This window comes from Hevea brasiliensis, chromosome 11, assembly GCF_030052815.1.
Source record: "Hevea brasiliensis isolate MT/VB/25A 57/8 chromosome 11, ASM3005281v1, whole genome shotgun sequence".
In the NCBI taxonomy this organism is placed as follows: Eukaryota; Viridiplantae; Streptophyta; class Magnoliopsida; order Malpighiales; family Euphorbiaceae; genus Hevea; species Hevea brasiliensis.
The window spans coordinates 59,723,678-59,867,856 of record NC_079503.1 but is presented as its reverse complement, the minus strand read 5'-3'; the positions used below and the strand labels follow the sequence as shown (position 1 = coordinate 59,867,856).

Genomic DNA, 144,179 nt, shown 5'->3' with positions numbered 1-144,179 from the left:
TTCGGCCAGTTTTTGGACCCGAACTTGTGTAAGCTGTTTAACTTGCTTATGGTCATTTATGGGCTTTGGTTTCTTCATAAGACTTGTAGATATGGGTCTTAACTATTCATGGTCAAAATTTCAGGTCAATTGGACCTGTTTTGAGTGAGTTATGGCCTAAAAACTAACTGCTGCCCAAATGGTCAATTTTCAGGCCTTATTTGCACTTAATCCGGATTTGGTCATTTTTCAAGCTACCTTGCAAGCAGAATTTTGGCAAGATTCCTTCATGAAAGTTGGCACATTTTGTGCCTAGTTTCACCTCCAATTGGTCTCATACCAATTGGAGCCACACACGTAAGGTTCTAAGCCCAAAACACAAACTGCCCTATTGCATTTTATTCATACTCATCAAAGATCACCTTTAACCCTTACCAAACTTCACCTTTATGCCATTTCTGGTTCGTACCCTAACATAAACATATTTCACAACATTTTATTGATCATTTTGGCAGCTTACAATCACATTCAACATACATCATTAAGTGCAGAATTTGTCAAATTCAATTACAACAATTTAACTACCTATTCATGCTCATTTACATGTCCAACTTCACACCATCACACATATACCCAAATTGCCATCACAACTAACACAATTCAACATTAATATTCCATCATCCAAACACGAAGTAACATCCTTATGGTTCACCCAACGAGGCTGCCAATTCATGCACTACATTCCATAAATTTCCAAGCATTCAAATTTCAATACACATTCACATACACTAAGTATACATCACCCAAATAATTTCCTACACACATAAACATTTAATCAATCCTTTAATCCACCATTTATAAGCAAAAATAAACTGTCTTCAAGGAGTTTCCATGGCTGCCAAAAATAGACATCTCCCTTAGAACATCAAACTCCAAAATTCTTTCCACAATTCAAGTACCCATAACCTCCTCACAAACTTTAATGAAGCAATAACCAAAAATACAAACTTACCACTTTGGAAACTATTCAAAACCTTGACTAAACTTGATCTTCTTGCTGCCTATCTACTGCCCAAGTGTTGTAGAACAGTTTTTGTGAAGGAAAAGGTAAGAAAATTGGCTTGGAGATGAAGGGATGAAGCTTGCATGAAGCTTGTAACAAATGGCCATGGAGGTTTTCTTCCTCCTTGGTCTCGGCTGGAATTTGAGAGGTAGAAGAAAGTGATTTTCTGCTGTCCAAAATTCAGATTAATGGTCCACTTTAGGTGTTAGTGGACCACTAAGTGGAAAGATAATGTTAATTTAATCTTAAGGTTTAATTTTCCAACATTAAGCTTCCCATTTTTGCTATTTACATTAGGTACCACTAATTTAATTTTTCATGACATTTTCCAAGTGTAATATCATGTATTTTTAATGGAAATTTAGGTCAAAAGACAACTCAGGGTATCAACTGACTACAATGCCCCTGTTCGGGTTGCATTCCCGATTTTTCGGTAACACCGGGTTTTGTCCATTTTTTGATTTCTCACTTTTCTTTGTACTAATTAATTAATTTTTCTTTGATATTTCTAATGGAATTTATGCTTCAATAAACATTTATTTAAGTCCTAAAAATATTTTCCAGGGTTCCCCACGGTCCATGGCTAGTCAACGGTCCACGCCGTGACTTTTCGGTGCGGTCACCCATCGCTAGGGTTCTCGGCTCGCTTACCTTGGTTACATTTCTTTGCTATTATTTTTCCTTTGTTTTTCTTGTATTTTCTTTTCTTGTATTTCATTATTTTATGTCTCCTCACTCATATCGAAGTGTAGTTCTAGGCATTCTAGCTGTCCGGGCAACACTGGTCACTAGAACAGTAGAATGCACTACCGAACATAGGGGTGTTACAAGCCTTCTTGGAACAGATGACTCAGCTGCTCCGTCAGGTCACCGGAGCCATACCTCAGCCATAGCTACCTCCACCTCCATAGCCACAGCCACCACCGCCTCCACAGCCACAGTCAGTGCAGAGGCCTCCATTAGAGAGACTGCAAAAATATGGGGTAGTTGATTTCAAGGGTAAGAAGAAGGATGATCCAGCTGCCATAGAGTATTCGCTGGAGAGGACAGAGTGGGTGTTACAGTAGCTACATTGCATCCCAAAGCAGCAATTGGAGTGTGCTCTGTCACTACTTCACGAGGATACATATCGGTGGTGGGTGACAGTGTCGAGAGTGGTACAGCCTGCACAGATCACCTGGGATTTCTTTTTGGCGGAGTTCAAGAAGAACTAAATCAGCCATGTATACTTAGAGGCCAGAAGAAGAGAATTCCTAGCACTAAGACAGAGGCAGCTTATAGTCTCCGAATATGAGCGAGAATTCATGAGACTTAGTGGATATGAATTGGAGATAATGCCTACAGAGGTTGATAAATGCAGGAGGTTTGTGGACAGACTGAATGACAACATCAGACTGATAGTTACATCTCACCAGTTCACCGACTTCTCTTTCTTGGTAGCATCAGCTCTGGATGTGGAGAGAGTAAGAGATGAGGAGCAGTCCAGGAGGGACAGGCAGCGTAAGAGGCATTCTGGAACTTGTTAGTCTGGCTTAGCGACCACTGGTAATAAGAAGCCTAAGGAGTCTCAGGGTCAGACTCAGGGTTGAGGTAAGAAGCAGAGATCCCGATTTGCCTCGAGGAGAGGAGGACAGTTTAGTGCATCAGTGGGTAGTTCTCCAAGTACAGCTACACGGGGATCAGCTCGATACCAGCTTGTACACATTGTGGAGGAGCCACCAAGGAGAGTGTAGACTTTTGACAAGGGGATGCTTTAGATGTGGGTCTATGGATCACTTCTTGACGGATTATCCACAGAGGAGTGCTAGTGCTCCCATTGCTCCACCCCATACAGAGAGGTTTACCCCCGTAGTACAGAGGGGTAGAAGACCTGTGAGGCCTGATACAGTTGGTCCATCATAGAGGCTAACTATAGAGACTGCTGAGAGACAGGAGGTCAGGGTAGCACCTCGTGCTTATGCTATGAGAGATCGGGAGGAGCCAGAGCCAGCTAATGTCATAAGGGGTACCTTCTTACTTCATGATTTATTTGTGTGTGCTTTAATTGATCCTGGTTCCACACATTCTTATGTGTGTATTGCACCACCTATTGATAGAGGGGTACAGATAAAGGAGTTAAAGGAGGACATATTTGTTACTAACCCTTTAGGCCATAGTGTTATGGTGAAAAAGGTCTATAAGGGTTATCCTCTGAGGATACAGGGTTATGAGTTTCCAACTGACTTGATTGAACTACCATTCCATGAGTTTGATGTAATACTGGGAATGGATTGGTTATCACGTCATCAGGCGATGGTAGATTATCGGTTGAAGAGGATTTCATTACAGACAGCACATGGGGATGAGATTACAGTTGTGGGTGAAGGAACGGGTTGTCTTTCTACTATCATATCAGCTACAGTAGCCAGAAGATTGATAAGGAAGGGTTGTGAGGCTTTCTTAGCACATGTGGTTGACACTAGGAGGACTAGCCCGAGCTTACTAGACATCCCCACTGTATGTGATTTTCCAAATGTATTTTTGGAAGAGTTGCTACGTTTGCCACTAGAGTGAGAGGTGGAGTTTGCTATAGAGGTTATGCTGGATACTGCACCAATTTCCATTGCTTCATATAGGATGGCACCCACTGAACTGAGAGAGTTGAAAGTTTATTCACAGGAGCTACTGGATAAGGGTTTCATACACCCTAGTGTCACCATGGGGAGCACTGGTGCTATTTGTGAAGAAGAAAGACGGTACACTACGGCTTTGTATAGACTACCAGCAGTTGAATAAGGTGACTGTGAAAAATAAATATCTTTTACCATGGATAGATGATCTGTTTGATCAACTGAAGGGAGCCAGTGTATTCTCCAAGATAGATCTCAGATCAGGCTATCACCAGCTGAGAGTAAAGGAGACAGATGTGCCTAAAACTGCTTTCAGGATCTAGTATGGACACTACGAGTTCCTAGTAATGCCATTTGGTCTAACAAATGCACCAGCGGCTTTCATGGACTTAATGAACCGTATCTTTCATCACTACTTAGATTAGTTCATTGTGGTCTTTATAGATGATATTCTAGTGTATTCTAAGAACCGAGAGGAGCATGATGAACACCTGAGAGTAGTACTATAGACACTATAGGAAAAGCAATTGTATGTCAAGTTGTCCAAGTGTGATTTTTGGCTAGATGAAATATCTTTCCTTGGACACATTATATCAGCAGATGGGATCAGGGTGGATCCAAAGAAGATTGAGGCAATAGTGGAATGGAAGCCTCCCAGAAATGCAATAGAAGTCGGAAGTTTCTTGAGGTTAGCTGGTTACTACAGAAGATTTGTGAAGGGATTTTCCCTCATAGCTACTCCACTGATTAAACTGCTACATAAGAATGTCAAGTTTGACTGGAATGACAAATGCCAAGCTAGCTTTGAAAAGCTAAAGGCTATGGTCACAAAGGCCTAAGTGTTGACACAACCAAAGTCAGGGAAAGACTATGTGATCTACAGTGATGCCTCTCATAACGGGCTTGGGTTTGTTCTAATGCAAGAAGGGAAAGTAGTTGCCTATGCTTTCAGACAGCTAAAGCACATGACAAGAACTACCCAACACATGATCTTGAATTGGCGGTAATAATATTTGCACTGAAGATATGGAGGCACTACCTGTATGGTGAAAAGTGTTATATCTACACGGATCACAAGAGTCTCAAGTACTTGCCAACCCAGAAGGAACTCAATCTGAGATAGAGGAGATGGATTGAATTCCTTAAGGATTATGACTGTGTGATAGACTATCACCCTGGAAAGACAAATGTAGTGGCTGATGCACTGAGCAGGAAATCTATAATGGCGTTGAGAGCACTAAATGTTCACTTGTCCTTAGCTCCAATTGGGACTATTTTGGCTGACCTGCAAGTGAAGCCAAGCTTGCTACAGTAGATATAGGAAGTACAGAAGCAAGATGAAAAGTTAATATCTATTATGGGCATAGTTAAAGAGGGGAAGGAGACTGATTATGAGTTGAAGGAAGATGGGTGCTTGTACTACAAAGGCAAAATATGTGTACCAGAAGATGAACAATTGAAGAAGAATATCTTGAAAGAGGCACACAATAGCTTCCATGCTATGCACCCAGAAAGTACCAAGATGTATCATAACTTGAAAACACATTATTGATGTCCTGGATTGAAGAAAGAGATTGGTGATTTTGTGACAAAATGGTTCACATGTCAGTAGGTTAAGGCTGAACATCAAGTTTCATCAGGGTTGTTGTAACCTATATCCATACCAGAGTGGAAACGGGACCGTATCACCATAGATTTTGTCACTGGGCTGCCATTGACACAGAAGAAACATGATACCATCTGGGTAATTATTGATAGATTAACAAAGTTAGCTCACTTCCTACTAGTTAGAGCCAACTACTCACTGGAGAGATTAGCAAAAATCTACATAGTTAAGATAGTATGGTTACATGGAGTGCCAACATCGATCATATCTGACCGAGACCCGAGGTTTACTTCAAGGTTTTGGAAGAAGCTATAGGAGTCATTAGGCACTCAACTGCACTTCAGTACGGCTTTTCATCCCTATACGGATGGATAGTCCAAGAGGGTGATTCAGGTAACCATTAAAACTTAGTAAATTGATATATATGTTAAAAGAAATAATAACAAATGATATGACATGAATTACATGATAGGTATTAGAGGATATGCTTCGGAGCTATATCATTGATTTTGAAGGAAGTTGAGAGAAATATCTTCCCTTGGTAGAGTTTTCCTATAATAATAACTACCAAAAGCTAGCATAAAGATGGCTCCATATGAAGCATTATTGGGAGGAGATGCAAAACTCCCTTGTGTTGGACAGAAATGGGTGAGGAGAAAGTAGTGGGCCCAGACTTAGTGAGGCAAATAGAGGAAAAAGTGAAGCTAATCAGAGATAACTTGAAAGCTGCCTCAGATAGACATAAGTCATACGCCGACTTAAGGAGAAAGGACATAGAGTATGAGGTTAGTGATAAAGTGTTTCTTAAGGTATCACCTTGGAAAAAAGTGCTAAGATTTGGCAGGGTAAGTTAAGCCCTAGGTTTATTGGTCCAGACGATGTCATTGAACGTGTGGGTCTAGTAGCCTACAGACTAGCTTTACCACCTAAGTTGGACAAGATTCACAACGTATTCCATGTGTCGATGCTCAAGAGATACAGATCATGTCACACCTTACTCCCCTGTAAGATATAACATGATCCCGTAGTACACCTAATGAATTACCATACTTCGCCTACTGATAATCCATTAAATATACTACAAGGGATTTTAAAACAATTTTCATGAAATTTAAATCATCGATTAAAATCAGGTGTTATAAAATTTTTTTCAAAATTTCGGCAAAGTGCCGGTTTTATTTTGAGAAAATAGTTCTTCAAAACTTGCAAAGATCACACTCTCAATATGTTTCTTAAAGACAACTTCAATAACTTCATTTGAACCCATAATTCAAATCTCAATAATCAAATCAATCTCCTCATAAAAGAAACATTTCATTTATTACAAGACTCAAAATTAATATTACAAAACTATTTAGATAAATGAAATCCCAAATTTACATTTACAATAATTTATATTTAATTACATACCAAAATATTTTACAAGAGTTTTTATACAACTGCTCAAATAATTTACATACATATTATTACATGCATACATCAAAACTTATGTACATGGGTATACCTATGATATACCTAGAGCTGATCTGAATGTATCTTCAAAGAAACTTACTCACTGCTCTATGCTCTTCTTACCTGCGACAGCATACAAAGCTATCGCTGAGTGGTGAACTCAGTGGTGCACAACTATAATTTAAAACATAGTATAATATACATTGACAAAATTTACAGCAAATAATTTGGAAATCTGAATACTCATCAAATTCCAAAACTCAAAATATTCATTGCCAATAATGTAAATCATTTGTATGAAATGACTTTGATCACGAAATTCAATTTATCAAATCATGACTAACCATTTAAGGTAGTTCCAACAAAATCAATTATACATAAATCATAACTGAAATCACAATTCTTTACTATTCAAAAACATTCTGTGTCTCAAAAACCATGTTGTATCTCAAAAATCATGCTGTATCTCAAAAATCATGCTGTATCTCAAAAATCATTCTTTATCTCAAAAATCATGCTGTATCTCAAAAATCATGCTGTATCTCAAAAATCATTCTTTATCTCAAAAATCATGCTGTATCTCAAAAATCATTCTTTATCTCACTAACTATGCAAGACTAATCCGAAAGGGCCATATTCGAAGTGATTCTAACTCCCTATGGTCGGGGAGGTCGAATCATCGTGCACAGTACACATCATAATAATGAATCTTCCACAAGGGCTATAACGATAAAAAAACTTAAATCTAACCTCAAATCAAAAGAAAATCTAAGCCTGTGCACGTATCATGGTAATCAAAACACAACTAACTCCATTGTCTTCTCAACAAATGAGAGAGACGGGTAATAACCTAGTCAAGCATCTACAGTGAGATATAAAACAATATCACAATCCATTTAGTGAGCATAAATCACAATATAATTCGATTCAAATTCAATTCCAATATCCAATAATTTTTATGCTCATCACAATTCAAATCATAAATTTGCATTTTTCCATGAAAATTACCATCACAATTCAAAACATTTTCTATCACAATTTTCCAAAACATAATTTATTCAATCCATAACAATGCTTAATACTTGTGGAAATACCATTTCACAAAGCTAAATTCATACATACTATAATAATATCAATAATCATTGAATTAAATCCAATGCTTGTTAAACATAATACATAAAAAAAATATGTCATTTAATCATATGAAATGTTCAAAACAAAATCAGTTAAAAACTAGTTGTGCACAAACCTCTGATAACTGTCTCTTGGCTCTGACTCAGTGTTTCCTTCCTCTTTCCTAAGTCTTTGCTAACTAAAACACACAATTTGAAGTGTTTCAGTACTCATTTAAACGGTCTCTAAGAATAAAGCTTAATAATTAACTTATTGAATTATATTATTTCCTTGGTCAACCTAAGATGTCAACCCTCGGTGCAGTCTAGGTGAATTAGGTTTTAATGTTACCAATATGTCACATTTGTAGCCTTTTAGTATTAGTACATGTTACCGAATTTATTTCCATGTATATTACATTTTTATTGCAATTTGTCGGATTTCGGGATACTAGTTTGACCTAGCCGGACGACCTAGTTTCCTCAGTTTTTGGGTTTCGGTCGAAACTACAAACTTGTATATCTATGTCTTATTGCACGCGGGGCAAAATTTCAGGTCATTTTGAGTTATGTAGACCAAGTTATGGTCATTTTACTATTGCTGGTCAAAATGCATCAAAATTGGTCACTTTAGGTCATTTTAGGTTTGGCCAGTTTTTGGACCCAAATTTGTGCAAGCTATTTAACTTACTTATGGTCATTTCTGGACTTTGGTGTCTTCATAAGACTTGTAGATATATGTCTTATTCATGGTCAAAATTTCAGGCCAATTGGACCTGTTTTGAGTGAGTTATGGCCTAAACACTAACTGCTGCCCAAATGGTAAATTTTCAGGCCTTAATTGCACTAATCCGGATTTGGTCACTTTTCAAGTTATCTTACAAGCAGAATTTTGGTAAGCTTCCTTCATGAAATTTGGCACATTTTGTGCCTAGTTTCACCTCCAATTGGTCTCATACCAATTGGAGCCACACACTTAAGGTTCTAGGCCCAAAACATAAACTGCCCTATTGCATTTTGTTCATTACTCATCAAAGGACACTTTTAACAATTTCCAAACTACACATTCATGCCAATTTTGGTTTGTACCATAATCTAAACATAATTCACAACATATTGTTGGTTATTTTGGAAGCTTATAATCACACTCAACATGCACCATATAGTGCAGAATTTTTCAAGCTCAATTACAACAATTCAATCACCTAACCTAGCTCATTTACATGTCCAACCTCACACCATCATACATATACCCAAGCTGCCATAACAACTATCACAATTCAACATTAATATTCCATAAACCAAACATGAAATAACATCTTTATGGTTCACCAAACTAAGCTGTCGATTCATACATTACAATCCATTAATTTCCAAGCTTCCAATTTCAAATACACATTCACATATACTAAGTATACATCACCCAAATTAATTCCTACACACATAAACATTTAATCAACCCTTTAATCTACCATTTACAAGCAAGAATAAACTGTCCTCAAGGAGTTTCCATGGCTGCCAAAAATACAGCTCTCCCTTTAAACATCAAACCTCAAAATTCTTTCCACAATTCAAGTGTCCATAACATCCTCACAAACTTTACTGAAGCAATAACCAAAAACACAAACTTGCCACTTTGGAAATTCTTCAAAACCTCCAAAACTTGGTCTTCTTGCTGCCTATCTACTTCCCATTGTGTAAGGACCACTTTTAATGGAGAGACTTACAAGAAATTATGGCTTGAAAGTGAAGATTGAAGCTTTGCATGGGTGGCCGGCCATGGAGGACAATGGAGAGAAAATGAATTCGGCAAAAATCAAGAAATGAGGAAGATGAAGGTGAAATTGGGCAGAATTTTGGCATTTTATAGTCCCACTTAGTGGTCCACTAATTGTCCATTAAGTATAATTAATATTATAATAATAAAATATTATTAACATTTCAATTAATCCCCCTTAAGTCCTCTAATTACATTACTTGTAAAATTTCTTATTTCCATGGCATTTTAAAAAATTTAATACCACTTATTTTTAATGGAAATTTAGGTCAAAAGACAACTCAGGGTGTCAAATGACCACAATGCCCCTGTTCGAGTTGCATTCCCAATTTTTCGGTAACGCCGGGTTTTGTCCATTTTTTGATTTCTCACTTTTATTTGTATTAATTAATTAATTTTTCTTTGATATTTCTAATAGTATTTATACTTCAATAGGGGTCTATTTAAGTCTTAAAAATATTTTCTAGGGTTCCTCGCGGTACAGGGCTAGTCAACGGTCCACGGCTCGACTTCCCGGTGCGGTTAACCATCGCTAGGGTTCTTGGCTCGTTTAATTTGGTTACATTTATTTGCTATTATTTTTCCTTTGTTTTTCTTGTGTTTCATTATTTCATGTCTCCTCACTCATATCGAAGTGTAGTTCTAGGCATCCTAGCTGTCCGAACAACACTGGTCACCGGAACAGTAGAACGCACTACCGAACTTAGGGGTGTTACAGATCAGATCCTTCACATGTCATTTCAGCAGAAGAAATAATTGTGCAGCCTGACCTGACATATGAAGAAGAGCCAATCAGAATCTTGGCACAAGAGGTAAAAGAGCTCAGAAACAAGAGAATTCCACTAGTGAAAGTCCTATGGAGACACCACAACACAGAAGAGGCAACATGGGAGAGCGAGGAGACGATGAGGCAGCAGTTCCCTCAGCTCTTCACATCAGATAAATTTCAAGAATGAAATTTTTATTTAGAGGGGAAGAATTATAACGCCCTCACTGTAGCTAGTCTGTGCATTTTACTGTTTCGATGACTAACGTTTGTTCGGATAGTTAAAATATCTAGAACTACACTTAAAGTATAGTGAGGATACCAAAATTGATAGAATAAATGTTAAGAAAATATAAGAAAAATTTAGAGAAAATAAAAAAAATGAAATGTAACTAGGTTAATTGAGCCGAGGTTCCGGCGATGGGTGACCGTACCGGGAAGTGACTGTGAAGACAGTTGCCGACCCCTGACCTATGAGGAACCCTATGAAATAATTTTTGACACTTAATTGAAGGTTTACTGAGGTATAAATGACATTAAAAATGTCAAAGAAAATTCAAGAGAATTTATTAATCGGTAGAGATAAAAAATAACCCGACAAGCATAACGAAGGGCGTTTTGGTCATTTCAAGAGTTGAATTTTGACCTAAATGTCAATTAAAATAAGAGAGATTAAGATACATAAAATAAATTTAAAATCATGAAAATTGTAATGGAAATGGAAAAAAAAAAAAGAAGAGAAAAAGGAAAAATAAAATGGGATTAATGACATCACTCATTATGCGATTAAAAATTTTATTAATTAAACTTAAATTTCCATTAGATAAATGAGTAGAATGAGACAAAATTGACTAAAATTCATATTCATCTTCCTCACCTTCTCTCTCTCATAGGCCGGCCACCATTGGAGTACCTTTCCCCCATTTTTATCAAGCTTTAAGCTAGATTTCCCTAAGCTTTCTACGCCAAAACCCTAAGTCACCTTCACAAAAAATTATCCCCACATCATAAGGAAGCTCTAGAAAGCCATAAGAAGTAGAAATTTTAAAGTTTTCCCAAGTTCAAGAAGTGATCAACATAAGGTTAGTGCCTTTTCTCCCTTTCTTCTTCTTTTAATCATTGAATTTGACTTGAGATAAGTAGAAATTGTAAGAAAACAAAAGAAATTCATGAACATATGGGGTCACTAATTTTCGGCAGCCCTAGGAAGTGAGTGAAATTAATGGTTTTGATGGTTTGGATTTGGTTAGTGAAGTTGATTAATGAAGTTTAATGTATTAGAAATCGAATTGCATGGAAGTATGCTTGACATTGAAATTTTGAGTTATGGTTTAACCTAACTATTAGAGATTTTGTGAAATTGCTTGAAATTGACATTATTAAGACTGATTGTGGCTTATTAGAAGTGCCATGTATGCCAAATTGTAGTTTGGGAGTTGGAGGAAATGAATCGGGAGTGTACATTTTCTATGCAGGTTGTGGGACTCTTTGAGTCCAGTGTGGTTGTTGAGCTATAACTTCAATTGTGTTCCTCCAATTGGTATGATGCAAATTGGATATAAAAGTAGGGTTAAAATAATCCATTTTCTACGAAGAAACCATGCCCAAATTATTTCCACAAATTGACCTAAATCCTGCTTGAATCCAACTGTCCATACACTGAACCCAGAAAAATTGACCAAATGAACAGTACATGTTCATTTGGCCATAACTCCCTCTAGAAAGGTCCAAATGACATGATTTTTATACCATTGGAAAACTTAGACATAGATGTACAACTTCCATGAAGAATACAAAACCCAGAAATGCCTCTAACCAAACTAAATTGCCAGCACAAGTTAGGTCACAAAACTATCCAGAACCAAACTGCCCTGAATTTTCTAGACATAGGCCTATCCGACCAATTTTGGAAAAAAGGCCATAACTTGGTCTACAAAAATCCAAATGCAATGAAACCAGTGGAAAACTTTTCATAAGACATAAATCTACGATATTGGTATTTTGGCCAAAACCCAGAAACCAAGGGAACTAGGTCAATTGGCTAGGTTAATTTAGTATGATAATTCTGGAAAATGCCTAAATGACCACTTAAACCTAGAACAGCCTTTTACTCATATCTACCACTAGGAAACTCAAATTGGGATGAGCCAAACTGTTCTGGAAACTTAGAAACAGGCTCCAACTTTTTTTCAGAAACCTTCCACAAATTGTGAATGTAAGAACCCTAAAAGTTGAGTCAAATCCATTGACTTGAACTAGAATCCTGTTGGCATAGGGTATATGAGTCCAGGCCAGTTAATTGGCTGTAAATAATTCTACAGAACTTTAAAAATTGTGATTCAAAATTCTATGTGATCATAAGACATAGGGTAACAACTCCTATGAAGAACATTAGGCACAAAAGTGGCTGTAACATGTCCAATTAATTAGACAAATTAGACTCCAGAATATGCCTAATTTTAGACTCAGAAAGAGACCAAGAACCAGTTGTAGTTATTTGATTATAACTTGAGTTCTAAAACTCTAAATGATATGATTCAAAAAGGAAAACAAGGACAAGACATAGAGGGACAACTTCCATGAAGGAAGTGTAGCCAAATAGTGGTCATATCTTGGTCAATTCGCTTGGTAAATATATGACACCAAATCTAGACCTAAAGAAAGGTTCAAGAAATTATTTAATACCTAATATGCAAATTACCTACATGAATTACTAAATGCATAAATTACATGGAAATATATGTGAGACCTACTTCCCACTACAAAGGGACATAAATTTTATATAAAGTAATTAATAATATTGATTTGCCCAAAGTATACCTAGACTCATATATATAGCTTGGATACCACATAGGGACTACCGATTGCAGTACTGCTCAAATGAATGATCATTGACAGACAACAAATGTCTGGGATGGTTGTTCTACTAGCTTTATGCTTGCCCGTTGGCCATAGTGCCTATTATCATTTTTAGCTTTATGCCTGCCCGTTGGCCTTGTGCTTGACATGACCTATGTATACTTGATAGATATACATATGTCCAATTAGTATACTCCCAGGTATCCAGCCTTATAATCGATTGTAGGTAACTTGGGCATTGATATGAATTTGATTAGATAGAATATGAGAGAAATGAATATAAAAGACCTCAATAAATTTAATTATCTCCAAAGATCAATAAATATGTAAAAGATCGTAATGTTATAAATCATACATAGATTAATTATGTTAGATTATTTTGTTATTTTTATTTTAAATTATATATCACTAAGCAATTTGCTTAGCACATTGGTTTTCTATCGCGTAGGTACTGGAGACCACCAATAACCGCAGCAGCAACAGTAACCACAGCTATAGTGCTCTGATAGATTATTGACCAGATCTGCCACAGTCTGAGAGTCACTTCTGTGTTTTGTTTTGGTAGGGCCCATGTAATTAGATTTTGTATTTTGTTTACTGTACATAAGTGAATGTTTTATATCATTTTAAATTGTAAATAAATTGTAAATTATTGTGTAAATGAATTTGTATATGAATGGAATATATATATATATATGAATGGAATATATATATATATATATATATATATATATATATATATATATATATATATATATATATATATATATATATATATATATATATATATGATTCCCTTGAGGTTGTATGAGCAAAGATGACATGAGATGACAAATGAAAATGTGAAATAGATATGAGTGAGTTTAACACGTGAATAGTGAAACCTGCCATATGTAAATAAAACAGAAAAGACTATTTAGGTTTCTAGTAAAATAAAATGTGTTATTAAAAAAAAAATCTCCACACATGGATAACTTGAATAAATGAAATTTAAAATTTATAATGGACATGACAAGATAAGATAGGGTGCTCCGGCACCGAATGTGGCAGGCTTTGCTCGGCTATACTGTAGACGGGCAAAGGGCGTCACATTCTTGATCTAGAGATAGGCTGGAAATCTATGTGAATCTGACAATTAATCAAAGAACATAATATATTTTAATTAATTTAATCACCACGAAAGTAAGGTTTAGGTTAATTAAAATATACCTTGAGTGCCTTAAGAGAGTACTTATGCTAACTTAGAATTAATTTCCTCAAAAGTAATAATATCCTATTTATTGAATGAATTAGATTGATTCTATAATTGATTGAAGTGTGAACCCCTAGCTCTAGATTGTTTCTATTAATTAATATTCAAGTTTAGTTAATTGTTTTATATTTTATTTCTTTTAATTTAGATTTAATTACTATTTCTATATAATTTGATCATCTAGATAATTAAAATCGCTATAATTTGGTACTTAACATGGTCCTCATAAAAACAATACTCTACTCATTACTTTATAACTTATTACCAATTCATGCACTTGCGGGGTTGTAAACCAACAAACAATCACACTTAACTTTACCTTTCTTTCATCATTTAGTCTACCCTTGGTATTTAAATACATAAGAGGGCCTTTGCTTATCCTAGTAGACTTCATTACATCTATTTTATGTTTAGTGTGATTAATGGGACACTACTTCCTTTCAGGATCATATCATTTATGAAAATAATTCTATTATGAAGTATAAGATATTGAAACTAATTATTCTTACTCTTTTGTATTTATCATTTTTCTATTAACTCTTAGTTTCAAGTACAGTATTCAACATCCCCTTCTCATAAGTACTTATTGAACATACTTATGAGATCATGCTTTATGCTTTAAGTATTCATTATGCTCTTTCATTTAGTTCAAAGGGAAAAAAATCCCATATGCAATTATTCAATCCTACTGGTAAGCACATTCATATCCTAATATACAATAGATTCACATGCCCACATTAACCTTACATATTACATACATTTACTAAGCTATTTTTTACTTTCACATTACATAATTACAATACATAACATAACTACAAATAGGAGTCATAGACATACTTGGACATACTTGTGGGGTTATGTCGCATGAGGTGAAAGATCATCTTCTGAGATTACATAAAGAACACCAGGTAATGCCTAGGAAAGATGGTGGAGTTACATCAATCTCACTTATATACCACCTCCTTAGGCAACATTCCTAGACATACAAGTTATACAATCTTAATAAAATCAAGTCCATTAGTAAGTACTGTCTTTCCATAATACTACCATGGTACTAAAGATTTATGCTACAAAGGCATAGATAGAGAAGTATTACCACTAGGGTAATAATGAGGACATATTCATTACTGATTCTAAGAGACATCTAATTGAGGCATCAATTTTCAATGGGACAACTGAAGGAATTTGATTGATGCGTTTAATTTTTCAATACAGTCGTGAATGGCAACTTACACTTTGCAGAGGTTTGACAACCGTTGTCACCATAGCCCAATATCTAGGTTCAACATAATGGGTACATAAGACAAAAGTGTTAGGCACCCCTTATGCCTGGTCTAATCTCATTAATTCGAGTGCCAATCCTCTACTAATATTTCTAAAAATATTGTTTATCATTCCTTTATTAAACTTCTTACCCAAATATGCAATTTTTAAACCTACACACACAAATAATTCAAATAGAGGTTATTGTTTACAAATAATTTTCATGCACAACTATGTATTGAGTTACTAAATTTAATAAAGTATCAAGTGACTAAAATTAAATAATTATTAATAATTTAATTCACAAATAAACCTAAGTTTCTATTTAACTAATTAGTTTATTAATTTACCAAATTACCCAAAAGATAATTAAACAAATCAAATTATACACTTGTGTATTTAATTATAATAAATACATAAGGCCCAAATAATTACAGCCTAAAATAATTTATTTCTAAAATGCTAATTTATTTTGTAGTTTACCAAATATTTAGTTTAATTTATTTACATGCCAAAATTAGTTTTTTATGAACAAAATTAATTTTAATTTACCAAATATTTGTTGAATTCAATTTTCATACAAAAGTGAGTTAAAAATGCAAACAAAATTAATTTTTATTATTTATTTGATAAATCTTATTATTAACACATATTGCATACAAAATTGTTATTTTGAAAATTTAGGAATACCTACCTTAAAATAATTATAGTTGCCATTAGGGCAAGTTACTTTTAAAAAAGGGCTTTTTCTTCTAGTATGGCATGTTTACCCTCGTCTTGCTCCCATTAAGCTCCATATGAGCTCTACACGATTATTGCCCTTTTTGGCACTTAGGGCTACTTACTTAAATAAATTAATAATATTTTGTATTGAAATCTAACACTTATATCCTAATTAATTTGGACTTCTATTTGGCTAATGTAACACCCCTATGTTTGGTAGTGCGTTCTACTGTTCCGGTGACCAGTGTCTATCCGGACAGCTAGAATGCCTAGAACTACATTTAAAAGTTAGTGAGGAGACATAGAATAATGAAATACAAGAAAAGAAAATACAAGAAAACAAAGAAAAAATAATAGCAATGAAATGTAACCAAGTTAAATGAGCTGAAAACCATAGCGATGGGTGACTGCACCGGGAAGTTGCGACGTGGACCATTGACTAGCCCTGGTCCGCGGGAAACCCTGAAAAATATTTTTAAGACTTAAATAAACATCTATTGAAGTATAAATTTCATTAGAAATATCAAAGAAAAATTAATTAATTAGTACAAAGAAAAACGAGAAATCGAGAAAACCGATAAAACTCGGTGCTACCAAAAGATCGGGAATGCAACCCGAATAGGGGCATTGTACTCAATTGACACCCCAAGTCGCCTTTTGACCTAAATGTCCATTAAATATAAATGATATTACACTTTGAAAATGTCATGAAAAGTTAAAGTGGTGGTACATAATCTAAATAGTAAAAGATATGAGGAAAATGTGGGAATTATGGAAAACTTGGATTAAACAAATCATAAACTTCATTAGTGCTCCACTAACATCACCTAAGTGGACTTTTAATCAGCCTTTGGATAGAAAATTCTGTCATCTTCCACTAGGTTCCTTCATTAAACTTTTTCCACTAGGTTCCTTCATTAAACTTGACCACCATACCTTGGGCAACATACTTAGAGCAAGAAAGATAAGTTTTGGTGAGGTTTTGAAAAAGTCCTAAAGAGGTAAGTGTGTATTTTTCAATCTTGCTTCATTAAACTTTGAGTGGATGTTGTGGGTAGTTGATTTATGGGAGAATTTTTGAAGTTTGATGTTTTAATGGTGGTACACCATTTCAGTAGCCATGAGAACTCAACATATTTAGTTTGTTTTTACTTGGTAATGGTTGCTTAAGATGTTGATGTAAATGTTTATCTGTATAGGAATGATTTAGACAATGTATACTAAGTGTATGTGTAATGGTGCAATTGGTTTTGGAAGCTTGAAAGCGAATTTGAAGGAGATGTGTTCATGAGGTGATTCAGCAACTTTAAAGTTTAGTTAGAAATGTGTTATTTCATGGTTTGGTTTATTGAATTATGTTGCTTATGGTGGCAGCATGTGTATGTATATAATTGTTTGATTTGGACATGTAAATGTGGTATGTTCATGTGGTTAAATTATTGTAATTGGACTTGGAAAAATTCTGTGTTATAGTGTGTATATTGAGAATGGTTACAAGCTGTCCAAAATGACCAAAATGTATTGTTATGTATGTTAATGGTATGGTACAAACCAGAATTGGCAAGAAAGGATTAGCTTGGTAAGTATAAAATGTGTAATTGGTATGTGATGAAGAGTGTAGCAGGGTAGTGTATGTTTTAGCTTAGAACCTTAACTGTGTGACTTTAATTGGTATGAGACCAATTGGATGTGAAACTAGGCACAAAATGTGCCAACTTTCATGAAGGAAGCTTACCTAAATTCTGCCTAGAAGGTGACTTGAAAAATGACCAAATCCAGATTAGTGACTTGAAAGCCTGAAAATTGACTATTTGGGCAGTAGTTAGTGTTTTGACCATAACTTACTCAAAATAGGTCTAAATGACCTGAAATTTTTACCATGAATAGTTTGGACATATATCTACAATTATTGTGAAGACACCAAAGCCCAGAAATGGCTAGAACCAAGCCAAATAACTTGCACAAGTTCAGGTACCAAAACTGGCCGAACCAAAAGTGACCTAAGCCTACCATTTTGGTGCATTCTATCCAGCATTGGTAAATTGACCATAACTTGGTCTACACAACTCAGAATAACCTGAAATTTTGCCCTGGGTGCAATAAGACATAGACCTACAAGTTTGTAGTTTGGACCGGAACCCAAAAACTGAGATAACTAGGTCATCTGGCTAGGTAAAATTAGTATACTGAAATCCAGCAAATTGTAATAAAATGCAATATACTTGAAAATGAATTTGGTAACATGTACCAACACTAAAGGGCTATAAAATGTGACATATTGGTAACATTAAACCTAATTCACTTAGAGTGCATCAAGGGTCAACATTTTAGTTTGACTAAGGAAAATAATAGAATTCAATAAATTAATTATTAAGCTTTATTGTTAGAGACAGTTTAAATGAGTACTGAAACACTTCAAATTGTGTGTTTTAGTTAGTAAAGACTCAGGGAAGGGGAAGGAAACACTGAGTCAGGGCCAAGAGACATTTATCAGAGGTTTGTGCATAACAGTTATTTCTTTTGAATTTTCAATTAAAATGAATTATGACAATTTGTCTGTTATTGTTTAAATTGTGAAAATTGGTTTGAATGATATTTGATGGATACTTATTGCTTGAAAAACATTGTAAATGGTTTGAAACCACAACTATCATGTATATTGATTGAATTCCTCACTAGCTTGTCTAGTGAGATGAATTGACTTTGAATTCCCTCTCTGGCTGAAGTGTTAAGGTGTGTGCCTATTGAGGAAGAATAGAATGAGTACTCATATTATTGCTAGCTAGCTATATTCTTCCTCATTAGCCATCGGCTTTTGGGACGAATTGGACTTTGAAGTCATGATTAAATTGTGTGTGTGATTTATTGATATTTATTGTGATATTGTGAAATGGAGTTTAAATTCTTTATGACATTCATTGTCTTTGAATTTAACTATGGTTTTAAGTATCTACTATTTATACGACTTATGATTTATGATTTAAAGTTGCATTTTGTTAATGTTATGCACCACTGAGACATTGGCTCAACGATAGCTTTTCATTGCTGTTGCAGGTAGACAGACTGACAGGGCAGCAAACTAGGCTACTAGTGCTACATTGAGAGTTCATTCGGTATATTGAGTATACCATATTTTGCATTTTGTATTGTAATGTATGTTCACTGTATGTATATATTATTCTTGGTTTTGAGAAGTTGTAAATTAAAATTGTACATTAAAATTGTACATTAAAGTTGTAAACTAAATTTGTAAATTATTTTGGCTTGTAAATATTGTGATATATTTCTTTTATCTTAGCTTTTGAAAACACTGGAAAATTATTGTGGATTTGAGTTGGCAAATGTTGAGAAACTTATTGTGTTGATTGGATATTAGAGTTTGGGGATTGAGCAAAATATTGGAAGTGCTTTTTACAGATTTGTGAAGAACTGTTTTATTCAAAATATAGATGGCACTTTGCCAAAATTTTTATATAAATTATTAATATTTCAAATGTGTTATCTGGTTTCACTTCAGTTAAAAAAAATTTTTAACACCTGTAAATAGTGTTCACCACTATAAAAAGAAGTAAGAAAATGTTTAAAATCCCTTGTAGTGTATTTAATAGGTTATCAGTAGACGAAGTTGGTAATTCATTAGGTATACTACGGGATCATGTTATGCCTTACGGAGGGGTAGGGTGTGACAGCTAAAGCTACCTAATAGCCAAGGGTCTTCTAATCAAATTCTAACACTTCACGACACCATATCATATCATGTACAACATTAAAATTAGATCAAAATATAATTTAAAACTTCAAAATAAAAAATTATAAACCAACATGAAATTTCCATATTAGGGTAGATTTACAATATTTTGAGATTTAAATTTTTAATGTCATCAAAACATGCACAAAAGCTGCACAAAAATTCCAAAAGCATACCAATACATCATACAAAATTAGGAAATTAATAACTAATCAAAAACTCTCATGAAATAATTTACAAAAATTAGGGCTCACTACAGTTTCACATTTATAGACAAATTGGCACTATGTTTTTAAAATCAACCTATCTCATGAACCATAAAATTTATTGACATGAAACTAATAGGAAAAGTTATCCAAGATCCTGAATTTATTTTTAGAATTATGAAATGCAGAAAGGATTCTAGAGTTGGGAGCAAAGGAGAAGAGATTGTGTGGTGGGTGAGAAGATGGTTGGAAGGAAGAAAAAGAAGAAGAAGAAGATACAAAAGTTTGAGAAAGGGTTCTAAAGTTGGGAGTAAAGGAAAGGAGATGGTGAGGCTAGTGAGAAAATGGTAGTAAAGAAGAAAAAGGGGAAAGAGCTGTTAGTAAAGCTCCATTTTACTAACTATACATAATCAAAAGGCATCATTTTGTTATAAACTTAGCCTTATATCTTGACTTGAAAATGGTGCGTAACCACTTGGTATTTTTTTTATTATTTCCCAAAATTTTATAACATCTCTCTCTATCATGCACTTATATTATATAGGTATTTAAGGTAGTATTTGTTGCATTTCATCTACATTTTGTTTGTTAATTACATGATTTTTAGTTAGTTTCATTATGTTTTAGGATTTTAAGTTGATCCTGCTTAATTTCTTGATTTTTGTATTATATCAAGTGATTTGATGCAATCCAAAGGCGTAGAACAAGTTTGGAAGAGTTTGGATGTCAAAAAGTACAATTTAAAATGCTGGAAGAACTATATAGGCCGTGTAATGTTGAAGATGGGCCCATGTAGCATAGTTAAGGGAGAGTGCCAGTACATGGGCGGTGTACCATGACCCATACAATACTGTTAGTAGTATGCCCTAGAGCATATCATTTAGTATGTATCTTGTACATGTTTTATTAATAAAAAAGCAATTTCACTTTTTCTTTTACATAATATATTTATGTGTAATAGAAAAGGTCCATTGATATTTTGTTAGAAATTTTATTCTTAAGTTGTTAGGTCCATTGATATTTTGTTAGAAATTCTATTCTTAAGTTGTTAAGAATATGAGTGATAGTATTTTTAGCACAAAGTATCATAAATTGGTTCACAATCGAGGATACTTCACAATAAGGACATGACTTATCCAGAAAGATTGTAATCATGTTTGTTCCCAAGTTATTTATATGAGATGTAAATAAGATGGAATGGTGAGTCTCATGCCATATAACAAACATGATAGGCACTTATGCATGATAAGTAAGCTGAACCAGTTACCATTATGACAAGCACATGGAGTTTACTCTTGTCAATGCATTATCATAAATCATATCAGTACATATAATCTTTAGACCTGAGATAGCATAGTTATCTTGTATATAGGTGGTTTGAGTTTGATATTGCTTTTCATACTTGTACTGTGTAGGGGTATATGGGCATGTGTTGGCTCCTACTAGTTATATATGGAGGTAGGTGTTGATCAAGATGGAATCAGTTACCCTAAGTAAATAGGGATAAAATCATATGTTTATTTAATTGTTCTTGATATTTCAAGTTCTTGGCCAAGACAGATAGATTTAATCAGAAAAGAGTTTCTAATGAGAAAATCTTTTTAATCAAGAATTGGAATTAGAAAGAGAACATAATATTCATAGCAAAAGGAGTTTGACATAAACCATGACTCCAGCTCGAATTGGGATTTTGTAACAGAAAGATTCTAGTGCATGGTAACATATGATTATAAGTTCATTTAAGGTATTCCTTATTACTAATTGGGTGGCTATGGCATGCTATGCTAGGTGTTAACCATAGTCTATGAGGTGCCTAAAATGATTTAGAGAAATCATTTATGGTAAGAAAAAGTTTTGATGATATTAAGAGTTGATATCATATCCCATTGCTAATTAGTGATGAGCCTAGTGAGTCACACACATACACAAATAATCACCAAGTTAAATGTGATTTAATTAATTAGTTAAAGAGTTTAATTAATTAATTAAATAGGTTTGATTTGCAATTAGATTGCAAAGTCCCTAGCATGGCTTGAAACCAAATCTAGGTTATTGGATGTATAGTATAACTTAAATTTATATTTAAAGTGCTTAAATATGAATTTAATTATGAGAAATTGATTAATAGAGATTAATTAATTTATTTATATTTGATATAAATTGATTAGAAGAGAAGAAATAATTATTTTGGGTTGAGAACTCAAAATTGAAACACAAGGGTAATTTGGTCATTTCACAAGGTGACATGTGGCACCATGAGATGGTGACACATGGCACCATATAAGCTTGCCATTTATCTTCCAATCATGTAAGATGATCAAAGTCAAGATTAAATCTAGCTTTGACACTTGGCATAATGTGATTGGGTCAATTAAACTAAGATGCAATCAGAAGATGACATGTGGCAAGAGTTTTAAGTGGTGACCTAATTATAAAAGGGAAAGAATGAAAGAACAAAACACATTTTGATTTTTATCAAAAGGTGCTACCACCCATATTCTCTCTTCCTCTCTTCTTCTTCATCTCTCATCAATTCAAAGAGAATTGCCCATATTCTCTTGAATTAAAATTGCTAGAAATTGTTTCTAGTATCCTATATACATCTACAACCTCTCTAAAGGCAAATCCCTATTTTCTAATTGGTTGGAAAGGCTTGAGAAGCTGTTCAAGGGGCTACCATTAGTGATCTTGGTGTGGACAAGCTAGAGAGACAACATATAGAGTCCTAGGTGCTTCACAAAGGTACCAAACACATCTACAGTGCATCAAAAGGTTAGTGCATATGTTCTTATATTAATCTAGGATTTTAATGAATTAATCTGTTAATTCAAAAATATTAAATGGCAAATGTAGATATTAATACATATTAAAAGTGTTTTAATATGCAATTGAACATTAAAATCAATTAGGCAAATAATGAATCTTGCATGATGCATGAGACCCTAGAAGAAAAATTTTGAATTCAATTTTCTAATCTAATAATTTTCATGCTTCTGCTCCTTCAATTGGTATCAGAGCCACTATATTTTCCATTTAGATTGTTCAATATGTGATTTAATTGTGTGATTTGATCATAAGATGATTGTTTCATTACTGGTTGCAAAGAAAGGCGTGGCGGCATAATGGTTTGTGTACATATGGTGCGCATGGTTTTAAGCACCTCCATGGTGCGCATAGTTTGGGTTTTGAATGTGCAATTGTTGTATGATCTAAGGCCCATCCCATGACTAATTAAAATATTTAATTAGGAGTTTTAATCACACAATTAAATTTTAATTCAAATCTGAATTTTTAAATTTGTTTGAATGTGATTCAAATCTGAATTTCTAAATTTGGTTGAATGAGATTCAAATTTGAATTTTTAAATTTGATTGAATAAGATTCAAATCTGAATTTTAAATTTATTTGAATGAGATTCAAATATGAATTTTTAAATTTGTTTTGAATAAGATTGAAATCTAAATTTTTAAATTTGGTTGAATGAGATTTAAATATGAATTTTTTAGTTGAATATGAGATATTCAATTTAATTTTAGTATGTATATTTTATTTAATTGTTAAATAGTAATATGCATGATGGATGATCATGGACAATAAAAGACCAATGTGATTGGATTTATTTCTTTTATTTTTCTTTGGGTTGTAAATTAATTAATTTATTTTGGTGGCAAGTATTATAAAGGTTGTAATATTTTTGAGTTGTAATTTCATTTATTTGAGGACTTTAAAGTCCATGTTCTTGTAAATTTGCATTGGTATGCCAAGGATTACAATGTAATGGATTGCAAGAAGATCAAGGAGGTCAAGAGCATTGGTGGGACCAGTGGGAGGAATTGAATATCAAGTGTTGACTATGTACTCCTTTAGCAACTCTTGTAAAATGAATAAATGAAATGCACCTAGAAATGCCCTGATTCAATTCTTGGTGGCTCAGAATTGAATCCCTTAGAAAGTCCATGATCATACCATATTTATTGTTTATCCATATATGCATGAGATGTATGGGAATGTATGCAAGTATATGATATATGCATGCTAATTGGATAATGTGCAAAGTGAGACCATAATAGTAATTAGGCCGGCCACAAAATCTTCCAAATAAATGATTAAGTTGGAAATGGTATAAAGGTAATTATATCATGGGCCCTCCATTGAGGCAATTATTTTAAGAAATTTTAAATGCTTGCATATGATGCAATTAATTTAAGAGATTTTCTTAAGAATAATTGTTAAGTATGAGATGTTGTAAATATGTAAATGGTTTGGTGGCTAATAATAGATGTGCCTGAGGCCATTAAAATTATTTGCATGTTTACTGGCTCAATGGGATCAACTTAACTAATGCAAGATAAGTCAATAATGGATGTGCCTGAGATTTTGAGTATTAGAGGTTAGGTAAATGATTGAACCTAACATGAGATGTAATGGGTAAGGAGTTACTCACTTATAGTTTATTGTAATTCCAATAATGGATGTGCGTGAGGATGATCAATAAGACTATAAGAATTCAATCACCCACTAGAAATCTATCCAATTAGGATTTCCATTTCCTACTTTAAAAGTGTAGGATTCGCTAAGTTAGTGGGAGGACCAATTTGATTAAAAGACCATAATCATTTTGGTTAAATACATAATATATTTACTAATTAATCTAGTTATTTTCTGCAGTTAATTTTCTGATAATAATGACTACACCACAACCACGACCATCCAATATCCTTGCGAGCATACTTGATCACAATAGGTTGACAGGACCTAATCTTTCTGATTGGCTAAGAAATTTGAAACTTGTCCTAAACCTTGAACATATAGGATATGTTCTAGACTCACAGGTTCATGGTCCCTTACCTCCAGAGGCCACTTAAGAGGAACATGAAACTTTGGAAAAATGGAAGTAGCATGATATGAGAGCCAAGTGTTACATGCTTACTTCTATGAGTAAGAAGTTACAGCAGTAACATGAGAACATGCAATATGCAAGTGAGATCCTCCTTCCCCTACAAGAGTTATATGGTGAACATAGCATGAATGCAAGGTATGAGATATCTAGACTGCTATTTCGCATGTGGATATCTGAGGGACAAAAATGTTGAGGATCATGTCCACAAGATGATTCGGCTTACCTTGACTTTAACATAGATTTCCAACTGCAGACGGATTTAATCCTTCAGTCTCTTCCTAAGTTGTTTGGAAATTTTGTGACAAATTTCCATATGACTAAGCAGGAATACACCTTGGCTAGTCTACTTAACATGCTGGTTATTGCCCAAAAGAATATGCCGGCAATAAAGGAAAAGAGGTAGCTTTGATTGCATCTTCTTTTGCTGGAAAGTCAAACAAGAAGAAGGGCAATAAGAAAAAGAAACCTCAAATTCCTGGTCCTTCCAAGAAGATAGCTAAATAGAAAGGGAAGACCAAAGCTGATGGAGGCAAAGGAAAGCGTTTCCGCTGCCAGAAGGATGGGCACTAAAAAAGGAATTGCCTAGAGTATCTTGCTTCTCTGAAGGACAAGAAGGTTACACCTTCAGAAGGTATGTCTATATCTTGTTATTTAGATGTAGATGATTGTCACACCTTACCCCTCTGTAAGGCATAACATGATCCCGTAGAATACCTAATGAACTACCGAACTTCACCTACCGATAACTCATTAAGTATCCTATAAAGGATTTTTAAAAAAAAATTCTTACTTTTATAAGTGGTGATCATTTTCTAATAGATATTAAAACATTTAATTAAAGTTGAAAACTAGTTAAAATTTTTGGCCCATTTTATTTTTCTGCAAATTTTATAAAAATTTCGGCAGAGTGCCGTCTGTATTTTGAGAAAACTGTTCTTCAAATACCTATAAAAAGCACTTCCAATAATTTGTCTCAACAACTTCTTCAATTTCACAACCATCCCAATCAATTTCAACATCACTTATCAATTTCCAAAAATTCAAATCCATAATTTCTAATTCAAATATCATCCAAAATATTACTAATTACTTTCATTCAAATTAAAATAAAATACTTTCATTCATATGTAATTCAATGTAAAACAATTTATATACATCATACTAAAAATTTACATTAGGAAAATCCAAACTAAAATTTATTACAAACTTTATACAAACTGCTCAAAACCAGTTTTATATGTCCATACCTTTACATATATTACATATATCAAAATAAATTTTTACAGTTAGGGTATAAAATATACCCGATAGACTTCAGAGTAGGTAGCTCCTCTGTTCCCAGCAGCTCACTCTGCTGCTCCTCTAGTCTTTGAGTACTTGGACTCAATGGTGCACAACATACTAAAATAAACTTTATTTGGAATTTAAATCACATTTATTCAAAATTTAAATTGAACATGAGCAATACATTCAAACATGACTTTTAAAATTTTAATCCAAACAATTTCATTTCAAAAGTCTCAAAACACATTTCATAAAAACACATAGTTATATCATGCCATTCGAAACAAATATAATCTCAATAGCCTGAGGCTAAGGAGAAGTCATATCACAATGCTAGCTAGCTCAAATATATGAGAACCCATTCTTTTTCTTCTTCTACTGGCACACACCTCAACACTTCAGCCAGAGAAGGAATCAAAATTCAAAACTGATTTCCCCCACTAGTCATGCTAATGAGGTATTCAAATATATGGTCATGACACTGTGGTTTCAAAACTTATCTTAATAATTTACTAAATATTTGTGCCATCTCAATTACACATAAATAACTTTCAACAATTTAAATCAAAAGCATAATAAATATTTTATCACAATGATGTCACAATTCAATATTTCAATTTATTCAAAACAATATGCAGAAGAAAATTTACAGAAATTCTACATTGTGCATAAACCTTATATGAGTTGCCTTTTGGCCTTGACTCAACACCTCGGGTTCCTTCCCGGTATTCTTTTCCACTGAAATACACAGTTTCACAGTATTTCAGTATCATAACTTAGCATAAATCCAAAAATAAATTTAAATTCACTTTTACCTAGCTCTAATGTGCTAAACTTGACGTTCTTTAAAATTTGTATTTCGGGGTTACTATTTATGACACTATTCAAGTCAATTTGTTGACTTTCTAAGGCTTAATAGGTATGGGAATTCCAACTTCACCCACATATCACATTTTGGTTACTAAATTTGTTGGTTTTGATTGTTTACTCAAATTCTAAGTCTTTTAGGCAAATTTGTAAATTTTCAGTTTTGGGTGTCTTATGTTGCACTGTTCCATTGGTCATTTTACTGTCAGAATTTGATAAAATTTTCTTCATAGAAAATGTTCCCTATTGGCTTAACTTTATTCTCCTTTTTGAATCACTCCAATTAGAGTTTTTTAGCTCAAGTTATAGCCATTTGAATCAGAGCTGCTGGATTGGACTTAACCCAGATTTTCTGGGCATATTCTGGTTCTGGCAGTTTTAGGTCACCGAATTTGGGTGGCCAAATGACTTGGTTAAGGGCATAATTTGGGTTTGTGTTCTTCATGGAAGTTTTAGGTCTATATCTCAGCTTTTCACTGGTAAAATTTCAAGTCATTTAGACCTGTCTAGCCCAAGTTATGGACTGTTCATTTGGTCATTTTTGGTATAGGTCAGAATTGCCAATTCTGGATTTGGTCAATTTATTCACTAGGTTTTAGTCACTTTTTGGGCATGATTACTGAATGAAAAATGTTCCATTTTGTGTCTATTTTCATTCCCAATTGGAGTTGTAAATTTTTAATTTTTGTCCCTGAAATGGACCTTGGTCCTGCTGCCTACAACATGACCCTAAGCAATCCAAATTTAAATTTGGTTCCAACTTCTAACATACTCCAATTGGTCACAAATGACCATTTCTCACCTCAAACCAAGTCCAACACACCATTTAACACATTCTCACATTTTTGTCTTCCAAACCCTAAGTGCCAAACCCTAATTCACATATTTGTTGTATTTAACTAATTTCAAGAATACTAGCATTACTCCTATACTCATGCAAGCTTACCTACACTTTGAATTCAATCAAATTCATGCACACACACATCAAAACCCTAGCTGGCTGAATTCACATATGGTCCCTCAACAATAATTTTCTTTTCATTTTAAATTAAAATTCTAAGCTAAAGTAACTCAAATCATGTATTTTTAAACATTAAATTTCAATCTAATGCTTACCTCAACTTGGAGTTTCCTCTTCCTCAATTCCTTCCTTTTCTTCTTTTCTTTCCTTGCACAAAATTCTTTTCAAGTTGCCAAAACAAGTTTTAAGTAATAAAACTGGGGAAATTTATGGTTACTTTGAAGGTTTGAAAGCTTGAATTTAAGCTTTCATGGAGGATTTTGAGAGAGAGAGCTTGAGAGAGAGAGGGACGGCAAGGAATGGAAGACACTTTTTTTTTCTTTTCTTTTCTTTTCTTTTTCTTTTTATCAATTTTTATCCACTTGGAAGACTAAAATTATCCAAATTTATTTCTTTTTTTAATTAGTGTTTATGACATCATGCATGATGTCACCAATTTCTACTTTTCCTTTTTCTTCTTTTTTTTTTCTATTTATTTTTCCCTAGTTCTTTAATTTAATTCCCGATTTTGGAATTTTCTTTTCTCTGATTTTATTTGACAGTTAGGTCACGAGTTAGCTCTCGGGGTCAATTAACCAAATTGCCCCTCGCCGATTCGACCCGATTTGAAAATAATTTAATATTTTTTTTGGATCTCTAACCTAATTATTTGACTGACTTAACAATTCTTTTTCATGTTTTTCTCTTTTCCACTACGTTTGCAATAGTCCTAAGGACCGCGGCGTCACATTTTATGGTTCGAAATTTGAGTTTAAATCGACTTCGCAGTCCTTCCCGAGAATGTCACCCATCGCTGTGACTCTCGGCTCATTTAACTTCTTATGTTCTGTTTTTCTTATTTATACTTAACTAATTAGCAATTACTAATTATTTGTGTTCAGGGCTTATCTAATTGTCTTAAGTGTGGTTCTAATCCCCTTAATTTTCCAGACCAACTCCGATCACCAGAATAGTGAAATATACCAAGCTATACAATTAGGGGTGTTATAATTCTCCCCCTCTTAAAATAAATTTCGTCTCGAAATTTTACCTGATATCAATCTCTGAACAGTTATGGGTGCTGTCTCCTCATGTCCTCTCATTCCTAAGTACAGCTTGGGTTTTAGATATTGGTGCCAGTTCTCACATTTCTTATGATACGCAGGAACTAGTAAATAGTAGCAGCTTGCGTTCTCGAGATGTTAGACTCCGGATTGGTGATGGCTTAACTGTTGAAGCTTTAGCCATAGGATCTAAATCTTTTTACATGCCTGGACATGTTTTGTGTTTGAATAATATCTTATATGTACCTGCTACTTTTAAGAACATCATTTCTATATCTAGTTTGACTAGAAATGGCTATGAATTTCAATTCACAGATGATGTTTGCAATATTTATTTTGGAAATAAATATGTTGGCTCGGGTTATATGCATGATGGTCTTTATTATTTGGATAATAATAATAAACAAAAAATGAATGCAAGCAATCTAAAAGAATGCAATGCCATGATGAAAATCAACTCAAGTTCAAAATATATTTGGCACTTAAGGTTAGGTCCTGTTGCAGAAGATAGGATTGCAAAACTGGATAAAATGGGGATTTTATCCTCATTGGGTTCTGAAACTACTCCAACTTGTGAATTCTGCCTTCAAGGAAAAATGACTAGATCACCCCTTATAGGACAAGGACTAAGAGCTGAAAATATTTTGGAGCTAATACATAGTGATGTCTATATGAGTACTCATCCGAACTCAACCTCAACTGGTAAACCTAGGAGGGAGGATCATATAATTGAACTCAAACCCATAAAAGGAGGAGGAACACAATAAGGGATTGTTATGCTAACTGTGGTTTAAAAATGACTTTCAAAAGTTTCCCAATCAATAATCACATCTGCAAAACAATAATCACATTCAAATCATCATAAAACCCATAAAGGGTTGGCAACACTCAAATTTCTCGAACACTTATAAAATCATTCAAAACCAGCCGTCCCCCTTGCTACAATGATATAAAAGGGCCAACATCTGTCTTTTTACATTCACAAATTCATTTCATAAAATTAAAGTTCACAAATGTAAGGGAAAATCATAATTCATTTATATAACTTCATTCAAATCAATTTCAAAATTTAAAACATAGAAAAAGGGTATTTGTGCACAAACGTCAATGGATTTTCTTTCTCAAGATTTACTTGTCTTTGTCTCCCAAGGTCTCCTTTTCTACTGAAATACACAATTAAAATGTCTCAATACTCATCCCAATTATCTTCAAAAGTTATTCAATGAATGCCTAATGAATTCCCTAAGTTGGCTATGAAATTTCTTTTTCAACCCCTACTTTTCAACCCCATTTTAACCTAGTTCCAGTCATAATTTGGTGAAGTGTTTGGCATGAAACTTGTTCCTCTATGTCTTAGTTTTATTTTCCAATTTGAATCACTCAATTTGGAGTTCTGGATCTCAAGTTATGATCAAATTACTAAACACTGTTCCAGGTGCCATATCCTGAGATTTCAGGTTTTCCATATTTGTATCCTAACTTTGCATTCTATATCCGAGCATCTTAAGCTCATAATTTTGAAGGCAACGGAAGGGTGGGGTAAGGGGTTTAGAAGGTTGGATTTTAAAATTTTATTTTAGGATTTCATGCATACATGCAAGTGTATTATGATCCTAACCAACCTTTAAACACACTTAGGCATGCCAAAACATACTTTTAACATGCACTGGATATTCATTTGCCATTAAGAATTGTTGATTAACTATTAATCAAACCAAACCCTAGCTAAAAGAGTGATTGGAAAAGACTAAGTGCCCATTGTATTTATCCCAATACTTATCTCATAAGTGCTCATTGTATTTATCCCGATACTTATCTCACAAGTTTGACCTACTTATCTCATAAGTGCCCATTGTATTTATCCCGATATCTCATATCAGATGGCATGAGGCTCACCATTCCATACACATCAGTATCTCATACTGAACAATGGAGATAAAAGAGGTGACAGCTCTTTGGATATAATGTGCCTACCAAAACATCCTTTAGCTGCGAACTCTGATTTATAGCAAATGTCCCATATATTCTGTCACTCATATTCTTATCTCATAAGAATAGAATATATAACATATTGCTAATGGAAAATTTCAAATAAATATGATATTGAACATATATAACATTTAAATGAAATGTTTATTGCCATTAAAATTTATAATGTTATTTACAAGTTACAAGATTAGTGCATGCTCTAGGGCACACATAACTAACAAATTTGGCCTTGATCCCTAAGGCAATGTTTTATGTCTTTGTCTTGGGTTTCCAAATGATTTTGAATCACTTCAATTGGAGTTTTTTAGAGGAAGTTATGTCCTGATAACTATTTAGAGGTCACATGGCCAATTAGCTAGGGAGCAGGAATTCCATATTTAGGATTCCTAACTTATCCCAATAGTTCCCCTACCTTGCCCTAAGAATTGGGTTTTAGTCAAAACATGAAATTTTTAGTTCTATGTCTTATGAAAATTTTGGCTTTGGAATCACCTGATTTGCATTTTTGTAGCTTAAGTTATAGCAATTTTTCCAAAACTGGTCAGATGGCTCATTGTTCAGGATTTCCAGGTTAGTCCATAATCAAGGTAGATTTACTAGACCAAATTTGTCAAGCAATTTGATCAACTCAGGGTCATAATTTTGCCCCATGGTCTTCAAGAGAACTGTTCTCCTATGTCTCAGGTTTCCATTGGTTCAAAAATCATCTAATTTGTAGTTTTCTAGAGTGAGTTATGCCTAATTTACTAAGTACTGTTCATTTGGTCATTTTTCGTTAGGTCCAAAATTGCAATCAGGATTCAAGCCAAATTTAGGGAAACCTATGGTTTGTTTCTGGACAAGGTGTCTTCATGACATTTCTAGCATTATGTCTTAGGTTTCATCTCCAATTGGCCTCATACCAATTGGAGCTATGTAACTCAACTTATTCCCATTCAAACCTACTGGACTCAAGGGTCCAAAATTCCAGCTCATTAACACATTAAATCTATCAATTCTTTTCATCAATTCAATAGAAATTGTCAACTAAAGTACGCCAAATGACCATAATAAGGCCATATAAACATCATTGGCATAACATACCACAAAACCCTAATTTCACTAAAACCCTAATCTTCCATCTTCCCAATTTCATGCAACTCATACAAATTCAACACCTCAACATGTATATAACCTCATACAAGCTTAAACTCAAGTTTAATTCAATTCAAACACATCAACCCTAACACACCCTAAGCTGGCCGAATTTTCCTACCTTCCCATTTGAGCATAATTTCTTTCGTTTTCCATTTTTATTCTTCATAACTAATCTTAATTCCAAGAACTATAAAGTAATTTAAGATTGGATATAACTTACCTCCAATAAAGCTTTCCAATCTTCAATTTCTTCAAGTTTCTCTCAATCCTTTTACTCCAAATCTTCTAATTTAGGGCTGATTAGAAGTTTTCTAAGGTTTGGTTTCAAGAAATGGGGAAGAAAATCAAGCTTTCAAAGCTTGAATTTAACAAAAAATGGAGAAAATGGAAGATAGAGAGAGAGGGAGAGAAGGTGTCGGCTGCCTTGGGAAGAAAATGATGAAATTGTTTTTGCTTTAATTAATTTTTGTCTTCTTATTTCAATATTTATCCCTACAATTCATAAATTAATAATTATGATTTTAATTGTGTCATTAATATGTCATGCTTATGTCATAAAGCAATTTAAAATTAGAAGTTTTCATTTCTTTTTCTTTTCTTTCCCTACACTTATTCATTTTTTATTCCTTTTTCAATATTTTAATCTCACACAATTTAATAGACATTTAGGTCAAAAGTCACTTCTAGGAGTGAATTGACCAAAATGCCCCTCATCGGGTTATAGTCAATCTTTTAATAATGCCCGATGAGTCCTTAAGTCCTGATTCTCTTATTTGTGTTTGTTCCCTTTTTTATTTCCATGATTTTCTAGTGCCCAATATGTAACAGCCCGATCCTTCTCCAGTTAGTATTGTCCGCTTTGGCCCATGGGCCTCACGGATTTGTCCCTTGGGAGGTTTCATTCCCAAAAGCGCGCTGACCAGGTGAGGAAGGCTCCCACATATATGGCCCAAATCTTTTCTTCCCATTTCCGATGTGGGACACGAAGTTTCCACCCTAGTGCGTAGCTGGTCGAACAAGCACGTCCCAACCCCATCCCTGGGTCGTGACAAGCCCACCAGCTTCCGCCTGGTGCGTCCTCGCACCACACACCGTACTAGAGGGAGTCCAGCTCTGATACCACAAATGTAATGGCCCGGCCCACTAGTGATATTGTCCGCTCTAGGCCGAAGCCCTCACGGTTTTAAAACGCGTCACTAGGGGTTACGAACCATCAACTTATAAACCCAGCATCTCTCCCGTGTTTTGTCGATGTGGGATTTGCCTAGGGTGTTACAATCCACCCCCCTTATGGGACTCAGCGTCCTCGCTGAGGTTTGCCCCACCATCGTTCAAGGTTGCACGCGGAGCGGCTCTGATACCAAATTGTAACAGCCCGATCCTTCTCCAGTTAGTATTGTCCGCTTTGGCCCATGGGCCTCACGGATTTGTCCCTTGGAAGGTTTCATTCCCAAAAGCGCGCTGACCAGGTGAGGAAGGCTCCCACATATATGGCCCAAATCTTTTCTTCCCATTTCCGATGTGGGACACGAAGTTTCCACCCCAGTGCGTAGCTGGTCGAACAAGCACGTCCCAACCCCATCCCTGGGTCGTGACACAATAGTTTTGCAATTATCCCTTAACTAAGGATGTCTTGGGGTCCCACACGAATTTAGGGTAGCAACTAAACTCACAGTCGCTTCCCGGTTCAGTCACCTATCATCAGAACTCTAGGCTCATTTAACCTATTTGTGCTCCTATTTTAATCCAACTTTATTTGCTCTTTGTCAATTTTATTTATGGCTCCTCTATGTAAATTAAGTATAGTTTCAGACATTCAATTGTTTGGACAAACATCAATCACCAGAACAGTAGAACGTACGAAACTGCTTAACATAGGGGTGTTACATCCTCCTTCGATTTCAGTAGTCAAGATAATTACAATTGTTGTATAGTTTGGTATTAAAACCAGATTACTTATGAGAATAATACTTTATTCATTACTTTATTACTTGTTACGATCCGTGCACTTGCAAGATTTTGCACAACACTCTACTCCTAAATGTGCATAATATTCCATTAACATGTCACATAAACAATCTAATTTAACCTAAGATTAAAAAAAAAATAATAATGACAACAAGAAAAATTAGAGGAATATTATTGCAGCTTTTTTTTTTTTTGACATGAATTGATTCCTTCAGTTTATGATCATTTTCATACTCTTTTACGAATTGCTACAATATTTAAAGCTTTTCAAATAAAAAAAAAATTGCATAACATTAAAATGAATTTACACACACTTTGATTATCGGGCGCAATAAAATTAAGAAAACAAGATTAACAAAAGAACATAATAAATTTCATTAATTATAAGTTTGATTTAACATTTTATCTTGACAAAAAATAAATTTTTAACATTTTATAAGTAAAATCCTACCTTGCAAGAACGTCCTTCACAAATTTTCCATGACACGTCATTTTCAGCACAAAAATGTTGCCACTCTTTCATAATACTACCAAGCATTAAAAAAAAAATTAAGAACATTTATAGGTTGAATAAAAGCATTTAGGTCTAAGTGCATATTGCACACATAAATTTAGTAGATGGAAAATACATTTAATATGAAAAAATCAACCATCTAATGTTGGACATAATCTTTTAAAATCACAAATAAAGGCAATAGTTGCGTTAGCATTATCAAACTAATAGGAAAAAGCCTTTTTGTTAAAGAAAAATTATCTAAAAATATTTTGAGCAGTGTCCTATCATTAAAAACTTTAAAAGCCACCAAGTCTTTGAATAATATAAAAATCATTATAGACCCAATGGCAAGTTATTTCCATATAGGAATTAATTTGTCAATGGTTGAACCAAATAGGTAAACAAATAGAAACCCTATGCCCCAATCCATTAAATTCTTTTACCAAAACATATGTTCCCTTGTAAAAACGTTGAAATAATTTTTATTTTCAAAGCATTCCTTGGATCCTTTTATAATGAAAGTTTAAACCATTTTGGAAAAAACTGTGAAATTGTAATTTTTTTTCTATGAATTAAAAAAAGAAAAAAATATTCAATAGATGCTAACCCCGCAAATTCTCCGTTCATCACTTTTGGAATATTTAAATAATTGTGACAGTTGTAAAGAGGCAAATTGATTAATTTGCATTTGTTTGATATTGATCGTGTGTTGGTTGGATGTTTATTATGGAGGTACCATCTAAAAGTCTCATAACTGCGTCACTCTTTTAATTTGAAAAATTGCTCACAATGGTTACATTTTACTAATATTTCATTACTTAGACAAACTTTTATAAGATAAACTTTGAAAATATCAAACTTCATGGATTTTCTTCCACGGTCCGATTGAGTTGGATTGGATTGTCATCTTTATCCTCATTCAAGCTAATGCTCACTTTCTTAGGTTGGATAGGTGAATGATAATTAGCTCTCGAATAATTAAGAGTATCGGTTTCCATAGAGAGAAAATTAAGATCAAGAAAAGATTGTTCCATAATTTTTCCTTTCCCCTTGTCATTTCTCGGAGGTGTTGAGGAACCTCCACTTTAAATTTTTTTTCTTTTGAACTGGAAAGAAAATTAAATATGGTAGAGAGAATTTAGAGCTTTGGAAAATTGACGAGTACTGAAATAATAGAGTCGAAGGAGTTGAGGGCATTTATAGAAAAATATTAATTTTTCACTTCTTAAAAATACTCGTAAAATATCATCACTTTTTACTATTACTAGGGAAACAAAATGTTTATAAATTTCAAAATTTTTAAATAAATTAATTTAAAAGAAAAGCACCAAGCAATGATCAAATGATCATTGTTGGGCACGGCGCAATGGCTAAGAGGAGAGGATGGCATGCTTGAGCGTGCCACGTAACGTGCTCAGCATGTGCGACACAGCACATTTAGGTTGCGCTGCATAATATTTTTTTTTTGTTTCAATTTTTTTTTTTTTTTAGAAACTATGCTAAACCAGTGATTTTGATTTGGTTTGAGAGAGGGACCAAAACTAGTCTCCCTATGTATCAATTTAAAAAATCATTAACTGATTATGGACCCATTTTAATCAGGCCAGTTTTAATTCAATTCTGATTTTAGACCAAAATGTGGCTGGGTCTATTTACAACACATATCCTTTGAGTCTTGCCAACAACCATGTCTAGCAGCACTCAGATAATCATAATAATAATTAAAAAAAAAAAAAGCAAAGTAAACTGAACCCAGAAAGTTGTAAAAAAAAAAAAAAAAAAAAAAAAAGTCTCACTTAAAGCTAGAACATCAATGGAACTCCTTGCTAGAGAAGAAGTATTGACATTACGAGAGCAAGAGGCATTGGTGGCACTTAAAGAGTGTGCTATAAGACCCAACAGGTAAAGTTGTTAGCTTGACCAAAGAAAGTGGATGTGAACTGCTCCTTTAGCCTTAGGATTGCATTAATTTAAAGGAAGTACCGAAAGAGCACAAGTCCAAACAAACACGATACAATGAAAAATAATAACAATTAAAGCCCAAAAGATGAACCCAAAGGTCCACCGGTGGACCAGAGGAAATCTCTCGAAAACCTCCACCTGAGCTCCATCACAAAGCACCGCCAACAGATAAGAGGGAGCACCCCAAAAGCACAACCCATGACTATTGACACCTTTAAAACAACATGGACAGAGCCAAAAACTACGAAGCCTAAGTCAAAGCACAAAGGATTAAATATAGAGAGCTCAAGACCTAGAGAGAGCAATCTAGTAGCTAGGTTGTTACCTCGTCTACTGCCTAAGAAGATAAAGTGCCCATCTCAAGACCAAGCTACCTGCACTGAGCCACCCAATCGAGGACGCCGAAACTGATCTTCGAAAGGGGGCGCTGGACAACATCGAGACCTACTACCTTCAGCCTGATTAAACCTTATCCAACTACCATCCTGGACACAGCAAAGGCCTTCGCCTCTATGCTTCAGCCATATTAACCTAGAACAAAAACTATGATAAAAATCTACAAAGGAGGCCCTTACCATGAAACACAGTAGATGTAACAGACCACAAGCCAAAAGAGGTATTAACACCCGAACTTGGAAGCGGGGAGGGACTACCCATGCTCTGAGTCAAGAGAGGGCGTTCCCCTGCCCAGAGGGGAAGAGGAAGGCCCACATAGACGTGGAACTCTACTAAAACTAAGAGAAGAAAGATGGGAGAAAGAAACCCTATCAGTGAGAACAATTTTTTTTTTTTTTTTTTTTTTTAAGGATTATGGTAAGCAATCATCAGTTTTGAATAATTTCGTTGTTAGGCCAATCCTGATCTGCTTGTGACTTCACAAACTCAGCCAAGAGCTTAATTTCTTCATCCTGCAATCGTAGCCCAAAAGTGCATTGTCCTCTTGGGGTGCAATTCTCACCAAATCCCTGCCCACTAATAACTTTAGACTTTGTTTGATATATATATATATATATATATATATATATATATATATATATAATTTATGTAATATTAAATAAATATCATATTCATATTATAATAGAAAGAAGTTTTAACCAAAGTGAGAGCTCTAAAGGCGAAAGTTTGAAGAAATTTACTGGCATTCTTCCCTTCCCAAAGTAAGTAATGCGGTATATCTCTTCCTCAGTGTCGACGCCATTTCTGCAGCAAGAACCCATTCAATTATTACTAACTTTCAATAAACCTTTCAGTAATTACAAAACTAGCATATAATTTTCGTGTATTAAGTGGCAGTAACAATTCAATGGTATATATTTATATAATAAAGATAAAATTATCTTTAAGAAAGTGTTAAATTTAATAAACACAAACTTTTTTTTTTTAGAAAACATCGACTTAAATTTAAATTTAGATCTAATTACAAAGTATAAATGTTTATTTTGGTTTACTCGTGTGCTTTTAATTAATTTTTTTAAAAAAAAATTTAATGAAAAAGCAGGAATGGGCATCCACTACTATTATATATCTCCGGCTCCAATTTTCTTTATTTTCTATTTTAAAAAAATCTATTATTGGAATTAGGACATGCTAACTTACCTTTGCAGGTCTTTCATAAAAAGAGTGGCGCCCTGAGATGAATAAGAAGCTATGAATTAGAGAACAAATGAATTTATAATAACATGGAAAAATGGTTAATTTATCAATTCCATGATAAAAGAAAACCCATTGTCTTTACTGGGAACAGTTTTTTCTATTTATATTTTATGATTGTATAGTAAAACAATTGGATGTAGTTAACTTGGTTGAACTTTTACACTTTTTAAAAGGTTTAGGATTTGAGGTTATATTTGATTTAACAATTGTAGCAATTGAAATAAATGAGTCAAATACTTAAATTAGCCTCAATTTTGTTGAGTAAATTTACTTATCAATTTTTTTAATTTTAAGCACACCTGTTACAAAATGCATGCAGTATATATTAGAGATAAAATTAGAGACGGTCATTTAAGATGATCTCGTCATGTCAACACAGATAATCAAATGCCTCGATATGGAAGTATGGTAAATTAATAGGAAAAGTAATGAGAAGGGGAAGGGAAAGGCCTAAGATAATGTGAAGGGAAGTGATATCAAAAGATTTATAAGTTTTAGATATTAATGTGGATCTAGTATCTAACAAAGCTGAATGACAAAAAGAAAAAAAATCTATATAGTCAAAACCCAACTAGTTTGGGACTAAAGTTTATATGTAGTTGTATTTTTAATTTTGACCACTATAACAATATCATTCTTGAATATCAATTGTAATACAAAATCCATTTGAATAACAATAAAGTACTTATTATCCAAGGTAACCAATTTGTTGGCTAACCTTCTAATATAATAGGCATCTAAACAAAGTAAAAATGACCATGTTGCCCTTGACCTAATCCACCATCTCCTTATTCCTCTTTCAGGATTCTCTCCCTCTCCCCTCTTAACCTCTCATTGCTCCAACATCTTTTCCTCCCTCATCTCCTTCTGTCTTATCTCTCCTATAGACACCTACTTTGTACCTTGTTTATTTCAAGCATGTTTGTTAAGGTAATAAAGAGTTATGATGAAAATACCACTAAACAGTAAAGACCTTGAAGTATTTTGAAAACTATAGAATGACCAGTAAATTAATAAAATAAAATATTTTTGCATTTTATGAAATTAATTGTATTGTTTGAAAATAAAAGATTTTTAAGGGCCATCAGCATATATTATTTATTTGGGCTTAATATAATATTTTTCAAGATTTTAAATGGACTTAGGAAATATTTAATTGAGTTAAATTAAATAATAAAATTCATTAAATTTTTTAATTTCTGTTGTAAATGGACGTGTGCTTGAATATTTTGAGCTTTATTAAAAGACTTTTTGGTTAATTAAAAAAAAGAAAAACACAAAAAAAAAAAAAGTTTCACGGCCAAAATGATCTTTTCATCTTCTTCTTCTTATTATTATTATTAGTTACAATAAAAAAAAAAGATAATTTTCTTTCTTAGCTAAGATTGGGAAGATAATATTTTATTTTTTATTTTATTTTTATTATTTTATATGTTTATCTTTTTTCTATCTTTTTATAAATTTTAAACCTAATTAGATTGGATTAGTTTTTACCTTATCACCCTCCGTATTATAAATATGTCATTATGATTAGAGTTTTAGAAGGGACTTTTACGGTGGTTGAAATTAGGAAAAATTTGGACTAATTTCTAGATCTATTAGTGTGTGGAAGAGTTTCTCTATAGAAGTTTTCTTTCTCCTCAAATTTCCGAATCATTCTTTACCTACATTCACACACTAATTACCTCATTTAGTTAGCCTAATTAATCAATTCACCAAATTATTTTCTTTTCTTTTCAACTCATTCCTAAGCCCTTTTAGGTGCTAAAGAAGCCTCGCAATTTCATTGAAATTATCCAAAAAAAGGTACGTCTCTAATTGGGCACCCACAACTTCAATATTGCTATTTTTGTATTTTTCAATTTTTCTACATTTAATTATGTTCTTGTTTGATTTTGGTACTTTTGAGTGTATGGAATAACTTTGAATTGTGTAAAAAATATTTTTCTTTCATTTTTAATGATTTTTTGAATTTTTTGTACTAATTAACAGGCAGTCCGATTTTGTTAATTTTATTTCTGGACGTTAGAAATTTTGTTTTAGGTTGTAAATTTTTCTGGTGATATTTTACGATGTCCAGGTTTTCACTACATTTTTCATATAGTTTAATTCTATGAAGATTAATTATGATAATTCTCACTAAATAATGCATAAATTTGTCTATTTTATGGTAGTAGTAGTAGTAGTAGGTAGATTTAATATTCTATATTAATTGGTGCATGAAATTAGGTGTTTCTTTTTTCTATCTTTTAATTCATTGTCTTAGTTATCTGTAGACCCTTATTTTGTTATGAGTATGTTCATTAAGGCTATTAGAAACCCAATAATGAAAAATTATGCAAAATATAATTGGAGGCATGGAACTGAATTATTAATTCCGTGGTATAATATAAAAAAAATAATATATTTTTTTGGGAAATTAATTTGATTAAATTTAAATAAAATTTTATTTTATTTAAATTTAATATGGATAGTTCTTAAATGGACCTAATTAAGTTTAATTGGGCCCTATGGGTCTAAGAAAGCCTAATTAAGAATTTCAAATAGAACACATTTAATTTATTTTGTAAAAATTAAAATTAAAGAATATCTTTTTCTCTATCCCTCTCCCATATAAACTCTCCCCCCCCCCCCATGGCCCACTCTCTCTTTCTCACTCCCTATTAGTGCTATCGCCTTTCTCTCTCTTCTTATTGGTTAGAAAAACCTCACCCGTATCCCAGTCTCACCCAAATTCCCCAATCTCAATTGTTTAAGTTATCTGAACCTTATCATCCTAAGACTCCAAACCCTATCACACCTCTCTCCCAAAACCCTATAAATACCCTACTATGGTTAGAAAAAAAAAATAGGGAGGAAAGGGTGAGGAGAAATATTGAGAAAATTCAGAGCTATTTAGAGATATTTTAGAGCTATAGGAGATTTAGAGAGATATTCAAAACTCTTTCAGTTCTTTTCTTTTTCTTCAAGAATATTTTCTTGTAAGATTTTTATTGAAGGATAGCTTTTGTTATTTTCTTTTCAAGATCTATGCCCCGTAATATTTAATTCTATGCTCCTTGTTTTCTAATTTATCTTGCATATTCATGTAAATTATGTAATCATGTTTAATTTGAGGGTATACACAACTCTGCATATACTCAGTTTTTTATCTCTCATATTTTTATTATTTTTTGTTATCTTCTAAATTTGTAAAAATTTTAGAAAAATTATATTCATAATTTGCATGAAATTTTATTAATTTTAGGATCAAGAATCACTGAAAAAGCTTTTGTATTTTATAAGTTGTGGTTGTTTGAATTTAGGGTTCCTACAAAACATGATTTGCAGAATACTCAATTTGAGAAGCCAATATCTCCTTTGTTTGTTAATATTTTTGTGTAAATCTAGTGTATAAAATTAAGTTCAAAATCTTGTGAATCTTTTTCAATTAGTTTCGCATTCATATCTATTGTGGTTGATGAGTTATGAATTTTAGAAAAAAGTAGTATAATTCTGTCATTGGAAAAATTTACGATTGTGTAGACTATTCGGCTAGGGTTTTGTTTGGTTTATAAATTTTGTGATCTTGTATGATGTTTTGGCTGTCTTATGTAATTTTTTCATGATTTTTAGGCATGTCTAACTATTTTTCAAAAATAAGATTTCTTACTACTATCAATCTACCAAAATCTGAAAATTGTATGTTTATGCAAGTTCTTGTGTGTTCTTGGGTTCTAATTGATATTTGATCTATTTTTCTATGTTCTTTTAATTCAAGAGGTGTTATGAAGTATTTGGATCATATTAGAAGACTTAGACCATTAGGTAATTGTAATTAATTAGGAATTTTAACTCCTTTAAGAGACTAGAGTTAGAATTCAATTTGAATTGTTATTTGTATTTTATTATTTTCTTTATTTTCTTTAGTTTCTTTATTTTTTTTTTATTACAAATAAAATTGGTAAGTAGCCCTATGGTAGGTACCAAAGAGGGCATTTACGTGGAGCTTACATGGAGCTAAACGGGAGTAACTCAGGGATATCATTGCCATACTAGAAAAGAAGGCCCTTTTTTAAGGGTAGTTTGCCCCAATAATAACTGCAATTATAAAAAAGTAAGTAGCCCTAAATTCCTAAAATAATTATTGGCATGAAAATGTAGTAATAATAGGATTTTTATTTAGTAAATTAAAATTAACTTTGTTTTTAATTTAACTAACTTTTGTAAGTAATTAATTTAAATAAATACTTAGTAAATTAAAATTAACATTGTTTATAAATTAAACTAACATTGGCATGTAAAGTAAATATAATTTAATACTTGGTAATTATAAAATAAATTTGCATGCTATAAATCTTTATTAGGTTTTGATTGTTTAGGTCTTATGTGATATTAAAATAAATTACACATGTACATAATTAATTTACTTTAATTATCCTAAGGGTAACTTGGTGAAAAATTAATTAATTAGATTAAATAGAAACTTAAGGTTATTTGAAAAAGAATTTGTTTGTAAATTAAATTCTCAATAATAAATTAATTTTAGTCGTCTGGTAAATATCATTTAAATAATTAGCAACCCCATAGATAGGAATTACTTGTGCATGAAAATTGTTTGTAAACAATAACCCTTTTGTGAATTACTTGCATGTGTAGGATTAGAATTGCATTTTTAGGATAAAGTTTAATAGAGGAATAATAAATAAGACTTCTAGAAACATTAGTAGAGAACTAGCACTCAAATTAACGAGGTTAGACCAGGCGTAAGGGGTGCCTAACACCTTCCTCTTACGTACACACTATCCTGAACCTAGACATTGGGCTATAGTAATGACGGTTGTGGAAACTCTACAAGGAGTAAGTTGCCATCCATGACTTTCGGAAGAAATAGTAAATATGTCCTGGTTATTACCCGAGTGGCAACTCCTATCTATCTATACTTTTATGGCATAAATCTTTAGTGCCATGGTAGTATTATGGGAAGACAATACTTACTAGTGGTTTGATTTTATTATGATTGTATGAAGTGCATGTCTAGGAAATGCTGTCTAAGGAAGTGTACTTAAGTGAGACCATTGTGACTCTACCATCTTTCTTGGGCATTACCTAGTGTATTTTATATAATTCTAGTGGATGATAATTCACCTTACTACAACCCCCCCTTTCTTTATAGTTTGGCGACTCCACTGGGGACAAAATAGATAGTTACTCCAACATGTTTCTATTAGTCTAATATTATTCCTTTGTTAAACTTTTTGCATTCCACTACGCTATCACACGGATCACCCTTACCCTTTTAAGCCTCGCTAGTACTAGCCAAGTAGACCATAGTTCCACTCGAGCTATGATCAGTTGGTGAATGCTAGCGCCCCATGCTCGTACCTTCAAGTATATAAAAGAGCCACAGCTCTGGCCATTGTGCTTAATGGACAAGCTCTAAATTTCATTCCTAGGTACCCCGTAGATTTTTGTTGTGCTGGATTTATAATCTTACTATTGAAACCATAAGTTCTAGTAGTAGTTGAGATGAACCTAGGCCTATGCATAAACCCAATGTGTGTATAGGCCCAAGTTTATTTCAAAACCCATGTTAAGCAAGCGTATGCTTACTTATGGTTAAACTTTAAGGATATAAATCTTTTGTTTATGAAAGAAGGATCGTCCTCGACCACCCCCTATTGGTGTGTCCATTGTATTATAGCCTAGGATAGAATTGTTTTTTCCTACCCTACACGTGAGAGTTAGAGGTATAAGGGGGCGAAGATTCAATTATGGAGATATTCTTTTCAATTTTTATTTAGTCTTTGGTCTTATCTTAGTTCGATTTATATGGTTTAGTTTTGGCTCAATTTTGGTTCTATTAGTACAGTTCGGTTTTGGTTTTGTAAAGGTAAAGTTAAAAATGAAAGTGCACATTCATGCATCATGCATTACATTTGTACATAGCATAAGTTGTTAAAACCTTGTATTTTTTTCTTGTAGTAAACATAGCTTTAGAACACATCGAAAAGACTTCTAACTAGGTCACTTAGGTTAGGGAAGGAAAGAGATTAGTAAGAGTCACACCTGCACAAGCTAAAATGGAAGACACTAAAGGTCATGTTTAAACAGATGCTTGAGGAAGTTTTGAATGCCAAGATGGCTGAGCATAAAGGAAAAATTATGGCCAACTTTGAGAAGAAGCTAGAGATAGGTGGGCCTAGTGACATTCAGGTAAAAAGGTTTGAAGAAGAGACTGGTAAAAAGAAGGTCTTTGATGACCTCTGGGATGAAGATGATTATCTCCAAGACAAGGCCAAAAAGAAAGAAAAGGGGACAAGTGAGGACATTAGAGTTGTTATTGAGATGATGGAAAAACTTCAGGCCAGTGCGAAAAAGCAAGCTGAGTTTACTGAAGTGGAGCTGTTAGATGCAGATGACTTTGACATCCAGATGGATGGGAATCTACTAAAAAAATTCAAGATGCCTGATTTGCCTAAGTTTGATGGTACTGGTGACCCAAAAACCCACCTCAAGTCTTATCTGACAGTCATGAGAACAATTGGTTTAACTAAGAACTAAGTCACTCAGTTCTTTTCTATGTCACTAGAAGGGGTTGCATCTTCATGGTATCTGATACACTTGTATTATATAGATATTCTTAAGTATATTTGTATAATATTTCATAGCATTTAGATAAGTAAAACTATGCATAATCATCAATTCCATCAACTTTTGTATATTCCATCGCCAAGCTCTGAATTCTATGTTATTTGTATGTTTCCAAGTATTTTAAAGAAGTTCCAAGGCATAGGAACAAAGAAGAAAGCTTGGAAAGACCAAAGGATAGAGAAGTGTTACTGATACACCTTACACGAGTCATGTAAGCAAAGCCACAAACCCATGTAACCTACTACCAGGAGAAAGACAAAGAGCCAAGGAAGAAAAAAAGTACATGGGCCATGTACCATGACCCGTGTAAATTATGAAGACCCATGTAAGTCTCTGCAGGGCCAGGCTTGAAGATTTCTCTAAAGAACCAAAGTACACGGGCCATGTAATCAGGCCTGTGTAACTTCCTAAGGTCCATGTAAACTCCTGTCCCGATACAAGAAGCAACCATTTAAGCTCCAGTAAGTTACATGGCCCTAGGCCGTGTATCACGCTATAGCCAGTTTCCTGAATTGATTCAAGCTCTAGTTTCTACAGAGGAGAGAGACTTCTAATACTTTTGGGACTCTAAAAACCTAACCCTAGACTTGGAATATAAATAGAGGTAACAAAAAGCAAGAAGTGAATTCAGAAAAAAATCTCAATCCGGACCTAATCTGATTTTCACATAGATATTCTTCATAGCCGTCTTGAAGAGGAGAGCATTAGCACAAAAGGAAACCTTCAGCTGAAGTTTCATAAGTTCAAGGCTATAGAAAATCCTCATCGGTTCTTTTGCATTATATCTTTAAACGGACTATTCATGTTCTTTCATTTTACTTTTATTGTGTTTGTTAAACTCACCATGAGTGTGTAATCCCTTTATTATTGAATTGGGAGAGTAACACTTGTGATTGTTATTATGGATAAATATTAAGTTTTATTTAATGGATTTGAGCTTTGTTCTTTGATTCAATTTCTTGCGATCTTAATGCATGCTATGTGTCGGTACCCACTTAGTATTGATTACAGATATTAATTGAAGGACTGAAAGGTGAAGATTAATATTAGAAAATTGGGATTTTAAACCTAGGAAATCTGACCAAGAGATAAGCTGATGACCTTTGTGAAGTTCCATAATTAATCATAGATCTTAAAGGGTTTTTATTAGGACTAATCACCAACGAAAGTAGGGTTTAACTCTAATCGAAACACACCTTAGGTGCCTTGAGAGAGGACCTAGGATATCTTCAGATTAATTTCCATCAAAGTAATGATTCTCAATCTAATGAAATAAACAAGATTAAAATCCATAATAAAGTTATAGTGTGAAATCTTAATGTAACACCCCTATTTGCATAGCCTGGTAAATTTTACTATCCCAATGACTGGTATCGGTTCGGACAATTAAGGGGATTAGAATCACATCTAAGACAACTAGATAAGCCATGAATGCAAATAATTAGTAATTGCCAAATAGTTAAGTATAAAGAAGAAAAACAAAGTATAAAAAGTTAAATGAGCCGGGAGTCACAGCGATGGGTGACCTTCTCGGGAAATGACTGCGAGGTCAGTCTTAACTCAAATTTCGAACTGAAAAATGTGACGCCGCGGTCCTTAGGACTATTGTGAACACAGTGGAAAAGAGAAAATCATGAAAAAGAGTTGTTAAGCAGGTCAAATAATTAGGTCAGGGATCTGAAAGAAATATCGAATAACTTATAAACCGAATTGAACCAGCGAGGGGCAATTTGGTCATTTTACCCCTAGAGCTGACTCCTGACCTAACTATCCAATAAAATCTGAGAAATAAAAATTTTGAAATATAGATTTAAATTAAAGAAGTGTGAAAAAAACAAAAGAAAAAGAAAAGAAAATGAAAATGGAATTATGACATCACCCAAGATGACATCATGCATGACCATAAAAATAATTTCCAATTAATTATATTTTAACCAAGTCAAATAAGAGATAAGAATCAAAAAAATTTAAAAGAAATGAAATTAGTCTTCTCTTCTTCATTGTTTCTCGTAACTCCTTCTCTCTTGTCTTTCTCTTCCTTCATCTTCCACCATTGTTAAAGAATAGAAAGCTTAAATTTCTTTGGTTCACTTCCATAAATCCCCCAAATCCCAACACTAAATTTCACCCTTAGACCTAGATAAACTCTTTGGGAGCAAGAAGGAAGACAAAAATTGGAGAATTAAAAAGCTCCATATGAGGTAAATCTCTCTCTTAACTTCAATTGATTTATGCTTATAGAATTAACATTGAACAAGTGAAAATAACTTAGAAATTGTGTAAAATCAAATAGAAAACAATTGTTGGGGGACCAAAAAGGAAATTTTGGCCAGTTTGTGTTAGGGTTTGAAATGAATGATTTTGAGGTGTTTGAATGGTTGTTTAGCTTGAGTTGTGTATGTGAAGCATGGATATATATTTTGAATGCATTAGATTTGAACTCTATGTGATTAGGGTTTTGAGCTTGTGAAAAATTAGAGAAAAAGTTGAGAATTGGTCAATTGATGTAGTTAACCTTATTTGAGTTGAGAAATGGTCAATTGTGACCATTTTGGGTGTGTATGAATTGTTGGAACTAAGTTCCAATTCGGATTGGTGAGGGTCAATCTGCAAGTAGCTTGACCTAGGTCCCTTTTAGGGACCAAAACTGAAAATTTACCAACCCAATTGGTGTGAGGCCAATTGGGAATGAAACTAGACACAAATTTATTTAGGAATCATGCCCAGAAAGTGACCATAACTTAGTGAACAATTAGGCCAAATCCGGATTAGGGCACACTGCCCTGTACAAAATGACCAAATGAACATTAGTTACATAAATGACCATAACTTAGTCTAGGAAGGTCCAAATGACCTGAATTTTATATTGATAGAAATCTAAGACATAGCCCTACAACTTTCATGAAGAAAACAAACCCAAATTTTGACCATAACCTATTTAAAAAACCACCTGCAGTCAACCCACAAAAATTGCCAAAATCTAGAATTCGTCAAAAATTCTAGGTAACACTAAATCCGGCCAGCCATGTTCAAATAGCCATAACTAGGGCTAAAAAACTCTAAATGGAGTGATTCAAAAAGGGAAATAAAGTTAAGACAATAAGGAACAACTTTGATGAAGGACACTTAGCCAAATTCTCACAGTAACCAGACTAATGGAACAGTAGAATACAGGGGACTAAAACTGAAAAATTATAATTTCTCTTAGGAGACTTAGAAATTGAATTGGCAATCAATGCCAATAAAATCGACACCCAAAATGTGATATATGAGTATAATTAGAACTAATAAACTTATAAAGTATAGAAAAGTTAACATTTTGAATTCAATAGTGCCATGAATAGTACCACTACACACAAAAATATAAAGGATCGAATTTAAGAACCGTATTGGATAGGATAAGACTGCAAAAGTAAAATTATTGGAATTAGTTATTAGAAAAGGATTGAATAGATTGTTGAAGTACTTCAAATTTTTGTGTTTCAGTTAGAAAGGGATCTTCGAAGGAGAAACAAAAGTTTGAGTAAGTTGAGTTGACAAAAGAGGTTTGTGCACAATAACTTTAAATTATCGTTTTTCCATTGAAAACTTGATTTGTATGCATTGTGTTAATTATAGGTTTTGATAACTACTGTGTTGCCACTTTGTGAATGAAAAATTGACTTTGGAAATTGATTATGTTTTGCATGAAATATTTGAATAACTTGATTTAAATTATTTTTTATTCACACTTGGCATGGCAATATCACTATGTTCCTCCTCCATTTATGGGGTGAGTTTGACTATATTCCTCCCTCTCTAGCTTCCCAGCCTGAGGGGTGAGTTTGGATGAGTACTCATTAGCTAGCTAGCTACCTCCCTCATTGATTTCAATTAGTGAGGTGAGTTTGCCTTGTCGTGATGTACACAGGGCATGTTTGAAAATTTTGTGCCATGGCCTAAGTTGTGTTAGTAATTGGCAATACTATGTTTATTAAATTGTTTGATCAAATTGTATTAAATTAAGCTTTGAAAATTGTCAAATATTCAAATTATGATTTGTGATAAATGTGATTTGAAAATTGAAATGTGATTGTGAAATATTTGAACTGTGAATTAATAACAAATATTTTATATTGTGCATTTTATATTTTATTGTGCACCACTGAGTATTTTTATACTCAGCGATAGCTTTCTTTGCTGTCGCAGATAGAGACAAGGAAAAAGGCAGCAGAGTGAGTTGCCGATTTTTTGGACTACACTGAGGTTTTTGTACGGGTATTTAGTTATACCCTTGTATATTAGATCTTGATTATGCATGTAAATATATGTGTGTAAATTATTTGAGCAGTTGTATAAAAACTCTTGTAATATTATTTTGTGTATGTAATTAAAATGCAAATTATTGTAATATTTAAATTTATTTCTAAGTTTTGTAATTAATGTAAATAATTCTTTTGTATTTTATGAATGATAAATTATTTCCTTTTTGGAAATGAGATGTTCCAATTGTGGTTGATTTTGTGTTGAGCATATTGTATGGGATTGAGATGAAATTGATTTGTATTGAAGTTGTGATTGAGAAAATATTGGTAGTGTGTTTGTTTTCAGGTTTTGAAGAACTGTTTTTCTCAAAATTAGACGGCACTCTGCCGAAAATTTTTCAAAATTTGCGTAACAACAAAAATGTACAAAAATTTTAATTAGTCTTTAAACTTCAAGTAAAAGTTTTTAATTCCTACCAAAAGTGCTCGCCACCTTTGAATAGTAAGAAAATTGTTTTAAAATCCCTTATAGTATATTTAATGGGTTACCGGTAAGCAAAGTACGGTAATTCATTAGATGTACTACGGGATCATATTATGCCTTACAGAGGGGTAAGGTGTGACACTTAATTATGGAATTGTTTTAATATATAGTTTTATTCAAAGTTAATTTCCAGCATCAAAGATTGATTCAATTCACTCTCCATTTTAATCGTTAGCCTAGACAGTCAAAATTGCTTTGTAGTTTAGTACTTGCTAATTAAATTCCTCATGGGATGATATTCTACTCACTACTTTATTACTTGTTAGCGATCCGTGCACTTGCAGGGTTGAAAAACCAGCAAACATGTTTTTAGCACCGTTGCCGGGGAATTTAGTTTTAGTAATATTAAGCAATAGGCAATTTAGCTGATTTAGGCATTTCTATTTACTATTTGGTTTCATTTAATTTGTTTAATTTTGTTATTTTCTCTCAGGTATTTGGTCTGGTACATGACCAGAGCAAAGCCAGAAAAAGAAGTTTTGGACTTGCATCCTGAGATAAATAGGACTCTAAGAGCCATCAGGAGAGAAAGGAGACACCAAGAACAAGATCAAGAGAACACAGAAACTCCAATCATGGCCGACAACAATAACATGCCAAGACTCCTGAGAGACTACAAAGCTCCATCTCTACAAGGATTCCAGCCTAATGTTACGAGACCCGCAGTGGAGGCCAACAATTTTAAACTAAAACTAGCAAGGCTCCAAATGATTCAACAGACCCAGTTTGGAGGTTCACCTATAGAAGATCTGCACTACCACCTCTAATGCTTTCTTGCCCTATGTGACATATTCAAGATGAATGGAGTCTCTGATCAAGCTATAAAACTCAGAGCATTTCCATTCTCCCTTCGAGACAAAGCAAGAAAATGGTTACTTTCTCAACCAGCTGGAACATTCACCACTTGGGAAGACCTCTTACAAGCTTTTCTAGCAAGGTATTTCCCATCTGCAAAGACTGCAAAATTGAGGGTTGAACTCAACACCTTTAGATAGAAGGAAGGTGAATCACTCTATGACACATGGGAGAGGTATAAAGACCTACAAAGGGAATGTCCACACCATGGCATAGAGGATTGGCTCCTAGTTCAGAATTTCTATAATAGGATACTGCCCTCTATAATGAGCATAGTAGATTCAGCTGCAGAAGGTGATCTAATGGAGAAAATGGTAACACAAGCACTTAAACTTTTAGAGAGGGTCGCGTATCACAATTACAAATGGTCAAATGAAAGGGGAAATACAAAAAGGACAGCAGGGATCTAGAAGTGGATGCCCTAAGCATGATAAATGCTCAATTTGACCAGCTTACAAAGAGACTCGACAGAATGTAAGCCAATGCTATAGGAACAAGCAACCAGCACTGTGACAGCTATGGAGGAGATTATATGACTTTAAAATGTAACAACTTCAATGAAAATGAACTCTCCACAGAACAGATGAACTATGTGAATAACGGAGGGAACTTTAACCAGAGGTAACTCAACAATCCATACTCAAATACTTACAACCCTGGATGGAGGAACCACCCAATTTTCTCATGGTGAAATTCACAGAATCAACCAATGAACAAGCAGCAAGGGTACAGACCACCAGCACCCCCTGGATTTTAGAATAGAGGATAAAACTTTGCATAGCCTGTAACACCCTCCCGGTAGCAACTCCGTACATTCTACTATTCCGGTGACCGGTGTCGGTCCGGACAGCTAGAACGTCCGGAAAAAAATATTTAAACTAAAGTGAGGAACCATAATTAACTCAAATATTAATAAGAAAAATTTAGTAAAAATTTTAGAAACAAAATACAACCGAGTTAAATGAGCCGGTGCCCAAGCGATGGGTAACCCAGAGGGAAGTTGCGGTTCTCGCAACTAGGAGCCCTAAACCCGGGTAAAAATTCATAAAATAATTTTTGGGACTCCAGAGAAGGGTCATTGAGGTTCCTATGGTATTAGAATGCCAAGAAAATATTTAGAAAAATTTTTCAATCGGTACAGACAATTTTGACCAGTAAAGCCAAACGGAGGGCATTTTGGTCATTTCGCCTTCAGAGGTGATTTTTGGCTGACTTGTCCAGTTGAGTAAATAATTATTATGACATAAAATATGAATAAACATTACTAAAAATTAAATTGAAATTGAGTAGTGATGAAAAGAAAAGAAAAATTGAAAAAAGGCTCATTTATGACATAATGTGATGTCATTTACAAGTCCCCACCAATTGTATTTAAACAACCAATTAACTAATTAATAAAAGAGATAAATAAATACTAAAGAAAACAAAAAAGTAAACAGCCATCTTCTTCCCAAATTCTGCCGCACCACCATAGCCATGGGAGCCCTCATTTTCTTCCATATTCAAGCTTGAAAATCTCCCTAAACTCACCCCAAAACCCTAAGTCACCTTCACTAAAATTAATCCACACACCCTAAGGAAGTTATAGGCAGCCACAAAGAGGAGAAATTTTAGAGTTTTCACAAGTTCAATAAGTTGAACAAAGAGGTTAGTGCACATACATACTTAAGCTCTTTATTTCCATGTTAGTAACTTGAATTGAGTAAGAATTTGTAACTTAAATGAACAAAAATTATGTGTATACACACTATGGATTTCGGCAGCCCTATTGAAGGAATAGGAATGAGTATTTTTGATGAACTTGGAGTGAACTAGAAATCATGTTTGAAGTTTATAAACATAAGAATAATGAATTAGTAGCTAACTAAAGTAAATTGTGTAAACCATGAATTTGAACTAGGGTTTTGGGAATAAAATGTGGACTTGGCTTATGAAATGGTTAAAGAACATTCTAATGGTCAATTAGTGACCATTTGAGGTAAGTTGACCATAAATAGGACTGAAATATAGCATGGCAAAGTGAATGAGTATGCTGCCCAGTGAGTGCAGCAGGGTGGCTGTGATTCCAGTCCACTTGGACTGCCATATCTTTGGCTGTGTTAGTCCAATTTGTGTTTGGCCAATTGGACATGAAACTAGACTTATAATGTCACATTTTTACTGAAGAAACCATGCCCAAAAGACCAAAGTAAGAGGACCAAAAGTTGGGCCCAATCCGGGTACCCTGCAAGCCAATTCTGCAGAATGACCAAATGAACAGTAACTGTTCATTTGGCCATAACTCACTGTAGAAATGGTCAATTGACCTGAAATTTTTACAGCAACAAGTTAAGACATAGAAAAACAACTTTCATGAAGAAACCTACCCTAAATTATGACCAGAACCTAACCAAAATGGCAGTCATAGTCACTATTCATGGTACTGTAGATTTGGTAATTATGCAGTTTTTCCAATCTTGCCAGCTGTGGTTTTTGGACCATATCTGGAGCTAAAAAACTCCAAATGGAGTGATTCAAAAAACGAAATTCAACTAGACAAAATAAGGGACAACTTTCATGTTTACCATTTCCTCAAATTCCCACTACAACAGTGCTTAATGGAACAGTAAAGTTAGGCTTCAAAAACTGAAAATTCTGCCCTCTTGGTTTTAAGTTTAGAAATGTTATGGGTGCTCAATTCCAACAAGTTTTAAATGTAAAATATGGTACATTGGGAGTGTTAAAACTAATGTACCTATTTTCTATCCAAAAGTTAACATTTTTGTTGACCAATGAGGTGAATAGTGACACAAAAACTTGAAATTCAAAAATTGAAGAATTCAAAAGTATCAAATGCCCTAGTATACCTAACAAGATTGGTTTGGATAGTTTGGCATGCCAATAGGGTTCAGTTAGCAGTACTGCACATGGCAATATGCCATTCTGTGATTTTATGGCTTTTAGTGTAACACCCCTATTGGTATAGCCTGGTATATTTCACTGTTCCGGTGACCGGTGTCGGTCCGGACAAGTAAAGAGATTAGAGCCACACTTAAGACAACATGAGAAGCCATAAACACAAATAATTAGTAATGTTTAATTAGTTAACTACAAATAAGAAAAACAGAACATAAGAGGTTAAACGAGCCGAGAGTCACAGCGATGAGTGACCTCCTCGGGAACGACTGCGAAGTCATTTTAAACTCAAATTTCGAACCGTAAAAAGTGACGCTGCGGTCCTTAGGACCCTTATGGACACAGTGGAAAAGAGAAAATCATGAAAAAGAACTGTTAAGCCAGTCAAATAATTAGGTCAGGGAGCCGGAAGAAATATTAGATTATTTGCAAACCGGGATGAACCGGCGAGGGGCAATTTGGTCAATTGACCCCGAGAGCTGACTCCTGACCTAACTGTCAAATAAAATCAGAGAAAAGAAAATTTCGGAATCGATAATTAAATTAAAGAACTAATAGAAAAATATAAAAAAAAAGAGAGAGGAAAATGAAAAAGGTGATGACATCATGCATGACCTCATGCATGATGCCATAAAAAAAATTAATTAATTGAATTATTAAATTAGATTTTTATGGTCTTCCATAAGCCAAAATTTATAAAAGAAAAAGAAAAAAAAAAATAAAACACAAGTCTTCTTCTTCTCCAAAAACGTCACTCACTCTCTCCCTCACCCTCTCCCTCACTTAAACCACTTAAACCACCATTAAAGCTCATTTTTGAGCTTGAAGAACCAAAATCCAACCATAGAAAATTGTCCTACCATAACTAGACTTTGTTTGGGCAACTAGGAAAGAAGATTCAAGGAAAAGAAAGAAGAAAAATTTGAAGAAAAGGGAGAAGAAAATTCTGCACACAAGGTTAGTATGTTAAACCCTTCATTTATCCATTCAAATGCATATGTGAGGGTTGGAAGTGAGCTTAGAAGTTATGAAATGAAATAAAAACATGGGAGAAGGACCAAACTGAAATTTGGGCAGCTTGAGAGGAGTATGATTTACATGAATTTGATGCATTAGAATAAGTTTAAAAGCTTTGATTAGTGAATGGTTAAGGTTAAGTGCACTAGTTGTGATTTAATGCATGAGAGGAAGAGCTATGGTTTGAATGTTAGGGTTTTGAGGCAAAATTTTGGAGAAATGCATAAATAGCATGTTTAACCTATTGTGAAATGAAATAATGGTCAATTATGACCAAATAATTTGTGTGGGAATTGTTGGAATAAAAATCAAATTCGTAGGTCAATGGTCATGCTGCTGGCAGCATGACCAAACCCACTTTGAAGGACCAAAACTCAAATTTAACAAGTCCAATTGATATGCCACCAATTGTAGATGAAAATAGAAATAAAAGAGCACAATTTTCATTAAGGAACCATTGCCAAAAACTGACCAAAACTTGGTGAAACAATTGACCAAAGTGAGTTGATAGCAGGCTGCCACTGCACTAAACTGACCAAATGAACAGTAACTGTTCATTTGGTCATAACTCGAGCTAGATAGATCAAATTGACCTGAAATTTTACCAGCAATTAGATATGATATAGACCTAAAACTTTCATGAAGAACACCAACCCAAATTAGGCCATTAACTCATTCAAATCATTGAGCAAAGTTAAAATTTCTGTACTGAAATTCTGCAGATTTTTAGTTGAGCAGCAATGTTTGGATAGCTATAACTCTCTCTAGAAAACTCGGATTTAGGCGATTCTTGAACCGATGGAAACCTAAGACATAGTACAACATTTCATATGAAGAAAGTGAGACCAAATTATGAACTTAACTTGATCAAACAATTGACCAAAGTTGGACCAAAAATCTGCCAGCACCTAAATTGCAGTATGAACAGTGCACGTAAACAGTAAACTTATTTTGGCCATAACTTGAGCTACAAAACTCCGATTGAGGAGATCCAAAAATGAGAATACACTTAAGACAATAAGGAACATTTTCTATGAAGGAAGTTTTGTCAAATTCCAACAGTAGATCGACCAATGGAATAGTGCAACTTCGGAGAACCAAAACCGAAAATTGGCAATTTTGCCAAAATGACCTAAGCTTTAAACAAATGACCAAAACCAACAAGTTTGGTGACCAAAATGTGGTATGTGGGTGAAGTTGGAGTTCCCATACCTATTAAGCCTTAGAAAGTCAATAATTTGACTTGAATAGTGCAGTGAATAGTAAACCGAAACACAAAATTTTGAAAACGTCGAATTTAACACGTTAGAGCTAGGTAAATGTGAAGTTAAGTTTATTTTGGATTTATTTTAAGTTTTAGTACTGAAACATTGTAAAATTGTGTGTTTCAGTTGAAAAGAATATCGGGAAGGAACCCGAAGAACCGAGTCGAGGCTAAAGGACGACTCGTTTGAGGTTTGTGCACAATATTACTATGCTTTAAAAAAATTCATTGATTAAATGAATGAAATATGCATTTTATTGTTGCTTTGAATTGCTGAAAGTATTGTGACCTTACTTATGATGTTTTGATTCAAATTGTGAAATTTATTGTGTATATTTGAAATGACAATGTTTAGCAAATTGTTAAGATAAGTTTTAAAACCACAGTATCATGACCATATATTTGAACACCTCACTAGCACGACTAGTGGGGGTAATTAATTTCGAATTTTGATTCCTTCTCTGGAGAAGTGTTGAGGTGTGCCAGTAGAAGAGGATGTGAATGGATATCCATATATTTGAGCTAGCTAGCCTTGTGATATGATTTCTCTTTAGCCTCTGGCTATTGAGATTCTATTTGTTTCGAATGGCGTGATCTAACTGTGGGTTTTATGAAATGTGTTTTGATACTTTGAAATAAACTTGGTTTACATGTAAAATCTTACAATGCATGATTGTATTTAATTTTCATGTTTAGTCAAATTTTGAATGAATGTGCTTTAAGTTTTGCATAAAGATTATTTTAGTATATTGTGCACCATTGAGTCTTAGTACTCGTGATAGCTTTATTCTTTGTCAGATCTGAGATTAGAGGAAGCGTGGTCGAGTCTTGAGGTGTGTGAAGTCATCGACTTAAAGTCTTGGGTATAATTTATACCCTAGCGTAAATATTTCTTTTGATGTATATATTGCACATAAATGTATGGACATGTACATGGGTCTTGAGCTTGTACAAAGTTTGTATAAAAGTTGTAATAAATTTTAATTTGGACTTTTGAATGTAAATTTTAGTATGATGAATATATAAATTGTTTATCTTGAATGGAATATGAATAAATGATATTGATGGACAGTATTTTGAGAATTTTTGAACTTGTGAATTTTGAGAAATTGGTTGAGATTGAGTATGAGTTTGAAGCAATGGTTAGATAATTATTGGAAGTGCTTTTATTTGGTATTTGAAGAACGGTTTTCTCAAAATACAGAGGAAACTCTGTCAAAATTTTTATAAAATTTGCGGAAAACTAAAATGGCCAAAAATATTAATTAGTTTTAATTTCAACTAAATGTTTTAAATACTTATTTGAAATGCTCACCACTTGTCAAAGATAAGAAAATTGTTTTAAAATCCCTTGTAGGGTACTTAATGAGTTATCGGTAGGTGAAGTTCGGTAGTTCATTAGGTATTCTACGGGATCATGTTATGCCTTACAGAGGGGTAAGGTGTGACATGTTTTAGTGGTATCAGAGCAAATTTTTTTGAAGTATGTTTTAACTTGTGAATTTGTGTCTTTTCTTTGTTAAGTACAACTGCTCAATGTCCATAATTGTTACATACAGTGCATTACATCATGAATATGAACTAACGGAGGGAAATCTCCTTGTGTTACTTGTTCAGGAGATACCCTAACTTCAGACTGAAATGGAAGAAGGGGATCGCTCAGTTGAGCAGTCTGTTGAAGCCGAGGCACAAGGAAGCCCGGCTTTACCGAATGTCGGTGGAGTCAGACACCCCACAAATGCCGCAAATTCCTACACAGTTCGCACAGCAGATAGCGGCAATGTTTCAACAAATGGCTGGGGGTATGCCTGCTCAAGCTCCACCCCAACCACCTGTGGCACAACCACTGCCTCCAGCCAGACAGTTTGATAAATTGCTAAAGTATGGGGCTGCAGAATTTAAAGTACTGATGGACCCTTTAGAAAGAGCAATGGCTTGAAAGAATGGGCCAGTGTTTAAGAAAGCGTACTACCAAGATGAGTGAAGTTGGAATATTACGTCGCTATTGCAAGGATGCGTATGATTGGTGGAAGACCATCCCCACGGCTTAGGTGAACCACGATCTTGACACAGGATGACTTCATCGAGAGTTGACAGAAATACATCGGATGCATATGTTGATCAAAAGCGCAAGAATTTTGAGTTTGAAACAAGGGAACCAAAGCGTAGCAGTATGAAAGAGATTTCTCAAGGCTAAGCCACTATCTTTGGAAGCTTAGTCTCCACCCCTGCAGATGCAAGAGGTTTGAGTCAGGGCTAAGGCAGTGCGAGAATGCAAGTTGTGGGTTTGGACATCGAATTTTTACGAATTGATCTCACAAGCCTTGGAATTAGAAAGGATAGAATCGAGAAGGCGGTGAGGAAGGGTTCACAAGAGAAATCGAGAAAAAGACAAGGGGAAAAATCGGTTGAGCGAGTTTTGGTGCTACCTCGGAAAAGAAAGAAGTTTAGTGGACCCGGTAGGGGTCGGGGTGGAAAGATTTAGTAGAGGCAGATTTTAGGACAAAGACCCTAGGTGCGGCGGTGATCAGCGAGGGTTCTGATGCACGCCTGTGAGACTTGTGGCAAGATTCATGGGGAGTGTTATTGGGCCACTGGAGCTGTTTTAAGCTGCGGAGGCAAGGGTCATTTAGCAAGAGAGCGTACTAGTGCTCAGAGATATGGTCCGGCTCCTACTCTGCCGAGGATCTATTGAGTCCTGCTCCCGAGGTTCACTGATCGGTTAGCGGAGGAAGAGCGGTAGAGAAACCTTTGCCGAGCGATCGAGGCACAATTGGTCGATCGAGACAAGGAAGTGCTTCAACGAGAATCTACGCAATGAAACGGCGAGAAGAGGTGAGACTTACGATGTGGTAGCTGGTACATTCTCTATCTACGATCAAGAAGTATTTGTATTATTTGATCGGGTTCAACCCATTCATATGTTAGTGCTAGCATAGTTTGTTCACTTACATTCCATGTGTGCAAATGGGTTTTGAAGTGCTAGTAACTAGTCAGTTAGGACAAGAGGTCCGGTCAACAGAATCTATAGAGACGTCCTTTGGTGATCCAAGGACATGTTTTCTGTCGATTTGATTGAAATGCCCTTTAGAGAGTATGATATCATCTTGGGCATGGATTGGTTAGCTGGGCATCATGCTATGATTATTTGTAGCGAAGACAGTCACTTTTGGTCTCCTTTATGCGGTGATGTGGTAATACACGGGAGAGGCATTTACGCCATCAAACATCATTTAGCTGCACTAGCTAGAAGGATGATTAAAAGGGTGTGAAGCATACTTGGCACATGTGATAGACACCCAAGTAGGGAGTCGGCACTAAGGGACATCCCTACGATATGTGACTTTCGGATGTGTTTCTGATGAAGCGCGGGATTACCTCGAGAAAGAGAGGTGCGATTTGAGATTAATGTTATGCACAGTGTGGACCCAATTTCCATAACGCCATATAGAATGGCACTGCGAATTGAAAGAGTTGAAAGTGCGATTGCAAGAATTGCTTGACAAGGGCTTTATCCGCCCTAGTGTGTCACCTTGGGGAGCACGGTGTTGTTTGTAAAGAAGAAAGATGGCACTCTCGCTTGTGTATTGATTATCGGCGATTGAATAAGGTGACAATAAAGAATAGATATCCATTGCCCGCATTGATGACTTGTTTGATCGGTTGAGAGTGCATTGTGTTCTCAAAATTGACACGAGATCGAGTTATTATCACTGAAAGTACAAGAGCAAAGTATTTCTAAAGCGCCTTGAACCCGCTATGGCCATTATGAGTTCTTGGTCATGCCATTGGGTTAACTAATGCTCATTTGCTTTTATGGATCGATGAACACTATTTTCAGACCATACCTCGACCGGTTTGTTGTGGTATTCATAGATGATATATTGGTCTATTCGAGGAATGCGAGAAGAGCATAATAGACATCTGCGGATTATCTGCAGACTTTGAGGAGAAACGACTATATGCCAAATTGTCGAAGTGTGAATTTTGGCTGAAAGAAATATCTTTCTTGGGGCATGTAGTATCGAGAAGAGGGCATTAAGGTAGATCCAAGTAAGATTGAAGTGTCCTTAATTGGAGGCCACCGAAATGTCACGAGATTCGCGATTTTAGGTTTAGTTTGGATACTACCGTCGATTTGTGAAGGATTCTCCATGTTGGCATCTCCTTTGACCAAGTGCTTAGAAAAGATGTAAAATTTCGGTGGACGGATAAATGCAGTGAGTTTTGATGAATTGAAAAGATGTTTGGTGAAGCTCAGTCCTTACCTTACCTACTCCAGGTAAAGAATATACAGTATATAGTGACGCTTCTCACAATGGGTTAGGCTGTGTATTGATGCAAGATCGAAATGTCATTGCCTATGCATCACGCCAGCTAAAACCGCATGAGAGGAACTATCCAACACATGATTTGGAGCTTGCAGCTATTGTGTTTGCTCTTAAGATCTGGAGGCATTATTTGTATGGGGAGAAGTGCTACATCTATACTGGATCATAAGAGCTTGAAGTATTTGGGCACCCAAAAAGAGTTGAATTTGAGACAGAGGAGATGGTTAGAGTTGATAAAAGACTATGATTGTCTGATAGACTATCAGCCAGGGAAAGCTAATGTTGTGGCTGACGCCTTAAGTCGTAAGACTATGGCAAATCTACAAATTACTCCTTTGTCTTTGGTACATGAGTTGAGATCATTACATGCCAGTTTAGAGATTAATGATGATGGGCAGGCAGCAGTTGCATGGCATGTACAGCCAGTATTGATTGATCAGATTAGAATGGCTGCTCAGAATGATCAGAAGTATCAGAAGTTGATGGGAGAAGTCCGACAGGGCAAGAAACCAGAATTCTCAATCAGAGATGATGGTCTATTGCTACACCAGGGCAGAATATGTGTTCCTAATGATGTCAACTTGAGGCAGATCATTTTGAAGGAAGCGCATGAGTCTCCTTTTGCCATGCACCCTGGTGGCACAAAAATGTATAGAGGGCTAAAGGAGCATTACTGGTGGATGGGTATGAAAAGGAACGTGGCGAATTTGTATCCAAATGCCTAACTTGTCGATAAGTAAAGCGAGCATCAAGTACCATTGGGTTGTTACATCCACTACCCGATGCAGTGGAAATGGGAGAGAATAACGATGGATTTTGTGATGGGACTTCGAGGACACGAGAAGAGTCATGATGCAGTTTTGGTGATTGTTGACTGACTGACTAAATCTGCTCATTTTCTGCCAGTCCGGATGGACTACAGTTTAGAAAGATTGGCCAAGTTATACATCGATGAGATTGTGAGATTGCATGGAGTGCCAGTATCTATCGTATCAGACAGAGATCCTAGGTTCACTTCTAGATTGCAGGGTAGTCTTGAGAGAGCCCTAGGAACTAGATTGAACTTGATCTTGCATTCCACCCACGCAGATGGCGATCGAGAGGGTAGTCGGATCTTGGAGGACATGCTACGGGCTTGTGTGATTGAGTTTGAGGTAGTTGGGATACACACTTGCCTTTGATTGAGTTTGCTTATAACAACGGCTATCAATCAAGCATTGGGATGCCTCCATATGAAGCTTTGTATGGCGAAAATGTAGAACCCCGTTGTGTTGGGATGACGTGGGTGAAAGAAAGATGATTGGACCCGAAATTGTTCAGCAAACTGAGGAGAAAATCCGGGTGATCAAAGATCGACTTAAAGCTGCATCAGATCGTCATAAGTCCTACATTGATTTGAAGAGAAGGGATATTGAGTATGCAGTGGGTGAGAAAGTTTTCCTCAAGGTTTCTCCTTGGAAGAGGATTATGAGATTTGGCAGAAAGGGGAAGCGAGTCCTCGTTTTATCGGGCCATATGAGGTTACGGAAAGAGTGGGTCCTTTGGCATATCGTTTGGCACTACCTCGAGTTGGAGAAGATACATAATGTCTTCCATGTGTCTATGTTGAGGAGGTATCGATCGGACCCATCTCATGTACTACGATGAGGAAATAGAAGTGAATCGGACCTCACATATGAAGAAGAACCCATAAAGATTACGGCTCATGAGGTGAAGCAGTGCGGAATAAGCGGATCTGTTGGTAAAAGTCTTTGTGGAACCATCATTGGGCCAAGAAGCTACTTGGGAACGAGAGGAAGACATGAGGAGACAACACCCACAGCTATTCGAGATTGATACGGTAAAATTTGAGACGAAATTTATTTAAGGGGAGAATTGTAACACCCCTATTGGTATAGCACAGTATATTTCAACATTCGGTGACCGGTGTCGGTCCGGACAAATAAAGAGATTAGAGCCACACTTAAGACAACATGAGAAGCCATAAACACAAATAATTAGTAATGTTTAATTAGTTAACTACAAATAAGAAAAAGCAGAACATAAGAGGTTAAGCAGTAGAGAGTCACAGCGATGAGTGACCTCCTCGGGAACGACTGCGAAGTCGTTTTAAACTCAAATTTCGAACCGTAAAAAGTGACGCTGCGGTCCTTAGGACCCTTATGGACACAGTGGAAAAGAGAAAATCATGAAAAAGAACTGTTAAGCCAGTCAAATAATTAGGTCAGGGAGCCGGAAGAAATATTAGATTATTTGCAAACCGGGATGAACCGGCGAGGGGCAATTTGGTCAATTGACCCCGAGAGCTGACTCCTGACCTAACTGTCAAATAAAATCGGAGAAAAGAAAATTTTGGAATCGATAATTAAATTAAAGAACTAATAGAAAAATATAAAAAAAAAAAGAGAGAGGAAAATGAAAAAGGTGATGACATCATGCATGACCTCATGCATGATGCCATAAAAAAAATTAATTAATTGAATTATTAAATTAGATTTTTATGGTCTTCCATAAGCCAAAATTTATAAAAGAAAAAGAAAAGAAAAAAAAAATAAAACACAAGTCTTCTTCTTCTCCAAAAACGTCACTCACTCTCTCCCTCACCCTCTCCCTCACTTAAACCACTTAAACCACCATTAAAGCTCATTTTTGAGCTTGAAGAACCAAAATCCAACCATAGAAAATTGTCCTACCATAACTAGACTTTGTTTGGGCAACTAGGAAAGAAGATTCAAGGAAAAGAAAGAAGAAATATTTGAAGAAAAGTGAGAAGAAAATTCTGCACACAAGGTTAGTATGTTAAACCCTTCATTTATCCATTCAAATGCATATGTGAGGGTTGGAAGTGAGCTTAGAAGTTATGAAATGAAATAAAAACATGGGAGAAGGACCAAACTGAAATTTGGGCAGCTTGAGAGGAGTATGATTTACATGAATTTGATGCATTATAATAAGTTTAAAAGCTTTGATTAGTGAATGGTTAAGGTTAAGTGCACTAGTTGTGATTTAATGCATGAGAGGGAAGAGCTAGGGTTTGAATGTTAGGGTTTTGAGGCAAAATTTTGGAGAAATGCATAAATAGCATGTTTAACCTATTGTGAAATGAAATAATGGTCAATTATGACCAAATAATTTGTGTGGGAATTGTTGGAATAAAAATCAAATTCGTAGGTCAATGGTCATGCTGCTGGCAGCATGACCAAACCCACTTTGAAGGATCAAAACTCAAATTTTACAAGTCCAATTGATATGCCACCAATTGGAGATGAAAATAGACATAAAAGAGCACAATTTTCATTAAGGAACCATTGCCAAAAACTGACCAAAACTTGGTGAAACAATTGACCAAAGTGAGTTGATAGCAGGCTGCCACTGCACTAAACTGACCAAATGAACAGTAACTGTTCATTTGGTCATAACTCGAGCTAGGTAGATCAAATTGACCTGAAATTTTACCAGCAATTAGATATGATATAGACCTAAAACTTTCATGAAGAACACCAACCCAAATTAGGCTATTAACTCATTCAAATCATTGAGCAAAGTTAAAATTTCTGTACTGAAATTCTGCAGATTTTTAGTTGAGCAGCAATGTTTGGATAGCTATAACTCTCTCTAGAAAACTCGGATTTAGGCGATTCTTGAACCGATGGAAACCTAAGACATAGTACAACATTTCATATGAAGAAAGTGAGACCAAATTATGAACTTAACTTGATCAAACAATTGACCAAAGTTGGACCAAAAATCTGCCAGCACCTAAATTGCAGTATGAACAGTGCACGTGAACAGTAAACTTATTTTGGCCATAACTTGAGCTACAAAACTCCGATTGAGGTGATCCAAAAATGAGAATACACTTAAGACAATAAGGAACATTTTCTATGAAGGAAGTTTTGTCAAATTCCAACAGTAGATCGACCAATGGAATAGTGCAACCGGAGAACCAAAGCGAAAATTGGCAATTTTGCCAAAATGACCTAAGCTTTAAACAAATGACCAAAACCAACAAGTTTGGTGACCAAAATGTGGTATGTGGGTGAAGTTGGAGTTCCCATACCTATTAAGCTTTAGAAAGTCAATAATTTGACTTGAATAGTGTAGTGAATAGTAACCCGAAACACAAAATTTTGAGAACGTCGAATTTAACACGTTAGAGCTAGGTAAATGTGAAGTTAAGTTTATTTTGGATTTATTTTAAGTTTTAGTACTGAAACATTGTAAAATTGTGTGTTTCAGTTGAAAAGAATATCGGGAAGGAACCCGAAGAACCGAGTCGAGGCTAAGGGCGACTCGTTTGAGGTTTGTGCACAATATTACTATGCTTTAAAAAATTCATTGATTAAATGAATGAAATATGCATTTTATTGTTGCTTTGAATTCTTTGAAAGTATTGTGACCTTACTTATGATGTTTTGATTCAAATTGTGAAATTTATTGTGTATATTTGAAATGACAATGTTTAGCAAATTGTTAAGATAAGTTTTAAAACCACGATATCATGACCATATATTTGAACACCTCACTAGCACGACTAGTGGGGGTAATTAATTCAATTTTGATTCCTTCTCCGGAGAAGTGTTGAGGTGTGCCAGAGAAGAGGATGTGAATGGATATCCATATATTTGAGCTAGCTAGCCTTGTGATATGATTTCTCTTCAGCCTCTGGCTATTGAGATTCATGTGATTTCTCTTTAGCCTCGGCTATTGAGATTCTATTTGTTTGAATGGCGTGATCTAAGCGTGGGTTTTATGAAATGTGTTTTGATACTTTGAAATAAACTTGGTTTACATGTAAAATCTTACAATGCATGATTGTATTTAATTTTCATGTTTAGTCAAATTTTGAATGAATGTGCTTTAAGTTTTGCATAAAGATTATTTTAGTATATTGTGCACCATCGAGTCTTAGTACTCGTGATAGCTTTATTCTTTGTCGCAGATCAGAGATTAGAGGAGCAGCGTGAGTTGAGGTGTGTGTGTGAAGTCTTGACTTGAAGTCTTGGGTATAATTTATACCCTAACTGTAAATATTTCTTTTGATGTATATATTGCACATAAATGTATGGACATGTACATGGGTCTTGAGCAGCTTGTACAAAGTTTGTATAAAAGTTGTAATAAATTTTAATTTGGACTTTTTGAATGTAAATTTTAGTATGATGAATATATAAATTGTTTATCTTGAATGGAATATGAATAAATGATATTGATGGACAGTATTTTGAGAATTTTTGAACTTGTGAATTTTGAGAAATTGGTTGAGATTGAGTATGAGTTTGAAGCAATGGTTAGATAATTATTGGAAGTGCTTTTATTTCAGGTATTTGAAGAATGGTTTTCTCAAAATACAGAGGAAACTCTGTCAAAATTTTTATAAAATTTGCGGAAAACTAAAATGGCCAAAAATATTAATTAGTTTTAATTTCAACTAAATGTTTTAAATACTTATTTGAAATGCTCACCACTTGTCAAAGATAAGAAAATTGTTTTAAAATCCCTTGTAGGGTACTTAATGAGTTATCGGTAGGTGAAGTTCGGTAGTTCATTAGGTATTCTACGGGATCATGTTATGCCTTACAGAGGGGTAAGGTGTGACATTTAGCCATTCTGACCTTGCATTGAGATTTGGCCTTGTGCCTGATATTATTCTGACTTGTTAGTATTACATTTGCCTGGGAGATGCATATGTGACCGATGGTGTGACGGCCCGAGGTACTTGATACCCAGTGCCAGTTTACCCGTTTATCCAGTCTAGTCGTCTATTGTAGGTTACTTGGGCAACCAAATGAATGAAAGTGGACAAAGTTAATGATGTACAAATTCAAAACGAATAAAACATATACATTCACTACATATTTATTTTCTTGCTATTTCTTTTATTTTATTATTGCACCACTAAGCATTATTGCTTAGCGCGTTGCTTTTGCCACGCGTAGGTTCTGGAGATACAGATCGTGAGCCCAGTAGACCGCAGACTGGGTGAGTCCATCCTACAGTTTTGCACAGTGTTCGTGTCACCTCAACTTCTGCAGTGTATTGGTAGGACACTAGGTGTCATTTTGGTATTTTGTAACTAAATTTCTATTTTCTCATATGTAAATGAACTTATGTATTGTATTTTGAGGTTCATGTAAATAATGAAGATTTATGGTTATGTATGGAAGTAATTTGAGTATTTATTTGTTGTTTATATATGAGTACCCTGAGAAATGATGATTGAGAACATGATGTTGAAAAATATTGAGTTTGTGATGATATTGGAGTTTGAGATGATTGAATATGGTCATTGGAAGTGTTTTTCACAGGTTCCGAAGAACTGTTTTCTCCATTTTTAGCCGGTACTCTGCCGGATTTTCTTTAAAATTTTTGGAACCTCAAATAAATTATAATTTCGATAAATGGCTCAAATACATTATATTTCACAAGTTATATTCAAAAGCATGATAAAAATTAATTAAGGTATATTAGAGTGTGCCGGTACACCGTGTGACATTGCTTACTCGGGTATACTGTACACGGGAAAAGGGGTGTCACATTTAGTGGTATCAGAGCACGGTTTAGGCGTTTCTGGGCCTAGATTGAGTCCATACCATGTATTGCATTTGTAAGAGTCGAGGTGACACTAATGCAGATCTGTTTGTCTTTCTTATTTTGAATAGGATATGGACCCTACATCTCAGAGGGCAGTTGAGGAGGAAGTGGAGAGTCATGCTCCACCTGCAGCAGCTGAGACTGGGGGTATGGGAGAACCTGCTCTGCCAGCTCAAGCAGAGCCTGCTCAGCCTCCACAGGCCATGTTCCAGCAAATGGCCGAATTTTTCAGACAAATGGCTAGGGTAATGCCGGCACCGCCACCACCACCACCAGCTCCACAACCAAAATCACACCTGGAAAGGCTAAGAAAATTTGGAGCAGTGGACTTCTTCGGCAAGAGAGAAGATGATTACATTGCGGTAGAAAATTGGTTGAAACGAAACGAGCAGAGTCCTAAAACAATTCCACTGCACTCCTGAACAAAACCCAGAGGCTGCCATATCTCTATTGCAAGATGACGCCTATGAATGGTGGGACACGATATCCAGTGAAGTGCAGCCAGAAGCTATAACTTGGGACTTCTTTCGAAGCTATAACTTGGGACTTCTTTCTCTCCGAATTTAAGAAGAAATATGTGGGTACTGTATACCTGGAAGAGAGAAGAAGAGAGTTTATTAATCTGAGGCAAAGACAGTTGTCAGTGGCTGAGTATGAGAAGGAATTCGTCCGATTGAGCCGCTATGGAAGGGAGATAGTCCCTAATGAAGCTGAAAGGTGCAAGAGATTTGAAGAGGGACTAAATGACAACATAAAGATCCAGCTCACTGCCCTGGGAATCACAGAATTTACCAAGTTAGTGGAAGCTGCAATAAAGGTTGAAAAAGTAAGAATCAGTGAGCAGACCAGAAGGGATAGACAGCAGAAGAGGGGCTTGGGTCAGTCTAGTTCATCTCCTGCATCTGGGAAGAGGTTCAAGGGTCCACCTGCACAGAGTTCGGTCACCACTGATCGGTGGTGATCCTGGGGCCCAGGCCACAGTTTACCCCTAGGAGAGGTCAGTCCACACCATCAGTGGGCAGCTATCCAGGGATGGGGTTCAGGGGACCAGCCCCAGCATCTTCTGCATGTCCACACTGTTTGAAATGGCATAAGGGGAGTGTTGGAGAGTGACTGGTGCCTGCTTAAGGTGTGGGTCAACAGAGCATCAGTTGAAGAACTGTCCACGCAGAACTACTACAACTGCTCTAACACAAACAAATAGACCTGCTCCTGCACCGCAAAGAGGTAGAAAATCTGGCAAATCTGACGCCGTGGGACCATCACAGAGGCCTGCATCTGAGCCAGCAGAGGGGCCTGACAGCAGACCACCTGCAAGAGCTTATGCTATTAGAGCTCAGGAGGAGCAAGATGCCCCGGATGTCATCAGGGGTATGTTCTCCCCCTACAATACACCTGTGCATGCATTAGTGGATCCAGGATCCACTCATTCATACATCTGCATCAACCTACCCATAGAAAAGGGGATATTAGTAGGGGAGAGTGACCTAGACATTCTAGTCACTAATCCATTGGGCCACAGTGTAGTGGTGAACAAAGTATATAAGGGTTGCCCGTTAAGGATTCAGGGGTATGAATTCTTAGCAGACCTGATTGAGTTGCCCTTCCACGAGTTTGACGTGATTTTGGGAATGGACTGGTTGTTACGTCATCAGGCAATAGTTGATTGCAAATTGAAGAGAATTTCTTCAAAAACTCCTGAGGGTAATGAGATCACAGTTGTGGGGGAAAGGACATATTTCTTGTCTAATGTCATCTCAGCCACAGTTGCAAGAAGAATGATGAGAAAAGGCTGTGAAGCCTACCTAGCACATGTGGTGGATACTAGGCAGGCTAAGCCAAACCTGAGTGATATACCCACAGTACGAGACTTCCTAGAGGTATTTCCTGAAGAATTGCCTGGGTTGCCACCAGAAAGGGAAGTCGAATTTGCTATTGAGACACTGCCGGGTACAACACCCATTTCCATTGCTCCTTATAGGATGGCACCCACTGAATTGAGGGAGTTGAAAACTCAGTTGCAAGAGTTGCTTGATAAGGGGTTCATACGCCCCAGTGTGTCACCATGGGGAGCTCAGGTCTTTGTTTGTGAAAAAGAAGGATGGGACTTTGAGGCTTTGCATTGATTACCGGCAGTTGAATAAAGTGACTGTAAAGAACAAATATCTGTTGCCTAGAATTGATGATCTGTTTGATCAGTTGAAGGGAGCAGGAGTATTTTCCAAAATTGATCTCAAATCGGGGTATCATCAGTTGAGGGTGAAGGATGTAGATGTGCCCAAGACTGCATTCAGGACCCGGTATGGGCATTATGAGTTTCTGGTGATGCCCTTTGGCCTAACAAATGCACCAGCGGCATTCATGGACCTTATGAACCGTATCTTCCATCCATACCTAGATCGGTTCGTAGTGGTCTTTATTGATGATATTTTGGTGTATTCCAAGACCAGGGAAGAACATGATGAGCATTTGAGGATTGTTCTGCAAACCCTGAGAGAAAAGAAGCTGTATGCTAAGTTGTCAAAGTGTGACTTCTGGCTGAATGAGATTGCATTCCTTGGACACATAGTGTCACCTGATGGGATTAGGGTGGATCCCAAGAAAATAGAAGCAGTGATGGAATGGAAGCCTCCCAGAAACACAACTGAGGTCAGAAGCTTCTTGGGGCTAGCTGGGTATTACAGAAGATTTGTGAAAGGATTTTCCTTAATAGCTGCTCCAATGACCAAGCTGTTACACAAGAATGTCATATTTCACTGGAACGACAAGTGTCAGACCATTTTTGAGAAGTTGAAGGCTATGTTGACAGAGGCACCAGTGTTAACACAGCCAGTGTCAGGAAAGGACTTTGTGGTCTACAGTGATGCCTCACATAATGGGTTAGGGTGTGTATTGATGCAAGAGGGGAAGGTGGTCGCTTATGCTTCCAGACAGCTAAGGCCACATGAACAGAACTACCCTACCCATGATCTAGAGCTTGCAGCAATTATCTTCGCACTGAAGATATGGAGGCATTACTTGTCTGGTGAAAAGTGCTACATTTACACAGACCACAAAAGCCTGAAATATTTGCCAACTCAGAAGGAGCTCAACCTTAGACAGAGGCGATGGATTGAGTTCCTCAAGGACTATGATTGTGTGATTGACTACCATCCTGGGAAGGCAAATATAGTTGCTGATGCTTTGAGCAGAAAGTCCATGATAGCCTTGAGATCATTGAATGCCCGTCTATCTTTGATTCGAGATGGAGCTATTTTGGCTGAGTTGCAAGTGAGGCCAAACCTGCTACAGCAAATTTTAGATGGGAAAAAGGTAGATGAGAAGCTAAGGCCTATTATGAGCAAAATCTCAGAGGGAAAAGCGACTGACTATGGGATGAAAGCAGATGGGTGTCTGTATTACAAAGGAAGACTGTGTGTACCAGATGATGGGGAATTAAAGGCCAGTATTCTAAAAGAGGCACACACTAGTGTATATGCTATGCACCCAGGAAGTACAAAGATGTATCATGATCTGAAGCTTCAGTATTGGTGGCCTGGTATGAAGAAGGACATAGCTGACTATGTGACTAAATGCTTGACATGTCAGTAAGTCAAGGCAGAACATCAAGTTCCATCAGGTTTGCTACAGCCTATACGCATACCTGAATGGAAATGGGATCGGGTCACCATGGATTTTGTAAGTGGTCTACCTCTCACCCGGAAGAAACATGATGCAATATGGGTGATAGTTGATAGATTGACTAAGTCAGCACACTTTCTGCCAGTTAGGACTGACTACTCACTAGAGAAGTTAGCAGAATTGTATATTAGTGAGATAGTTAGACTACATGGAATTCCACTTTCCATCATATCTGATCGAGACCCAAGGTTCACATCGAGATTTTGGAAGAAGTTGCATGAGTCCTTGGGTACACAACTCCACTTCAGCACAGCTTTCCATCCTCAGACGGATGGGCAATCAGAAAGAGTAATCCAAGTCCTTGAGGATATGCTGAGGAGTTGTGTCATTGAGTTTGAGGGAAGTTGGGATAGATACATCCCACTGGCAGAATTTGCATACAACAATAGCTACCAAGCTAGCATCCAAATGGCCCCATATGAAGCACTGTATGGGAGAAAATGTAGAACTCCAGTGTGCTGGAATGAATTGGGCGAAGACAAACTGGTGGGGCGGACACAGTAAAACAGATCGAGGAGAAAGTAAAACTAATCAAAGCCAATCGAAGGTTGCCTCGCATGCAGAAATCTTATGCCGACCTGAAGAGAAAAGAAATGGAATATGCGGTTTGCGACAAAGTGTTCCTCAAGGTGTCACCGTGGAAGAAAGTACTGAGGTTTGGAAGAAAAGGTAAGTTGAGCCCTAGGTTCATTGGCCCATATGAAATCATTGAACGTGTGGGTCCAGTGGCCTATAGGCTAGCTTTACCTCCAGAGCTGGACAAGATCCACAATGTGTTTCATGTATCTATGCTCAGAAGATACCGCTCAGATCCTTCACACGTCATCGCCAGGGAAGAAATTGAAATACAGCCGGATTTGACATATGAAGAAGAACCTATACGGATTCTGGCTCGGGAAGTGAAAGAGTTGAGAAATAAGCAGATTCCACTGGTGAAAGTGCTTTGGAGGCACCACAACACCGAGGAGGCAACTTGGGAAAGTGAAGAGACGATGAGGCAACAGTTCCCTCAACTGTTTGCATCAGGTAAATTTCGAGGACGAAATTTAAATTAGAGGGGAAGAGTTGTAACACCCTCCCGGTAGCAACTCCGTACATTCTCATTGCTCGTGGCCAGTGTCGGTCCGGACAGCTAGAACGTCCGGAAAAAAATATTTAAACTAAAGTGAGGAACCATAATTAACTCAAATATTAATAAGAAAAATTTAGCAAAAATTTTAGAAATAAAATACAACCAAGTTAAATGAGCCGGTGCCCAAGCGATGGGTAACCCAGAGGGAAGTTGTGATTCTCGTAACTAGGAGCCCTAGACCCGGGTAAAAATTCATAAAATAATTTTTGGGACTCCAGAGAAGGGTCATTGAGGTTCCTATGGCATTATAATGCCAAGAAAATATTTAGAAAAATTTTTCAATCAGTACAGACAATTTTGACCCGTAAAGCCAAATGGAGGGCATTTTGGTCATTTCGCCTTCAGAGGTGATTTTTGGCCGACTTGTCCAGTTGAGAAAATAATTATTATGACATAAAATATGAATAAACATTACTAAAAATTAAATTGAAATTGAGTAGTGATGAAAAGAAAAAAAATAAAAAAAAAGGCTCATTTATGACATAATGTGATGTCATTTACAAGTCCCCACCAATTGTATTTAAACAACCAATTAACTAATTAATAGAAGAGATAAATAAAGACTAAAGAAAACAAAAAAGTAAACAGCCATCTTCTTCCCAAATTCTGCCGCACCACCATAGCCATGGGAGCCCTCATTTTCTTCCATATTCAAGCTTGAAAATCTCCCTAAACTCACCCCAAAACCCTAAGTCACCTTCACTAAAATTAATCCACACACCCTAAGGAAGCTATAGGCAGCCACAAAGAGGAGAAATTTAAGAGTTTTCACAAGTTCAATAAGTTGAACAAAGAGGTTAGTGCACATACATACTTAAGCTCTTTATTTCCATGTTAGTAACTTGAATTGAGTAAGAATTTATAACTTAAATGAACAAAAATTATGTGCATACACATTATGGATTTCGGCAGCCCTATTGAAGGAATAGGAATGAGTATTTTTGATGAACTTGGAGTGAACTAGAAATCATATTTGAAGTTTTTAAACATAAGAATAATGAATTAGTAGCTAACTAAAGTAAATTGTGTAAACCATGAATTTGAACTAGGGTTTTGGGAGTAAAATGTGGACTTGGCTTATGAAATGGTTAAAGAACATTCTAATGGTCAATTAGTGACCATTTGAGGTAAGTTGACCATAAATAGGACTGAAATATTGCATGGCAAAGTGAATGAGTATGCTGCCCAGTGAGTGCAAAGTGGTGGTGTGATTCAGTCCACTTGGACTGCCATATCTTTGGCTGTGTTAGTCCAAATTGTGTTTGGCCAATTGGACATGAAACTAGACTTATAATGGCACATTTTTTCTGAAGAAACCATTCCCAAAAGACCAAAGCAAGAGGACCAAAAGTTGGCCCCAATCCAGGTACCCTGCAAGCCAATTCTGCAGAATGACCAAATGAACAGTGTAACTGTTCATTTGGCCATAACTCACTGTAGAAATGGTCAATTGACCTGAAATTTTTACAGCAACAAGTTAAGACATAGAAAAACAACTTTCATGAAGAAACCTACCCTAAATTATGACCAGAACCTAACCAAAATGGCAGTAACAGTCACTGCTCATGGTACTATAGATTTGGTAATTCTGCAGTTTTTCCAATCCGGCCAGCTGTGGTTTTTGGACCATATCTAGAGCTACAAGACTCCAAATGGAGTGATTCAAAAAACGAAATTCAACTAGACAAAATAAGGGACAACTTTCATGTTTACCATTTCCTCAAATTCCCACTGCAACAGTGCTTAATAGAACAGTAAAATTAGGCTTCAAAAACTGAAAATTCTGCCCTCTTGGTTTTAAGTTTAGAAATGTTATGGGTGCTCAATTCCAACAAGTTTTAAATATAAAATGTGGTACATTGGGAGTGTTAAAACTAATGTACCTATTTTCTATCCAAAAGTCAACATTTTTGTTGACCAATGAGGTGAATAGTGACACCAAAACTTGAAATTCAAAAATTGAAGAATTCAAAAGTATCAAATGCCCTAGTATACCTAACAAGATTGGTTTGGATAGTTTGGCATGGCAATAGGGTTCAGTTAGCAGTACTGCACATGGCAATATGCCATTCTGTGATTTTATGGCTTTAGCCATTCTGACCTTGCATTGAGATTTGGCCTTGTGCCTGATATTATTTACAGCTTGCTAGCTCTTCTGTTGCACACCGGGAGATGCATATGTGACCGATGGTGTGACGGCCCGAGGTACTTGATACCCAGTGCCAGTTTACCCGTTTATCCAGTCCAGTCGTCTAGTGTAGGTTACTTGGGCAACCAAATGAATGAAAGTGGACAAAGTTAATGATGTACAAGTTCAAAACGAATAAAACATATACATTCACTACATATTTATTTTCTTGCTATTTCTTTTATTTTATTATTGCACCACTAAGCATTATTGCTTAGCGCGTTGCTTTTGCCACGCGTAGGTTCTGGAGATACAGATCATGAGCCCAATAGACCGCAGACTGGGTGAGTCGATCCTGCAGTTCTGCACAGTGTCCGTGTCACCTCAACTTCTGCAATGCATTGGTAGGACACTAGGTGTCATTTTGGTATTTTGTAACTAAATTTCTATTTTCTCATATGTAAATGAACTTATGTAATGTATTTTGAGGTTCATGTAAATAATGAAGATTTATGGTTATGTATGGAAGTAATTTGAGTATTTATTTGTTGTTTATATATGAGTACCCTGAGAAATGATGATTGAGAACATGATGTTGAAAAATATTGAGTTTGTGATGATATTGGAGTTTGAGATGATTGAATATGGTCATTGGAAGTGTTTTTCACAGGTTCCGAAGAACTGTTTTATCCATTTTTAGCCGGTACTCTGCCAGATTTTCTTTAAAATTTTCGGAACCTCAAATAAATTATAATTTCGATAAATGGCTCAAATACATTATATTTCACAAGTTATTTTCAAAAGCATGATAAAAATTAATTACGGTATATTAGAGTGTGCCGGTACACCGTGTGACATTGCTCACTCGGGTATACTGTACACGGGAAAAGGGGTGTCACATAGCCACCACTACCTCTTCAACCTCAACAGCCTGAACTAAAGTTGACCATGAATTCCATGATGGAAGGTTTCTTAGCAGCTCGATAATAGTAGAATGAAATGATCAAATAGTTAGCTTCCCAAATGGACCAACTTGCTACCCATAACAAGATGTTTGAAAATGAAATTGCTCAGCAGGTAAGTTCTTCAGGCGAGGCTGCCGGTAAACTACCTAATAAACCAGAAATGAACCCAAAGGAGCATTGTAAGGCAGTTATATTGAGGAGTGGAAGAGTTCTAGAACAATCAGAGGAAGAACCAATCGAGAAAACCTTTGATAAATCTGAGAGCCAAGCAGAGGAGAAAGAGGAAGAAGCCAAAAAGGACCAGGAAGAGGAAGCAAGGAAGAAAAAGAAGCTACCAGAGCCATATCAGCCTCCTCTACCTTTCTCTCAGAGATTTTGAAAAGCCAAATTGGACAAGTAGTTTAGGATGTTTTTTGAAGTTTTACAGAAACTCTACATCAACATTCCCTTCACTGAAGCACTTTCTCAAATGCCATCCTACACCAAATTCCTTAAGGAAATTTTATTAAAAAAAGAAAGCTAGAAGACTATGAGACTGTTGCTCTCACAGAGGAATGCAGTGCCATACTGCAAAATAAACTGCCACCAAAGCCAAAGGATCCAGGGAGCTTCTCTATACCCTGTCTCATTAGCGATATGAAAATAGACAAGGCCCTCTGTGATCTTGGGGCAAGTATAAGTCTAATGCCTCTATCAATATGTTAAAAGCTAGAGGTCGGAGAACTGAAACCCACAACAATATCACTACAATTGGCTAATCAATCTGTTAAATATCTTGTGGGCATTCTAGAGAACATCCCTATTGAGATGGGCAAATTCTTTATTCCAGTTGACTATATTGTCTTGGAGATGGAAGAGGATGTCCAAATCCCCATCATCTTAGGAAGACCTTTTTTGGCAATCGCTGGAGCTATCATAGATGTTAAGAATTGGCGGTTAACTCTCAAAGTGGGAGATGAAGAGGTGCAATTCAACTTCTTCAACATAATGGAGCACAAACTTGAACCCGATGAATGCTTTAAGATTGATATGGTTGACAAGCAAGTTGAAGAGGAATTTCATAAAGCACATCCTGAAGATTCTCTTGAAGTATGCATAGTGCAGAACCACACAGCTAATAATGAAAACATAGAAATTGTAGCGTGTGCACAATCCTTAGCAACTAATCCACCCCTTCCCTTAGCTCAAGCTTTCAAGTTGGAAGAGCTAAAGGAGGAGCAACCCAAAAGCAAACTAGAGGACATCACTAAACAGGTAGAACTTAAACCTCTCCCTTTCTCACTAAGGTATGCATTTTTGGACTCAAACTCTAAATATCCTATTATTATCAATGATAACCTATTTGAAATAGAAGAGGAAAGATTGTTAAAGGTGCTTAGGACCCATAGTAAGGCTATAGGGTATAAAATAGAAGACCTAAAAGGGATTAATCCCTCGATTTGCATGCATAGGATACCTATGGAGGAAAACAGTAAAGCCACTACCGAACACCAAAGAAGGCTTAACTCAAACATGAAAGAATTAGTTAAGAAAGAAATTCTGAAACTATTAGATGCCTATATTATATACCCAATTTTTTATAGTAAATGGGTTAGTCCAGTACATGTAGTACCTAAGAAGGGTGGGACAACTGTTGTTCAAAATGCAAATAATGAACTGATCCCTAATAGGGTAGTCACTGGTTGGCACATGTGCATAGATTATAGAAAATTGAATAGTGCCACCAGAAAAGACCATTTTTCCTCTCCCTTTCATAAACCAAATGCTAGAAAGGCTAGTAAAACATTCCTACTTTTGTTATATAGATGGATATTCAAAATTTTTCCAAATTCCTATTCACCCAGAAGACCATGAAAAGACCATATTCACATGCCCTTATGAAACCTTTGCATATAGAAGAATGCCTTTTGGTCTTTGTAATGCCCCTACCACTTTTCAAAGATGCATGATGGCTATTTTTTTTTATTATATTAAAAATATCATGAAAGCTTTTATGGATGATTTTTCTATCTATGGAACTACTTTTGATGATTGCCTAGCTAAATTATCCAAAGTGTTGCAAAGATGTGAAATCAAACCTAGTTCTGAATTAGGAAAAATGTCACTTCATGGTAAGGCAAGGCATAGTTCTTGGCCATTTGATATTAGAAAGAGGGATTGAAGTTGATAAGGCGAAAGTTGAGATCATCAAAAAAATGCCACCACCAACATCAGTCAAAGAAGTATGAAGCTTTTTGAGACATGCAGGCTTCTACAGAAGATTCATTAAAGATTTTTTCAAAATAGCTAAGCCATTGACTAATTTATTAAGTCAAGATATTTCCTTTAATTTTGATGAAAATTGCCTTGCTTCTTTCAATAGGATAAAAGAGGCCTTAATCTCAGCACCTATTACGCAACCACCTGATTAGAAGCTACCATTTGAAATCATGTGCAACACAAGTAACTACGCTGTTGGAGCAGTACTCGAACAAAGGAAGGATAAAAAGCTCCATGCCATTTACTATGCCAGCAGAACAATTGATGATGCACAAATTAACTACGCTACCACAAAAAAGGAATTCCTAGCAATAGTGTTTGCAATTGACAAATTCAAATCCTTTTTTCTTGGATCAAAAATCATTATATACATAGAACATGCTGCTATTAGGTACCTTTGAACAAGAAGGAGGCAAAGCCAAGGTTAATTCGATGGATTTTACTTCTATAGGAGTTTGACATTGAAATCAAGGACAAGAGGGGGACCGAGAATGTGGTAGCTAATCACCTTTCAAGACTGAGACAAGAGGACTTGGAAGAACCTGAAGAGTTGCCAATAGATGACTCTTTCCCCTATGAACACCCATTAGCCTTATCCCAAACCCCATGGGATGCTAATTTTGTGAATTTTCTTGTATGTAGGATATTGCCACCCAACATGTCTTACCAGAAGAGGAAGAAATTCCTGTATGATATGTGATACTACACATGGGAGGGACCTCTGCTGTACAAGAGATGTAATAATGGACTGATAAAATGATATATACCAGAGGAGATATAGAGAGCATTCTTTAGCATTGCCATTCATCGCCATATGGAGGACACTTTGGCACCATAAAAATAGCAGCTAAGAATTTACAAGTGGGATTATACTGGCCTAATCTGTTTAAGGATGTGAGATCCTTCATGCTAGCTTGTGATTAATGCCAAAGAACTGGTAACATTTCCAGAAGGAATGAAATACCACTGCATAGTATACTTGAAGTAGAGCTATTTGATGCGTGGGGGATAGACTTCATGGGCCCATTCCCCTCTTCCTTTGAAAATAAGTATATTTTGGTTGGTGTTAATTATGTGTCAAAATTGGTAGAAGCAATAGCCACACCAAACAACAATGCCAGGTTGGTCAAAAATTTCCTTAAGAACAACATCTTCATGAGATTTAGCACACCATGAGTAATAATCAGTGATGGTGAAAGTTGTAACACCCCTATGTTCGGTAGTGCGTTCTACTGTTCCGGTAATCAATGTTGTCCGGACAGCTAGGATCCCTAGAACTACACTTCGATATGAGTGAGAAGACATAAAATAATGAAATACAAGAGAAGAAAACACAAGAAAAAAAAAGGAAAAATAATAGCAAAGAAATGTAACCAAGTTAAGCGAGCCGAGAACCCTAGCGATGGGTGACCGCACCGGGAAGTCACGGCGTGGACCGTTGACTAGCCCTGGACCCCGAGGAACCTTGAAAATTATTTTTAGGACTTAAATAAATGTCTATTGAAGTATAAATGCCATTAGAAATATCAAAGAAAAATTAATTAATTAGTACAAAGAAAAACGAGAAATCGAGAAAATGACAAAAATCGGTGTTACCGAAAAATTAGGAATATAACTCGAAGTGGGGAATTTTGGTCATTTGACACCTAGAGTTGACTTTTGACCTAAATGTCCATTAAAAATAAATGGAAAATATAATGAAAAATTAATTTAGTGGTACCTAATGTAAATAACAAAAATGGAGTGTAAATGGAGTAATTATCACTTAAAACTTATTAAATGATTATCCTAGCATGAGTGGAGCACTATGGGAATTAAAAATTCACTAAGTGGGCAGATTACTCCACTAATGTCTTCTTTTTCCTCTCAAATCCTCACTTTGCCGAATCCAATTTTTCTCCCAAACCACCATTGTTGTCCCATTTGTGAGCTTCATGCATCCATGATCCAAGCTCCAATTTCTTCTAACAAATGGGAGAAACCTATGGGTCAGAGCTCGAACAGTAATTTGGGGAAGAGAAAAGAATTTGAGAAACCCCGAGCTCAGAGATATGATAGAGGCGGATCATTAGGGCAGAGAACACCAAGATCTAGTCGTCGAACAACTAGAAGTTCCTATTTTGCCCGTTTCTGCCATGTTTGTGGTAAGCTACATGGAGGTATTTGTCGTAAGGCCTCTGGAGCCTGCTACAATTATGGAAAACTTGGACACTTTGCTAAAGATTGTACCAGAGCACCTCGATCTGCTCTCTGGAGTTCACAGACGGTCAGTCAGAGTCTAGATAGAAATAGAGTTGGTACTCCTCACCACTATAACATAGTGAATCAACCCGAATATAGTAGCGCACCAATCAGAGCGTCCACTATGCACCAAAGAGAAAGAGCAGAAACTTCAGATATAGCTGCTGGTAAGTTCTTAATTTTTGAAAGAAACAATTAGTTATTATTTGATCCCAGCACTACTTAGTTGTGTGTTAGTGTCAAAACTATATGTTTTGTTGCTTTTCCTTTACAGGGGAATAAATTTTGATGCGTCAGTAACTAGTCTTTTAGGATCAAAACTATAATAACAAGTATGATTGACATTAATTTTGGAAGAATTGTTAGATAAAAGTATTTTCTAACATACTATAAATTATAAAGCTAATTGGCAAGCCTACTTAATGTAAGACAAGAGGACCTAAAAGTAAGTTACAGTAATAGAATTGCTCTAGATGAGGGCAAAGATGTTACTGTTAGTAATTATTAATGGATATTGGAATCAGAATCGGATTAGGATATTAGTGGATTCGAGAAAGATAAGATGTTAGAAAACCTAGTCCATGAGGTTATAACGTAGTGACTATATAATGTTCTCGATGTTTGTATTGTAAGCTGCAGATTATAAATGCAGGCACGAGATTATTGTGTAGAGCTACGTGCTTCCTCGTGGTATAATAAATTAAGAATATTTGTAAGTAATCTATAAATTGATACAGTTGCACCCGAATAGAGTACTATTACTATAAATAAATGTGAAAATTTTAGTCAGAAATTTAAAATTTCAGAACTAGCCTATCAAAGGACTACACTTGTAAGGTAGCTGGAGTCAGTGACTCAGTTACATTAATGTGAACTACCTGTACCATAGTAATTTCTATAAGCTTAGAGATATCAGTACGACTTATCATCCTCAGACGGATGGACAGTTGAAACAAGTGATTCAGGTAAATTTTGAAACTCATTGAGTTTCTATAAATAATGAAATGAAATGATAATAATAACCTGTAAAATGTAATAAACCCTCGAGAATATACTGAGAACTTGTGTCCTTGAATCCAAGGGGAGATGGGATAGATACCTCCCACTAACAGAATTTGTATACATTAATAAGTGTCAAGCTAGCATACAAGTGGCACCCTATGAAACATTGTAAGGGAACAGATAACTATGGATTTTGTGATGAGATTTCCAAGGACACAGAATAGTCATGATGCAGTATAGGTTATAGTTGATAGACTAACCAAGTCTGCTCACTTTTTGCCAGTTCGAATGGACTATAGCCTGGAAAGATTGGCCAGATTGTACATATATGAAATTATAAAATTGCATGGAGTGCCAGTATCGATTGTATCTGACAGAGATCCTAGGTTCACTTCTAGATTTTGGGGTAGTCTTTAGAGAGCCCTAAGAACTAGATTGAACTTCAGCACATCATTCCACCCACAGACAGATGGCCAACCTGAAAGGGTTATTCAGATATTGGAGGATATGCTACGGGCTTGTGTGATTGAGTTTGAAGGTAGTTGGGATACACACTTGCCTTTGATTGAGTTTGCTTATAACAACAGCTACCAATCAAGCATTGGGATGCCTCCATATGAAGCTTTGTATGGCAGAAAGTGTAGAACTCCCCTATGTTGGGATGAAGTTGGTGAAAGAAAGATGATTGGGCCAGAAATTATTCAGCAGACATAGGAAAAGATCAAATTGATCAGAGATAGCCTCAAGGCTGCGTCAGACCGTCAGAAGTTTTATGTTGATCTGAAGAGAAGATATATTAAATATGCAGTGGGTGATAAAGTATTCCTCAAAGTTTCTCCTTGGAAGAGGATTATGAGATTTGGCAGAAAGGGGAAACTGAGTCGTCGTTTCATCGGACCATATGAGGTTCTGGAAAGAGTGGGTCCTTTGGCATATCGGTTGGCATTACCTCCGGAGTTAGCAAGGATACACAGTGTCTTCCATGTGTCCATGTTAAGGAGGTACAAATCAAACCCATCTCATGTACTATCAGTTGAATAGATTGAGGTAAAATCCAGACCTCTCATATGAGGAAGAACCCATAGAAATCCTGGCTTATGAGGTGAAACAGCTGAGGAATAAACAGATACACCTGGTTAAAGTGCTGTGGAACCATCGTTCAGGCCAGGAAGCTACTTGGGAACGTGAAGAGGATATGAGGAGACAACACTCACAGCTGTTGAGAGACTATTGTCAGGTAAAATTTTGAGACAAAATTTATTTTAAAGGGGGGAGAATTGTAACACCCCTATGTTCGGTAGTGCATTCTACTGTTCCGGTAACCAGTGTTGTCCGGACAGCTAGGATGCCTAGAACTACACTTCGATATGAGTGAGGAGACATAAAATAATGAAATACAAGAGAAGAAAACATAAGAAAAACAAAGAAAAAATAATAGCAAAGAAATGTAACCAAGTTAAGCGAGCCGAGAACCCTAGCGATGGGTGACCGCACCGGGAAGTCACGGCGTGGACCGTTGACTAGCCCTGGACCCCGAGGAACCCTGAAAAATATTTTTAGGACTTAAATAAATGTCTATTGAAGTATAAATGCCATTAGAAATATTAAACAAAAATTAATTAATTAGTACAAAGAAAAATGAGAAATCGAGAAAATGACAAAAATCGGTGTTACCGAAAAATCAGGAATATAACTCGAAGTGGGGCATTTTGGTCATTTGACACCTAGAGTTGACTTTTGACCTAAATGTCCATTAAAAATAAATGGAAAATATAATGAAAAATTAATTTAGTGGTACCTAATGTAAATAACAAAAATGGAGTGTAAATGGAGTAATTATCACTTAAAACTTATTAAATGATTATCCTAGCATGAGTGGAGCACTATGGGAATTAAAAATTCACTAAGTGGGCAGATTACTCCACTAATGTCTTCTTTTTCCTCTCAAATCCTCACTTTGCCAAATCCAACTTTTCTCCCAAACCACCATTGTTGTCCCATTTGTGAGCTTCATGCATCCATGATCCAAGCTTCATGCATCCATGATCCAAGCTTCAAGTGGTTAGGGTTTCTTCACTAAAAGTAACCACCACACCATGGGCAGTAGATAGGCAACAAGAAAACCAAGTTTTGGAGAGGTTTTGAAGAATTTCCAAAGTGGTAAGTTTGTATTTTTGGGTTATTGCTTCATTAAGTTTGTAAGGATGTTATGGGTGTTTGATTTATGAAGAAATTTTTGAGGTTTGATGTTGAATGTGAATGTGTACTTTTGGCAGCCATGGAAACACCTTGAAGGCAGTTTGTTTGTGCTTGTAAATGGTGAATTAAATGATTGATTAAATGTATATTGTGTAGGAAATTGTTTGGGTAATGTACACTTAGTATATGTAAATGTAAAATGAAATTTAAAGCTTGGAAAGTAATGCAATGTAAGTGTACCATTGTGGCAGTTTGCTAACTCTTGAGGAATGCTGGAATTCATGCTTGGTTTATGGAATAATGATGTTAAAATGTGTTGGTTGTTATGGCAGTTTGAGTGTATGTATGGTGGTGTGAAGTGGGACATGTAAATGAGCATGAATTGGTGATTGAATTGTTGTAAATTGAGTTGGACAAATTCTGCACTTGTTGGTGCACATTGAATGTAATTGCAAGCTGCCAAAATGACCTATAATATGTTATAAATTATGTTTAGGTTGTGGTACAACCAGAATTGGTTTGAATGTTAAGTTTGATGAGTGTTAAAAGTGATGCTTGATGTGTATGCAAGAATTTCAATAAGGCAGTTTGTGTTTTAGGCATATAACTTTAAGTGTGTGGCTCCAATTGCTATGAGACCAATTGGAGGTGAAACTAGGCACAAAATGTGCCAACTTTCATGAAGGAAGCTTTCCAAAATTCCGCTTGCAAGGTAGCTTGAAAAATGACCAAATCCGGATTAAGTGCATGAAAATTGACCATTTGGGCAGCAGTTAGTGTTTAGGCCATAACTCACTCAAAACAGGTCCAATTGACCTGAAATTTTGACCATGAATATTAAGACCCATATCTACAAGTCTTATGAAGACACCAAAGCCCAGAAATGACCATAAGCAAGTCAAACAGCTTGTACAAGTTCGGGTCCAAAAACTGGCCGAACCTAAAATGACCTAAAGTGACCTAAAGTGACCAATTTTGATGCAATTTGACCAGCAATAGTAAAATGACCATAACTTGGTCTACATAACTCAGAATGACCTAAAATTTCGCCCCGCGTTCCATAAGACATAGAGCTACAAGTTTGTAGTTTTGACCGAAACCCGAAAACTGACAAAACTAGGTCGTCCGGCTAGGTCAAACTAGTATCCCGAAATCCAGCAAATTGCAAGAAAATGCAAGATACATGGAAATGAATTTGGTAACATGTACCAACCCTAAAAGACTATTGAATGTGACATATTAGTGACATTAAAACCGAATTTACCTAGAACGCATCGAGGGTCGACATATTAGGTTGACTAAGGAAATAATAGAATTCGACAAATTAATTATTGAACCTTATTCTTAGAGACAGTTTAAATGAGTACTGAAACACTTCAAATTGTGTTTCTCAGTTAGCAAAGACTCAAGGAAGGGGAAGGAAACACTGAGTCAGAGCCAAGAAATGGTTATCAGAAGTTTGTGCACAACTAGTTTTTAACTGATTTTGTTTTGAATATTTCATATGATTAAATGACATATTTTCTTATGTATTATGTTTAATAAGCATTGGATTTAATTCAATGATTATTGAAAATTGTTATAGTATGTATGAATTTAGCTTTGTGAAATGGTATTTCCACAAGTATTAAGCATTGTTATGGATTGAATAAATTATGTTTTGGAAAATTATGATAGAACATGTTTTGAATTGTGGTGGTAATTTTCATAGAAAAATGCAAATTTATGATTTGAATTATGATGAGCATAAAAATTATTAGATATTGGAATTGAATTTGAATCGAATTATATTGTGATTTATGCTCACTAAAAGGATTGTGATATTGTTTTATATCTCACTATAGATGCTTGACTAGGTTATTACCCGTCTCTCTCATTTGTTGAGAAGACAATGGAGTTAGTTGTGTTTTGATTATCATGGTACGTGCACAGGCTTAGATTTTCCTCTGATTTGAGGTTAGATCTAAGTTTTTTATCGTTATGGCCCTTGCGGAAGATTCATTATTGTGATGGTACTGTGCACGATGATTTGAGCTCCCCGACCATAGGGAGTTAGAATCTGATTCGACCTCCCCGACCATAGGGAGTTAGAATCACATCGAATATGGCCCTTTCGGATTTGTCTTGCATAGTTAGTGAGATAAAGAATGATTTTTGAGATATAGAATGATTTTTGAGATACAGAATGGCTTTTGAATGGTAAAGAATTGTGATTTCAATTATGATTTATGTATAATTGATTTTGTTGGAATTACCTAAATGGTTAGTTATGATTTGATAAATTGAATTTCATGATCGAAGTCATTTTATACAAATGATTTACATTATTGGCAATGAATATTTTGAGTTTTAGAATTTGATGAGTATTCAGATTTCCAAATTATTACTGTAAATTTTGTCAATGTATATTGTACTATGTTTTAAATTATAGTTGTGCACCACTGAGTTCACCACTCAGCGATAGCTTTGTATGCTGTCGCAGGTAAGAAGAGCATAGAGCAGTGAGTAAATTTCTTTGAAGACACTTTCAGTTCAGCTCCAAGTATATTATACGTATACCCATGTACATAGGTTTTGATGTATGCATGTAATAATATGTATGTAAATTATTTGAGCAGTTGTATAAAAACTCTTGTAAAACATTTTGGTATGTAATTAAATGTAAATTATTGTAAATATAAATTTGAGATTTCATTTACTTGAATAGTTTTGTATTATAAATTTTGAGTCTTGTAATCAATGAAATGTTTCTTTATGATGAGATTAGTTTGAAAATGAATTGATTGTTTATTGAGAATTGAATTGTGAATTGAAATGAAGTTATTGAAGTTGTATTTGAGAAAACATATTGGGAGCATTTTCTTTTGCAGGATTGAAGAATTGTTTTCTCAAAACACAGCCGACACTTTGCCGAAATTTCCAAAAAAATTTTATAACACCAGATTTTAATCGATGATTTAAATTTCACGAAAATTGTTTTAAAATCCCTTGTAGTATATCTAATGGGTTATCGGTAGGCGAAGTACGGTAATTCATTAGGTGTACTACGGGATCATGTTACATCTTACAGGGGAGTAGTGTGTGACAAAAGTCACTTCTGCAACCAACAATTTGAAACACTATTGAAAAAGTATGGAGTGACTCACAAGTTGGCCACATTTTATCATCCTCAAACCAGTGGCCAAGTAGAGATTTCAAACAGGGAGCTAAAACATATACTAGAGAAAATAGTAAACTGCTTAAGAAAGGATTGGTCTATGAAGTTAGGTGATGGACTATGGGCATACCGCACTGCATATAAAACTCAAATTGGAACAACACCCTTTCGATTGGTCTATGGGAAATTATGCCACCTCCCTGTTGAACTTAAGCACAAGGCTTACTGGGCAATTTGGACCCTGAACTTTGACTTCAAAGCTGATGGTGAAAAAAGACTCCTACAGCTCAATAAGTTGGATGAAATCAGGCAGGATGCGTATGAGAATGCCAAAATCTTCAAGGACAAAACTAAAAGATGTCAGGACAGATGCATAGTAAGAAAAGAAATAAAAGAACGAGACCTTGTCCTGCTCTTCAACTCTAGGTTAAAACTTTTTCCACGGAAGCTGAGATCACAATGGTTAGGACCCTTTAAGGTTTCTTCCCGCATGGAGCTGTAGAGATTTAGAATGAAACCTCAGGTGCATTCAAAGTGAACGAGCAAAGGCTGAAGCCATACTTACAGGGAGAACCCACAGAGAAAGGAGCTAACTGTACCTTTGACAACCCTTTAGACATACCATGAACAACGAGGGAGCAGTCCAGCTAAAGACTATAAATAAGCGCTCTTTGGGAGGCAACCCAAAATTTCTAAATTTCTTTTATTTTAACTCTTATTTTATTTTCATCTTATGTTTTTTCATATTTTATTTTGTAGGTACCCCAAGTCCCAATTCTACGAAAGCAAGGAACCAAAGGCAAGGGAGGAAAGGAGACGTAAAGACAAAACCATGCAAAAGGAGATCATACAAAACCGGGGAAGTAGCTCTATTGCTAATTTTTACATTCATTTCATTCGTAGTGGTAAGGAAACTTTGGCATAAAATTTTAATACAGAGAGTATTAGAGAGCTAGAAACTTACACGGGTTGTGTATAAGTTTTACACGCCCCGTGTAACCTTCTGGAACCCTAAAACTACACCTGCATAAGCTCTAGAAACTTACACCGGTTGACTCCGTATAATGTTACACGAGGCATGCTTTGACAATGGAGAGAGAAATTTTTGAGTTTGAGGGAGACATGAAGTTACACGGGTCCCAAATCACATTTACACGGGCCATGTAACTTAGCCAGCCATACAACTTTCGAGCAGAAAGTTACACGAGTCCCCGAATGGTTTTACACAGGTCGTGTAACTTAACAGAAAAAGGAAAATTCAGGACAAAACGTTACACGGATATGATGGTCAGGACCTGTGTAGTGATACATGCCCCATGTATCATGTCATAAAAGTGATACTTGGGGCACAAAATGCGTGAAATGAAGGGTCAGAATGACCCTTTAAATTCACCTGACTCCCATTAAACTCCCTCCCACTCAAAAACTCTTTCTCTCTAAGCTTCCTTCCCTTTAAAAACCCCTCAAATCTCCTCTTTCCTCATAAAACCCTAGCCTTCTCTCCTCCCACAATCATCAATGGCACCTACTAAGAGACCAGCAAGAAGAACGGGTTCTTCCTCAAGGCAAGGAGGAGACTCCTCACCCTCACCTCCTCAGCCATCGTCCCAGTGCCCATGAATAAGGCCAGCCCCACCTCCACCACCTCAACCCTAACCATAACCCGCACCTCAACCACAACCTCCACAGCCAGCACAACCCGAGTTCTCCATCGCCTGGACATTTTGCGATTCTACCCATCTAGACTTATGTGTGCAGCTTAACAACAGAAGGATTATCTCCACCAAGTATATGGATTTCGGGTTGTTGGAGCAACTCAGCCTATGCAAGGAGATTGATGGGCTACTCGACGGCGTCGGGTGGACCATATTCGCCCAACTCTAATTTTTCGCCTATCAGGACACCACACTGGAATTCCTTGGGAGTTTCAAGACTACCCTATGGCCCACAGATCACGAAGACAGGGGGAGGATTAAATTTTGAGTACTTGATGTTGATAGGGTGCTAAACATATACGAGTTCAATGCAATCTTTAGTTTTGACAATGCCAGATTCTAAGAGATCCTGCAAAATAGGATGATCTACAATAACATGGACTTCTGGTGCTCCATAGGATCGAACATTGATGTTTATAAGTCTAGTAAATCCAAATCCTCAGGCATCACTAGCCCTACTTTAAGGTACATACACCAGTTCGCCGCCCACACTATCATAGGCTGTGATGACAGCTTAGGCATGGTAAATGCCAATGAGCTCTTCTTCCTCTGGTGTATGGTTATCGAGCAACATTGCAGCACAGGTTTCTTCTTATGCAACCACCTTCATCGCATCTCTCACTAGCTGACAGGCCACATAGTGCTTGGTGGGCTCATCACCACCATAGCACTCCACTTTGGATTTTCCCTGGGGCATCACAGGCTACGTCCCATCCCTAACATCGCCAAAATCGACCAAACCATCTACATATCCATGGGGATGTGCAAGAAGGTTGGGAACACCTGCTTCCTACTCGATATCGATGGTAATTTCATCTCCAAGAGAGAAAAAGCACAAGCAAAGCCTGGTGAACCATCATAGCCACAAGAGGAAGCCCAAGAGCCACTCTACCATGAGTCCCCAGCCCGAGTGCCTTCCTACACTCCACTACCGACAGACCCCATCCTTGCATACCTTCAGTGAATGGAGACCACCATAAACAATAGGATGCAAACGCTTAAGGACAGTCTCCAGGAGGCCCACAACAAGCTTGACATGATCATGGAGAGACTCAATAGAGAGGGACCATCATCCCCATCAGAGGCTTTTTAGAGTTAGGACTATAAGATAGGTTCCTTCATGTAAAAACTTATATGCCTTAATCCTACTTAGTGCTCATAGGTCTCTATTACTAGCTTTTTGTCTAAACTTTCAATTTTTAATACATAATATGCTTTTTGAAAATTTTGTGTGATATACCTTAATTTTGCATATTGTGTTGCCATTGAGGACAATGTCAGCTTTGAGTTTGGGGGTACAGATGCATTTCATGCACTGCATATCATCGCATTTCATTATATTGCTTAATTATATCCGTATTATACTTGTGTATTAAAAATCCAGAAAATTTTGTAAATTTTGAACTTTTGAACTTTTTTTTTTTTAACGTAGAATTATAACCACAAATATTAACAGCTAATAATTGGACTTCATTGGATTGAGGAATGAATGTATCTGAATAGGCAAAAAGGCTTTAATTTGTTGTCTGTGAAAAACTTATCCACCTTAGTGGAGCTAGACTAGTTAAATCCCTTCATAGCTATTAATTTGTCACATTGAACTAGCAAAATCGAGAGAAAACCTTTGAAATACAAACAAACCTAAAAATGACTCACCAACTCTAAAACATGTCTCTTAGACCTATCGAGGCGAAATCCTAGCATATGCTTGAAAAAGAAATGATTAAGGCATTCTTTCATTAAGCCTTAAGCCACCCTTAGTTACAATATACCCCTTGCAGCCAACTTGAGCCTATATTTTCACTCGTATAATTTTCCTTGTTTACCCACACATATTTACCTAACCCCTAGCCTAAACACGCACCTTACCCTTTTGAGGAAGTCTAGTGTATAAAGGATAAGTATATCAAATGTAAAAGAAAACATGAGGAGAAGATGAGAATACCAAGAAGAGTGCAAGTGTACAATTAAAATCAAGGAAAATTTGCCTTTCCAGCCTAACAAAAGCAATGAGTTTGGGGGAAAGGACAAAAGGGACATAAAATAAAAAATAAAAAATAAAATAAAAAAAAGGGGGTCCCAAAATTAAACATCATGACAGTATGCTTGGCACTATAAACCCTTCTCCCTAATGTAAAAAACCAATAGAATAAACTTAGTATACTTAGAACCTTATGCATGAAAGCTAACATCAAATTTACATTCCTTAGAACCCTTCATTGGTAACCAAATTATCCTCCCTTAACCCCAATACAACCTTTCTAAAGAACTTTTGATCTTTTGAAAATATCTACAACTTTAGTGGAGATAGGAAATTGGGATGTGCCTATGGAGTTGGAATTAAATCAATCTCAACAATTTCCATATTAGAGGCTAAGTTTGAGGGGAGTAAGTATTTTATAAGTCTATCATGATAAAACAGGTTATTTGTGACTTATTAATAGCCTTGCATAGAGAAGCAATTAGTTGAAACACCACAAAAGGGGGTGAGGTTTTAAGCAGATAGCTATTGAAACCTTTATGGCTTGAAGGAAAGGAGTTGGTATGAAGGTTGAAGGAGTTTAATTATACGCATATTGAATTTATAGTTATGCTTCTGAGTTTTTCCCTTAAAATGTATTCTAAAAAGGTTTTCAATTTGCTTGAGGACAAGCAAAAGTTTGAGTTTGAGAGTATTTGATACACTTATATTATATAGATATTCTTAAGTACATTTGTATAATATTTCATAGCATTTAGATAAGTGAAACCATGCATAGGAGCAAAGAAGAATGCTTGGAAAGACCAAAGGATAGAGAAGTGTTGCTGATACACCTTACATGGGTCGTGTAAGCAAAGCCACAGACCCGTGTAACCTACTGCCAGGAGAAAGCCAAAAGCCAAGGAATAAACAAAGTACACGAGCCATGTACTATGACCCGTGTAAATTATGAAGACTTGTGTAAGTCTCTGCCGAGCTAGGCTTGAAGATTTCTTTGAAGAACAAAAGTACACGAGCCATGTAATTAGGCCCATGTAACTTCTTGAGGTCCGTGTAAACTCCTGTCCTGATACAAGAGGCAACCATTCAAGCTCCAGTAAGTTACATGGCTCTAGGCCATGTAGTGACACACGGGCCGTGTATTATGTGACAGCCAGTTTCCTAAATTGATTCCAGCTCCAGTTTCTACAGAGGGGAGAGACTTCCAATGCTTTTGGAACTCTAAAAACCTAACCCTAGACTTGCAATATAAATAGAGGCAGCAGAAAGTAAAAAGAAAGTTTGAAAAAAAATCTCAATCTAGATCTAATCTCATTTTCACATAGATATTCTTCATAGCCGTCTAGAAGCGGAGAGCATCAGCACAAAAGGAAACCTTCAGCCAAAGTTCCACAAGTTCAAGGCTATAGAAAATCCTAATCGATTCTTTTATTCTATTTCTTTAAGCGGACTGTTCATGTTCTTTCATTTTACCTTTATTGTGTTTGTTAAACTCACCATGAGTGAGTAATCCCTTTATTCTGGAATTGGGAGAGTAACACTTGTGATTGTTATTATGGACAAATATTGAGTTTTATTTATTGGATTTGAGTTTTGTTCTTTGATTCAATTTCTTGCGATCTTAATGCATGTTGTGTGTTAGTACCCACTTAATATTGATTACAGATATTAATTGAAGGACTCAAAGGTGAAGATTAATATTATAAAATTGGGATTTTAACCTAGGAAATTTGACCTAGAGATAGCCTGATGACCTTTGTGGAGTTTCATAATTAATCATAGATCTTAAAAGATTTTTATTAGGACTAATCTCCAATAAAAGTAAGGTTTAGCTCTAATCGAAACACACTTTAGGTGCCTTAAGAGAGGACCTAAGATATCTTAGGATTAATTTCCATCAAAGTAATGATACTCAATCCAATGAATAAACAAGATTAAAATCCATAATAAGGTTATAGTGTGAAATCTTAATTTTGGAATTGTTTTAATAGATAGTTTTATTCAAAGTTAATTTCCAGTATCCAAGATAGATTCAATTTACTCTCCCATTTTAATCGTTAGCCTAGACAGTCAAAATTGCTGTGTAGTTTAGTACTTGCTAATTAAATTCCTCGTGGGATGATACTCTACTCACTACTTTATTACTTGTTAGCAATTTGTGCACTTGTGGGGTTGAAAAACCAGCAAACAGTATCATGGGCTAGAAGCCATTGTGAGAAGAGATTGGGAGGAGCTAGTTAGGAGATTTGTTCAACAATACTCTTATAAGACAGCTTTAGATGTTACCTAAGAGACTTAGGACCACTAGAGAAAAACCAAATGAAACCTTTTCTAAGTATCTATTGAGATGGAGGAAAAAAGCCATCAAGATGACCAATAGGCCTGCTGAAAAGGATCAGGTGTGCTTGATAGTGAAAAGTCTACAACCTAGTTATTATGAGAAACTTTGTTGTTATCCCTTGGCTACATTTGAACAGCTATATGATGCTGGGGTATTAGTGGAGGATGTATTAAACAATGAAAGGAAGAGTTATCAGCCTAAGAGGGGAGGATACTAGTCAGCTGGCAAGATTACTAGGGAAAACAAAGTCATTGAGGTTCAAACTGTGTCCCGCACCCTAAGGATATTTTCCTAATTCAACCAACCCTTATCCACAGTTTTCGAGCATCTCAAAGCTCAAGACCTCCTACAGCTCTTGGCACCCAGACCAACACAAAATCCACTCACACCTAGCTATGATATCAATCAATATTGCCAGTTTCACCAAACCTACAATCATGACACTGACTACTACTTCTAACTTAAGCATGATATCTAAGACCTAATTAATGTTAAAAAAATAGCCGACCCAGAAAACCAACCGAACACCTACACCAGCCCTATGCCTAACCAAAATTTCCACCTCCACCAGATATCTACATGATCTCTGCTACCCCAAATAACCTTGACAAGATTATTAACTTTATCCAACCCATCCAAAAGCCCAATGAACCTCAGTCTATGATGGTTATTGATATTTGTGATAATTCTAGCTATGATGAAGGTCCTTTGGATGTTTGGACTGATTCTGATGAGGACTTAATTACATTATAAGTAGACGATTTAGCTCCACCAATGTTTAGTTTTCAAGTTGCTAGGATCTATAAAAAGTGGATAGATCCAAAAGTGGCTACTGTGAAGAAAGGGATAAAGTTTTTTCCTGGCATAGGCCTAGGAAAACGTATAAATAGCCTGGTGACTTTTTTTAAGATGAAGGGATAGATTACGAGATATGGTTGGGGCTATGAGCCAACTGAAGAAGAAGAAGAACCAAATCCTCCTAAGTTCTTGAAAGAGGGGGCAATTACCTGGACATATGATTAGGGGTTACCACATGTGAAAGAGCTAAAGTAGAAAATCAACACCATTGATCTAAGGATTGCATGGAAACCTAAGCACCTAAAGCTACACCCCTAAGTTTGAGTCTGTCTTTCGTAATGCTCACAGTAGTGATACTGATGTTTCCATTTCTGACGTACTTGATGCTGATTTTGATGCAAAGATCATTAACATGACCAGTCCTTTTGCTTACTTGTTTGATGTTTATTCTAATGGGCATATGCATGGCATTTATAATCATTTAGAATTTGTTTCTATTAGTGCATCAAAATCGATCTCTATTAATTTGGGTACACCAAATAATCCTAAAGACATTAAGTTAGCTGAAGATTTAACCCAAGAAGAAAGAGATAAATTTATAGCCTTGTTAACAAAGTACCATGAAGCACATGCCTCGAGCTTAGAATCAGATGGCCGATTCCCAAGCCATTCTGGTGTCACTATAGGAAAAGGGTGATCAATAGTTAACTTAGTTAGTTATCTTAATGAGGAATAAAACTTCATGCTATGAAGTATTAGTAGTAGCACATGTGGACCTAGAGGGTGAAGGAAAATGGTATGTAGATATAAAGAGTTATCTAGAAGTGAGAGAATACATGCAATTAGCCAATAAAAGAGATAGAGCAATAATTCGTAGATTAGCCACTCAATTTACTTTAGCTGGGGAGAAACTCTACAAACTTTTATGTGTGATAGAAAAATAGACTGAGCAAATAATGAAAGAAGTATATACAGGAATGTATGGTCCTCACATGAACGGAAAGGTTTTGGCTGGAAAAGTTTTAAGGTTGGGTTACCACTAGTCTACTATGGAGACTGATTATGCCAAGTTTTTCAAGAAATGCCATGAATGTTAGATCTATGTAAACTTGAACCATCTACCACTAAGTGAGCTCTACAGTATGACTTACTGTGGCCGTTTTCAGTTTGGGGCATAAACATCATTAGAAAGATTTCTCCCACAGCTTTTAACAGCCATAGATTTATAATGGTGGGGACTCTTTCACTAAATGGATTGAGACTGAATCCTATAAAGTAGTGGGTGCTTTGACAAAAATGTTCGAACATATAAGAATTGGCAAAAAAAAAAAAAAAACTCCCTTATATTCTTTAAGGTTATTGCACTGTTACAAGAACATCTATGGGGGCAACCCCATTCTCTTTAGTGTATGGGACTAAACCAGTGCTACCCATTGAGCTAGAGGTCAAATCCTTGAGAGTGATGCTAGAAGCTAAGATCCCAAAAAATGAGTGGGCCTAGAAGATATATGAAGCACTAGCTTTGATTGATGAAAACAGGATGTGAGCCTTATATCATATGCAGGCTTGTCAGAGGAAGATAGCCAGGGCCTTTAAAAAGAAGGTAAAACCAAGAAAGTTTAAAAAGGAAAACATAGTTTTAAAACAAGCTCGGCCCATCCCTTTTGATCCAAGAGGAACGTTTAAGCCAAACTGGGATGGTCCATACATAGTTAGAAAGGTGTTGTAAGAATATCAAACCTGGATGGGAATGAATTTCAAGAACTAGTTAACTTAGGCTCAAACGGTACTTTGTATGAGATAGACTCGCTAGGCTGATGATGCACTTGAATTGTATAGATATTTTTAAGCACAATTGTATACTATCTCATAGCATTTAGGTAAGTAATCTCATACATAGTAGTTGATTTCATTAGTTTTTGAAATTTCTAATATTAAGCCCTTAATTCCATATTTTCTGCATCATTTCAAGTGTTTGGGTGAAGCCCTAGAGTATAAGAGTGTAAAAGGGAAGCTTAGAGAAGTCAAAAGACTTAGAATTTCTGCTGATATTTGTACACAGGTCGTGTAAGCCAAGCCCTAGACCCGTGTAAGTCTCTGCCAGACGAAAGCCAGAGAGCCAATGGAGAAACAAAAGTACACGGGTCGTGTAATTGGACCCGTGTAATTTGTAGGGACTCGTGTAAGTCTCTACCGGGCACAAGCTTGAAGAACTTTCTGAGAACAAAAGTACACGGCCCATGTAACTAGACCCGTGTAGCCAGTGCAGACCCGTGTAAGTCTCTGTGCCAATGCAAGACTTTGCAATTCCACTCCAGTAAGTTACATGGCCCTGGGTAGTGTAGAGACACACGGACCTTGTACCTTGCGGCAGCTAATTTTCAAACCCAAATTCTCGCTCTTGTTTACACATTCAAATCAGACTCCTAAGGCTTTTGCGATTCAAAATGACCTAACCCTAGAACGGCTATTATAAATAGAAAGAGAAAACATCCAAAAAAGAAGAGGATCCTTTGATAGCACTTTTAGGAGTTTTAGAAAGACTCGCATTCTACACTCTCTCTAGCCGTCTTGAGGAGAAGAATATCAGTATCAAGGGGAGTCTTCTAGCTGAAGTCCCATAAGATCAAAACTGCAAACTCTCTTAGGTTCCTTCATTCCATCTCCTTAAATGAATTTTTATTATTTTATTTCTTCTATATGATTTCTTTTTACTGTCTTTACCTTTTTATCATGATGTTTGCTGAACTCATAAGTGAGTAGTTTTTATATTTTGGAATTGGGAGAGTAATGCTTATAATCATTGTTATGGATAAACATTAAGCTTTATTTATTGGATTTAAGATTTGTTTCTTGATTTAATTTCTTGTGATCTTAATGCATGCTATGTGCTGGTACCCACTTAGTATTGATTGTAGATATTAATTGAAGGACTGAAAGGTGAAGATTAATATTAGAAAATCAAGATCTTGAACCAAGGAATTTTGACCTAGACATAGGCTGATACCTTTGTGGAACTTCAAAATTTGTCAAAGACCTTAAGGGATTTTAATTAATTTGATCGCCATGAAAGTCGGGTTTAAGTTAATTAGAATAAACCCTAGGTACCTTGAGAGAGGACTTAGGATAACTGAGAACTGATTTCCATCAAGGTAAACGATTCTCAAAACTAGTAAATAAATAAGATAACATCCATAGCAAGATTCAGGTATGAAATCTTAATTCCAGAATTGTTCCAAAAATAGATTACTTCATTTTAAGTTTATCATTTTAGCGTTTAAAATAGGCAACTTCCATTCCTTCATTGTTCAATAGCCTAAACAGTCAAAATTACTGTGTAGATTGATATTTACTAATCAAATTCCTCGTGAAAACGATACTCTACTCATCACTTTATTACTTGTTAGTGATCCATGCACTTGCGGTGGTTGTAAAACCAGCAAACAAGTTTTTGGCATCGTTGCCGGGGAGCTTTGGCTTTAGTAATATCGAGCGGTAGGCAATTTAGCTGATTTAGGCAATTATATTTATTATCTAATTTTATTGTTTTATTTCTTTTCTTTTCTCTCAGGTGCCCGATCTGGTATATGACCAAAAGAAGGCCAGAAGAATAAATTTTGGACTGTGAACCGAAGATAGACAGAACTCTGAGAGCCTTCAGGAGAGAAAGGAAACATTAAAAGCATGACCAAGAAGATCCTAAAATTCCAACCATGGCTGATAATAATGATAGACCAAGACTCTTGAGAGACTACGGAGCTCCATTTGTCCAAGGATTTTAGCCCAATGTCACTAAATCCACAGTGGAAGCCAACAACTTTGAATTAAAACCAGCATGGCTTCAAATGATTGAGCAAACCTAGTTTATGGGTTCACCAACAGAAGATCCACATTATCACCTCCAATGCTTTCTTGCCCTTTATGACACATTTAAGATGAATGAAGTGTCTGATCAAGCCATAAGACTCAGAGCATTTCCATTCTCCCTTTGAGATAGAGCAAGGAAGTGGTTACTTTCTCAACCAGTTGGAACGTTCACCACTTGGGAAAACCTCTCACAAGCTTTTCTAGCAAGGTATTTTCCACCTACAAAGACTGCAAAATTGAGACTTGAGCTCAACACCTTCAAATAAAAGGAAGGTGAATCACTCTATGATGCATGGGAAAGGTATAAAGACCTGCAGAGGGAATGTCCACACCATGGCATAGAGGATTGGCTACTAGTGCAAAATTTCTATAATGGGTCACTACCATCTACAAGGAGCACAGTTGATTCAGCTGCAGAAGGTGACTTAATGGAGAAAAGAGTGACACAAGCACTTGAACTTCTAGAGAGGGTTGCATACCATAATTATGAGTGGCCAAATGAACGAGGAAATGCAAAGAGAACAGTAGGAGTCCCGGAAGTGGACGCCCTAAGCATGATAAATGCTCAATTTGATCAGCTCATAAGGAGGCTTCATAAAATGCAAGCCAATGCAGTAGGGATGAATAGTCAACATGAGGACAGCTATGGAGGAGGATATTTCGAATATAGCAGCTTTAATGAAGCCTCTACAGAACAGATGAACTATGTGAATAATGGAGGAAACTTCAACCAGAGATAGCCCAACAATCCATATTCAAACACTTATAACCCTGGATGGAGGAACCACCTAAATTTCTCATGGTCCAATCAACAAAACCAGCCAATAAATAAGCAACAGGGGTACAAACCGCCAACACCCCTTGGATTTCAGAACAAAGGCCAAAACTTTGCACAACCACCACTGCCTCCTCAACCTCAGCAACCTGAACCGAAAATGACCATGGAATCCATGATCGAAGGGTTCCTAGCAGCTCAACAACAATAGAATGAATTGATTAAACAGCTGACTTCTAAAATGGACCAACTTGCTACCCATAACAAGATGCTGGAGAATAAAATTGCTCAGCAAGCAAGTTCTTCAAGTAAGGCTGTTGGTAAACTGCCTAGTCAACCGGAGATGAACCCAAGGGAGCATTGTAAGGTAGTTACATTGAGGAGTGGGAGAAGTCTAGTACAATCAGAGAAAGAACCAACAGATGAGACTTTAGGAAAATCTAAAAGCCAAGCAGAGAAAAAGGAGGGAGAAGCCAAGAAAGATCAGGAAGAGGAAGCAGGGAAGAAAAAGAAGTTACCAGAGCCATATCAGCCTCCCCTACCTTTTCCTCAGAGATTTCAAAAAGCCAAATTGGACAAGCAATTTGGGAAGTTTTTAGAAGTTTTACAGAAACTTTATATCAACATCCCCTTCACTGAAGCACTCTCTCAGATGCCATCCTATGCCAAATTTCTTAAGGAAATTCTATCAAAGAAAAGAAAGCTTGAAGATTATGGGACAATAGCTCTAACAGAGGAATGCAGTGCCATACTACAAAACAAACTGCCTCCAAAGTTGAAAGATCTAAGAAGCTTCTCCATACCCTGCCTCATTGGCAATAAGAAAATAGACAAGGCTCTCTGTGATCTTAGGGCAAGCGTGACCTTAATGCCTCATCAATATGCAAACATTTGGAGATCGGAGAACTGATGCCCACAACCATTTCATTGTAATTGGCTGATCGATCTGTTAAATATCCAGTGGGCATACTTGAGAACATCCCTATCAAAGTGGGCAAATTCTTCATTCCAGTAGACTTTGTTGTCCTTGAAATGGAAGAAGATGTTCAGATCCCCATCATCTTGGGAAGACCATTCTTGGCAACCGCTGGAGCCATCATAGACTTCAAAAATGGGCAACTAACCCTCAAGGTAGGAGAAGAAGAAGTGGAATTCAACTTGTTCGACACAATGAAACACAAATTTGACCTGATGAATGCTTCAAGGTTGACATAATTGACAAACAAGTTAAAGAGGAATTTCATAAGACACATCCTAAAGATCCTCTTGAAGCATGTATTATGCACAACCACATAGTGAATGATGAAAACAAAGAACTAGCAGCCTGTGTACAACAGTTAGCAGCTCATCCACCCCTACCACCCCTAGCTAAAGCCTCTGAGATGGAGGAGTTAAAGGAGGAACAGCCCAAGATCAAGCTCTAGGAAAATGCCAAACAGGTAGAGCTTAAACCTCTCCCGTCCTCGCTAAGGTACGCATTTATGGACTCAAACTCTAAATATCCTATTATAATTAATGCTAGCCTGTCTAAGTTAGAAGAGGAAAAATTTTTAAGAGAACTTAGGATCCATAACAAGGCCATAGGGTGTAAAATAGAAGACCTGAAAGGAATCAACCCCTCAATTTGCATGCATAGGATACCCATGGAAGAAAACAGTAAACCCACTATCACCAAAGAAGACTTAACCCAAACATGAAAGAAGTAGTCAAGAAAGAAGTTTTAAAGCTATTAGATGCAGGTATCATATACCCAATTTCTGATAGTAAATGGGTTAGTCCAGTAGATGTAGTTCCTAAGAAGGGTGGGACAACTGTTACCAAAATGCAAACAATGAACTAATCCCTACTAGGGTAGTCACTGGTTGGCGAAGGTGCATAGATTATAGGAATGTGCATAGATTATAGGAAATTGAACAGTGCTACCAGAAAAGACCATTTTCCTCTCCCTTTCATTGACCAAATGTTAGAAAGGTAGCAAAACACTCTTATTTCGGTTATCTAGATGGGTATTCGGGATTCTTCCAAATTCCCATTCACCCAGAAGACCAAGAAAAGACCACATTCACTTGCCCTTATGGAACATTTGCATATAAGAGAATGCCTTTTGGTCTTTGTAATGCCCCTGTTACATTTCAAAGATGCATAATGGCTATTTTTTCTGATTATTTTGAAAATATCATGGAAGTTTTTATGGATGATTTTTCTGTCTATAGAACTGCTTTTGATGATTGTCTAGCTAATTTATCTAAGGTATTGCAAAGATGTGAAGAATCAAACCTGGTCCTAAATTGGGAAAAAAGCCACTTCATGGTAAGGGAAGGTATAGTTCTGGGACATTTGATATCAGAAAGAGGAATTAAGGTTGATAAGGCAAAAATTGAGATCATTGAAAACATGCCACCACCAACATCAGTCAAAGGAGTGCGAAGCTTTTTGGGATATGCAAGGTTCTACAAAAGATTCATTAAAGATTTTTCCAAAATAGCTAAGCCACTTACCAACCTGTTAAGTCAAGATGTTCCCTTTCATTTTGATGAAAATTGCCTTGTTTCTTTTAACAGGATCAAAGAAGCCCTGATCTCAGCACCAATAATGCAGCCACCAAATTGGGAGCTACCATTCGAGGTGATGTGCGATGCGAGTGACTTTGCAATTGGAGCGGTGCTCTGGCAAAGAAAAGATAAAAAGTTCCATGCCATTTATTATGCTAGCAAGAGACTCGATGACGTGCAAATCAATTATGCTATCACAGAAAAGGAATTCCTAGCAATAGTGTTTGCAATGGAAAAATTCAGATCTTACCTAGTTGGGTCAAAATTCATTGTATTCACAGATCATGCTGCAATCCGGTACCTTTTGAACAAGAAGGAAGCAAAACCAAGGCTGATTCGATGGATTCTACTCTTGCAAGAATTTGACCTTGAAATCAAGGATGAAAAGGGATCCGAAAATGTAGTGGCTGACCATCTTTCCAGGCTGAAATTGGAGTACACAGGAGACTTTGAGGATTTGCCAATTGATGACTCATTTCCTGATGAGCAATTATTTGCATTCTCCAAGGCTCTATAGTATGCTGACTTTGTTAATTTTCTTATATGCAGGGTTGCCTCCAAACATGACTTATCAGCAAAGGAAGAAATTCCTACATGATGTGAGATATTACATATGGGAGGAACCTCTACTGTACAAAAGATGTAATGATGGGCTGATAAAAAGATGCATACCAGAGGAAGATATGGAAAGTATCCTTCATCACTGCCATTCATCACTATATGGAGGACATATTGGCACCTCAAAAATAACAGCCAAGATCTTGCAAGTAGGATTTTACTGGCCACATTTGTTTAAAGATGTGAGATCCTTTGTCCTAGCTTGTTATTGATGCTAAAGAACAAGTAACATTTCAAGTAGGAATGAAATGCCACTGTATGGTATACTTGAGGTAGAATTATTTAATGTATGGGGGATAGACTTCATGGGCCCATTCCCCTCTTCCCATGGAAACAAGTATATTCTGGTTGGTGTTGATTATGTGTCAAAATGGGTAGAAGCAATAGCCACACCAACCAACGATGCTAGAGTGGTCACAAGGTTCCTTAAGAAGAATATCTTTACAAGATTTGGCACACCACAAGCAATAATCAGCAATGGAGGAAGTTACTTCTGCAACCAACAATTCGAAACACTAATGAAAATGTATGGAGTGACTCACAAGGTGGCCACACCTTATCATCCTCAAACTAGTGGCCAAGTAGAAATCTCAAACAGGGAACTAAAGTAGATTTTAGAGAAAACTGTAAACAGATCCAGGAAGGACTGCTGCATGAAGTTAGATGATGCATTATGGGCATACCGCACTGCATATAAAACCCCAATTGGCACAACACCCTTTCAACTGGTTTATGGAAAATCATGCCATCTCTCTGTTGAACTTGAGCATAAAGCTTACTAGGAAATTCAGATCCTAAACTTTGACCTCAAAGCTGCTGGTGAAAAAAGGCTCCTACAACTAAATGAGTTGGAAGAAATCCGACAGGATGCATACGAAAATGCCAAAATCTTCATGGTAAAACCAAAAGATGGCATAACAGGTGCATAGCAAGGAAAGAAATAAAAGAATGAGATCTTGTCCTGTTATTCAACTCTAGATTGAAACTCTTTCCAGGGAAGCTAAAATCAAGATGGTCTGGACCTTTTAAGGTCACTCAAGTCTTTCCACATGGAGCAATAAAAGTGTAGAGCGAAACCTTAGGAGTATTTAAGGTCAATGGCCAGAGGCTGAAACCTTACTTTCAGGGAGAACCCATAGAAATGGGAGTCAATTACACCCTCAGCCATCCTACTGACAGACCATAAATAAGCAAAGTCTAGCTAAAGACTATAAAAAAGCGCTTTTTGGGAGGCAACCTAAAATTTTTCTGAACTTTTCTTCTTTTCCTTTTTCATATTGATTTTTTGCTTCATACTCATTAGTATTTAATTTTGTAGGACCTTCTGGAAAGAAGAAAAAGGGGAGTAGAGAAAAAGAGAGGAGAGGAATCACCAAGTCAGAACCACAAAAGAGAAGATTGAACAAAATTGGGAAAGTAACTCTATTGCTAATTTTAGCTTTGAGGGAGATAGAAAGTTACAGGGGTCCATAGCCCAATTTACACGGACCGTGTAATGTTGCTAGTAGAATAGCTTGAAGACAAAAAGTTACATGGGTCCTCTTTGTACTTGACACGGGCCGTGTAACATGTCCAGCAAAGCAACTCGAGAGGAAGTAAGTTACACGGGTCCTAGAGCTTCATTTACACGGCCCGTGTACTATGATAGAATTTGAAATTTCTGGGAAGAAATTTACACGGCCCTACATGTCAGGACCCATGTAGTGATACATGACCCCTATATCATGTCATAGACACGACTCCTGAGGTATGAAATACATGAAACGAAGAGTCCTAACGGCTTTTAAATGCACCCCTCACATTAAACCTGTTCATAAAGGTAAAACCCTTCATCTCCACTCCTCTTAGTCTATAAAAACCCCTCAAATCTCTTCTCCCTTCACCAAAACCTACTATTCTCCTTCCCAAAAACTCATTAATGGCTCCTGAAAAGAGATCTGAGTGAAGAATGGGCTCTTCGTCAAGGCACGGAGGGGAATCCTCACCTTCTCCCCCTTAACCAACACCCCAATGCCCAAGAACAAGGGTAGCCTCTCCTCAACCATCTCAACCAGCCCATCCTCCACCGCAACCCCAACCACAAGTCGCTCCCCAATCAGAAATCTCCATTCCTTAGGGATTATGTGATGATGCCCACAATGCAATGTGCACCCGGCTTCACACTAGAAAAATAAGCTCCACAAAATATATGGATTTTGCACTGCTGGAGCAAATCGGGCTACAGTATGAGATCAACGGGCTACTCGATAACATCGGGTGGATAAGGTTCGCCCAACTCCAGTTCCCAGCATACCAAGACACCACATTGGAGTTTTTGGGCAGTTTCAAGGCCACCTTATGGCCTACCGACAGGGAAGACAGAGGTAGAATTGAATTTCGCCTCCTGGGTGTCGACTGGGTAATGAACATAGATGAGTTCAACGCCATCTTCAGCTTTGACAGTGCCGGCCACTAAGAGATCCCTAGGAACTGCATGCTTTATAACAACATCAACTTCTCGAGTTTTATTACCCCAAACACAGAGCCGTATAACTCCAGCAAGTCCAAATCTACGGGCATCACAAGTCCAACCCTGCGCTACATGCATCAGTTCGCAGCCCACACTATCATAGGCCGTGGTGATAGCCATGGCGTGGTAAACACAAACGAGCTATTCTTCTTGTGGTGTATGGTCACTGGGCAGCGCTGTAGCACTGGCTTCTTTTTGTACAACCAAGTCTGCCACCTCTGTCATTAGCCTACCGGGCACATCGTGCTTAGTGGCCTTGTCACAACCATCGCACTCCACTTCAGATTCGTTCCAGGACATCACAGGCTGCGCTCTGTCACTGGAACATCAAGAATATATCAAACCATCTGCATATCCATGGGGATATGTAAGAAGGTGGGCAACACCTGCTGCTTGCTGGATGCCGAAGGGAATGCCATCCCTCGGAGAGACGAAGCACTAGAAGAACCTGGCGAGACTTCGTAGCAACAGGTGAAAACTCAAGAGCCCATGTTTTAGGAGTCCCCCACTCAAGTGCCTCCATACACACCACCACCCACAAACCCGATACTCGCATATCTACAGTGCATGGAGACCACAATCAATAATAAGATGCGAGCAATTGAGGACAGCCTCCAGGAAGCCCACAACAAGTTGGACATGCTAATGGAGAAGGTTGATGAAGAGGAGCCAACATCACCAGCATCACCATCATCACCATCAGAGACCTTTTAGACCTAGGACTATAGGATAGGTTCTTTATTGTAAAATCTTGAATACCCTAGTCCTAGATTGCAATCATAGGTCTCTTTTATTTTCTTTATGTCCAAACTTTTCAATGCTTAATAAATAATATGCTTTCTTATAATTTGTGTACGTTTTCTCTAATTTTGCATATTATATTAACATTGAGGACAATGTCTAATTTGAGTTTTTTTTTTTTTTTTTGGGGCGGGGGTTACAAGTGCATTGCATATCATTACATGCATATCATTACATTGTTTAAATTCAGCTATAATATTCTTGTGTATCAAAATTCCAGAAACCATAAAAATATTGAAAATTTTTGAAAATTTTCAATATTTTTTTGGTGAACTTTAACTTAGAACTATAACCAACTTCTAGTAAGTTAATAATTGGACTCTATGGGATAGAGGAATGAACATATCTGGATAGATAAAAAGGGACTCTAACATGTTGTCTGTGAAAAACCTAATCTCTTTAGTGGAACTAGACTAGTTAAACCCCTTTATAGCCATTAATCTGCCACATTGAACTTGCGAAATTAGGAGAAAATTTTTTAAAATACAAGCAAACCTAAGAATGCTTCAGCAGCTCTAGAACATGTCTCTTGGACCTATCAAGGCGAAATCCTAGCATATGCTTAATGAAGAAATGATTAAGGCATTCTTTGCTATAGCCTTACTAAGCCTTAGCCACCCCTAATTAAATTGTATATCCCTTGTAGCCAACTTGAAGCCTATATTTATCCCTTAGATTTTTTTCTCCTTGTTTACCCATATTATTTACCTAGCCCCTAGCCTAAACACATACCTACCCTTTTAAGGAAGCTAAATGCATAAGTAAAGAGTATACTAAAATGCAAAAAGAAAATGGAGAGAGGATGTAGAACTCAAGAAAGAGTGCAAGTGTGCAATTGAAATCAAAGAAAAATTTGTCTTTCCAACCTAGAAAAAGTAAAGAGTTTAGGGGGAGAGAGGATAAAAGGGCCATAAAAAAAAAAAAAGAAGTCCCAAGATAAGTATCATGGAAGTATGCTTAGCACTATATATATATATATATATATATATATATATATATATATATATATATATATATATATATATAACCAAAACCCTTCCTCTCCATACAAAATCAGTAGAATAAACTTAGTATACTTGATATTTTATGCATACATGCTATCCTTATATTTGCATTCCTTATAAATCTTTTATTGGCAACCAAGTCATTATCCCTTTAGCCCCATTACAACCATTTTAAAGACCTTTTGATCTTTTGAAAAGTGTATGATATATTAGTAGAGATAGGAAATTGAGATATGCCTATGGAGTTGGAATTGAGTTACTTCATCACAATTACTCACAAAAGAAGCAAATTTGGGAGAGTAAGTGTTTCTCAAGTTTACCTTGATAAAACAGGTTATTTGTGACTTATTAATGGCCTTGCAAAGAGGAATAATTAGTTGAAGCATAAAAAAGGAGGTGAAGTTATAAACAGGCAGCTATTAGAACCCTTATGCCTTGAAAGAGGGTAATTGGTATGATGGTTGGAGGAGTTCAATTTTGTGCTTATTAAATTGTTGGTTATATTCCTAAGTATCCCCTAAAATTATTTTAAAACAAAATTTTATTTTGCTTGAGGACAAGCAAAAGTTTGAGTTTGGGGGTATTTGATACACTTGAATTGTATAGATGTTTTTAAGCACAATTGTATACTATCATAGCATTTAGGTAAGTAATCTCATGCATAGTAGTTAATTTCATTAGTTTTTAAAATTTCTATTATCAAGCCCTTAATTCCATGTTTTCTGCATCATTTCAGGTGTTTGGGTGAAGCCCCAGAGTATAGGAGTGCAAAAGGGAAGCTTGGAGAAGTCAAAAGACTCAGAATTTCTACTGATAGAAAGTACACAGGCCATGTAAGCCAAGCCCTAGACCCGTGTAAGTCTCTGCCAGATGAAAGCCAGAGAGCCACTGGAGAAATAAAAGTACTCGGATCGTGTAATTGGACCCATGTAATATATAGGGACCTGTGTAAGTCTCTACCGGGCACAAGTTTGAAGAACTTTCTGAGAACAATGTACACGGCCCGTGTAACCAGGCCCATGTAGCCAACGCAGACCTGTGTAAGTCTCTGTGCCAATGCAAGACTCTGCAATTCCACTCTAGTAAGTTACACGGTCCTGGGCCGTGTAGTGACACACTAGCTGTGTACCTTGCGGCAACGAGTTTTCAAACCTGAATTCCCGCTTTTGTTTACACATTCAAATCAGACTCCTAAGGCTTTTGGGACTCAAAATGACCTAACCCTATAACGGCTATTATAAATAGAAAGAGAAAACATCCAAAAAAGGAGAGGATCCTTTGACAGCACTTTTAGGAGTTTTAGAGAGACTCACATTCTGCACTCTCTCCACCCGTCTTGAGGAGAAGAATATCGGTATCAAGGGGAGTCTTCCAGCCGAAGTTCCACATGATCAAAGCTGCAAAGTCTCTTCGGTTCCTTCATTCCACCTCCTTAAACGGATTTTTATTATTTTATTTCTTCTATATGATTTCTTTTTACTGTCTTTACCTTTTTATCATGATGTTTGCTGAACACATAATTGAGTAGTTTTTATATTCTGGAATTGCTTGTAATCATTGTTATGGATAAACATTAAGTTTTATTTATTGGATTTGAGATTTGTTCCTTAATTTAATTTCTTGTGATCTTAATGCATGCTATGTGCTGGTACCCATTTAGTATTGATTGTAGATATTAATTGAAGACTGAAAGGTGAAGATTAATATTAGAAAATCAAGATCTTGAACCTACAAATTCTGACCTAGACATAGGCTGACACCTTTATGGAACTTCAAAATTAGCGAAAGACCTTAAGTGATTTTAATTAATTTAATAGCAAAAACAGTCGAGTTTAAGTTAATTAGAATACACCCTAAGTACCTTGAGAGAGGACTTAGGATACATTAGGACTAATTTCCATCAAGGTAAACAATTATCAAAACCAGTAAATAAATAAGAAAACATCCATAGCAAGATTCAGGTGTGAAATCTTAATTCTGGAATTGTTCCAAAAATAGATTACTTCATTTTAGGTTTATCATTTTAGTGTTTCAAATTGGCAACTTCCATTCCTTCATTGTTCGATAGCCTAAATAGTAAAAATTACTGTGCAGATTGGTACTTACTAATCAAATTCCTCGTGGGAACGATACTCTACTCATCACTTTATTACTTATTAGCGATCTGTGCACTTACGGTGGTTGTAAAAGCAACGAACAGCTGAAAATTTGCAAAAAGCAGTCTAGGCAAAAGTAAGGGTCAAAGAAAAAGAAAGAAAAAAAAAAGGGGAAAAAAAAAGGAAAAAAGAAAAAAAAATATGCTAGATTGAAAACCTGCAAAAGGCAGTCTAGGCAAAAGGAGAGATGAGAGAAGATCTGGATAGAAAACCTGAAAAGGCCATTCGGTAGGTTATAAAGCTTATTTCTAACTTTGGAAAGTTGGAAATTTGGCAAGACTAAATGTAAGAGGGAGTAATGGTGTACTTGAATAAATAAAGAAGTTTTTATTGCATTAACCAAGAATAGGTTTTATTTAGTTATGATTGTGAATGTTTGTGTTTTGAGGGCTATGTCAAATAATTAGATAATTGAACTACATTGTTTTGATTTACTCTATGTATTGTGAGCATGACAAAATAGGTGCTTGATATGAATGCCCTGGCAATTGTCTAATTTCAAAAAAAACAGAGAAAAAGAAAAAAAAGAGCTCGCTCGGTGGAAAACCTGAAAGGGCCACTTAGGCAAAAGTTAGAGCAAGCCCACTAAGATGAAAACTCAAAAGGGCATTTCAGGCAAAAATTAGGGCACAAAGAATGGAGTTCATGGAAGAGAAATGAGTTAAGGTAGAACAAGATTTTGAAATAGCTTTAGAATAATGAACCGTGGAGGGAGAGAAGAAAAAGAAAAATCAGAGAGAAATTGTATTGTGACCTTAAGAAAGTCATTTTGGTGAACAGTTTTTCTCGAAAATTTTGAAGTTACCAGAAAGATTTTGCAAAAAAAGGTCCCTCAAAGGACTAAGTTTTTTTTAATCTCTAGTAAAATTAGCATGCCCATGATAGGAAGCAGTATATAGGAAGCACTAAAATCACAGAGAGAGTTTTGAGATCCAATCATCCCAATTTTTTCTTAAATCATAAATTTGATATTTTTTGGTAAGTCTTTAGACATTGTTTAGGGCACGCGATATAGTTGTGTAAGGCATAGAAGAACATGCATCAACATATTACCTGTAGGTGTGTAAGGCATAGAAGAACATGCATCACCACAGTTTCAAGTGTCGAACTACGAAGGGGTCTGATTCTTCCTCAGGATAGCGAGGGGGATACATAGGTAGTTTAGGACCGCAATCCTAAATACGAACCCATAACATTTCATGATAGATGTTTTTTTGTAAGTCTTTAGAAGTTGTTTAGGGCATATGACATAGTTGTGTAAGGCATAGAAGAACACGCATTAACATGTTACCTATAGGGGTGTAAGGCACAGAAGAACATGCATCACTAGAGTTTTAAGTGTCAAATTACGAGTGGGTCTGATTCTTCTTCAGGATAGTGAGGGGGATACGTAGCTAGTCTTATGACGCAGAGTGTATCGATAGAGGAAGATGCACTCGATTTTCACATGACACAGTTATCATGGTTATGAGGCTGTAGCTAGTCTCATAACTTAGAGTATGTTGACCGAGCAAGACGTACTCGATCCTTATAGCCAATGTTTCATAGCTATTAGAAGATTGAGTTTCACTTTAACGAAACTTGAGCAATGCTTACACATTGATTTCAACTTTCACCAAAGTGGGGGGCAAACTATAAACCCTTATTTTGTGATGAGTATGTTCATTGAGGCTGTGAGAAACCAGATAATGAAAAATTATGCAAAATGTAATTGGAGGCATAAAGCTGAATTATTAATTTCATGGCATAATCTTGAAAAAAAAAATAATAATATGTTTTTTTGGGAAATTAATTTAATTAAATTTAAATAAAATTTTGTTTTGTTTAAATTTAATATGGGTAGTTCTTAAATGTATATAATTAAGTTTAATTGGGCTCCATGGGCTTCAGAAATCCTAGTTAGGAATTTTAAATAGGACCCATTTAATTTATTTTCTAAAAATTAAAATAAAAAAAATATCTTTTTCTCTATGCCTCTCCCATACAAACTCTCTCTCCCCCTTGACCCCACACTCTCTTTCTCACTCCCTATTGGTGCTACCCCTTTTCCCTTTTTTCTTATTGGTTGAAACAACTTACCCGTATCCTAGTTTCACCCAAATTTCCCAATCCCAGTTCTTTAAGTTATCTGAACCTTATCACCCTAGGACTCGAAATCCTATCACACCTCTCTCCCAAAACCCTATAAATACCCTACTGGGGTTAGAAAAAAAAAAAGGGAGGATAGGGGGAGGAGAAATATTGAGAAAATTCAGAGCTATTTAGAGATATTTTAGAGCTATAGGAGATTTAGAGAGATATTCAAAACTCTTTTGGTTCTTTTCTTTTCTTCAATAAGATTTTCTTGTAAGATTTTTCTTAAAGGTTGGTTTTTGCTATTTTCTTTTCAAGATCTATGCCCTATAATATTTAATTCTATGCTCCTTGTTTTCTAATTTATCTTACATGTTTATGTAGATTATGTAACCATGTTTAATTTGTGGAGATACACAACTATGCACATACTCAGTTTTCTATCTCCTATATTTATATTATTTTTTGAATCTGTAAAAATTTTAGAAAAATTATATTCATATTCTACATGAAATTTTATAATTTTAGGATTAAAAATCACTGAAAAAACTTTTGTATTTTGTAAGTTATAGCTGTTTGAATTTAGGGTTCCTACAAAATATGATTTGCAGAATACCCAACTTTTGAGGCCAATATCTCCCTTGTTTGTTAATATTTTTGTGTGAATCTATTGTCTAAAATTAAGTTCAAAATCTTGTGAATCTTTTTCAATTGGTTTCGCATTCATATCTATTGTGGTTGATGAGTTATGAATTTTAACAAAAATTAGTGTGATTCTATCACTGGAAAAAGTTATGATTTGTGTAAACTATTCGGCTAGGGTTTTGTTTGGTTTATAAATTTTGTGATCTTGTATAATGTTTTGACTGTCTTATGTAATTTTTTCATGATTTTTAGGCTTGTCTAACTATTTTTCAAAAATTGGATTTCTTACTACTGTCAATTTGCCAAAATCTGAAAATTGTATGTTTATGTAAGTTCGTGTGTGTTCTTGGGTTCTAATTGATATTTGAACTATTTTTCTGTGTTTTTTTAATTCAAGAGGTGTTATGAAGTATTTGGATAATGTTAGAAGACTTAGACCATTAGGTAGTTGTAACTAATTAGGAATTTTAACTCCTTTAGGAGACTAGAGCTAGATTTCATTGTGAATTGTTATTTGTACTTTCTTATTTTCTTTATTTTCTTTAGTTTTTTTTATTACAAATAAAATTGGTAAGCAGCCCTAAGGTAGGTACCAAAGAGGGCATTAGCGTGGAGATTACATGGAGCTAAACGGGAGTAAGCCAGAGATATCATTGCCATACTAGAAGGGAAGGCCCTTTTTTAAGGGTAGCTCGCCCCAATGATAATTGTAACTCTAAATAAGTAAGTAGCTCTAAATTTCTAAAATAATTATTAGCATGAAAATTTAGTAATAATAGGATTTTTATTTGGTAAATTAAAATTAACTTTGTTTATAATTTAATTGACTTTTGTATGTAATTAATTTAAATAAATACTTGATAAATTAAAATTAATATTGTTTGTAAATTAAACTAATCTTGGCATGTAAAGTAAATATAATTTAATACTTGGTAATTATAAAATAAATTTATATGTTAGAAATCTTTATTAGGTTCTAATTGTTTGGGCATTATGTGATATTAGGATAAATTACACATGTATATAATTAATTTAGATTAATTATCCTAAGGGTAACTTAGTGAAAAATTAATTAATTAGGTTAAATAGAAACTTAGGTTATTTGAAATTGAATTTGTTTATAAATTAAATTCTCAATAATAAATTAATTTTAGTCATCTCATAAATATTATTTAAATAATTAGCTACTCCATATATAGGAATTACTTGTGCATGAAAATTGTTTGCAAACAACAATCCTTTTGTGAATTACTTGCATATGTAGGATTAGAATTGCATTTTTAGGATAAAGTTTAATAGAGGAATAATAAACAAGACTTCTAGAAACATTAGTAGAGGGCTGGCACTCGAATTAACGAGGTTAGACTAGGCGTAAGGGGTGCCTAACACCTTCCTCTTGCGTACCCACTATCCCGAACCTAGACATTGGGTTATGGTAATGACAGTTATGGAAACTCTGTAAGGAGTAAGTTGCCATCCATGACTCTCGGAAGAAATACTGAATATGTCCTGGTTATTACCCGGGTGGTGACTCCTGTCTTTTTATGCCTTCTTGGCATAAATCTTTAGTGCCGTGGTAGTGTTATGAGAAGACAGTACTTATCGGTGGTTTGATTCTATTAGGATTCTATGAAGTGCATATCTAAAAAATGCTGTCTAAGTAGGTGGTACTTAAGCGAGACCATTGTGACTCCACTATCTTTCCTAGGCATTACCTAGTGCATTTTATATAATTCTAGCGAATGATATTTCGCCTCATATCCCCCTTTCTCACACTATCATGTGATAAAATTTGATAATTTTATGAGTAGGTTTGGTATTTTTAATGTATTTTTACCTTTTAGTCATTTTTTCTAGTTATTCTACATTGCAATCAAGTTAGTGAGTTTTTTTTTTTTTTTATGTTTTTCAGTTGCTAGTTTTAATTTTCTTATTGCTCCATGTTAATGTTTGATATGTATAGGATTCTTAATATTTTTTATGGATTTTTTCATTAAGTTTTATGTTTTTTATATATAGAATGTTCAAAATTTCTACATAAATATGAAATTAACCAAAAATTAGACTGGTTTAGTTAAAATAGGACTCTTTTGTATTTTTAATTTAAAACCATGAATTTTTTTATTTATTATGATTTTTTATGAATATTAGACCTACTGGAATTAAGATAATTTAATTTAATTAGATTAGGACATTTTAATTAATTATAATTAATTATAATTAATTTGTAAATTCAATTTTGACTTGTTAAATTGTTTTTTCCTTTTATTTTCTGTTTATTATTTATTTAATTATTTTGTATTCTTTGAATTTAAATGTGTGCATAACATTAGCTTGTATAAATGTATGATTAGGGAATTTAATAAAAGAGACAATAAGACAAACTTTAAAAATCAATAGTAGAGGCTAGCCCTTATTCTAAAATAAGTCTAGGCCTATAGGGTGCCTATCACTTTCCCTCTTTTGTACGCTCCATCCCAAACCTAGGTTAGTGAGCTCAAGGTAAAATAATGGTAGTAGACCTCTGCAAGTGGTAAGTTGTCACGTCCTTGCCTTTAACACAGTTATTACTCGGGTGGCGACTCATGTTCTTCGCCTTAATGGCATTAATATCTAATTATTGTGATAGTGTTATGAGAAGACAATGTTAAACCAAGTTCAATGGTCTCACACCTCCCTCTTAGAATCTTCTTGCCTCTAGCCTCTTTTCCTCCCCCATCTCCTTTTGTTTTAGCTTTACCTAATAAGCAGTGGGATCTTCCCATTTCCTTCCCCTATCCTTTTTCTCATCTTCTCCCTTTATCCTTTTGCTCATTCCCTTCTAACAATAACTACACAACAAAACCCCAATTCAAAATATCTAAAAATCTCTTTTGATAAAAACTTGCAAGAAATTAAAAAAAAAAAAAGACCATAATTTTCACATTATTTCCCTCTGTTACAAGGATTACAAAGAGCACAACACAATCCAATCCACACCCTCATTAGCCAACCCTGCAACAATCCCATCACGCATCAATCCTTTTTCTAGGATCATTTCGTTGAATTGGTCATATGATGCTATGATGTTGTCACCATCATGGTTCAATGTAACTATTAGTGATGACCAATGTGACAATCTAGTAATGCCTTCTTGCTTTGCTATTCAAGTGATTGTGTTGACCACACTCTTGTAGTTCCAACACTAAGCTAATGGTAGACACTCGCATGCTTACATATGGACCATCAAAATGTTTGTTGGGCTATGGTGGCATAGAGGGTCTAGCAAATGATGGTGGTGGAGACAATTGAAACAAGCATGACCATACTTTCCTTTGGGATTATGAAGACATCAACAACAACGGAACTTTGAATGATGGCAATGTTGTGTTCAATTGAATCATGACTTGTTTTTGTTGAAATTTCAATTAAAATTTTGAAATTTATTTGGAATTTTTGTTGTTTGTGACGTGTGAGAAATTTGTTCATGAGTTGAAAATTTTGTTTATTCTGATTTGCTCATGTTGAAAAATGTCCATTATTAGTTTGTCTTACTCCTAATTTGTGATTTTTCATTTTGGAATTATATGGCTTTATCCATTGCTAGCATTGGATAATTTCAGATACAGATAAAAAGGAGCTAGTGAGAGAGAAGGGAGAGTGAGAGAGATAAAGAAGAGAGGGTGAGAGAAACAAAGGAGAGAGAGAAAATAGATGGGGAAAAGAATCTCATAATTTGAGGGTGTTGTCATTTTTATTATTTTTTTTTTCTAAATGCCAATCAAGTCAATAAGTTAGTTGAAAATTGATTATCTAAGTTATTAAGGATTTTATTGTTTTTTTAAAATTAATCTTCAAGTAGTTTTATGCTATAAATTAAAATTTAAAAATGATGCAATTATAGCGCTCAAAGCTATAATTTACCCTAATTTTACTTTTAGAGTTAATTTCAACATATATTTTAATTTGATTCAATCAAGCGTATATAAAATTTATTGTTGAAGAATTAAGTCCCTTTTTCTTAAAATTAGAGTATGAATAACACATAAAATATACAGAGTTTAGCTTAATATAATATAAATTGTCTAAAATACAAATTAAAAAATGTAGAAAACAAAATTTTCAAATTTTAATAATAAACTTTAATTTGGAGATTTTTGTTTTTAATACCTTTATTGTGTTTTTTAAGACCAATAAATTATATGTTACATGTGGTAATTATATTCTAGTTTAAAAAAAATTAAGGTTTAATTACTTCATATCAAATTTTATAAGGATTTATTTGAGCCAAGTTAAAATGTAAGAATTCAATTGATTTTGGTAATAAAGTTGGAAGGCTAATTAAACTATTAACCCTGATAAATATAACGCCAAAAAATTATTCATTAATTTAAAAATGTTATTTCAATGCTTATAGTTATTGAACATTCTAAAACAGCAAAAGAGAGTGTAACTGTGAAAATAAATAAATAAATAAATTCTGAATTGGTATGGACATAAAATAAAGAAAGGAGTTAGAGGTAATTAGACTTACTGGTTGTATAATGTTTCCACCGGCATGATGACACCCAATGCAAGAACGACTAAACAAAGTTGCCCCGTTTTGTATATCTGCAGAGGTTTGTCCTAATGACACTGCATTATCATTCAGCAAACAACATGGTAAGATAAGATAAACCCTAAGCAAAACATGATTATGGGGAATACACACACACACACACACATATATATATATATATATATTAAAAAATAAAAGTAGGAATTGCAGATCTATATCACCCAATGTTTACATGTCTCTATAAAGAAAAGTCCAACAATTATTTTAAATATTTTTTTCAAAAAATAAAAGAATATTTAGTTGAAAACTAGTTGAACATTTTATATTCAAATAATTTCTTAAATAATTTAAATTATCAAAATAAAATTAAGTAATAAAAATATTAAAGGGAATGCTAGTTGTCGTTAATTATATTAAAATTATGTTTAAAGGAGATTTTATAAAGTTTTAGGATTTTACGTAAAATTTCAAAATCATATATTTATGTTTAAAACATTTATTATTTTTGAAAGTAAGGCTTTTAAAAATTTTTAAAAACTTTCAAAAATTATTATTTTATAGTTCACAAATATATATATATAAAGAAAATATTCTCAAGATAATGACACATGACATTATCTGTTATAGCATCGCTACGTGGCATTATTTCTTATAGTATTATCATGTGACATTATCTATTATATATAAATTATAAATTATTTAATAATTACTTTATTAATACTATAATAGACATTATTATAAGATAACCTACAATATATTAATATATATTAATTAATATTTATATCTAAATTTTATATAGATAGATTTTAATTACTTTTGTAATGAAATCTTTAATAAAAAGTTTGAGATAAAAGTAGTAAAATAAAATTTTAAAATAATTAATAAAAAATTTAAAACATTACATTATTTTTATATATTAAAATTATTTTAAAAGTATTAATAGCTACGTGCATTAGCACATGTAATTTCCTTCTGATACATGGCATTCTCTTTTGCAGTATTGTCACGTGGCTAATACATGATTTTCTCTTTCTTAGTATTGCCATGTGGATAAATTTCAATAACTGTCCATGAACTTATATAGTTGTTACACTACATTTCTTTAACTTTAAAATGTAACATAAAAGCCTCTAAACTTTTAAATTTTACACAGTAAAATCCCTCTAACTTTTAATTACTAATTTTTTGGTTAGAAACTGATGTGAATAGCTTCCGCATAGTACTTAGTGAACATTTCTCTCTCCTCTCTTATGCAAAGTGTAAAATTATTCTCTTTATGCATGAAAAATTATTCTATCTATAAAGAGAAGAAGGATTTAAATTACACATGGCTTGAGAGATAAAGAGAAATACTGACTAAGCTCCAAGCTAGAATTATCTAGATCAACGTCTAACTGAAAAACTGGCGATCAGATGTTAGAGGGATTTTACTATGCAAAATTTGAAAGTTGATGGAGTTTTATGTTATATTTTTAAGTTGAGGGACTGTAATGTTACAACTAGATAAATTCAGAGATAGTTATCAAAATTTATCCTTGTCATGTAGCATTTTCTATTAAATGTGAGTTATAATTATCTAATAGTTACCCTATTAATATTATAATAAGTAGCTATTATTATAAGATAACTTATGCTATATTAACACATATTAATTACATATATTCATATCTATATTATATATAAATAGATTGTAATTATTTTTATTATAAAATCTTTATTAAAAATTTTGAGAGATAAAAATAATAAAAATAAAATTTAAAGTAATTAATTAAAATTTAAAACATTACATTATTTTTATATATTAAAATTAAAAGAAAATATATAAATTGAAATTATTAATAGCTACATGCTTTAACACGAGCAATTCCCTAGTTAGTAGATATATTGATAAATTTTTCCCTCGAAAACCTTCAAATATTTTTTTTTTAAAAATTCCATTCCTTTTAAATAATAAAAAGTTATAATGATTCAAAAATCATGAAAATTCTTACTTTTAAAAATATTTTACTTTACTTTTCTCCCTCTAAATAGAGTGTAAAAGTATATATATTAATGAATGAACTTGTTCATAATATCTATTACCTATTGGACTAGCCCAATGTGTTAAATATATTTTAGGTTAAAAAAATAGCCTTTTCTATTTAGCCTTCTACGTTTTAAATCACACACACACACACACACAGAGATATATATAGGCCAAACATTGATGATATCATAAGCCTAAATATGGTCAAATAACTCAACCTAAAAGACAATATTTAGGCCTAGTTTCACCATTGGTCATAATTTATGTTAGTGGCATGCCCTAGAGCAATACATTAATGTTATGTGTTATAGACTTAATTCCTAACAAATCACTTTTATGTTTCTTTTAACTTAAAATGTTTATGGTTAATAGAGTAATCCTTTAGTTTCTTGTTGGAAGTTCAATTCTCAAGGAGTTGAGAATATGAGTGACAAAACTATCTGATCAATTGTTATAAGAAATGGTTCAAAGTCAAGGATACTCCCCATTAGACATGATCTATCCAATTAGATTGCCACCTTTTTTCCTCTTCATATTAGAAAGTGGAATGGTAAGTCTCATACTATTTAACATTATGAAGTCAAGAAAAATACAGTGGGCACTTATAAGATAAGTAGCCTAAACTAGTGGCACATAGATGATATATACATGGAGTTTACTCTTGTCAATATATTATCATCTAGATCGTAATAGTACATATAATCTCTTAACCTTAGATGACATGGTTATCTTGTATATAAGTGGTTTGAGTTTGATACTATTTACATACTTATACAATGTATTGGTATACCAGTGTGTTGTGGCTCACTAGTCATAAATAGAGATAAGTAGTCAGTCAAGATGGGATTTGTTACTCAAAATAAATAGAGATAAAGTACTATGCCATCTAAATTGTTCTTGATAAATAAAAGTTCCTAGTCAAGATAGATTAAACTTTGTTAGAAAAGAGTTTTTGATGGAAAGTCTAATTAATCAAGAATTAGAATTAAGATGAAGACATATGATTCGAAGCAATTAGGGTTTGACATAAACTATAGGACTTTATAATGAAAAGGCTTTAATGCATGGTATGTATGATCAAGGTTATAAGGAATGGGATGAATTTCATTCATCACTAATTGAGTACTAAATGACAAGCAATACTAGGTGTTAAGCATAATTTATGAGAATCAAGAGTGGAAAGGGAATTTCACTTTAGGCATGGAAAGAGTTTCAGTAATATTAAGAGTTAATATCATATTCTCTTTGCCAATTAGCCATGAACCTAGAAAGTCATATACAATAGAGCTTAAGTGATCAAGATAATAATTAATTTGATTAATTAACTAAATGCTTTAATTGATTAATTAAATTAATGAATTTAGTTTACAATTAGATTACAAAGTTCCTAGCATGACTTGAAACTAAATTCAAAGGAATGGTTAATAAGAAGAAAAATAGCTTATATTTAATTGTAAAATATGAGCATATAATTAAAGAACTTTAATTATGATATAATTTATACTAGATATAAATGATATTGTTTGAAGAACTAATATGGCTTTTATGGCTTATAAAGCCAAGAAAAAAAATGCAAGTAGCTAATGTAGCTTGAAAAGCAAAAGGAAAAGCTAAATGGCTTAAACACTTAGTAAGAGTTTGTGGAAATTTGATGGCTGATATGGCTTTCTTACATGTTTTCATAAGATAAAGAAATGTGGCCTTTGACTCCTTTATAAGGAGACAAATGGCCAATAATCTTGCCATGTGTCCATCTTATCTCCCAAAAGGAGATTCTAGTAAACATATAAATATGTTTAGGAATTTTCATATCCTTAACTTGTGATGTGATTAAGTCAAATTATATAGACATTTAAGGTTAATGTTCATTACATTTTGTTAGCATTTAGTCTTATTTTATATTTATTTTTATGTGTTTTCATTATTATTTTAAAAAACATGTTAATCCAACTCAATTCATTGATTTTTATATTTTATCATGTGTTTTTATGTGGTTCTAGAATCAAAGACGAGTTCAGAAGAGATTTGGAGGTCAAAACATGAAGAATACACAGCTAGAAGCATTACACGGGCCATGAAACCTGCCTCGTGTAACTTCCTGGACTCCATGCAACTCTCTGGACTGAAGAAAACTTAAAAAACAAAGTGGCAGAAAGTTACACGGGGCGCATATCACTACACAGCCCATGTAAAGTCCCCTAACAGCAATTCTAATGCGGTTTTTCTTACTTCTAACCTGAGACATTGAAATTAGGGTTTTTACACTAGATATAAATATAACAAGTCAAGAATTGAAAAGGGGAGGAGAATTTACATTCAAGGGAGCCAATTTACATTCAAGGATGCATATCAACTTCAAGGGAGGCAAGGTTGAAACAAGATCTACAAGATTGCTTAAAGGGATTTTTAGTTGAAGTTTTAAAAGTCCAAGGCTGTAACTCTCCTTTTGGATTCTTTCACTCTATTTTCTTCTCATGTCTTCTCTTTATCTTTTTATAAACTTGACGGTAAAACTCACCATATATGAGTAGTCTCTTTATTCTAGGGTTAGGGTGTAGCACTCTCAATTTAATTATGGATCTTGTTTGATTTTATTTAATATATTGGAAATTTTATTATTTGATTCAATCTCTTGTGTTCTTAATGCATGCTATGTGATGGTACCCACCTAACCATCTTCTAAGATATTAATTGAAGAACTGAAAGGTGAAGATTAATATTAGAAAATTAGGGTTTTGAACCTAGAAAATCTGACCTAGGGATATGCTGATGACCATTGTGGAGTTTCAAAATTAATCAAAGATCTTAAAGGATTTTAATTAATCTAATCACTATGAAAGTAGGGTTTAGGTTAATTAAAATATACCTTGAGTGCCTTAAGAAAGAACTTAAGATAACTTAGGATTAATTTCCATCAAGGTAATAATATCCCAATCATTGAATGAATTAGATTGATTCTATAATTGATTGAAGTGTGAACCCCTAACTCTAGAATGTTCTCATCAATTGGTATTTTAGTTTAGATAATTGTTTTAGACTTTATTTCTTTCAATTTAGGTTTAAGTATTATTTCTATACAATTCGATTGTCTAGATAATTAAAATCAAAATAGTTCGGTACTCAACATGGTCCTCGTGGGAATGATACTCTACCCATCACTTTACTACTTATTAGAGAACCGTGCACTTGTGATGGTTGTAAAACTAGCAAATAAGTTTTTGGCACCGTTGCCAAGGACCCGTGCTTGATATCAAACGATTAGTGATTTGATTAATCTAGACATTATTATTTCTTTTATAGTTTATTTCTTGTCTAATTTTATTTTTACTTGTTTTTCTTGTGAGGTACATTGAGATGTTTCATCAATAGGTCTTGATAAGTTTTATTCAACAACACAATGAACCATTTGACATTGCTTGGAGAAGATTCAATGAATTGGTAGAGCAATTTGCCAATCGTAGTCTTTCAAATTATGAACTCACTCTCAATTTCTACAATGGTATGGATGAAGTGACAAGGAATTGGGTAGATTGTGGAGCTTGGGCTACTGGTGATCACATTCTTCAAAGAAAACCATAAGGATGCCATTCACTTATTGAATGACATGGCATATTTTCATTACCATTAGCATTGGGATCCTTCACTACAAAGTTGGAGCCACCAATACCCCCCACACACCTTTTAACCTAATATTTCACACCAACCATTCGAGTTGCAATTAGAGAATAGAGTTGGACTTGAAGAAGCAGTAGCTCCATTGGAAAATTTTGGCAATCTAATGGTAAACAATGAGCTATCACTTTATGAAAAGGAATCAATGGAACAAAGTTGGGAGAATGAAGAAGCTTCATGGGAATTTGAACCTATAGAAGAAGTTGAGCCTCAAGAACAAAATTCCTTTGAAGATGCTAGTAGAGTTTCCACAAAAGCAAAAGTTACTTAAAGAAGAGATTTAACCTATGGTTGAAGAAAACAACTCCTTTATTGTTGGTGGGTCATTGGAAGAGTGCTTACATGAAGACAAATCAGAGATGAAGGTGGTAGATGAAGAAATTAATAAGACTATCAATTAAAGTTCATTAATGATGTTTACACATACACCACCAGAAGACCCTTTTCTATCATGGACACCTCTTACATCATCACACGCCCTCCATGAGCTATAACAGTCCTCTTCCCTATCACTCCAAGCCATGTGTTGTTCATTCTACGTGCAATATTGTTTCAGATGTTGCCAACTTGAGGGTACCACAAATCAAGACCCTTATGTGGTGTTACATGACAACTACTTTGGGTTAAAATCGCTTTTTGATCAGCAATTCTAAAAGGGGTCAAGCTAATGACCTTAAATTAGCGCTTATTGGTAGGTAACCCAAGTTTTAAATTTAATTTTTGTATTTGTCTATTTCTTTTGTTTTATCACCCTCCCAAACTTGATTTTGATGTTTGTTCACTTTGTAGGTTCAAGAAGCACTTGAAAGGAGCAATGGAGATCAAAACCACAAATCTTCAAAGGAAGGCACGCTTCAAGGGGGAGTATTCTATAACCATTAGATTTTTCTTGTTATTACATTTATGATATTACTCTTGATCTAATTATGATATCTTGATGACATTGAGGACAATGTCAAATTTGAGTTTGGGGATGTATTTCATGCATTGCATTCATATATTATATTTCATTCTACATCACCTTATTATGTCTATATTATATTTGTGTATCAAAAACCTAGAAAATTTTTGTAAATTTTGAAAATTTTGAACTATTTCAAAAGGCTTTTAACTTAGAGTTATAACTAGAACCTTGATGAGCTAATGATTAAACTCTTTGAGAAAGAGAAATGAATGTAACTAAATGGGGCAAAAAAGCTTCAATATGTTGTTTGTGAAGAACTTAATCACCTAAGTAGAATTAAACTAGTTAAACCCCTTCATAGCCATTAATTTATTACATTGAACTTGCAAAATTATGAGAAAAATTTTCAAATACAAGCAAACCTAAAAATGCCTCGCCAGCTCTAAAACATATCTCTTGGACCTATCAAGGCGAATCCTAGCATATGCTTGATGAAGAGATGATTAAGGCATTCTTTGATATAACCTCACTAAGCCTTAGCCACCCCTAATTAAAATATATATCCCTTGCAGCCAACTTGAAGCCTATATTTATCCCTTAGAATTTATTGCTTACCCATATTATTTACCTAGCCTCTAGCCTAAATACCTACCCTACCCTTTTGAGGAAGCTAAATGCATAAGTAAAAAGTATATTAAGTGCAAAAAAAAAAAAAAAAAGAGAGAGAGAAAAAAAAATGGAGAAAGAATGTAGAACTCAAGAAAGAGTGTAAGTGTGCAATTGAAATCAAAGAAAAATTTGCCTCTCTAACCTAGGAAAAGCAATGAGTTTGGGGGAGAGGACAAAAGGGACAAAAAGAAAAAGAGTGAGAGAGAAGAAGAAGAAGAAGAAGAAGTCCCAAGATAAGTATCATGGAAGCATATTTGGCACTATAGAAAAACTAAAATCCCTCCTCTCTATACAAAATCAATAGAATAAACTTAGTATACTTGGTATTTTATGCATACATGCTATTCTCGTATTTGTATTCCCTAAAAACCTTTCATTGGCAACCAAGTCATTATCCCTTTTAGCCCCATTACAACCCTTTTAAAGACCTTTTGATCTTTTAAAAAGTGTATGTTACATTAGTAGAGATAGAAAATTGAGATATGCCTATGGAGTTAAAATTGAGTCACTTCACCATAATTAACCACAATAGAGGTCTATCCTGATAAAATAAGTTATTTGTGACTTATTAATGGCCTTGTATAGAAGAATAATTAGTTGAAACGACATAAAGGGGGTGAGGTTCTAGCAGCAACTATGGTCCCTATGCCTTAAAAGTGAAAATTGGTATGAAGGTTGAAGAGTGTCCAATTATATGCAAGTTAAGTTTTTAGTTATGTTTCTAAGTACTCCAATGAGTTTTTATAAAATTTTGTTTTGCTTGAGGACAAGCAAAGGTTTGAGTTTTGGGGTATTTGATTAAGTCAAATTATATAGACATTTAAGGTTGCATTTTGTTAGCATTTAGTCTTATTTTATATTTATTTTTATGTGTTTTTATTATTATTTTAGAAAACATGTTAATCCAACTCAATTCATTGATTTTTATATTTTATCAGGTGTTTTTATGTGGTTCTAGAATCAAAGACGAGTTTGAAAGAGATTTAGAGGTCAAAACGTGAAGAATACAGGGCCAGAAGCATTAAACGGGCTGTGTAACCTACCCCGTGTAACTTCCTGAACCCCGTGCAACTCTCTGGACTGAAAAGAACTTGAAAAACAAACTGGCATAAAGTTACATCGGGCATGTATCACCACACAGCCTGTGTAAAGTCTCCTGATAGCAATTCTGATGCGGCTTTTCTTGCTTCCAACCTAACCCAGATGGACTCCTAACGCTTCTAGGACTCCAAAATTAGGGTTTTTACACCAGATATAAATATAACAAGTCAAGAATTGAAAGGGGTAGGAGAATTTACATTCAAGGGAGCTAATTTACATTCAAGGATGCACATAAACTTCAAGGGAGGCAAGGGAGAAACAAGATCTGTAAGAATGCTAGAAGGAATTTTCAATTGAATTCCAAAAGTCCAAAGTTGCAACTCTCCTTTTGGGTTCTTTCACTCTATTTTCTCCTCATGCTTCTCTTTATCTTTTTATAAACTTGATTGTAAAACTCACCATGTGTGAGTAGTCTCTTTATTCTAAGGTTAGGGTGTAGCACTCTCAATTTAATAATGGATCTTATTTGATTTAATTTTATATATTGAGAATTTTATTATTTGATTCAAACTCTTGTGTTCTTAATGCATGCTATGTAATGGTACCCACTTAGCCATGATCTAAGATACTAATTGAAGAACTGAAAGGTGAAGATTAGTATTAGAAAATCAGGGTTTTGAACCTAGGAAATCTGACCTAGAGATAGGCTGATGACCTTTGTGGAGTTCCAAAATTAATCAAAAATCTTAAAGGGTTTTAATTAATCTAATCATCATGAAAGTAAGGTTTAGGTTAATTAAAATACACCTTGAGTGCCTTAAGAGAGGACTTAAGATAACTTAGGATTAATTTCCATCAAAGTAATAATCTCTCAATTATTGAATGAATTAGATTGATTCTATAATTGATTGAAGTGTGAACCTCTAGCTTTAGAATGTTCTCATCAATTGGTATTTTAGTTTAGATAACTGTTTTAGACTTTATTGCTTTTAATTTAGATTCAATTACTATTTCTATATAATTCGATCGTCTAGATAATTAAAATCACTATAGTTCGGTACTCAACACGGTCCTCGTGGGAACAATATTCTTGTCATCACTCTATTGCTTGTTAGCGATCCGTGTACTTGCGGTGGTTGTAAAACCAACAAACATGATGAGGGAGCAATAAGTTTCAAAGAATTTTTTTAAGGGTTTATTCAAGCACATGTTGGCACAAGACAAGAGATTGACAAACTTGACGTGCTCAAGAAGCTCAAATGGGTCATCTTAGTTCAAGTGTGCAAGCTTTGAATTCACAAGTTTGGCATGGTAAAGGAGCTTAAATAGGTCATTTTAGTACAAGTGTACATGGATGGAGTGAGTGGTGTTCAATGCTAATAATTTCTCTAACTTTTGGTAATAAAGAGCTAAAATATCTTCATTTTCTAAAAGGGACATATCGTCTCAAGCCTAACCATGAGATTCTCACTTTTAGTCATGAGTTAAAGCTAAAAACATCTTTATTTGTAAAAAGAGCAGAATGTCTCACACCCGACCATGGGAAGCTCACCAAAGGCTGTGAGACTTGGTGTTTGGTTATTTTTAGTGCCATTATGTATATGACTTTTAATATTCCTAAGGTTTTAAGTTATTTCTACTTTATATTAGTAGATGCATATAAATAGATTATTTTAGAGCTGTAAACACAACTTTGAGATATTAATTAATTGATTAGTGAGAGAGTTTTCTCATCTATAGCTTTTCATTAAACTTCTGCTCTTGACAAGTCTAAATCACTTGCAAAAATTAATACTTTGATATTCATGGTTCTCTACCATAAGTTGGCATTAGGTCTTAAATCCTTTATTTTCCTATTTGAATTATTCATTTAGTTCTCTACCACAAGGTTGGTTTTGGGTTAAGTGATTTTAAGTAGAATAATCTTATTGTGAGGGTTCTAGGAAATTGATTCAAATATTTTGGGGGTTCCTTGACAAGTCCATTAGGGTTCTCTCTGATCAGGTTGGTTATCCTTGTTCTTTTTTTTTTTTTTTTTTTTCATTTCATGTAATTTTGTGTTTGGTATTAATTTCTTTAGTTTTAGATTCCTTTTTTTGTCTTTTGGAATTCTTTGTTTGTGTTGCATTTTGATCATCTTCCTTTACTCATTAGTTTACGTTTGGTTTTTTAATTTTTCTTTGCACATTTTGCTTTAGTTTTGTTTGTTATTTGTTTAATTCATGCGAATCCTTTTGAGCTTATTGTTTGTTGATTTCCATTTTTGGGTATTATCTCTATTGTTCGGGGTTTTTCTGAATCAAAATAACTAATTGCATAATAGTGTTTGATGAAATATCTCTTAGAACCATATTCTTTGGCTTGAGAAGTTATTGTGTTAAATTGATTGTTCCAGCAATTTTAGTGATATCTCAATTGTTTTGTTGGTAGTTTTGCATATTTGGTTAGGAAAAAAAAAGAAGAAAAAAGAAAGAAGAGAAAACACAAATGAGGTGAATTACTACTATTATTGTGGTTTTATCATAATAACCCTTTTTCCTTGAGAATTGCTAACAGATGATACACTTGTATCATATAGATATTTTAAGGCACAATTGCGCTACATTTCATAGCATATAGGTAGCTAATTGCATGCATTTTAGTTAATTTTATTAGTTTTTGTCAATTTATTTTATCTCCACTGAATTTCATGTTTTTGGTATCTTTTCAAGTGTTTTAAAGGAAGTACAAGGCATAAGAGTCAAATAGACATGTTTGGGGATAAGGAAAAGCAAGAAAAGCTATTGCATCATAGTACATGGTTCATGTAAGGATGAAGTTAGGCCCGTGTAACCCTCTCGTAAGAGAAGATTGAAGAAAACATGAAGAAGCCATAGCACACGGGTCAGGCAATTGGCCTCGTGTACCTCACAATGCCTTGGGTAACTCTCTGGACATTTAAATCTAAATAGCCAAAGAAAGGAAGGTGGCACACGGGCCGTGTACTTCACCTAGTGTAAACCTAAAGACTCCCGTGTAACCTACTGTCTCCCACCTGAACAAAGCCAAATTTCATCCAGAAATTTACACGCCCTTGGGCCATGTACTTTGTAGTAGGCAGATTTCTAATGTGACTCCAACTCCACTCCTTGCATTCTGAACAGGCTTCTAAGGCTCTTGGGACTCTAAAACATGACCCCGAGACACCCAATATAAGTACTAGAAGACCAAAACAAGGAGAGGACACACACCTTTGAAAGAAATCTTCTAATTTAGAATTAGTTTTAGCCTTGCAAACCCTAGTTTTTCAAGCCGTTTGAAGAGAAGCTGCATCAATACCAAGGAAAAGACCTCTCAACTGAAGTTCTAAAAGTTCAAAGCTGCAGAATCTTTTTCTGGGTTCTTTTGTTTTATTTCTTCAAATTGCTTTATGTTCTTTTATTTTACTTACAATATGTTGGTTAAACTCATCATGAATGAGTAGTTTGTTTAATTCTAGAACTAGGAGAGTAGCACTTTTCATTTCTATTATAGATACATACTAAGTTTATTCAATGGATTTAAGTCTTATTCTTTGATTCAATATTTTGTATTCTTAATGAATGCTATGTATTGGTACCCACTTAGTTATGATATAAGTTACTAGTTAAAAAACTAAAAGGTGAAGGTTTGTATTAGAAATTAAGATTTTGAACCTAGAAAATCTGACCTAGAGATAGGCTAACATCCTTTGTCGAACTTCATAATTAATTAAAGAACTTAAAGGATTTTAATTAAGATTGATCGCCATAAAAGTAGTTTAAATTAATTAAAATACACCTTAGGTGTCTTGAGAGAGGACCTAAGATATCTTAGGATTAATTTCCATCAAATTAACAATCTTCAATCTATTAAATAAGCAAGGTTAAATCCATAATGGGGTTAAAGTGGAAAATCTTAATTCTAGAATTGTTTAGTTCATAGATTCTTTTAGATTAAACTCTCAGCTTTATTTTCCTTTAATTCCCAATATTCTAGTAGTAGTTTAGAATTAATTTCTCCATAACTTTGATAGTTTAAATAGTCAAAATTGCTATCTTGTTTAATACTTACACCTATAAATTCCTCATGGGAATAATACTCTACTTACTATTATATTACTTATTCGCGATCTGTGCACTTGCGGCTTGTAAACTAGCAAACAGTAGACGAGTGTAAAAAATAAAAAGATAAGGAAAAAAGAAAAGTTTTGATTGAAAATTGCAAAAGTTAAAATACAATTTGAGTTTTTTGCTGGTTGTTTGAAACATTGTTTGGTTGGCAGTATTGTTTTGGTTGGATACATTTTGGATTGATCATTGCATTGAAACTCTTCATTGATATCTTTTCAGAAATTTCATTCTTAATTTAGTGTCTTTCATTTGTTGGCTCTAGTGTCATCTTTTTTTTTTTTTCCTTGTGAACTCATTTTGTCCTTCTCATTCTTAGATATCTTTTTATGTTGAGCTTTGTGAGTTAGTTTTCATGTTTGAGGTTGATTAGTTCAGTAAAGAGTAGAAAAAGGTAAAAAAGAGTGGTAAAAGACTTGAGTGTCGAGACATAAAAAGGAAAAAGTCTTATTATGTGAAACACAAGGGGAGTGACATCCTTGAGTGTAGGTGGTGTTGATTTTGTTGGATATATTTTAGTTTGATCATTATATTGAAACTCTTTATTAATATCTTTTTCGAAATTTCATTCTTAATCTGGTGTCTTTCATTTGTTGGCTCTAGGATCATTTTTTTTTCTTATGAACTCATTTTGTCCGTCTCATTCTTGGAAACCTTTTGTGTTGAGCCTTGTGACTTATTTGTCATTTTTAAGGTTGATTAGTCCATTAAAGAGCAGAAAGTGGTGAAAAAGACTGGTAAAAGACTTGAGTGCCGAGACATAAGAGAGAAAAAGTCTTATTATGTGAAACACGAGGGGAGTGACATTGTTGAGTGTAAACACTTGAGGCAGTATTGTGAGGTATATTTTTCTAACATTTCTATTATAGGTTATGTAAACATGTCTCATAGAAGTAGTAAGGAAGATTGGAAATTTGAGCAAGTGAACAAGATGCTTGGTAATTTTATGGAGAAATTGGAAACACCTAATGATAAGAGGTTGAATGGGAAAGACAATAGGAGGTTAAATGAAAGAGAGAATATAGGAGAGAATAGAAGAGAAAATGGAAGAGTTCAGAAAGAAGATAGGGAGGTGATGAGTTGCAAAAAGGATAATAACTTCCATACTAGGTGTCTTATTCAAGACAAGGCTTGTAATATGGTCATTGATGGAGGAAGTAGATGCAATATTACTAGCACTTTGTTGGTTGAGAAATTAGAAATATATACTTTGGAGCACCCAAGGCCATATAAGTTACCATGGTTTAATGAGTGTGGAGGAGTTAGGGTGACAAAACAAGGGTTAGTTTCACTTTCTATTGGGAGGTATAAGGATGAGGTTCATTGTGATGTTGTTCTCATGCAAACTTCTCATTTGTGGTTTGGCCGTACTTGGCAATTAGATAAAAGAGTGACTCATAATAAACATAAGATCATGTATTCTTTTGAGTGGGATAGTAGAAAGGTTACTTTGGCACTATTATCTCCTATACAAATACATGAGGATCAAATGAGAATTAAAAGAGTAATTGAAAAGTAAAGTGAAAATAGAAAGAAAAATGAAAAAGTGGATGAACATGGATGTAAAAGGGAAAATATTGAAAGTGAGGAGAAAAATGAGATTGAAAAAAAGAAGATGAGTGAACTTGCAAAACGTGAGTGTTTGAGCAAAAAGGAGAGCCAAGAAAGAAAGAGTGAAACAACAATGTTGAAATCGAGACAAATGAGAAAAAAAGAATTAAAGTAAGAGGAAAATATTAAAAATAAAGAACATGAGAGTTAAGAAAGAAAAGATGAAAATGAAGTTTCTAAAATTAAGAGAATTGAAGAGAGTGAAGAAAAACTAGTTAAAGAGCTTAAAAAGAAAGAAAATGAGAGACAAGAGGAAAGAAGTAAGGAGAAAGTGAAAAGAGTTCCTTTGACACAAATTTTGACCTTGACATTTCCTCATCTAGTGTTGTTGCTTCTATTTTGTAGGAATGTGAAGGTGTCTTTCCAAGTGGGGAGTCAAGTGATTTACCACCAATTAGAAAGGAGAAATTAGTAGCTAATGTCATTCAAGATAATTAAGAAAAAGAGCCTTTAGAAGTTCAACTATCATCTAATAGAGGGATTACATTTAATCATGTTCTTGAGGCTATATTATTAAAATTTAAGTATGTGGAAATATTTATGCAAATGATGATGATTTTGTTGGAGTGCTTGCCAAGTTTGAGAAAATGCATCTCAAGACAATTATACTCATGATGGATTCTTGAGCAAAGAAAAAAGAATTTTTATACCTAAATGTTCCATGCATGATTTGCTTGTGCATCTCGATGACAAAGTGAAAGATAATACAAATATGCATGAACACTTGAAAATTTTGAATTCCAAGTTAAAGAATTGTTTGTGCATGGAAAAAGATATTTTTGTAAATGATGTGAGTAGTGTATATGGATTGCCCAATTACTATAGGAAATTTGTGGAAGAAAGAGTTGAAAAACATGATGAATTTGTGTGGGGGAAAGAGCAAGAATATATATGTGAAATGTTTAAAAGAAAATCTTATTTTATGCCATTATTAAGTGAGCTTGATTGTGATGCTTTTAGAATTGGATATCATTTCTGTGTTAATTATGTTGTTATTTTTATTGTTTGTAACCCTCTCCTTTATTGTAATAAAGGTATAAGTTTGAGGATAAATTTCTGTGAAGGAGGGCATGATGTGATCATGTGAGTAAGAAGTTTTAAAGAATTTCTTCAAAGGTTCATTCAAGTACATCTTGGCAAGAGACATGAGATTGAAAAACTTGGTATGCTCAAAGAGCTCAAATGGATCATCTTAGTTCAAGTGTGCAAGGTTGGAATTCACAAGTTTAGTTTGCTCAAGGAGATTAAATGGGTCATTTTAGTGCAACTGTGCATGAATGGAGTTAGTGGTGTTCATTGCTAATAATTTCTCCACCAAATGGTAATAAAAAGCCAAAATATCTTCACTTTCCAAAAGTGACATAATATCTCACAGCTAACCATGAGATTCTCTCTTTCAGCCTTGAGTTTGAGGCAAAAACATCTTTATTTGCAAGAGGAGCTATCTCACACCTAACCATGAGAAGCTCACATTTAACCATGGGAAGAGGTCTAGAAGGCGCATGGCCAGTCATGGGAAGTCCCTTAGGGTGCATGGCTTATTGTGAGATGCATTTGGTAGGGTTTTGGAGGCCATGAGGGGCATGGCCAGCCATGAGAAGTCCTTTGGGGCATATGGCTTCTTGTGAGATGCATTTGGAAGGGTTTTAGAGGCCATGAGGTGCATGGCTAGCCATGAGAAGTCCCTTGGGCACATGGCTAGCCATGAGACACACTAAAGAGGCATATGAGGCTCATGGGAGGGGTGTGGGATGAGTGTTAAATGCATTCATGGCCATGAGAAGTGTTTAGGCGCACCATAAGCCATGCAAAGCTCATCAAAGGCCATGAGACTTATTGTTCTCTACCATAGGTTGGTATTGGGTCTTAAATCCTTTATTTTGCTATTGGAATTATTCACTTAGTTCTCTACCACAAGGTTGGTTTTAGGTAAAGTGATTTCAAGTAGAAGAATCTAATTGTGAGGGTTCTGAGGAATTGATTCAAATACTTTAGGGGTTCCTTGGCAAGTCCATTGGAGTTCTCATCAACTTGTTAATCCAAATGCAAAGAATTGGTTTTCTTCTTCTTTCTTTTAAGAAATTCAAAAGACATTAGAAGTTGTCACTCTTAAATTTAAATTAGAGAAATTGTTGGTTGAATGATCTCAATCACTGAAGCTCGTGTGGATGGTGTAGAAAACCTACACTTAGAGGTTTTGCTTCCTTGATTGGTGGTAAAATTTGATTATGCACTTCATTTATTAAGAAATCCCTAAACCTAAGTTTAGGTTAAAATGATTGTTCTTAATCTTAAGCTTTCTAATAGCAAAATAGGCTAAAATCTAATTGAGGTTACAAAAGTTGTAACCATTGTGCTTAATATGTGATATTAATTGTAAACTAAAATGAATTTGCATAAGATGCATGACATCTAAGGTAATATTTTTAAAAATTATACTCGTGGTTCCATTGCACCTTCAATTGGTATCAGAGCCACCTGATTTTACAATTAGGAGTTTCATTGTATGTTGTTTGTTGGTTAAAAACCCAAAAATTCTGCGTTTCAAGTGTTAACAATGTAGTTTTTCTGATATTTGCAATCACATGACTAGACACATAGGTCGTGTGGTATCTTGTGTGATTGTAATGTATAGTTACACGAGATCATGAAAAGGTTACATGGGGTTGTGTGATGTTTTAGAAATGAAGGACTATGGGATTTACAAGAACACATATCATATGAATGTCACACGAGGCTGTGTGAATACTTCTTACATGTTTTGTGTTGAAAAATTAAAGCCTGATGAAAGTTACACAATTAGACACACGGGGCCATTTTCACATTGTGCAAATGTTATGCAGTGAAGCATGCAAAGACATGAGTCATGTCTCAACTCATATGACTGCATTGCTGGGAAGGAAACATTTGAACAAGTTGTGCAAATGTTACACGAGCTTGTGTGATTGCTTCTTAAGGAGTGTAACAATTGCACAAGGTCGTGTGACCCCTTATGTGAATTCAAATGGGCATGTAAATGTTATACAGGGCCATGTAAAATCATTTTTTTCCTTAGAGAATAATGTTTTAAAAAATAGAAAGTTACACAACCAACCACATGGGCTCGTGTGTTAGCTTTTGTGATTGCTACACAGTAAAGCATGCAAACACAAGAGTCATGTCTCAGGTCGTGTGATTGTCCTATTCAATATGATGATACTGAATTCAAGTTCTTTTGTTTCCAAACTCTTTATTAAAATGTTTAACTAGATTCTTAACCAAAATAATATGTTTTTTGGATGTGATTCCAAAATTTCATTATGAATATGAGATATTTGTATGCTAGGAATTATTCCATACCAGTTTTTCATTCAAATGTTAAATGTATGCAAATGTATGATGGATGATCATGGACTATAGAAGACTAATGCAATTGTGTGTTCTCCTTGTTATTTATTAGATTGTAATAATTAATATTTATTTTTTCAAGGGTTGTATTATAAGTTGTTATAATGCATAATAGGTTGTAAATTAATTTATTTAGACGTGTGAGCTCATTTTCTTTTACAATTCTCGCCTTGGTATGCAAGGATACTTAATGTAAGGACATTGAAGTTTACAAGAATAAAGGAAGCCCAACACATTGATGAGATTAGTAAGAGCATAAGATATCAAGAGTTGAAGACTTGTATGTGCATGATATAGGTGGGTAATAACTTAAAATGTCCTTAATTCTAATCCTAGTGGTTGGGATTAGAGTTCCATAAGTCTATGATCATGCCTTTTATATTACTATTGATGAATGAATATATATGAGATATTTATGCTCTTATTGATGTATATGAGATATGTATATACTAAAACGATTAATGTGCAAAGTGAGACCCAATAGTAAATAAGTCAACCAAGGAATCTTCTAATCAAAATGATTAAGTTGATAAATGGTATAGTTTTGTAAACCACATCATGCTGCTAAGGTAATCTCTTAGGAAGTTTTAGACATTTGCACTATCCGCTATGGTTACACAGTCGATGGTGTATTTGGTCTAAAAGATCTTCTTGAAGTAATTGCTAAGCATGAGATATTATGAGTATACAAATACTTTAGTGGCCAAGAACGGATGTACTAAAGTTATTAAGGTTCAAATTTGCATATTTGCAACTTAGTGAGTATAATTTAATTAATGCAATATAGGCTAATATTGATATACCTGAAGTTTTGAGCACTAGGAGCCAAACTATTGATCGAGCCTCACATGAAATGTGATTAGCAAAGGGTGAGCTCACTTTTGAATTGTTATGTCCAAGATAGATGTACTTGAGGACTTATAATGGTTTATAAGAATTCAATGACCCACTAGAAATCCACGCAATTATGATTTTTATTTCATACTTTGGAAGTATAAGATTCACCAAGTTAGTAAGAGGACTATTTTAATCAAAAGACCATGATCATTTTGGTAAGTTACAAAACGTAATGTACTAATTAAATCTTATTATTCTCTACAGATAAATTTTGATAGGATGATAATGGCACCATTACCTGCCATCGTCCTTGTTGGCATGCTAGATGCCAATAAGATCACTGGACCAAATTTTTAGGATTGGCATAGGAATTTCAAAATAGTTTTAAATTTTAAATGTTTAGGACTTAAAACCTCTAGATCCTATATCTAAAGGAGAATCAAAAGAGGAACATGACACTTTAAGAAAGTGGCATATGATGATGACTGTTATGTGCTTGCCATAATGAGTAATGAGTTGCAAAGGGAGCATGATAACTCACAAACAACTTTAAAAATCCTGGTTTGCCTACAAAGGTTACATGGTGAATTTTTATCCTCCTACTCCTTGTAGGTTCCCCCCTGTCTATAGGTGATGTAAGGACAGCCAATCCAATTATATTGATTGTGATAAATGAATGAAAAAAGTAGCCTGTTCTTGATATATTAGTGCCTTGTTCTTTATTATGCTTAAGATGCTTATTCATATATGATGCTTATGATATTTTTCCTAATTGGCTTGCCAAGCCATGCTAATATATTCATCTTATTGGACAAATTATCATGAGATTCCCTTGGATATATATGGTGAATAGAATAGGACTGTAAGACATGAGATATCAAAGTATTTGTTCATGATTAAGGTGTTAGAAAGGATTAATGTGGGAAAAAGCCTGCACAATCTGATTGCACTAAGTCATGATTTCTTAAAGGATTTTGCCTCACAGCTAGATTTGATCTAGTAATCTCTTCCCAACCCTTTATTTAAGTCTATTATAGACTTTCACATGAACAAACTGGAGTGTACACTTATAGAGTTGTTAAAATTACTTATCAAAACCCAAAAGACTATGCCTAGGAATAAAGGAAAGGAAGCTGTCTTAGCTGCTTCTACTTCAAGTAGGACTAAGAGTAAATTAGCAAGAATAAGGATATTTCAATCTCTAGACTTTCAAAGATAGTGTCTAAGAGCCAATTTAAGGATAAGAAGGTTAAGGATGTGGGCAGAGGAAAATGTTTCCATTGCCAAAAAGCAAGGCACCAAAAAAAGAATTGCTAAGAGTACTTGCAATATAGGAAAAGCAATAATGATAAGCCTTATAAAGGTATGTCTATGTATTCTTATCGGTATTCTAAAGTTCTCATCATTCATCATTATAAATACTTGAGTCAGTTCTCACATATGTGTAGACATGTAGGAACTAACAGTCAATAAGGCTTGGATAAGATATGAAGATTGATAGGATAATGGAAATGGAGCAAGGGTTGCTATAAAGACCATAGTGTTCTATCTTTATACAAATGTATTTTGTTTTGAGACTATGTTTGTATATACCTAATGTTCATATAACATCATTTCTATATCAAGTCTGACTGTAATGGATATGAATCTAGATTCATGAATGATATTTACATTTTATTTTGGAACTGAAATGTTTGCATGGGTTATTTGAACCATGTATTCATTATGTTGATAATATTAACAAAACAATTCCAAACAATTAAATTGAGATAAATATAATCATTAAAACCAAATCTAATTTAAAATGAACTTGGTTTTTGTGACTATGTCAAATTGCAGAAGATAGGATCATTAAGTTGGGAAAGACAAAGACTTGGTCCTCATTAATTTGACTGGTGAGTCTTGTTCTAAATGGAAAATGACAAAAATCATATGAACTAAAGGAGCTTTAGGACAATACATGGAAATATATGTTATCCATCTAGAAAATGGTTAGAAAAGGTTTTTCTTAATGCTTTAAGGATGTTTATGTTTGGAGAAATATATATTTGAAATCTTTGAAGGGTTTAAACAATTCAAACCTAAAGTAGAGAAATGTATGGGAAAAGTTATTAAAGTTCCTGATTTGATCAAGGCCAAGTATACTTAAGCACCAAATTCAATGAACTCCTAAAAGAACAAAATGTTATATCTCAATTAAATCCTCTTAGAATAGGATAAATTTCAACAATTGTCCTTGAACTTATATAATTATAACACTACAATCCTTTAACTTTAAAATGTAATAGAAAACCCCTAAACTTTCAAATTTTGTATAGTAAAATCTCTCCAACTTTCAATTACTGATTTTTCAGTTAGAAACTAATGTGAATAGCTCCCGCATGGCGTTTAGTCAATATTTCTCTCTCCTCTTGTATGCAAATTGTAAAATTATTCTATTTACATATGAAAAATTATTTTGTCTATAGAGAGAAGAATGATTCAATTTACACATGGCTTGAGAGAGAAAAGAAAAATACTGACTAAGCTCTATGTTGGAACTATTCAGGTGAGCATCTAACTGAAAAATTAGTAATTAGAGATTAGAGGGATTTTACTGTGTAAAATTTGAAAGTTGATGAGGTTTTATGTTACATTTTTAAGTTGAGGGATTGTAATGTTACAACTAGATAAGTTTAGGGACAATTGTTAAAATTTATCCTCTTAGAATACTATAGTTGTATGGAATGTCTAAAAGAAGATCATACTACGTTGGACACAGTACATAATATGAAGAACTATAAGAAATTGATAACCTTATTGTAGGGATTAGCATTATTAACAGCTTTAAGTCTTCAAAATAGAGTTTGATTAATATCAATTTCTACTACTTATTAGATATGTCGTGGTTTTACACTAAGTCTTAAAGTTATTAAGATTTGAGTTGTTAAAAGAGAATCTGATAGCAAATAAATTTGTTTGGTATTTAGGATATTATTTCCATCTTTTTGCTAGACAAGGAGTTGTTATAATTAAGTTGGGCTATTCTTCTTGTGAAAGAGTTTCTATAAGAAAATGACAAAATAAGGATAATAAAATTAGATGAAGAGACATCAAACAAAAAATTAAATGGATGAAAATCTTTCCAGTAATGAACTTATACCTATTAGTAATGTCACCATAACAATACTTTGAAGTCAATAGTATATATCATCCTTTGGAGAGATATAGAGTTCTACATGAGAATATAAAAAAGTTGTTCTTTCACATGTAGAGGTTGATCATAGAGATGATCATACATATAATTAAGAAATTATATTGAACATAGATTTCTCATTAATGATAAAAGCCATAAAATCCAAAATGGATTCAACTATTAAGAACCACATCTATGTTTTTGTAAACCTTCCATGGGTATGGTATCTAGTGGAAGATGAAATTGGTTTTCAAGAAATAGAAAAGTTCAAATGGATAGGTAGAGACCTATAAAGCATTACTAATTGTCAAATGAGTTTTACTTAAAAGAAAGGGGTTGACTATGAGGAAACCTCCTTACCTAAAACTATGCTTGAATTCATTTAGGTATTAATGGTAATAAATTTACATTGTGATTGTAAGTATTGGCAACTAGTTATCAAGGCTATCTTCCTTAATGGAAACATGGAAGAAGACATTATCTTGGAAAGATTCCAAAGTGTGTAAGTTTAAGAGATCCGCTAATGTTCTTAAGTAAAATTTCAAGGAGTTCTATATGTACAAGAAGGTTAGTGGGAGCAACTACTTTCCTGATCTTGTGTATGGATGACATTTCATTGATAGGAAATGAAAATTAGCATATTAGTGATTGTAAAGTTTAGTTGTATAGATCTTTCTCCATCAATGAAATAGGGAAGGAAACCTATGCTCTTGGTTTAGCATCTACAGAGATCGAGCAAATAAGAATGATAGGATTCTCCAATAGGTCTGCAATTTAAAAGGATGTTGAAAGGGTTCAACATGTTTGACTTCAATGGAAAGGTTGTTGTCTATGAGGCAAAATATCCAACTTTCTTAAGGGTTCATCTTTTAAGACTCTTAAAGAGAGAAGTATACAAAGATGAGTACAAGGCAGCATATTGTATATGCTATTAGTACTAGCAAATGGCAATCACACTCAATTTTGAAATGTTGGTATATGTCAAGATTATTCCTAAAGACTTTAGAAGCATTTGGGATATTAATCTTGATAAAAGGATAAAGTAATTTGCAACTAATAAAGTTTATAGATTTTGACTTTTAGTCAAACGGCAAGGATAGAGGAGACAAAAAGCCAACAATCTTGCCATAGGTCCATCTTGTCTCCCAAAGATTCTACTAAACATATAAATATGTTTAGGAATTTTCATATCCTTAACTTGTTCACCAACATGCAAAAAAGAGAGAAACATTCTTCTTCTTCTTCTTCTTCTTCTTCTTCTTCTTTTTCTTCTTATTTTCTCTCAAGCCAAGAAAATAATTATCCTTCCTCTTTTCTTCTAAGAAATTCAAGAGACATTAGAAGTTATGACTCTTGAATTTAAATTAAAGAAATTGTTTCTCTAATTATCCAAGAAAACCAAAGATCCAAAACTCCAAACCTTGTGTTTTTTTATTGGCCAAACAAGTGAGAAGCACAAGAAGGGAGTGACGGTTCAAGGGTTCAATGATCTTGATCACCAAAGCTCATGTGGACAGATTGGGGAACCTACGCTTAGAGGTTTTGCTTCTCAAAATAGTGGTGAAATTTGATTCTATGCCTCATCGTGTTTAAATTAATTAACTTAAATGTGCATTTATTTTTATTTGATATGTTTACTTTGTTGTTTTTTTATATCTATCTTTTCATATTTCTTTAAATTTAGTGATTATTATTTTATTAATCTTATGTTATTATGCCCTATAATCTATCTATTTAATATATATATTTATTTTAAATTTTTTAATCTATAAATTTTATGAAAGGATTTAATATAATATTTTGATATTGACTTTTTTTATAATTTTATTAATAATATTTAATTTATAATTATTCTTTTATTATTTTTTATATATATAAATGAATAAATACATTTTTATTAATGTTTTATTAATATAAAATATATGTTACATTTTTTATTAATTTGATTATAACTAATAATAAACCAAATATTTTCAAGTTTAACTTAATTTACTTTTTCTTTTTTAATTTTAATTTGATTCAATTAGTATTTTAGAATCAATAAAAAATTGAATGGAATACACATTCTTAATTAGCCTTTTCAATTAAAATTTTTTAACTCTACCCCGTAAGAACAATATATTATGACTTCTACAAAAGTAGCTAGCTTAATTTATTATATGACATAATTTGTAGTTAGAATAAAATCCAATATTAAATATAAAAAGTATAAACATAATATAAAAATATTTGTCTCTTTTTATCATTTTCATGCCACTAATTTCAACGTGCGTACAAGAGTTCAAATTTTTATTAAAGTATAATTACAGCGAATGCCATTTTTTGGAAAAGAGAAAGAAAGCAGGGGCATTTTTCAGAATAAAAGCAAATATATCTAGCGGATAACTTATCCAGCGAAGTTTATGGTGGTTAGTACCTGGGGTGTTGCAAAAGGGAGATAAGGAAACAAAAGCAGCCATTAGAGGTGGAGCCAAGCTCTGCACAAAATTCACTTCCTTCCGCTTTTGAGGAACTGGGTTTTCAATTTCTCTTTGCTTTTTCTTTCCCTTGCAAGCAACAACCTCATCGTTTAGTAAGTCTATTTGCTTCAAAAAATACACAAACAAAAAGAGAAAGATAGATACCGTTGAAAAGGAGTTGTATGTTAAATTTCTACAGCCAGGAATAAGAGACAGAATCTGCATATTGATGGATTGATGTATTTGGAAGACTGCGAATGATGAAGCGTCAAGTGTCTAGGAAATAAGTCCATATGTAGATATGGGCATATGACAAATGGGAAGGGGTCGGTTCACATTAATTTGAGTTGGATACCGCCATTGGCAGGTTCCGAACCAGAGAGGTGTAAACTGGATTGGAACCAGTTAAATCAGTGTTTGACTTTAATCACAAATGAATTGGACTGAAATTGAATCAAAACCATTTGGTTTGGTTTCCAAAAAAATCAATTTGTTTTATTTAAAAAGTAAAAAGATTTTGAAAAAATTAGACCTATAAATTTGAACTGTGCCGGATCAAACTGAAATCAAAATCTAAACTAGAATTAAAACTAAAACCAAAATCATAGGGGAGATTCCAGACCGATTCATGCTTGCTTTTTTGGTAAACCATGAATCATGAACTAGCGATTTCGAGCTGATTCAAACTGAAACCAGCCCGGTAACAGAGATTAATTTTAGTGTCACGGTTTTGGACATGTAATAATGATTATATATATATATATATATATATATATATATATATAAATTAAAATTATATATATATATATATAAATTAAAATTAATTTGTAATAATTTCTATCTAATATAAAAAGACTTTTCTTAGCAACAATATAAATAATAATATCAAAATAAATCATAATTTTAAGCGAATCCAAGTTACTCATTAGATCAACATGGAAAATATATTTTATAGGTTGCATATTAGGCAGATCAAAATATTTATTTTTATTATTTAAATTTAAAATTTGTAAAAAATGAATATTAAAATTAGAATTAATTTAAAGTTAAATTGAGTTGGGTACAACATTAAATGCATTACAAGTCACTAGAATTACTTTAAAGTCATATTTAGTTAAGTACAACATCAAATGCATTACAAGTCACTTAGGTCTAATAGAATCAAATTAAGTAAAAATAAATCATCACTTCTGGTCAAATGGCCAAATAAATTATTCAATTTATACTTTTTTTATTTTAATAATTAAAATCAGGTGTTGATAATCAATGGTTAAGAATTCAAAGTTAGAAACTAATAACTAAAGGGTCAAAAAAATTAATAATAAATCTCATCTTGTGGGACTACAATTATAGTTTTGAATTAACGCCAAATCTAATAGCCTGCATGACTAAATTAAATCTCTTTAGTTACATTTGTACGCAATTATACTACTTGTATTGTTTTATATTTCTTTCATATAAGAATATATATATATATATATATATATATATATATATATATATATATATATATATATATATATATATATATAAAATGTGATCATTCACACCTTTCACATGGTAGCTGACCTTAAAATGACAAGAAAAGCATCTCATATCCACAATGCACCTCCTCCAACCATAATTCCTCCTACCATTAAAACTTAATCCTCCTCCCCAAATATTAACAACTTAACAAACACTTAAAACGCTAAAAGTAGGTTTCAATGAGCCAAAAAAATATGCAAAGAAAAGAAGTATCCTTTAAACTTGGTGATTATATCTTCTTGAAAGTCTCCCTAATGAAAGGAGTTATGAGACTTGGAGGAAAAAAAAAATGGAAAAAAGGACAAGCTAGCACCACAATATATTGGATCTTATGACATCCTTGAAAGAGTTGGCATACTGGCAAGCACTACTTGCTGAATTATTTGATGTTACAAATCTCCATACTAAGGAAGTACATTTGTTATCAATTTCATGTGATTAAGCTACAATAAGTTAAAATGACTGAAAAGTTGACATACGAGAAGCAACTGATGGCTATAGTAGATCACACAGTGCAAGCTACGATCTAAGAAATTGTTGTGGTGAAAGTATTGTGGCATTCTTCTAAAACTTACACTTAGGAGAAAAAGAAATATTCAAGGAATAAATACCCCAACGGCAATGGGATTCGAGGGCAAATTCCTTTAAGGGGGAGAATGTATACCTCTTATTTAATCAAATGCATATGCTAAAATTGTAAACACATGCACATGTTGTTCAAAGTAGCAATAAGTATACAAGTTCACAGGAATGTAGTTTAACCTAATGTGAAATGCCTTGATTGGCTTACCTTTTTTAGTTGGGTTAGTATCGATTTTTCATATATAATACTACCACGATATTTGGATATTCATATCACAAAGTTAGAGGAAAGGAGCTACCATCTTGGTAATAGTTGGGATAAATTCATAAGAAATGATGTAGGTAGTAACTTATACTTGCAGAGGCCTATTATCCTTCTTTTAGCATGAGTTCAAAATGATCTAGATTCAAGATAGTGGGTACCAGAGAGAGAAGGTGTTAGACATTCTATCCTCCTGTACTTACCTTAGAACGAGGATCAACCTCTACTAATGATTTCTAAAGTTTGCCTTATTATTTCTTTATTAAATTCCTTAACATATATTTAAGCAAGCTAAATTATTACACATGCATCTTGTTCATACAAGCAAGTAGAATTACATGCACATAATTCCTAATGATGTCAGGTTGCTAAATTTGTACTAAGTTAATTATGTACAAATCTATTTCACACATATTATAAGTAAAAATTATTAAATAACCTAACTCTGACAAGCATTTCATCTTTTTTTCAAGTCAAGTTACCCTATATACATACATCTTTAAATTATGTCTAATTAAATCCATTTCAACATGATTAAAATAATTAAAAGTTCAAAGTAAAATAAATAAAACCTACAACCAAAAAGAAGGGAGAAGAAAAGAGAATAAAGTTAAAATAGCCTTTATAACCAAAATTTTAAAAAAAAATTCTTTCAACTATTAAAAGGCCTTAAAGACCTTTAATCTCATGCAAGAAGTGCTGGAGTCCATCTTGGACTTTGTGTAACACCCCTCACCCGTCTACAGTGTAGCCGAGGAAGAAGTGTACATTCGGTACTGGAGCACCCTATCTTATCCTGTCATGTCCATTATTAATTTTTTAAACTTTGTAGAAAATATGTGGTAATATTTTTTTTTATCACAATTTATTTCTGTGGAAACTCGGGCAAAACCTCCTCCGATTTATTGGCATCTGGCGAGTTCTAATAGTTACCTGTTAAAAATAATTTCATATCTATATCATTTTTCCATGTACCATATCATATCATTTCAAGAAAATGAAATTCAGTTCATTCATATGAAAATTTATATACAAAAATTACAAGCTTTATTTACAGTCCAAAATATAAATTCATTTAATTACAATGTTCAAAATTAATATACATCTCATTACACATGAATCAAAATGCAAAACCCTAATTACATTGGGCCCTACCAAAATAAAAATTATTGAGGTGAGCTCTAGATTGTACGTAATACCCTCACTGTATCAAGTCCATACATTCAACTGTTCTAGTGACCGGTGTCGGTCCGAAAAGCTAGAATGTCTAGAACTATATTTAGACTAAAGTGAGGAGTCATAAATAACTCAAATAAAGATAAGAAAAATCAAGAAAAAATTTTAAAAATAAAATACAATTAAGTTAAATGAGCTGGTGCCCTAGTAATGGGTGAACTAATGGGAAGTTACTGTCTTCACAGCTAGTGGCTCTAAACCAGGGGGAAATTCCGTGAAATAATTTTTTCTAGGACTCTAGAGAAGAGTCATTGAGGTTTCAATGGCATTAGAATACTAAGAAAATGCATAGAAAATTTTTTAAATTAGTACAGACAATTTTAGTCTGTTAAGCAAAACGAAGGGCATTATGGTCATTTCATCTTCAGAGATGATTTTTAACCAACTTGTCCAGTCGTGCAAGCAAAATTTATGACATAAAATATGAATAATTATTGATAAAAATTTTATTAAAAAATAAGTAAAGAAATAAGAAAGAAAAAGAAAACAAATTAAAATTATGACTGTCGACACCATATTTTGGCCGATCCCCGAAATCAATAAACTCTGAAACCGATCCCCAGCACTGAGTCTCCCTTTACCAACCAATCACATTTCCGATCTCTCCTCAAAAGGAATCGAATCAATACTAAGTCCCCATATCATTTAAAGCCTCACCGATCTCTCAAACCAATTGTCAAGTCCCCTGACCAGTCAATTATATTTCCGATCTCTCTTGTCAAACGAGATTGAACCAACATCAGGCCTTCGTGCCACCAGTCTTATTGCCAATCTCCCTTTTAAAAGTTTGGGAATAATCAAGTTAAGGTTCCAATCCGGTTTAATGATGATTCCGATCTTAAGTGTTCAAATCAAATTTCCAATTTTAATCAAGTCTCGTTTAGCGTTTGTTCTCAGCCGATCTCATGCTTATAGTGTTTTCCGATCTCTTACACTTAGATTAATAATCACTTTTAGTCGTTGTTCTGATATGTTCAAACAATCAAGTGCTTATGCAATTCAGATACTTTCCGATCCCATCCATTCATTGAACAAAAAGGGAATTTCATTTCATTTCAAATTAAAATTTATACAAGTCATTCGGCTGGAGGATCACCCCCAGCCTGTTCTACATTTTGTTCGCTTCCTCTCTCACCTTCAGCCTCCTCCTCACTATCCTCACCTTCATCCTGGGGAGCCAGATCCACCATCCAAGAGAAGTCCTCCTCGGGATACCGCTTCCTGAGCTCGACCAAGAGATCCCCATAAGCGTTCACATAAGCACCGGCCTCCCTTGTCACTACCTCTTCTTCTTTTGCTTTAAGCTCCTCAGTGAAGCGAGCGACTTCAGTAGCTCGGAGCGCCCGAACCTCTTCAAGAACATGAGCCTGCTCGGCTAGCTTATCCTCGTAGAATTTCATTCGCCCCTCAAATTCAGATATATAGTTTTGAGCGGACGAAAGTTGAGATCGGAGGGAAGCAGCTTCCTGACCCACCTTCTCGACATCCTGCCTCAAGCGGTGAGCCTTCTCCCGGATAATATGTTGGTTCACCAGACTCTCCACGCTCAGGCTCATAGTTTGCGTTAGGATATCGTCGAGGCTGTTCGGGGTTAGCCTATCCCGATCCTCCTGAAGGCAGATGGAGGACCCCAAGACCTTAGCAAAACCCAGGTTCTCTCGAACCGTCCGGTTCTTCTCCAGCGAGTGGATCAGGATCTGGGCGCTGCGGGAAAGGGTCCTCACAGGTGGCTGGGAAGGACCCCCTTCCGCACTCGAAGAAACTGGAGGGGGTGGTGGTGGCGGCTCTTCTTGACGAGGAGGAGATCGGACCATTTCTATGTCGGGGATCGGCTGTCCCGTGGGTTGAGATGAGCCTCCTTGCATTTCCCCAGGATCACGCCTGGGCGTCTGAAGCAGCTCGGCCACCTTCATCTCCCGCACTTTCTGGGAGACCTCTCTTTTTCGCTTTCGGCTCTCTTTAGAAGCCTCGCCGCTTGCCATACCTGCACAGAGAAAAGGTCAGTGAGATCACTAAGGCCCAAAGATCAGAAATGTAGAAAGTACCGAAGCCGAGGTCAGAGAGCTGAAGCCCGCGTTCTTGGCCGGTGACCAGCTGCATAGTCCAATGATGCAGTTCGGCTGTCACTGCATCAAAACAAGAGAATTTCTATCTGGCTGCCTGATCTTTCAGTTCCATCACCATTAGGCCCTCTTCCCTATTCAGGGTGATGCATTTTGAAAGTAAGGGGCCCTAGTGTAGCCAGCTACGGGGGAAACCCTCAAAGCCATTCGGAATTTTGCTCCTCAGAATAAAGAAGCGATTCTTCCAATTCTTCAGGGAGGAGGGCAGATCGGTAAAGAGCATGCAATGTGGCTTCGCTTGAAAGAACCAGTACTCATCGTCCTTTCGGCGAGTTAGCCTATGTAGCTCGATA

The 144,179-nt window shown here is 34.9% G+C and overlaps 2 protein-coding genes and 1 non-coding gene across 4 annotated transcripts; 1 reads left to right on the top strand and 2 right to left on the bottom strand.

Moving 5' to 3' along the window:
- Positions 1-2,376: 2,376 nt before the first annotated feature.
- On the top strand, positions 2,377-4,490 carry LOC131170254 (uncharacterized mitochondrial protein AtMg00860-like). The gene is made up of 2 exons (XM_058129314.1): positions 2,377-2,563; positions 4,216-4,490. The coding sequence occupies exons 1-2, from the start codon at positions 2,377-2,379 to the stop codon at positions 4,488-4,490; spliced, it is 462 nt and encodes a 153-aa protein (XP_057985297.1).
- Positions 4,491-36,681: 32,191 nt separating this feature from the next.
- LOC110663535 (cytochrome c6, chloroplastic) lies at positions 36,682-138,545 on the bottom strand. Of its 2 annotated transcripts, none has more exons than XM_021822881.2 (6): positions 138,322-138,545; positions 138,114-138,237; positions 114,225-114,325; positions 38,679-38,710; positions 38,219-38,282; positions 36,682-38,047 (listed from the first exon to the last, which is right to left on the bottom strand). In XM_021822881.2, exons 1-6 carry the CDS (start codon positions 138,379-138,381, stop codon positions 37,907-37,909), a joined length of 522 nt encoding a protein of 173 aa, XP_021678573.1. In that variant the 5' UTR covers positions 138,382-138,545; the 3' UTR covers positions 36,682-37,906. The 2 variants fall into 2 exon arrangements, with proteins under 2 accessions (XP_021678573.1, XP_021678572.1); XM_021822880.2 differs by having other exon boundaries at positions 138,114-138,243; positions 138,322-138,541.
- Positions 96,812-96,918, bottom strand: LOC131170942 (small nucleolar RNA R71). Its single transcript, XR_009141705.1, has one exon. It is a non-coding gene; the product is annotated as a small nucleolar RNA R71 (small nucleolar RNA).
- Positions 138,546-144,179: the final 5,634 nt, after the last annotated feature.

Excerpts from the sequence above, each read along its gene's own strand:
- LOC110663535 (XM_021822880.2), bottom strand. The coding sequence starts at position 138,381 with ATGCAGATTCTGTCTCTTATTCCTGGCTGTAGAAATTTAACATACAAC. Across the intron at positions 114,326-138,113 it reads TCCCTTTTGCAACACCCCAG|TGTCATTAGGACAAACCTCT; the intron begins GTACTAACCACC and ends ATGATAATGCAG. Across the intron at positions 38,711-114,224 it reads GTGGAAACATTATACAACCA|GGCGCCACTCTTTTTATGAA; the intron begins GTAAGTCTAATT and ends TATTCATCTCAG.
- LOC131170254 (XM_058129314.1), top strand. The coding sequence starts at position 2,377 with ATGCCTACAGAGGTTGATAAATGCAGGAGGTTTGTGGACAGACTGAAT. Across the intron at positions 2,564-4,215 it reads TAAGAGGCATTCTGGAACTT|ATGAAATATCTTTCCTTGGA; the intron begins GTTAGTCTGGCT and ends ATTTTTGGCTAG.